The following is a 144,179-nucleotide window of genomic DNA, read 5'->3' on the forward strand; positions in this document are numbered from 1 at the left end:
TACTTTAGCTACGCAACTCGTCACACTATGCCTTAATGATAAAGCATGATCTTCTTCCCAACCGATTGACCACCACTGCTGTCTTGTGCCGCTTGCATACAGCCACTCCCTGCGACTCCCTGCTGTTCGATCGGTGTCTTCTGTCCCAGAACACTGCGTTTTCCAGCACAGGTACTTGACAAATACATGTCGCCACTGTAGCTACTTGAGATCCCAACATCCATCGTTCTTATGTGTCCACCGTTTCAGCTGAGAAAGTCGTTCAGCAATGAAATACAAACATGCAATGTAGAATAATTTAACAAACTGAAGAGCTGGTCAATTATTTATCGTGGGTGATAACCAATAATGGCTTATGTTTTCTCTAGTAGGTACTTGCCTACTCTTTACTCTACTTCTCGCGGCAGTATAATATAACCTTTTATGCGGAGTGCAACCTTTTGTAGTTCATTGAACCTTGAATTATTATTAAGGAGTCCGTAAGATATTTTTGTGTAAATTCGGTAGGCAAAAGCTGGCGTTTGCCGTCAAATTACTACCCACTTAGGGTTGCCTAGACGTGACAGGCTTGTTAAGATAGTGTTTGAAGTGCAATCTTATCAAAACAGTGCGACCTATATCGCTCTATGATCGTAAAATTGGATTGTGGATTCGATCCGACCATACTGTCTGATGCAGTGGGTATACTGCCAGTTTTCTATCAGGTTGCCAATCTATCGTTTACATACAAATAAAAGGTAATTATGACAGTTGTAAACGCTTTACAAATATATGTAAGGAGATGGTATAAAGTTACTACCAGTACTGCCGGTTTTCAAGCCTGACTTGAATTACAAACTTCTAAAAAGAAAAACAATTTTCACGCCGTTTTATAAAAATATTTTTCATGCTGTACTTTAAGATTGTCGAAGCACAGACTGGTCCAGTGCTTTTTTTTCGTATCTACATACAACACATCAATTATTAACGTTTCGCTATCGACTAGCTGTAAAACCTGTGTTGCTTGATTGAAGTGCAACAATTTATCTATTATATTTTGAAAACCAGTTCAGTACGTGAAGTTTTAATTAAGGCTAGCTTTTGAAGTCTCTTCATTTAGTGTATTATGAGTTTTTCTTTTCTTTAGATCTTCACAATTAAACATAAATGGCTAAAACAGTTAACAATCTGTGGAACTAACATCTAACGGCCTGAATTGGTAGGTAATTATAGATAGAATATATTTAAAATGGTCTTTATTAAAGTTCATCATCGTCATCGTCATTAGTCTAATGAATTTCTCACTGAGAGATACATGTTGCCCAAGTAGATTGTAGCTTTTCGAATAAAACTTAAACTTACCGTTTATGACTGCCTAGTAGGTACATAAAGTTTCTAATAGTAACCTAAACCCATGGTCTTAACGTGTTTACCAAGGCGAATTTCGGGCCTTTACATTAAGCGACCTGACTTGGATCAGCATGTCAACAAAGTTGCACAACTAGGTAACTGGGTCACATTTCTCTTAAATAAGGCCAAAATAAATAATTAAAAGGACAAAATTATCGCGATTTTTACAATTTGCATAAAATTATTTTAATTGGTGCTCATTTAGTTGTACGAGTATGTATCCTTAAATTAAAGTAACTAGTGCAAAAACAGTGCTATCTTCGCTTACATGAATGCAATGGAACTGTTTTTGGAACTGGCAATTTAGTTTCAGTGACGATTTGAGTTCGTACCATACACAAACTTAAAAATTACGAAAAAATACCAATATCATTAGAATTATGCCTTACAATACATAAGTATGGAACCATAATTAATATACAAATGATAAGCACACTTTACAGACTGTATTGAATCACACTTTATCCTCACGAACTCCATCTACATCATTGGGCTTCCTTAGTGACAGTTCATGGGTAACTATATCTAGAGACCCATTCTTACTTAGGCCGCAATAAGAAAGGATTTTTGAAACAGATTCTCTTTTCTTCACACAGTAAAGTATAAACATTAGTAAAACTAGAACAATAACTACAATTCCTATTATAATTGGTGCACTTTTATCAATTTCTTCGCTCTTCCTTTCCAATTTTGCAGTTTCCTCTTTGAGAACTTCTTCGAGGACTGCAAAGTATTCTAGAATTCCTTTCGTTGACAGTTCGGATTCACCTGTCATAGTTGCTAGTACTGTCCTCCAATCTTCGCTGGCCCCGAGAGACATTCCATCGCTGTCGAAAATTTTCGCTTATTAGCAACTGTGTAATAAAGCTTAAAATAAATAAAGTCTTTCTATTGTATGGCTGTCTAATTTCAACGTTAGTACTCTAACTTATTTTGGATCTGGTAATGAAAATTTATCTTAGGTAGGTAGATTTAAATTTGAAATTGTAAAAGCAATAATAACCGTGAGCATAATAACTCAAGTTATCAAAACATATAAATGTTGGTTGTTAAAGCTCGTATTACTGCTATACCAGAATGTAAATTTTGGGCACAGATTAGAAATATGTCATCAAATTTAAATCTGTCGAAATTACGTAACCAAAAAATTTTTAGTAACCTTCAGTTAGTGAACCATAACTTAATAAAACCCTAAACATAGGTGATAAAATTTGAACTAAACTATTAAAATTCAACACAGGAAGCAGATGTATTCTTATAAAGTACCCAAACAAAGCATTACCTTAGCACTTTTCCCGCTTCCTTAACGCCGTGTATGGAGCATTCGTGTAAAGGTCCGGTGTGATTTGCCCTCTTGCATAGTGATAGCAGGATTTGGAACTCAAGTATGTGTGATATCAAATACCTTTATATAAACAAAAAATACATAAAGATCAGTTTTTGTGGGTTGAACGTAGGCTAAAATTCTAAGTTAATACTGTTCTCTGTATGCACATAACGAGATGCCCTTTCGGGGTCTAACTAATACCACTGATATCTTTCACTTTTTCTATAACGAATTCCCTTTAAGAACTTCCAAAAAACGTAGATAGCGTAGTGGTTAGCATCGGCACACACCTTTTAAGCAAAACCAGCATGGCTGAGAGCTCTCCGTGATGTTTTCAAAGGCGTATGAAATCTAACCAATCATCACATAACAAGCACGGTGTACTGAATCATATAGCCTTTTCATTCGGAGATCGGTAACATGTTGATGATGATGATAACGATGAACCTATACAATATTGCTATGTTGAGAAACATGATTGTCTGTCAATTTGTATTACTCGTTGGGAAAACATCAGATACGACTACAAATGATACTGTCGACTGTATATATCGACAAAAAGTCGATATAAACAGTCGACTAACTATAAACGGATATAAATTAGTGATATCTGCATATAGTCTGAGAAAAACAAATCCTTTGTGGGGATGGGTATATGCTTTTATAACATGATACCGAACTTAATATTAGATTTACCTTTACCTAAGTTTAAACAATATATAAAACACATTTAAGAAATCGTGGTTACTACACGATTGATGAATTCCTTAACGACAAGGCTGCTTGGAAGCAGGCCACTCCTTTCTCATCTCTCACAAAACAGAAAAATTCTAAAGATTGTTAAACTTTAAAATGATGTTGGAAAATACCAATCTGCTGAGTTTCTTGCCGGCTCTTCTCAGTGGAATCTGCCTTCCGAACCGGTGGTAGAGTCACTACAAACAGACTGACTTGACTTTTCAAAAGTGCTTATTAATTAGGCCTACTTGAAATAAATGAATTTTGAATTTTGATGGTGCATGCAAAAAATTTTTACAATGTTTGGAAGCGGATAAGAAGGAGATACGGAATACTTCCGCAAACAAACGAAAATAGTATTCGACAAAACTTTTTATCATTAACTTATAGTAACAATACGATGTTTTCATTAGGAAATCAATTACAACCGAAACACCATCAAAATGCAAACACAATTTGTCACGCCCGGCACGGTCAGGCAAGCGTTAACTTGGCGTTAAAATTTTGCCACCATCAAACTTTTTTTACGTACGCTATGGTCAAACGCACATTATAAATGCGAGTTTTCCTGGAAAATGCATCCTTTACACATTAATTTTAGAGTGAGCGTAATTTCGTTGTACACAAATCTAACCGGAGCCTTTTTTTTCAAGAACAGTGAAAGATTGAATAAATGAACGAATTAATATACTTCTATGGTACACTAAAAAAGTATGTAAAACAGAAAAACAATCAGAACGCAGCGTTCTGAGTACTCAAAAACTAAATTATAGAGCGAAAGACTGCGCTATAAGCCATTTTGACGAATGGCTTATCCCTCAAAATGGCTTATTCCTTAAAATGGCCTATCCGTCAAAATGACTTACTTGCAAATATGACAGCATGCCGACTCAATACGGCATAAATTTATTTTTGATGGCAGTCCGTGTAACATGTATTATATTTCCTAGTTAGGTATGGTTAGTTAGGTTTATATTACAAAAAGGAGAAAAAGTGATATAGAAAACTATTTAATCTAAAATAGATAATCATTAATGTCCATAAACTTCTAAAGTAAGACGTAAAATCTAAAAATAAAGTGGATATTTTAATAAAGCATCAAAGAATTGATCGTTCTTGAATGCATATATGAAGATGGGGCTGAGCTTGTTTGCTATGATTTGCTATGATCATTGAGTAATATACATACATCCTTTAATGATTATAATGAATCTATATTACTTAACTAATGCTTCTATTATTATTTGCACCTTTGGCGGTGATTGCGAAAAGGATGACGTTCCACGCAGTGGATTATTTAATGAGATTCAATAATGATTGGTTATATACTTTTATAAACATCGGAAAAAATATTACAATAAACTTTTTTTTCAATTTATAAAAAAATTGAGATAATTTTCTTGGTGTTTAAAAGTGCAGGAAATATATAAGGATCAGGACCAGACATAAGGATCGGGATGATAAGGAGTTGGACAAGGCAGGTAAAGGATAATCAAGGGAACTGTGAGATCTAAACGGGATGATCGCCGGGCTTCCCAATTTTCTTACCCTTAACTTTTACTGGCTGAAATATATAATAGGCATGGAATACAGCGCTATGAACATTATAGAAAATTCTCGGGCATGCAGATTTCCTAACTATGTTTTCCTTGACCTTTGAATCAAGTTAGGTATATTTTATCAAGTTAAATTTCACATTGCACATAACTTCGAAAAGAAAGTGGTAAGTTTGTTGTTACAAATTTTAAAAGCCACTCGGTCGTATTGGATTCGTTACTTTTTTTTATATGCATGCTCTTATAATGACTAAAGGCCAGTTAGGATAACATAATGGGCCGATTTTGATAGAGCATCGTCGCAACATGCATCGTCTCATCAAGGATATAGGCCACGAGGGCTAAGTATACCTATCTATAGTGCACAACAGGTTTTGGTGTTTACGTCGGCAACTTTTAAACTTTTAATATTATTTTTATTAAAGAGGGCTATAATTGATATCAGTAAGTACCTACTTAATTACGAGGATATTATAACGAAAAAATCCATTTATTACGTGCCAATATTTTTTGTTGTATTGACTCAAGGTCTGGCGGGATATCCTTTTTAGATGTAGACCCACCTATTATTTTTTAAAAGTGGTCCTGAATGATTCTTGTTGAACGAGATCAAATACTTCCCGTTTAACAACATTTCTGGTATACTGTCCATAGCAATGCTGTTTGCATATTTAAGTTATCAACAAATCTGAGGAGGTCTTTGATCTTTTTAGGTACATTAAAATAAATAAAATTGTAATGAAAATGGAATCCCTAGAGAAGTAATTAACGAAGTCAGTTTGATCATCATCATCATCGTTATCATATTAGACATATCTGTTTTTCAAAATAGACTTTAAATTAACGTAGAAAGGTCCAGTTTACATAATTAAGCAAACTAAATATAGGCAGGTATAACAGTGATATAAGTACTTACGTTATATATTGGACATGAGAAACAACGTGATATTTTGCTGCAGGGTCCAAATCGTTTTCATTCCGAGCTACGGGAGGTGATACACCAGTCTCTTTGATCCTGAATGACAAAAATTTTCTAATTGTGATTATTTTCTATATTCTGGCAGAGATCGCTACTTAGTTAGAGATAAGGTATCTACGAAGTTATTTAAGTGTCTGTTCTTTTTTGTTTTAAAATATTTTAAAAGAACTTAAAAACCAGTCAAGTGTGTGAGGACTTGCGCACGAAGGGTTCATACCATTATCTATAAAACAAAACTGCAAAAAAGGATTTCTGTTGTATGGGATTAAATAAAATATTTATTTTATTATTTTTTAGTTGCATAGCGGCAACAAAAATAGTGGTGTCTCATCTGTGAAAATTTAAACTGTCTAACTATCGCGGTTCATTATGGTAGTGTAGAGTTTGGTGATAGACGGACAGACAGACAGACTGACGCACAGAGAGCGGAGTCGTAGTAATATATCGAATTATTCTTTGGGTTCTTTGGGTTTCGCATTGCATTGCAGTGCATTTTATTCAGTACGTCACATTTTTTTAACTTCATTGTCATAAGGCATGTACCTACGTTTAAATACAAAACACTACCTACGTGTCGTATCGCATTGCATGATATTTATTGTCTTTACTTTAACACAACGTGCTAATTATCGTGTTACCCTTTTCAAAAAGGTCAAACACCTATAATTTAATATTAAATCTGGTTATAGCCGCGTATTCTTCAACTGGTAAAGTTGGTGATACGTCTTTTTTTTTGTGTTGGCACCACAGAAATCACAATGTTTAAAATAGTACAATAGAGTTACTATAAAATCAGTCAGCGTAATCGCAACTTATATTTTATATTTGCTATATCAATCAGAATAATTGTATTTTATTTTCTTTTTAATTGTATAAAAACTATTTTCAGATTTTTTAGGTCGGGCTGTATAATAAAATATTTATTTATTTATTTATAATAAAAATTGTTGCAGAATAATCATCTCAAATCTGTATTTGAGATGATTATCCAATACCATACTTACTTTAGTAATGTGAAGTTCAATAACAGTTGAATTCAAAGCTACTAGAATCAAACATTCAACTGTATCACCCTATTATTAATGTGAAAAAAAAAACTAGCTGAAAATAGATGTAAGAGCGGTTATATGTTTGCAGTGACAACAAAATCACCAAATAATAAAGGTAGACTCTGTCATAACAATGCGATGTTGTAACTATTAATTTGACAATAGGTATTCCAGCTCGTCGTAAATAAATATGCAAGCGAAGCCACATTTATGTAAAGCCCATCTTTATGGTGTATAACCAACTAAATAAATACCTACTTTTATTACCTTATTGTATATAAAATTTGATGTTTTGATGAGAAAAATCTAATAAATGAGCCTTTTTTTGACAAATTCAATTTGAGGAGGTATCTATTTGCGATTTAACAAAATATGTCTCTTATTGAGCTCATACTAAACATTATTAATTATAATTTGAATTTTATTAAGCTCATAGTATAATTATTACTCAACCGATAGTTTCCAAACGAATCTTATTAATAGATAAAAATCTATACTTTGAAACTAATCTAGCTCTTTTAAATCTTTGAATCTTATCTAGTTTTCAGACTCGAGAGATAACTTTGCAATAAGTTTTCACAACTAAGGGAAAACGAAAACCAAAAAATCAGCTTGGCTGTAGTCACACATAATTTCTAATCTGTAAAAAAAAATATGTGTTCACAGAGCATAACAGAAGCATTTGACACGATAAACTATTATATGCTTAGATGCACGTTTAGATTGGGTTGTTTACATACATGTGGCCTTTATGTATCCGTGATATAAATGAACTTTGCATATTATATACATAATAAACTAAGGGAACTGCCACAGCACTGGGGCAGTTCGCAAGTAGGTACTGTATATTTAATTCCCTACGAATATTTTAATTATGATTGTGGATTGGTATAAAATCACGTTTTAGCCAGTATAGTATCGTAATATTTGTTCAGCTCTATCCCTTATGACCAATGCATTGTCCCGGGATAAAAATGACACTTTCCAGTAGATGCTGCTTGGTTGAAGGCCAAACGAACCAAAAATCACACTTTTGCCTCCAAAATATTAGTATGGATTTATTCGATTTAATAGAAATGTCAATATATTTCACGCACTTCACTTGTGCTAGCAAAAACTTCAAAAATTACGTCCTAATATGCTAACCCATAAAATTGTTATGATTTTTACATCAATCTCATTTCAGTTACAAAATGCGCATGACATAAGTATCATGAACCATCTCAATAGAAGAATATTTATATAGAAACATGGTCTATTTATTATTCAAGTCTATATCTGATAATATCACATTTAATGTCGCATTTTATGATGTACAGTATGCGAGCAAGCATACTGATTTTTTTCTCAGTGAACTGCCTAACTCGGCCAATCCAGATCCAAAACTGAGTTCATGTTTACTATGTCAATACTGTGTACGTCAAAGTTGGTTAGTTGTATACCTGAGGTCCCACCAATATTGGTTCCAATCTTCCATACTGCTGTTGGCAAACACGTCCCATCTCCACTTGTCGAGAACATAAGCGTAGGCCATAAGTGGAAACTTTTCAAGCGCTAACCACAGTAAATGGTTAAGTGTGGACTCGGCAGTAGAGGCTACCTTCACAAAGTTCAAGGTTTGAAGGTGCTTCGGCGAGGTCAGCTGCACCGCGGCGATATCGGAGATTGCATCGTGGAAGGCTGCAATGATTCTGGATATATTATAATTATTCGTGAAAAAACTTAATTTGTCTATTTAACAATCTTAATATGCTAATCATGAATATCAATCAATTTTATTTGATTGTAAACGTTAGTTACATCTGTTTTACAGCCTTATTCATGATGACTTGAGAATAACTAAAATAAATCCTTTTCGTCAAGTACTCCGGTGAAATTATACTTTCTAGGTAGACCTTCTAGGTTACGAGGTTCTGAAAGATCAGAACCTCGTAACTTCCGAGTAGTGTAGCTTGCCTTATTATATTATCAGGGAAGTATAATATGAAAAATTTTGAAAACAATTTTTTGAAGAGCTATAAAGAGCCAGTTTGAAATAAATTATTACTTGGACTACATACACGTTAATTTTCCCTCATCATTTTAACAATTATTATACAAGAGCAGTAAAAGGCCCAAAGCGGGAAAATATTCATAGGAAGGTGTATTTTAATTATTATTTATCTACCTATATATAAATTGAGCTGTATGAATGTTCACAAAAATCGAAAAGTAGTCAATGGAAGTTTTTACACAATTTATGGTTTTACGCATTCTATTTATTTATTTAGGCCCCCAACGAGGTGGACAGACGACATCAGGCGAGTCGCTGGGAGCCGCTGGAGGCAAGCGGCCCGGGTCCGTGTATTGTGGAACTCCCTACAAAAGACCCAGCAGTAGACGTCGATTGGTTGACATGATGATGATGATGATTTATTTATTTTTTTAAATAACTTTATTGCATGGCAACGATAATAAAGTATAGGACAAAATAAACACAATTAAAAATCAAAAGGCAAAAAGAAAAGGGTTATACAATAGACTTTTCTAAATCATTTTCAATATGAATGAATGAATGAATGAAAACACTTTTATTGTACACCACAGACAAAATTTACAGAGATACAAATACAACAGCACAATAAGGTAGAACGTACAATTGGTGGTCAATATCAGACTGAGCCACAACGAAGCATGACCTATTTCAGCTAGTAGGTATGTTGTGTAGAAAAATCTGAGGGAAACCAAAAAAGCGAATAGGAGTTAATTGTTTTACTCACTCTTTATACTCTATTTGAGCATCGTTAGTAATCAAGCATTTTTATACGGATTCTAAACTAGTATTTTTTCAAATATGTAAAAGATTACTTGTAAACACTTATGTTATCAGTCGAAAGATGGATGATACTTCAATGCTAGGAATATTGCAGTGCAATAGGTATGTTCCATGAATTTCCCTTGAAATAAGTAAGTTTCCCCCCGCGAAAAAACTTATCTCAGTCCCAACCAACTAACGGATGGTTAAAGAATATTATTTATCATCTTGATAAATTTTAATCGGACGTTTGACAATTAATAAGACAAATTTGAAGACCAAGGATCTTATTATAGGCTAAGTAAATAGATTATTTTAATGTCTATGCTGTATCTAAAAACAGAATGCTAAAAACTCGATTAAGTTTTTTCTTTAACATTCATTTTAAATCTGCGTGCTAAGTATTACTTTGTGGTTTACTATAACGAGAAACCACAAAAAAAGGTTATTCAGTGTCCAATTTCATTAAAGGTTTTTTCCGTTTGCCCCTTTTGTACTTATTACTATTTTCTTAAAAACAAAAATTTCTAACAACTATTGTTTACTCCAACTCCAACAACAAATTATTTTATTTAAAAAAAAATCATCAAGAAAGTGGCTTGAAAGCCTGAAAGAATTCGCTTATTTCTTTTGGATTCTCCTTTCATAACATATTATGTGAATCATGAAAAGTTAAAGATTGATTTTACGTTGTAATTTTACATATAACCTTCATTGAGACAATAAAATGCACACTTGACCGCCTTCGTTACGATTTAGGTACTGGAACTAATTCTAAAGGTTTCGTTTACAAGTTATTTTAGTAAAAATTCATTGATAATTTTAATAAGATGTTTCATAACTTCTAGACTTATCTTGATTCATGTAATTCCCTTGACATTTCGATAATTCTTTTTTATTTACCCTCACTAAGTGCTTACATTTTCATTAAAATAAATGTCAAGGTTTAAGCATACTGTTCTATTTCCATCCTGGGACGTCAATAATTACCTATTTGTTAAGGTTTTACATGTAGGTTTACAATTCAATATATTATCTTATCTTCCTTGCCTCTTCTTAAATATTTTTTGCAAAAGGGTCGTTTTAAGCATTTGTCCCTGTGTTGTTTTGGTGTTAGAGTAAATTTTTTAAAATTCTTTTTTCTATTCGAATAATTTACCCTCATACCTGGATTAGGCCCATCTCTAAATAACGGCTGAAGATTACGATAGTGCTTGAAGTATTGCACATGACCCAACAGTCTGGCCGCTCTAGACAATCCCACTGTTAAATCAGAAACTTTCTCACCACACCATTTAATTCTGCAACACAAATAACAAGGGAACATTGTTGTGCATTATCGATAAATTTTATCACACTGTAAGGAGAAGGAGGGTTAAAAAAGGGTTAAAAAAGTGTCATATTGTATGAGATTGGACGAATCATCATCAATCATAAGATTTATATATTCGGATAGTTAAATTTGAAATAGATCCCTTAACTTCGACCCTAGTATTTAACTCCTTAATTCCTCCTTAACAAAAAAGGGATCACAAAGAGTCACGTCCAGTGATAACAATAGAATCAGGGGTATCAGAGTTAGGTACCTTGATCATAAGAGTACATAGTTTGATATAAACAGTCACAGATTAATAGCAGTGTTTATATCCTCTTGGTAGCAGGTATCACTGCATGTTGTGGTAATAATAGAGGGCAGTAACTACGTTTTTATTTTAAGGATCTTCTTAAAATTTTGGCAGTATTAATATTGTAGTTGGCGGGTGGTGCTCTATGATCTTAAAAAAAACTTGGTATTCTTAATAAAGTCAAGCGGTATTTCACACCCCACCACTGATTACTCAAGTTCGGTCGTGTATAACTGCAGTCCTGTTCATGACCGTTTCAAAATTCAAAATTCGAAATTCATTTATTTCAAGTAGGCCTAATTAATAAGTGCTTTTGAAACGTCAAGTCAGTCTGTTTGTAGTGACTCTACCACCGGTTCTGAAGGCAGATTCCACTGAGAAGGGCCGGCAAGATACTCAGCAGATTGCTCTTCGCTAAGTACCAGTTAGGATCCCAAGCGTTATTCAAGGTGGCATAAATTATGTGGTTCTAAATAATTATATATAAAACAGCTATTTAAACGCTTTCATACGAAAACACATACACGTGTAATTGCGATTTCAAGTGCTTGTTAGAGTTAAGTTAGAGTTATCGATTTTTATTAGGTTTCTTTGGTAAAAAATCTGTTGATACATTATTAGGAATTATAATCCCTTATGTAAATTAATGTAACAAATAAGATGTGTGTATTATTACTAGAGATACTTTTTAAGGATATTGTCCTAGCCTTTCTAAACTAGCCTTAAATAAAACATTTAATACAAGACAAAAATATGCTTTACGTATTTATGAACAAAAAATTATGCATAACAAATCAACGCAGCTCTTTGATATCTATTAAATAATGAACCTTTATGCATGTTTTAATTATTTTACCTCAGTTGATCTGTTGTGCAAATTTTTTATTTTTTTATTTTTAGCTACAAGGACATAGTTACGTTTATCTTTATGTGCTAAATCGTTTGCCTGGTTTCAATACTAGAAGTAGTGGACTCACGTACGCAAGGGTTCGATGAAAAATTGTTTTAAGTTAGGATTTCAGACTGACTTGTAACTAACACCGTCGCACATATCATGGCTGGAGGGTAAACAATTGACTGTTGTCTTTGTTTCCTTCATATCTTGAAAAGATTCTTTGGCACTTTCAAATCCTAGGGATTGGTGAAATTCATCAACAGCATGAAAGAGATCTATGGAATGTATGCTTCCATTTTCGATAACTGTTGCTCTTTCAACATCCGGGTACAATGCAACTTTGTTGTATATTGATTGCCATTCTTGAGCCCATAAATTGCCTGAAAAAGATTTTTGCTATTAAATTTTTTAAAGGCGTTGTATTAAAGTTAATCATCAGAGTAAACAGTTTCTTTATAGTAATAAATGTCTGACCAAGTAGATGGTCCACCTGATAGTATGTCCCATAAGCCCATCGCCTTTAAACAGAGTAACACTGAGCAGGATATGCGAAGGACATGTCCTCCAATATGCCACCCTGTGTCCATGTGAGTCCTCATTTGCAACTCATTACACCGGCAACCACGCGTTTCAGACCGGAACACAGCAATGCTGCAAGGCGACGGCTTTTTGGCAGAAATAAGCATGACGGATGTTCTCCCCCGGACGAGCTCTGCCACGCAAAGCTACTGCTACTACTAGATTTTTAATTGAATTTGAATTTCGAAATATGATGAAAATTAATATTCGTAGGAATCGTACCTATAACATGAGCTGGTATCAACTTATTATTATTATTTAATTCCATCTTGTAATAAGCCTTTAGTTTCGCCCACACATAACCATGCAGAAGGTTATAAAAGGGTTTAATTTCATTCCATACTCGATTAACAGTCTCTGAGAAATTGTCATCTTCAAAAGCATATCGCCACATTTCGCCAGCATCAGTGAAGTTTTCTGATACAGCTACGTTGTTCATTCTAACTACGTAATCTTTGAAAATAGGCCGAATCTTTCTCCCAGTTGCATCTCTGTAAGCCTTCCAATAGTACGCCAGTTCCTCAGTGTCGTTACTCGTTTTGAAAATTGTTATTATATCTGAAATAATGCAATTGGCTCGTTTATAGATTACAAATACATTTACGTTCAATCATATACTGCTTGAAATGGAATTAATACTTGATATTCATTGATACTTAATACTAGATATTTACTTACAGCAGTTTCACCCACTTAATCATAATAATTGAAGTGGGTTACAATATTTTTATTATATTAACTACTAGAGGAAATATGAAATTTATTTCGGATTTTAATACAGTGGGAACCTAATTTGTCCAGTAAAGAAAGTCCCAATTTTGCCAAGATCGGTCGGGGCTTCGGTGGGGCGGTGAGGACATTATTTTGTGAAGAAATTTTTTAAACCCCGCGAGAACGTTTCCCCGATACTTCTCAGTATTAAGAGGTATCATAATATATCCATCTCTAGGATGCTGACAATTAGTATTGATATATATACATGTAGTAGGTACAAAGGTCAAAGTAGTCCAAACAGTCCAGTAAAAAAAGTAATTTAAAAGGTAAATGTAATGTGAATTGAAGAAACATTGAACTTACCGTTCATGGTTTTTTGGGGATCATCGTTTTTGCAAACAGTTGCGTTGTAGGCGCAAACTGACACTCGGCTCCAAATACGTTGCATTGTATCGATTTCCTCGCGTTGCTAAAATGTGAATTTTTAATATGAACTACGAATTTTGAACAAAATTCAACAATACCGTGACATATTGAAATAAGTCTCAAATAATTAAAAATATCACTTGCTTCGACGGTGAAGGAAAATATCGTGAGAAAACTTGCTGTGCCTGAGAGTTTTCCATAATGTTCTCAAAGGCGTGTAAAGGCCAATCCGTAATGGACCAGCATGGACTACGCATTTAACCCCCTTCTCATTTGTGAGAAAAGACTAGTTCCCTGTAGTGGGCCGGTAATGGGTTAACGATGAAAGAATTTAAATTCAAAATTCATTTATTTAAAGCATGTCTGTTTGTAATGACTCTTCCACCGTTTCTGACGGCAATCGAAGTCTTGTACTAAAATCAATTAATAGTGAAACTATTTATCTGATTACCAATAAAATTATAATTGGAAACTAAGTCTGAATTCGCATTTGACCATCTTTCACATTACGCAAGTTTTTTTGTAGCATAGCATCTTCGGACGGTACCTGTGCAAGGTGACTGGCCTGGAACATACGGAGAAGTTATGAGTGCGGTTACGACGAAGATACGGCGCAGCATATGCCGACCAAATGCCCCAGTTAGGCAGAGACCCACCAGGTACTTATGGCAAAAGTGGACCTCAGCTTACCAGACGTTGTTAAGGCTATAGAAGCCAGTGGCAGGTCTTAGGAAGCGTAGGTGTCCTTCTACTAAAAAGTGAAGCAGATGTTGCAGAAGTAGGTGGTGGAGTGGATGAGAGATTACGAACGCTACCATGGATAAATCGTCGTCCGTCGGAGATAATGTGTCCGGCTGGAAGACCCACCCGGTGGAGGGTCTGACTCGGAGTGCACCGCTGGCTGATCAGCTGATGTGTGCAAAAGCCCATCGTTCTGGACAGTGGGAGCAACGTGATTGTAGTAGTTATTAGAATGGCATTATCTTCGTGCCTCACCGTGGCGCGGTGGCATCCATGAGGATTTGGGCAAGCCTAAAAATGGTTAGGCGACAACAGGAACATAAACGCTCAGCACTTAGGTTTTTTTATCGCTATACGTATCTCGAATGTTTGCGCCTGCGAAAAACTGTCAAGTTTCTGATTAACTGCCAGATCCCTTGGAATTATATAATCATAATATTCATCAGCTATCATAGTACCCATAACACAAGCTACGCTTACTTTTGGGCTAGACGGCGATGTGTGTATTGTAGTAGGAAATTTATTTATTCATTATTTCATTTATAATTGTCCTTTTACTTTTGATAAAAAACGATTTTTCCCTTTCATTCAATATTATATTCTAAACTAAACGTTTACGTAAAAATCGTATTGATATACTCTAAGATCCAGAATGTTGCTATTCCGCTTTCCAATAAAACTTCTTGTCCTCTCATATAAGGAAACAGTTGAAGGAAATCCAGTATCGGGTGAAATGACATACACAAAAAGCATTTAAAGATAAAAGACAAATTTAAAGATTTTAAAATAATGGCAGTGTATGTCAATACATATTTGAAAAGTTAATCTATATAACTGCTATAATTTGAATCATCTATACATGTATAAAGATATTTATGACTTTGACATTAAGCAACTTGTTGCGCAACTGCTGAAATTTGTTGTTAGAATCTCCTAGGTAGTCCGACTTTCGTACCGGTGGAATAGAAAGATACAAACACTCAAGAGACCTGCTTTAAATCAATGAATTTTATATTTGACTCTAAATGTGAATTTATTGTTTGTTTATTCTTACACTAACAAAGTTCATTCTCATACTGGAAAATAAATGTTATGTTTAACTTGTGGTTGAAGTATAAAATATCCCAATGTTTCACATTTGGCATCATGGAAACTTACTTTACTCTGAGGCATTTGCACATTAGTGCCTCGCTGTTTTATTATTCTTATTTTCCTCATTAATTTCAAATCCAGTAACGATTCTTCATCATTCAAGTATTTTTTCTTTAAAATGGTCCAATACCGTTTCTTTATTTCATCTTCTTGAGCTGCTATTCGGACCTGAAACGATGCATAATATTAATGAATAGTAGGGTAAGATTTAGACATATCTATGTCTTTCTGGAACTTAAGAAAGTGATTACCATTTTATTTTTCTTTGCTTCGCTGTTGATATCCGTTACGTAGTCCCAAAGTGATTCTTGCGATGTTTTACAAATTTCTAAGCTTAATTTATCCATTTCTTCCATGAATACATCTATAGTGCTATTTTCTTTGTCAACTTCTTCCAGCTGGACTCTAAATGTTTCAACAATATCGTCATTTTTGGCAATTACAATATTAGGATCTAAAACTGCTTTCAATGCATCATCTAAGAATTTCTTTTCTTCTAATTCCGTTTCCACTTCATGGCTGCTTTCGTCAGATTGCTCCCCTGTTTTGTTATTTTTAACAAAACTTTTTTCGTCTGCGGACATTTCTGATGTTGGATTGTTTAGGAATTGGACAGCTGTTATCGCGGTAATAAGTGTAGTGTAACATATTAATTTCTGAAACACACATATGATAAAATTAAAATTTAAACGCCGGCTTTTAATATAGTACATTATTCTACTAGTCAAGCCCATTCATTTGAAACTCATGTAGAGTTGTGGAACAAAAATATAACTAATTCACCTTCAACCAAAAGAAAAAAAATTAGAATCGGTTTATCCTTAATCCGAAATACGATGCCACAGACACGTCAAACTTATAATACCCCATCGTTACAGTATCTCAACTCATTTATTATAACTGAACTAAACTGTATTAAAATGGCCATTTTTGATAAATTAAACTGCCTTTATTAGGCTATCATGTCCAAGCTGTCTAAGTTTCAACATCTAACATGCTACGATTTGGTATTTTTTTTTGTGTACTTTTTGTGGTTATATTCATTCATTCATTCATGCATGTATTAGTGTATTATCTTTAAATGATAATAAATAAATAAATATACTACGACAACACACTCATTACCATCTAGTTCCAAAGTAAGCGTAGCTTGTGTTATGGGTACTAAGATAACTGATGAATAACTTTATAAATAATATACATAAATACTTATATTGCAGATAAACACTCTGTCACTGAAAATTATTCATGTTCATCACACGAACATGTTCCAGTTGTGGGACTCAAACCCACGGCCTTTGACTCAGAAAGCAGGGTCACCGCCCACTGAACAAGTCGGTCGTCAATCTATGGTGCATAGCCTTATCCCCCGTCCGTAGTTCATTGATCAGAATAGATTTTTTTGATAATGAAATAATTTTTTAAATTATAATATTATTATTAGCTGAACTTATATTAATAAGAACTTTAGAATAAAACGTTTTTCTGGAAAAATATTAAAATCGGTTGAGTAGTTTCAAGGTTTGTCGATTACAAACAAATCTTACCTCTTTATGATTTTAGTATGGAAGTAAAGTTTACATTACAAATCTACTGTACTGGTGAATTTTTAATCAAGTTCAACTTGTATACAATCCAATAATATGAAATATGATCTCTCTGAATTTATCCCACGTTAAGTTTGTAATAGCAGGCAACAGACCTGACCACTATACTATTACACTGTGGATGTATTTAAGTTTAATTATGCTATGTGATATTGCATGTGGCATATTACAGAGTGCATATACGATTTAATGCGTGTAATAACAATACAACAATAGTCGGAGCGTGGTGATTAATTAATGATTACATCCGTTATTCAGTTACAGCGTTGAAGGTTTTCAGTTTCTCCGTGACCTTTCCAACTGGCTAAAGTGATTAGGTATTTATGAAGGTTTTTAGTAATAGTTCGCTTTGATCATAAAATACCTTCACATGTAGGTATACAGTATACTATCTAATTTATGGTCAAATTATGTTTTTGTATAATGACCAGCTACTGGTAGAAGTTTAAATTTATAAATTAGTTCGGGTGGCAGAAGTAGAAAATGGTTATCAATAACAACACATAAACCTATCAGTACAAGCAAACCGTTAACCGAAATTTCTCTTTTCTACACGGGCAGGAGACAATTATATCCCCGGGGGAAGGATATAAATTTATGAATGAATGAATGAATGAATACACTTTTATTGTACACCACAGAGAAAATTTACAGAGATACAAATACAACAGCACAATAAGGTAGAACGTACAATTTACAATTTATCTTATCTCACAGCTTTATCAACTCTCAGAGCACTGGCTTACAAGTCGAAATAATGTCCAAATAATACATGTGTAAAAAAAAGGGGGGTAAACTTCTCCTATTCCATATTTCCGTGTTTTAGCAGGTGGACACGTTAATTATATCCCCTGTCATGGGATATAATCGGGGTATATATTTTTTGTCTTATTTCTATTACGAAATTATTAGCATAAAATTAGTTTCATAACATTAATTTCATCAAGTATTTCAGGTGTCACACAAATCACTTATTCAATAATGCACGCAGGGTTATGAAATTAGGCTTTAAAAACACTAAATCGCTTAGCGGCACGTCTTTGTTAGTAGGGTGGTAACTAGCCACGGCTAAAGCCTCCCACCAAGCCTGAAAAAAAATTTCAGAAATTATAAATTCCCAAATGGTCCTTGCCGGGAATCGAACCCATTTATCAACGCTTCATAAGTGCCGGCGATAGGCCTACATGAATAAAGATTTTATGAATTTGAATTCAATTTGTAATTTAAATTTACAACTGTCATAGCCCTAACAGGTTAGACCGTTAGTACATTTGAGATTGCAGTCAAGGGCTAATTTGTAGTGGCATAAAAAAAATAAAAAACATGCAACCGGTAAGTTACAGTTTAACATATGAATTCAGAAATATTTATACTTATATAAGTTATAAAAATAAAAGGTTGTGAATGCTTTTGATGAATTCCACGAGAACAATATAAAATTATTACCCACAGTCAATATAAATATAAATTCATTATTATAGCAAATTATCAAAGCAAAAAAAATTGTTATTGTGTTTAGGAATACCTATTATGCAGTAAAATGTAAGCGCTGATAGCCTAGTAGGTAAGCCTTCGACTTCAATATCGTCCGTCTAAAAAGGCCGCAGACGAGACTCCTCTGCATGAATGCTCAAGAAAGGCTAGGGAAGAGTGGAGACGGATTGTAAAGCGAACAACACCCATATGACGGTCACGACCAGTCTGAAGAATGAATGAATGAATGAATGAATGAATGATTTATTTATTTCTCCACATTACTTACAAGTACGAGTACAATATAATGTTGCTTACGGGCTATTTTGTTACACATTTATAATGTGGGGACTGATGCTTGAACTAGGTAGAACCTGTATCTCAAGCCACCAGGCCCTTTCCCCAGGATAAAGTATACAAGGATGAATATAATATAGTTTAAGTAATGTTATAATCACAGTTATAATATATATATAATACAGAAGACGACGACGACGGCTAAGAAAATGATCATATGAAACAAACTCTATATCCACTGATCTATTACGTCAGCGTCTATATCTAAGATTTTTAGTAGTAATAGTGCTTTTATCAAAGGACTCGTCTGGGAAATGCTACCGAAATGCTTATTTCGCTGCCAAACAGCATTGCTGTGTTCCTGTCTGAAGGGCGTGGTTGGCGGTCTAAGAACACATACGCCTCAGATTGATTGACACAGGGCTTTACTTTGTAGGTCGCGTTCATTTCATGCCTTGCAAAGTTTGGTTCTGCTCATAAGTGATATTTGTCCATTTACCTACACCATCTGCTTGGCTTTCATTTATTTCTATAACAAAAAGATGTTGTACCCGACTGCTTCTTTTTTTTTCGTGCCGCGACAACCGTCTGTTTTATTATGAAACTAATGATGGACATTTCATCCTTTTTATACCGGCAAACAGCAGGCATTACTTTGCGAAATTCCATGATATATTATAAAAACTAAGCTTAATTTGCTATACTCCGTTAAAAGCCGGGGAATCTGTACGGGGAATCTTTAGTTATACTCAACACCAAACTGATCTTCGGCAATACCCTCAAGGACATGCTTCTATCCAATACCATCGGTTTTGCCGGTATAAAAAGTATCTAATGTCCATCTACAGGATGCAATACATTCCTATGTGTTACATCAAGATTATTGGCTCAACTTGGGAATCGGAATAAAAACCTAGTTATACCTAGTCAAACATGATATAACGAGGCTGTATCATACATCTAGCCTGTGCACCCTAGCACTAAGTACTATTACTGTATACTTTGTGTTTTTCGAATGGAAATGTATTGCATCTATGAATGTTGCTTTGCATTAGGATACCACAAGATGTTCCAAAGGGAATTGTATGGATTTAAAACCACAGAGACAATTGTCTGCTAATAGGAATGTTATAAAGTGATATACTTATTGATAAAAGTTGACTTCATTGATTGGAACGATATAGTTCCAGCGACGAACATAGTTCAGGGAACTCTAACGATCCGGAACCACAAATCTACTGATGTCATGCGATACATAATAGCTAGGGAGCTGGGGTCAATTTCGGGATACGATTAGTTCGTCCTTGCGATTTAAAGGTTTGCTTTATTTATTTTTGTTTAATTTATAAATAAAACAGGGTATGCCGGAAACTTATTTTACAGTCAAATATTCACTATTGTCAACATCTATACCAACAAAAAACTTTATACATTCGTCACCAACTCTATAGAAACTTTCACAATCCTTCTTGTATTAACTGCTTCGTTAGTATTTTTTTCGACTACGTTTGACTCCAATGTCAGACCAAGCTTAGAAAGGTATTGAGTTTTTCCATAAATAAAATTTTAATACGAGCCCTTATTTAGGAAATAGATTTCGTGGTAAAAAAGGTTATATAAAGTCTAACTACCACGCAGCTCCTTTTCGAGTTTGCGGGTTAAAACACAACAAACAAACACAATACAAATTGCCGCTCTTTTTCCGTCAACCTTAGGCGTAGGTGTAAAGGCACATTTGCCTGTTAATACACCGGCAACCACGCCCTTTTTACCGGAAGACAGTTTGCGGCAGAAATAAGCATGACGGTAGTACCTTCCCGGGCGAGCTCTGCCACAAAAAGATCGACTAGTATTAAAACGTAAGCGTAGAAACTCTGCATATAATAACGATTATTATTAGGGTATAACAGTAATTATAAGCTTTGATAGATTAGTGGGTGAGGCCTTAACTTTCCCTTCGTGGAGACTGAGCTCGAGCCCCGGAACGCACCACTAACTTTTCGGAGTTATGTGCGTTTTTAATTTAAGCAAATTAAATATCACTTGCTTTAACGGTGAACGAAAACATCGTAAGGTAACCTGCGTGCCTGAAAGTTTGTGTGAAGTCTACCAATCTGCACTTGTCCAGGTTTGCAGACTACGGCCTAAATGCTTCTCGTTATGAGAAGAGAACCGTGCTTTGAAGTGGAATGGGTTGATGATGATGAATGGTATTGATCAGGGCCGTCAGCAAAATATGCGCGGGGTTCGTGCAAAAACCTGAAAATTCGATCCTCAGAGTCACCTATCCAATTAACCTTGGTTTAACGTTACTATAGATAAGGAAAGTTAATATACGGTGTCACGACTACGTAATAACATTCTCAATAATAAAATCATCATCAATTTTATTGACACACAACTAAGTATAGGCAATCTCTCTAATAAATTAGGGTTATATGGTACAAAGCGTGCATAGAGGTATGCACCGGGTATGCAGATGATATAGAATGAAAAGAAAATCTCCAGTACGAGTTATGAAAACTTAAGAAAGGCTTTGTAAGAGTTATTAAAATTCTACCCTTAAGTATTCATAGCTCATACTGGAGATTTCCTTATTTAATATCATCTGCATACCCTAGCATACCCTCTCTATGCACGCTACTGGTACATAGCACTACTTCAATACAGCCGGGCTCCCAATACTTACATGTAAGAATTATAGATAATGTAAGTATACGTATCCAAATAATACCTACTTCAATCAGCATCATGTTGGTAACCAATCTGCCTCTCATTAACATTTTTTAATATCACAAATTCACAACACAAACTACATTTTCCAATTAAAAACCTTCCCGTGAGATCGCATTCCGATATCAGTTAGGTTTCGCCGCTTCGGCCGCAATGTTTGTGAATACTGGCCGATGTTTGTACGTTTTGATTATTTTTTACAAATCGGAACAATTGACCGGGGATTTTGTTTTCAAAACGTATAGAGGTATGGAGCTCGGTAAGGCGCGGCACGACTCTACCGCTAGCGCTTACTCATTGTTCTGTGTTGTGATATAGGAATGCCCACCACAAATCAAACACTCAGGATGTTCTCATGCGACAGCTGTATACTTAACATCTTATTCACCGTCCTTCGTTTTATTGGGGAGAGGTTTAAAGGATATTCAGATTGGAACGAGCTTCATTGAATTAAACTAATTTCTAAATACGTACCTAATACCAAAGACAACTAATCAAGTTAATTGATTAATCGCAATTTAAAATAAATTTTAAGTGAATATAACAGCGGTGCTATAGAGGATGAGGCGATAGCCCAGTGGGTAGGACTTCAACTTCTCTTTCGGAGGGCCGAGTTCGAATCCCAGCACGCACCTCTAACTTTTCTAAGTTAGGTATAAGCTTTTTAAGAATTAAAATATCACTTCAACGGCGAAGGAAATATCGTGAGGAATACTGCACGCCTGTGAGTTCTCAACAACGTTTTCAAAGATGTTCCACGCACCTTCCACCGAACCACACCATTTTTTTTTGTCGTGGTGGAAAAGCTTTGTGTCCTTTTGGGCAGGACAGCGGTTATGTGGGACTCGTTTACCCGAACTAAAAACGACCACGGCATGTCCCTTTCGTTGGTTTTATTGGACGTCCGGGGAACCCGTTGTATACTTCCCAGACACCGAACCACACCACGCCAGCGTAGTGGACTACGGCTTTAACCCCTTCTCATTGTGCGAGGAGACCCGTTCCCTGTAGTGGGCCGGTAATAAGTTGATATGATGACGATGACGAAATAGTAGCTACATCATCATTATCATCTATCGTCATTATATTTACCTTAACCAATTGATGCCCACTGCTGGACATGGGTCTTTGGTAGGTCGTACCAAAATCTCGGACTTAGGCCGCTTGTTAACAGTTCCTAGTCCCAGTCCGCCTCGTTGGAGGTCGACCATCGCTGCTTTTGCCGGCGGGTCGCCATTCACGCGGCTTAGGATCCCAACGTCCATCAGTTCTCCGAGCTATGCGACCATGGCATTGCCACTTGGGCTATATAGCACTAGTTCCGTCTTCATATATACCCACATCATATTTTACTTGTTTTCCTTTCGCTTCAAGTTGATGTCCGCCATTTTTCGGAGGTCGTACCTCCACCTGTTTAGAGAGTGCCCAACAACAACACCTTTTGTGGAAAAGCGTTCTCCACTTTGGGATCTCCAATGTCCATCAGTCCTCCGACAAACGTGACCACTGTCACTTTAGCATTCGAGCCCCAATTATGTAAGTAATAGAAAAAATTTGACTCTAGGTTAAGTCCATTAGATACCGATAAAGATATTATATTCTTAATATCAGGAAAATATGTGAAGGAAATTTAGAAAGAAAAAGGGACTAAATTTTTGTGTCAAGAACTATGAGTACCTACGCCTTAAGATAAAGAACGTTTGGTATTCAATGGTAAGATAAATTCAATTAGTAATACTATAGACAACCCCGTTGGTTTAGCGATGAGGATGTTCAAACTACGAATCACAAAGTCAAGGAAAATCACAACCAATGCATCAGCTATAATAATGTCCCAGAGCTGAATACCGCCTCTGTCATAGAAGAGAGACTATAAGATCTTGGACCCACCACACTGATCCAACCCAATCCAGGTTGGGACAGAGTGGTGGGCTTCAAAATTCATGTTAGATATTGTCGTCGGATTAGTATTGTGCTCTCGCAGGCCCGTGGGTGGGCAATTTCGTGACTCCGTGCTGTAGTCACATATCATAAAGGTACATCACTCACTGAGACCAATTCTGTTTTACAGAAATATCTAAACTTAACTAAATTAACAAAATATCTAAAATCGAGTCCTTTTCCACACGGATCTATATGAAAATTTGTGTAAATCAGAGTTTTAATAATAATAATAATAATAATTGTCTTTATTGTGTCTCATTTACAATGGATTCTTATAATCTAAGGAACGGTAACAACTGTGTTAGAAACTGTGTTACAGCTATTAACGCCCACCTCCGGGTTTGCTTAAAAACAAAAAGACTAAAACAAAGAAAAATTAAAATATTACAACTAAAACAATACAATTTACAATTTTATAATGTACGTGTTCGTGTATGCGTATGTGTGCGACAGTGCGTTTGTGTATGTGTTTGTGTGTGTATGCGTGCGTGTGTTAGTGTGTGTGTGTATGCGTGCGTGTGTGTGTGTGTGTGTATGAGTGTTCGTGCGTGTATGTACGTGTGAGGGTTCCGTGGTTTTGAGTATGTTTTACAAGCAAGATCTGCAAAGTTAGTGCCTTTAATTTGAAGTGACGATAGTTTCCGTATCAGTATAGGACAGCGTCTTAGCGTTTGCACTAATGTTAGTTTTTCTTATACCATTGGGTTACTTAAAAAGCCACATACACTTCATACTCGATAAGAAAAATAATAAACCGCAGCGCGTGCTAAGTTTTATTGAGTACTGTACTTAAATAGTGAATTGAACAATGAAATGTGTTGTTTAAATGTTTTATTCTTTCTTCAGGAATGATGCGAGCATTTGGGCGCCTGCTTGGTCAATTTCCTCGTACCCGTATGGCTCTAAAGACTTTTTCGTTCTTTCAAACCATTTTGCAACGTTCTCGTGTGCACTGTAGTCGAATCCGAACGCCTGAAATAATATAAAAGTTAAATATTAGGTATATTTCAGTATCATCATCATAATTTCCTTACTGCTGCACTTAAGTCTATGTAGGGAGTTCTGACCTCCATGGTGTTAAAGCCGATTGTCCCCGACGACTGTTTACGATACCCTTTGACTTGCTTATCTGCCAGCTTCATTCAAATATTCTGATGTTTTAATGAAGCCATCGTAACATCATAATCATATGAATTATCCTCAAAATTACTAAAGACTACGACATATGATAAAGATTTACATTTTCAGCATTCAAGTGCCTTATGGTCTTATATCTAGGTCATTAAAGTTAACTCAAAGTAGAGCTTTCGAATTAATCTCTAAATTACAAAAATTTCAGGGAATATATAGAGCATCATTTACAGATCTCCATTCCGTAATGTCTAGGACATCATAACTCAAAGTTTTTTCGAACTCTTAATTACATAAAACTAAGATGATCCGGATTATAGATTATATTAGTTTTTCTGCATTCAAATTCTCTTGCTCTGATGATAATGCCATCATAACCCTAAAGTCCTTGTGAACTAACCTCTAAATTGCTAAAAACCACGACGATAGAGATATCAGCAATGGTGAGATTGTCTCCAGCGACGAACACCCTTCCCTCAAGCATTGAATTCATCCAGCCAAGAGCCTCGTTTAATTTCTCAGCTGCCTCATCGTTGTATTCTTTGCCTTGGAACAGCATCGGAGCCTGCAAACATTTTTATTAATTTCAATTTCAATGTACATGTAAAGTATTTATAATCCCTATTTAAACTATCTTCATCATCATCATCATCATCCTATCAACCCATTACCTGCTTATTACAGGGCCTCCCAAAATGAGAAGGGCATAGACCGTAGTCCAACACGCTGGCCCAGCGTGGATTGGTGGACAGTGAATTTAGTATAGCTTATACTCGTGAGTATTTATTTCGAATGTTATAAGAAATAAAGATAAATACTTTTCCAAAATCCTTTTGTGACTGTCTTTTTCTGCAGCAATTACTTGGTCTTTTCTTTTCTGCAGCAATTATTATAAACAAAAAATACATAGAAATTAAACATAGCCCCGTAGCTTCAGTAATCTTTACAACAAATTGCCAACCGGTCATAATTTAATAGCATTACCGGTCCCATACTTATAGCTAATGCGTGGATATTAAAGATGGCCTCTGGTAAGCATCCAGTCGAAGTCACTGTCAGAAAAGTTACTAAATTTTGGAATATGGAATATGTATATACGAGTATGTCGTTCAATTTACTAATCAAGCAAATCTTTTAATGTATATATACGTACATAGAGGTCCATGTAGCGTTTGTACAATGTACCAAGGTCGAAGTTAAGTCTCTGGTCCACCAACGCCCGCTGCCGAGGATTTTTCGGATACAACGCGTCACTCCGACCGTAAGCGTTCACCAGGTAAGCAAGGATAGCGCGACTGTGAAGAAATACAGGTAGATTCGTTTGAGGAATTACTGCCTCGTTTGTCTAGTGGTTAAGATGTTTAACTACGGATCATGAGGTCAGGAAACATCAACCAATTACCAGCCTACTACAGAGCACGGGTCTCCTCCTGCAATGAGAAGGGGTTAAGGCCGTAGGCCACTGCGCTGACCCAGTGCGGATTGGTATTGGTGGACTCCACACACCTTTGAGAACATTATGTAGAACTCTCAGGCATGCAGGTTTCCTTACGATGTTTTCCTTCACCGTTGAAGCAAGAGACATTTTAATTACTTATAACGTACATTACTTAGAAAAGTTAGAGGTGCGTGCTGGGATTCGAACTCGGACCCCGAAAGTGAAGTCGAGCTCTTACCCAATGCGCTATCACCGCTTCAGTTTTGGGGTTGGCCTGGTCTTTAAAACGAAATTTTCTTACCTTTCCCACAAAATAAAACCGCTGTCATCCATTGTTGGTATCGTATGCTGGGGATTCATCTAAATAACAAATGAAAATCATAATTAGTAAGTACGAGTATGTACAGGAGTACATAAATATATTATTAGTTATTACCTGGCCTTGCAGTAAGTGGTATCTATTAGATACTGACCTACGTAACGAAAACATGACTTGTTGACATGGAGTTCATAACAAACATCACATAGTTACCTAAGTAGCAAGTTTTATTTCTATGTATGAAAAGATTCGTATATTTCATATTGGTATTTCTATATTTGGCCAAGAATACGTGTATAATATTAGTTAATGGCTTAGTCAGGGCATTTTTTATTACTAGCTATCGAAACCGGCAGATGTCGTCCTCGTCGTCCACATTAGTTGTCAAATAATGTGTTTTCACAAGATTGAAGTAAATACACAATTTTTTTTCAAAATCGGTCCAGCTGTTGAGAAGTAGCTAGTTGACACACATACAGAAGATTTATATACGTTCGTATTTTTTTCTCCGAAATTCATTATGAGAAAGAGTTAAACTTCATTCTTTATTCACAAGAAAATGTTTTTTAGCAATATTTGTTTGCTCTAAGATTATGTGTTTCGAAAAAGCTTTCGAAAGGTGAAGAGAATCTTCAAAAAAATTATAACTACAATGAATATGTTAGAATGCTTTTTACAGTTTAAGCTATCGCGATAATAATTTATTTTGTAATAAAACTTTGCTTGCGTGTTGTTTGGTCAGTCTACGTCCAATGGCTTTAAATGTAGTTTAAAACCATCTAGAGTCCTTAGGATCCAGGGAAGAGTCGAAGGCACCAGAGCACGCGGATGATCGCCCATGAGATGCGCCAACCAAAGAGGCTGCAATAGCTGTCGTTTACATGAGTTAACAAGAAAGGCAGCTACCAGAGATGAGTGGTGCCCGATAGTCAAGCTTGTCACAACACTTAAATGACGACCTCGACCGAACCAACTGAGAAGAAAGATGATCCTTAGCCGTAAGCTCGTTTGTTCATATGTTAAAATACCTTTAAATATTCCGGTGTTTTATGTTCTCCCTCCATGATGTTTGTTAGTACCAACTCCAGGTCGATCCCAAGGGCCCGTGCAGTCATCATCACTGACCGGCATGGTGGGGAAGGCGGCAGGTAGTACAACTTTATAGGTTGACTCGGCATTTTACCTCCTTTTGATCTGGCTGCAGCGTTGCTGTGTTACAAAGCTTTCTTTTAATACAAACACAAACTTATTATTATGTCAAACTCATTCAGTTTGTCTAAGGTTAGCTAAGAGAAATTGTTCTTTATCGATGTGCCTACCTACGCCTATATTATGTGCTATAACTTTATTTGATTGATTCTTTTACAATAAATGGTTCATATTCTTAAAAGTACTTTTAATACATTTTATATGTTTTAACACGATGATATCAGAAACCTCCTGTAAAATATGAGAAATTATTAGTGCCTAGTAAATATTTAGGTAAGCTAGACCACTGAACTTGGTGTTCCATAATTCTCTCGGCGCGTGGCGCGTTACAATTCTTAAGGCTTTAAAAATTTACTATGCATAATACTATGTGTATCAACATGATCACTAACACTGATTGTCGTCCACTGCTGGACAAATACATATTGGGATTATTAGAATGAACCTGTTCACTCTACTAGAATTACTTATATTTGTAGGACCGCGCCTATCACCGCTTCACCAGAGATATTGTGTTTCAAGTTTATTAAACCTTTATCTCAATTCATACAAAGAAAGGCATAAATCTAAGAAAAGAGATAAGAAATATACATTTTGCATAAAAAGTGCAGTGATGAAGCAATCCACACAAAGAAACAGTGCATGTTGATGCCAGCAAAATATAAGTGCAAGTATAACTTAGGTGTATATTACTTTGTTAGCCATATTATATCCACTCAAACTTCAAAGTCACCCTTTCCATTATAATTACACGCAGTGGCGTGCAAAGATTACATCGAAAAAAATGTTGCAGGCGATTTCATAATACATATTGTATTGTAAACTCATACAATAATGGCCTTTGATGGTCAATGATGGCGCACGACTTTAGCATAATTTTGGTCTACAACTCTAACAACTGGACAGAAATAAAATGAAACAAGAAAAGCCACTGCCACACTCAGTGATATTGGTAGTCAAATCTGACATTGGAGACAAGTGGCAGGAAAAAAGTCTTAGAAGGTGAGTATGGCCATGTTGTAGAGACCACAATGTTACGTCGGTAACAGATGCCTCAACATTGCCGTATCTGGAGTTAACATAGGGGCCGTCCAAAAAAGCTTGTCAGACATCGACAACGCTGATTTGGGAGCAAATAGTTTAAAAAATCTGTTACTTTAGTCCGGGATAAACTAGGGCGCAATAAGCCGAAATCTGGGATCAGTTTCCCGTTTACCTAGAGAACAACACTCAGTTAAAAAACGTAGTAAAAGCAAAAACCAGTGCCTCTACGCTCGTTTTAGTGTGCCTAACCTTATATGCATTTTCTATAGATAAGTGTGATTAGATTTATTGGTAAGGACTGAGCAAAGTGGGCTGGAGTAAGCCGGTAATATGGTTCCACCTAGTGGTATAGCCCTTATGCCCGTTTTCACTGACGACGAACAAAGCAAAGCCTTAAAAAGTAATACCTAATCTATGGAGATTCCTAATCATACACCAAACGTTCACCAATAGTTTTAAGAATTGGTCATGTTTTTTTCATAGACATCGCCTCAATCAAAGGCATTCAATTTAGGGCATGACTAGGTTTAGTCAAATAGGACGAACTTAAAGGAAAACCAGTTCCTTTCCGCTAGTTTTATGTGCATAACCTGATAACCATTGTCTACAGATAATTAAGATTCGATTTTTACCAGACTATTAATTAATATCATATTATAAAAATCCATTAGTGTGTAAGTATCGTTTTCCAACACCTATAATCGTTTTCTTGCATTTTCACTTACCACTGGAAACTGATGGCGAGAACTGTTAATACAATCGGAAGCAGATTCATTCTGGATATGTGCTTCTTTATCATTTAATTGTAATTAAAAGCCTTGTTACTAATAAATAAAAACAAAATCGTCTATCTATTTAATGCTAAATCTAATAACTTTTATAGTAGGTAATTAGGAAAGGGGTAAAAAGGACACTAGTCATCTAAAATATCACTAATGCTCTATTGAAAGAAACGATTATAATAACGCGTAAGTTTCCTAAAAAACTCACGTGATAATAAAAGTTGGAAACCCTAAATAATGATTGTATGCAGCATTAAAATCTGTAGATGTGAGTGCATGCGAATCCGTGTGAAATATGGTTTTAATATCTATCTGTCTTAATTTTCTTTCCGTTTCCTTATTAATCGGTAACCCCATTTGAAATCTAATGTACAAGCACAGTTTTTGGTTGTCACCGCATATTTTTTGTAAAGACTTTGTTCAGTTATTTCATAGAAAGTATAAATCTCTTAATAAAAGTCGTGAAACAAAAGCTTTTCTGAATCATAAATACTAAAATATCTCATCAAAACACCAAATATCCTTGTAAACGTTTGTAAAATTAAAAAGCCGTGATTTTTTTTTGCTTTTTCGTTTGTTTAATTCAATATTATTGTAAGGAAAAATGTCTAGAAAAAGAATTATTATTTTCCAGTACGAGTTAGCCCTTGACTGCAAATTCTCATGGTAAGTGTTGATACAGTCTAGCTGGGAACGGGCATGTCTATACGACATCGTACCAAAAGGCTAAATAACTTTGCGGAACGTCTTTATCGGTAGGTTGATGGTAAGTCGTGACCGAAGCCTCTCGCTCGACGAAAAATATGAAAAGCTGACACTTCTCTTGATCCAAATATGTACGCACTATTTCAAAACTCTCCGAAAAATTAAGGTGAACTTTGCCAGTCTCGCTTCTAATAAACCGCAGGTACAGTAAAATTGCGTAAAAAATATTAAAAAAAAAAATAATAGAGAGCAATTGAAAAATCCAATTTTCATAACACAAATTAAATTAGAACTCACGGTGCAACTTGTACTTTCTGCACAACCGTTTTGTCCATACATTGCCCCAGTTTGATATCTCACTAAAAACTTAATTTAACACTGTAATTCTAGAGCAAAGAATAAAGGTGTAAACTAACATAAAACTTTTAACAACGAGTTTATAAAAGATTATCTACAGAATTAAAATACTATAGGTACTATGAAGTTTAAAATGCATGGACATTATTAGCAGATTTTTTTTTGGAATTATATTCCATCCTAGATCATAGCGCATCAAAATTAAAAACTAAAAGTATCTTGGTCTAAAAGTATCTTGGGCTATCCTTTCCTACAGCGTAGCATTGGAAAAACGATAACCCTGTTTTTATATCTGTCTAATTAGTTTCGTTTAGAAATCTGTGTTTAGCAGAATTCACATCAATTGTCTCATAACTCATCGATTAATATTTTTATTCAATACTTATGAATAAAAAAATGTACTTCTAGAAGTTCAACTCAATGAGCTATAATAAATGTTAAGCTATATTTAATATAAAAAGTCACCTTTTATATGTAATGTTATGAAAATATTTATCACTTTTACAATCTAAATTCGCACTTTGGAAATGTTGCCACGTTGACGATCAGTCAAGTTATGAGAAGAAGTAGTTTTATACCACGATTATAGTAACAATGTTATGGTCGAGAGCTCTATGGTAACGAATAGGCGCGCCCATTTACTGCCAGTCAGAGTGACGACGCATATAATTCATATAATGTGTTTGTTCAATTATTTATCGTCCATCGTCCATCCGTCCATCGAATTTTTATATTCAATATTATTTCTGACTTGAATAAGTGAGAGAAATTCCCAAAAACCCTGTTTTTTTGTAGCATTTGTTATATTTTTTTGTAAACATTATAGGCATGTGCCTGTTCCCTGGGTGTTAAAGCTATATAGGTACTTATCCATTAACGATATGGCATGGGTCTCTTGTCAGTATATGCGACCCGGGGTTTAGGCCGTAGTCTACCAAGCTGGCCCAGTGCGAATTGGTAGACTTCACATACCTTTGAGAACATTATAGAGAACTCTCCGGCATGCTGGTTTCCTCATGAAGATTTCCTTCACCTTTAAAGCAAGTGATATTTTAATTGCTTACTTTAAAAACGAGCATAACTCCGAAAATATAGAAGTGTGTGCCGGGGATCGAACTTTGGCATCGCTAAAGAAAGTTCGAAACTTTTAGAGCTTCGGTCCACACTAGACTAGCACCGTTTTCATGGTATCTGCTTCAATACTGAGTCAGAAACTCAAAACAAAATTACGGATTTCATAAAGTATTCAGGGCAAAATATAACCCCAGTTCTTGTTGCTTAGGAGGCAACTTATCTAATAATGGCGCGTCAAGGCTAATTTATTTAAGTTATTTTGATCAATAGTAAGTTTCCCATTGTTTAAAGTGATACTAATTCATTTCGTTCACTTGAAAACTAAAATCGAGGGCAGAATAAAAAAAACTTGTGCGATCTTAGGACTGTAATTAAAAGATGAGATGAGAGATAGCATAATTTACCTTATTTAGTTTATGCCACCCTAATTAGTTTTTTTTTTTGTTTCTTTTGAGTCACTTTTCTTTGTGTTGTAGGCTTGTACTTTGTATGATATAATAATTGTTATATATATTTATTTTTAATTTGGTAACTGCTCTGCTCTTGTGTACAACCTAACCCTTAAGTCTGTTTTTTTACCCTTTCCTTTGTTGGGTTGCCTGTGTATTATTGTGTTGTTTTTGTTTATGATTTAATTTCTGTTAGGTGTACAATAAAGTGTATTTTCATTTCAATTTACATTAAATAGATCGTAAGAAAATTAGTTAGAAACAATGTAGAGCTGACAAACCAAACCCATGTAGTATTTTGTAAATAATGGCACATGATGATGCCCAGTTATCTATTTACTCTAGTTGGAGATAAATCCCATGTAATTTTGACTGTAAACGGTATCAGGATGTTTAAGGGCTTTCATGTACGTGTTATAATGATGGTAAATGGCCACTTTCAGTCATTGTGCATAAAAGCCTAATTGACTGAAATCATATGTAACGAGGTGTCATTAAATAACTATCAACACGAATGCTGTGCAAAATGTTTTACCAAGTCTTAAATTTATTTGAAAATTAAATTAATTTGAAAAAATTCTAAATTCATTTTCAAGTAGGCCCAGTTTATAAGCACTTTTGAAATGTCAAGTCAGTCTGTTTGTAGTGACTCTACAACCGGTTCGGAAGGCAAATTCCGCCGAGAAGAGCCGACAAGAAAATCATTTTACTTTTTCTTTCTTGTGAGAGATGAGAGCGAATCGTTACTAATATTATAAAGCGTGTTTGTTTGTTTATTTGTCCTTCGTTCACGTTCTAATTATGCAACCAATAAACTTGATTTTTGGCATAGGTTAGCTGAAATGACGAAAAGTAGCCTATTTATATTACAGTATTTTTTTGTACAGTAATCAATGATGAAACAAGTGATGAACACCCGATGGTAAGTGGAAAACTATTGCCTATGAACAGAGCAACACTTCGCAGGGCATGCAAGGAACACCTCCTGCAAAGTGTTGGAAGCGTTGGATCTTAGCTTAACACCTTTGCCTCAGGTTGTGTCACAGGGTGTCCTACAACCTGAGGCAAAGGTGTTAAGCATCATATGCCTGCATGAGGCAAAGGTGTTAAGCATCATATGCCTGCATGAGGCAAAGGTGTTAAGCATCATATGCCTGCAGTTATACTGGACATCGAACTCTTTAGACCGGAACACAGCATCGCGACAATGCTGTTTAGCGGCAGAAATAAGTGGTAGTACTTCCCCGGACGAGCTTTGTCGTAAAAGCTCTTCTACCTACTACGAGAAAATCTCTGCCGCTAAGCAGCAATGCTGTCTCGTTCTTTACTTCCGAGGGCCGAGTTCGAATTCCAGCACGCACATCTAACTTTTCTAAGTTATGTGCGTTTTAAGCAATTAAAATAACACTTGTGATAAACGACTAAGACTAGATTACTATTTTTTGTAAGTGATAGGAGGAGCTGAGACTGGTTAGACAGTTCTTTTCAGATATTGTTTATGCGAATAATTTTTATTTTTTTATAAGAATACAGAACTTAAAAATTTCAGTACAACTACACCTACACTTAATGTCCATGTGTCTCAAAAAACAAAATCAAACGAAGACGAAGTCGCGGGAAACAGCTAGTACTAAATAGTTTAGGTATGATTATTAATTTGTTTTTCTTTTATGTATTTGACTATAGTTAGTCTTTGACTGTGATCTCAACTGGTAAATAATAAAAATAATTCTTTAAGTGGTAACTATGACCCATCTACACTATTATATAACAGAATAATTAAAAACAGTAATAATCCCTACTAATATTATAAATGTGAATAGTATAATAGGAGTAAGTTTGTTTGTTACGCTTTCACTCGACAACTACCTTACCGATCTTCATGAAACTCTTTATACATATTCTTGGAGGTAATAGAAATAATAAAGTATACTTTTCATTGAAAAAAAAAATTACGTAAGATTAAAAAAATGATTTTTTAAATAAATCTAAAAATCTCATATATGACTATATGTATATAATATTACGCGGGCGGATCCTGCTGCCACGCCTGAAGCTGGTCAACTTGTTAGGGCTACAGCAGTTATATTTATTTTTAACCCCTAATTAGTTTTAACGTGGCATCGGACCGGAACGCTACGTCGCTTTGTACGAAGTAAAAAAAGTAATTTCAATTGATTTTATGATTCCGTCTTCCCCGATACTTATAATTTGGGTTCCTTCAAATCAAGAGTGAATAGGCATCTTCTAGGCAAGCGGGTAAGCCGCATCATCACTTATTTTCGGGTTTGATTGCGGTTTACCGGTAACATTATCAACGCAGCAAAAATAATACGCTTGAATTACAAATGAGTATATATTAAATTACCATTATGACATATTGTTATAAGATTTACCGAAATTACATAACACAATAAACTATTTGGAGATTGCACTGGCTTAAAGCAGCAATGTTTGTTTGGCACACGAATTCACTTTTCGTCTAAAGCTTCAACGGTAGACGCACTGCTTGCATTATCGTTATTTTTTTCTTCCATTAGTTCTGAAGCCTTTTCAATTTCCGAACTTTTGTTTGCAACGTTCACGTCGGGGGAGTCAGTCTTGATAGAGTTAATTCGCTCTCGATTTCCTTCGGTCGCTTGCCCATCGCTCTGGGTGATTTTCATCTTTTTGCTCTTCGAATTTCCCATTTTATGTCCTGAATACGCGTGATCTCATGTATGACTGATACGACTTGTTGATACTCTTTCTGCTTCACAAAGATAAAGCCTTGATAACAAATCTTTGTAATTAAACAACGGTGTATGGGCTGTTAGCATTAATAAAACGATAAGAGTACGGAGCACCGCGAGCACACAATGCGAAATTGCAACTGCTGTAAATATTTTAGTAAAACATGTGTTTATCACACCGCTCGCAAGATAAGACGGGAATGACACATAGCCCGTATAAGCGTTGCATTGACCGCGAGTATAACATACTGCTCGCATTGCCTTCGTGTAAAACAGTTATTTTTAAAACATCCTCAACAGTGTGCACTTTAGTGAGTTCAAAGCCACATTACCTCTGTTTTTTTTCTTAGAATTGACGACCAAGGCAGTGGCGCACCTGCAGTGGCGTGCATAAAGGGTATGCACAGGAAATGCAGATGATATAAACTAATGAAAATCTACAGTACGAGTTATAAAAAACTTAAGGATAGGCATCGTAAGACTAAGAGTTATATAAAACCAAGCCTTAAGTATTTTTAACTAGTACTGGAGTTTTCTTCATTTAATATCATCAAAGTCAAAGTCAAAGTCAAATATTTCTTTATTCAAATAAGCACATACTCGTAGAGGGCACTTTTGATGTGTACATTACATGTAAAATATGACATAGGAGTGAGTTGATGGTCATAAATAAATTCGTCAACTTAAAACTAAAGCTACGAGGGTTCCAAACGCGCCCTGATCTAAGAAGAAGCCCACAACAAACTTAGCCGGTTAATACTTTTTTTTTTTGTTATCACCATCTCACATTGTCACATTGTCACATTGTCATCTGCATACCCTATGCATACTCTCTATGCATGCCACTGCAGGTGGGCCATCTGCCATGTCCGTCAATTCTAACTAAGAAAAAAAAGTGGCTTTGAACCCACCTGATGGTTGGATTTGCACATTCAATAATATGTAAGAGAATTCTGTAAGGTACATGGCGCTTCTTATACGAGACTGATTACTCTTCCCACCTTTTTGTAAAATCGCCTATAAATAGGGCAACTCTAAGCAGGACCTGCATCATGCCCTGTATGTACCAGTAGTGTAGGTGTTAAGCCTCAGGTGCCTGCAGTGGCGTGCACCTCACACATGCACAAAAGCACTGTCTACCCTAAAATTGATATATAAGTCTTATAGGAGGAGAATTTTGACGGTTTTATTCAATGTTCCTGCTGTATGCATACCATATGGTAAGAAACCCAGTGCACGCCACTGGGTGCCTGTAATTAGGTATTCTGGCACCCACGCAGTTTAGCTTGGAACAACGCATTCTTTTCAGCAAAAATAGGCATGGTGGTAGTACTATTCCAGACAAACTCTTTCACAAAAAGCTCTACTAGTCATTAAAAAACTTTGTAGCCAGGTTTACTTTGGGCCATACTAATTTATTATCCCGCCTACAATATACCTAATATTGTAGGCAGGGTAATAAATAAATTAGTATGGCCCAAAGTAAACCTCACTCTATATAAAAGAAATGTTTATTGTATGGCAATTACAATTTATAAAAATGTACCATATACTTTATTTAACATCTGCCTAAATTTAAGATTAAAATTTATTATGCTTCGTCAATTTTATTCAGTAGACGAATATCTAAAATTAAAGGCTTAAATTATTGTATTTCTAGGTTTATATTTTGGTTTACTTTACATTATTTAATTTTAAGTTGGCATTGTAATTTAACTACACAATTTTTGATACCTTAATTTTCTGACATTTTGTATAAATTAGAAAAATAATTATATAATTAAGTTGTTATTGTAATTTGCATGCCATAGAATGGCAGATTGTAGCAAGTAGCTTGTTACGTTTTATTATAAGATCATATTTGTTAACCTGCAATCACGCAAATAAAGATTAGAATTTGAATTTTGAATTTGAATTCTTTGTTTAAACTTAGTTGATACATTAAGTCTGCTCCCGCTCATCTTGTCCTAATCCAAAGGTTGCCTGGCAGAGATCGCTACTAAGCGATAAGGCCGCCTTTTGTATTCTATTTCTGTGTTTGTATTTCTATTGTTTTTTTTTATTTTCCTAACTTCATAGTGGTGTACAATTAAAGATAAGGGTTAAATAAATAATAATAAGTCAGTACTAATGCATCAATGTATCAGTGTACAAATACTTGTAGTATGTGATTCAGTGTTTGAAACACTTGTTTAAAGTCGTTGTTTTGTCGATCTATCTCAGTTCTCTTGTTATCTTGTGAGTCACCAGGACCAAAATAATGTGCCACCGAGCACCGAGTGACATCACGTCAGCGCATGCACAAGGTTATCGGCTGCACTTGTTGATCACTTAGGCTGACTGTACGATGGCTACATTACTGCGATAGTAGCTTCAGTTATTTATTACTAATTACTTTGTCTAGCTTATCGTAGCGCAAGAGACAATTACTAAGTTACAAACAAAAAACGATTTCAAGAAATATATTATGGTATATAAATAATAACCAAAATTAAATGAGGCCATTAGTTAGGGCTTTGGCCTCCCTATTAGAGGGACCAAGTTCAATCTTCGGGACGCTTTAAGTTTTAAAGCAATACGCGTTTTTAATTTATTCACTAAATATCACTTGCTTTAACGGTGAAGGAAAACATTATGTGGACACCTGCACGCCTCAGAAATCTGCATAATGTTCACAAAGGCGTGTGAAGTCGACTAATAAGCACTTGGCCAGCCTGGTGGACGGCCTAATCCCTTCTCATTCTTTAAAGACTGACTAACGCAGTGGGCAGCGACCCTACTTTCTGACTCCAAAGCCGTGGGTTCGATTCCCACTACTGGAAAATGTTTGTGTGATGAGCAAGAATATTTTTCAGTGTCTGGGTGTTTATATGAATATTCTAAGTATTTCTGTACATTATTCATGAAAATATTAATCAGTCACCTTAGTACCCCTAACACAAGCTACGCTTACTTGCTAGATGGCGATGTGTGTATTGTCGTAGTATATTATTTATTATTCTCAGAGCAGACCTTCTTAATCAGAAAGTATAATATCTGCGCTAAATTTTATCTGTTAAGTTATAACTTTAAATTTTATTTCAAGTAGTTCTACTTCATGTAAAAACGTGAAGTCTATTCGGTTTAAGTGTCTTTACCCTATAGAAAGTTATTACAGTAATTGCTGATAAAATAATGAAGACCTACCTATTAACCACATTAATGTTTAATTTTTTGTTTTTATGTATAAAAAATTCCCTTCAAAATAATTAAATAGTATTCAATTTAATAGTGACAAAAACTGTTTTAAGATCTTCAAAATGTCATATATTTCTTTCAAGTATCAATTTTGCTACCAGGTATTTATTTTTTGGTAGATAGCTTTAAAATTGTCCATTTTAACGATTTCGTACTGTGATATTGCCTTGATAGCTTCTATGTCTATCGCTCAGAGAAAAAAGGGAACCGCAAAAATAACCTAGTTTTAGTTTACAGTAGGTACGTTTTCTTTATTTGCCTGACTATCCTATTCAAACTAGCGTTTGGCGTGAAATTAATCACATGGCTTAGGAAAACTAAGGATATTATTTTTTGTCGAAGGCAGGACGCAATTCTACCTATTTATTGTTAGTAGAGTATGAGTATAAAAAAAATAGTCATGGATACCATTGTTTTTGCTATGCTACTTTAAAAAAAGTTTTTTACGCGTTATAAACATTACTCACTTTACCTATTATTTGAAACACGTAATTTGAGGGTTGAATGAAGGTAAGGTCTAACGGCAGTACATTTTAGCAGCACTTAAACGTTAAAACATAATTTATGAGTAATGAGTTAATGACGTCACAAACTGAAGGTCATAAATCGTCTCCTTTGTTAGGACACATCATGAATAGATGACCTTGTCTTTATTTATTTTACCTGCTAGTTTTCCTAATGTTGAGAGTTACTAAGCTGTTTTATTTACCATGCTGATTTGCTACACAATTGTATTTGTAAATAATTTCGCACTTGATGTGAAATAAGTATACATTTTTTCACTACAACTGAGCCCTTGACTACTGTTTCACCTGGTGGTGAGTGATGATGCAGACTAGGATGACAGCAGACTAAACTGTCACTGTCAGGTGTATGGCAGGTTATATTAAACCCATAACCATTCGGTTTCTAACTATGCGACATTATACTGGAACACTAAATTACCGGCACGTGTTTGTCGGTAGGGTGGTAACCAGCCACAATCTCCCACTAGATAAGACCAGATAAAAATCGGAAATTATAAATTCCCAAATTTTCTTCGCCAAATTTCTTCCACCGGGAACAGAACCCGGGATCTCCATTTATAAAACCACATTGGTCACCACTGCCACCACATCAAAATTAAATGAAACTTATAGCCATTGTATTAAGATCTATGTCCACAAATCTTCAGCTTGTGCTTTTGGCAGAATAATAAAACGGTATAAGTTCCCAAGATAAGAGCTTTCAAACAAAACAAAACTTAAGACTTGTTAATAGATTATTTATTTACACTCGTTTATAATATAAAGTAAGACAATCAAGCGAAACCGGTTTCTAGATAAGTAAAGAATCGGTAAGATAAGATTGTCGAAAAGGCTATAAATAAAATAAATAAATAATATAAATATATCTTTACACACAAATTAAACACTGAAATCCTAAACTTTTTGAAGTTCTCTATACTTGTTGATAGCGGTCTCGACGAACTGTGTCGCTCTCTTCAAACGTTCAGGATTAACTAACGAAGCTATTTCATTCACATAGGAAGATGGGTCGATGTTGAAAAATTTACAGATTGCGGAAAGGTTGCAAACTCCGAGGGATGAGAAGCAGCCGAAGACGAGAGCTGGGATGGACGTTATTACGTACATAATCGTCCTTTTAATGAAGCCAATAACGCTCTGAAAGAAATAAATAAGTTCTATGATTTTGTTATGAGCTATTACCTATTTTTATTAACATCATTATCGTTTTAACCTAATTTCAATATTCACTCCAATGTTTATCCAGGCATTGCTAGCTAGTATTTACTGCTGATTTTGCATAATTTAAAAAGATTGTGTCAGCTCCGATGCACGACTGTTGTTTACTCCTTAAGTACGATTGTCGAAACATACACAAAAAGAGTTTATTTAACTGAATAAAGATTAATACCATATGAAAGGGTAAATTAAAAATCCTGTGCAATTTATTCACACACGGCGGAAGTGTAACTTCTTAAAAGTAACCTACGAGAGATTGAGGTGGATGTAGAGCATCTGAACCATTAGGATAAATGTAATGTTTATTATTTAGTTTCCATGGTAACTAGAATAGGTAAAAAAAAAAATATGTTTTCTATCTCACTCTGTCCTATACATTTATGTGTTTGTTTCTTTATCTAGATATTATTCGGTTTCCTTGGTAACTTAAATAGGAAAAATAAGTTAATTAAACGAAAGCGACGTTGCATGTTTGCGCATCACGGTTGCCGGGCATGCAACGTCGCAAAGCGAAAACGTAACGAGGTCATTCATTAGTAGATTTTACTCCTCACATTTTTCTCATATCGGGGCGCCTTATATATGAAAATCGATTCTTAAGGAGTAAACTCCAAAAAAACACAAAAATACGCAGGCATGCCGACGAAATAAACCTTTGAAACTTGGAAGGTAGGATTCATTTTACGTTGAATTTACAATTTTTCGTTATTCGAAAACTGTATTTAAAAATAGAATTAAGAAGAAATCAATTACCGTTGCTACAGAACAAATGAGTCTGACGGGAGCCATGATAAGATCTAACTTGGTCATAGCAGTAGGTGGTGAGGAAACGATTGCTGTGCGGACTCCAACATCATAGGTTACTGCAGGTCTCGGTTCTACCTTGATCACTTTTGGCTCTTTATAGGGGTACGGAAGCGAAATAGTCTGAAAGATAAACACAAAATTTAAATACAAAAAATTAATTGTAAACTACTACAGGATTTGTAGTTTAGTAGCGGACTAGCGTAACTAGCGGACCCGCGCGACTTCGTCCGCGAATGAGCCGACTTAAAAAAATATTCCTATGTTGTCGCGGACTGTTTTATAGAACTTTAAAGAAACAACAATTCCGACAATTCCGATATACCTACTATATACTTCCGTCGTTTGGCGTAACGTTTACCGTTCACGCATCGCACGCATCAGAATCTCTCAAAAAGTATATTTTTTGCAGTTTTTGCCCGAGATTTCAATATAAATGAATCTTAGCTAGATCGATTTATCGCCCCCGAAACCCCCTGTATACTAAATTTCATGAAAATTGTTGGAGCCGATTCCAAGCCTCCGATTATATATATACATAGTTCTATATGTATATATATATATATATATATATATATAATATATATACAAGAATTGCTCGTTTAAAGATATAAGATATACTTACTGGTGCAGGTGGATCGTCGAATTCTACAAGATTGTTATCGAAGTAAGCATACTGGGTACCGCATACCACGGATATGACTGATGCAACGATGATTATTTTCAACATCTGGGAAAATATGAGATTAAGTATCATCCTGTCTATAGAAATATATTAATAGCTATAGCTTTATCTATACGACTGAAAAAGTTACTGTGTATCCTCAAATTTTTCTTAGTTACTTGTTAATGACGTGAGCAAACTTTTTTACAACAAAATAAATGTTTTCACTACTTACCACCTGCTGTTCTGACGTACACGAAAAAAATAAACTCACGTTAAAATTAACGGAACCAATTATAATAAAAAGATTTTCTTTAGTAATAGGTATTTTTATTATAATTTTATATATTTTAGAATATGCTATACTAGAAAGTAAAAAAAAAAAGTTTGTTTGATTAAATATCCATTTTTCACCAGACCAGACCAGTTTTGATGCGGTTTATGGCATTCAACATGTTTACACATTGTAAATTATCGATGGGCACTAGTAGTAGTTATTTTTGTTTATCACAATTATAATGATATTAAAATAATTAATTAGATAAAAATATTAATTCGAAACTTACCTTTCTAATATATTTTTACTGAGCTTTCGATTACTTTCGTCGCCGACTTTGATATGATATGTAAAACTTAAGTTACCCATACTTAAATACAAAAAGTTTTGTTTTAATTATGTCAATTATTAATTGTATCTAATACTTTAATGTGTTGTTACAACACTTACGTTAAAGTTGGACAAATTATGCCTAACACTAATTATTTTGTTAATGGTAGCCTAGTGGTAACAAATTAAGGTTGATTCACTTCCTTTGCAAGGTACAACGGTGCGTCATCAATTTCCTGATTGTTTGTGGATTCATTTAGGAAATTGTATTTTGAATGAACTTAAAGGTATGTGCTACTAGGAAACCAAGCGTACTTAGCTTACTTCTTTAGCAACAAAGTTGTATTATTTGCTACGCGATTTATACCTATAATATCATGATGATATTATCATAATCATCACATAAACCATTACCACCCGTGCTCTGAAGTGCGGCCCACTTCAGAGCACGGGTCTCCTCCCACAATGAGAAGGTTAAGGCCGTAGTCCACCACGCTGGCCCAGGGCAGATTGGTAATGGGTTGGTATGATGTTGATGGTATTTCGGAGTGTGTGCTCAAGAACTGTTTGATCTAGTTCCCCCCTCATTTTACCATCAAACCGCGAGGCTCAATAAGGATCTGCATCCCTACGTGGTTGATATACCACGGACGCGGACGAAGCGCTTTGCATCTTCGTTTCTGATTCGCACCGCAAGGATCTGGAATGCCCTTCTAGCTTCCATTTTTCCCAGTACCTACAATATGAGTACCTTGAAACTAAGAGTAGGCAAGCGCGCTCCAACTTAGGCTGCGTCATCCTTTACCATGATATGTGATTGCAGTCAAGACGTCCTGCAACGTGTCGCCCAGTCTCATGTGTCTATGACTACACCGGCAACCATGCCCTTCCTTCACACAATTTCACAGCATTACAACAATGCTGCTTAGCGGCAGAAATAATCATGGAGGTAGTAGGTACTTCCCCGGACGAGCTCTGTCAGTAAAAGCTCTACTACTACTCTGTCGATTGCAATAATGATGATGACAGTAACCGGAACCGACGACGGCTAAAAATGCTGTCCCTGGCATGACCCGGGAATCAAATCAAGAACCCCTAATTGTGTGTAAACTGCTGCAAGAGGAGATTCTCATCATCAAGGAGATTAAAATAGAAAGAGATTTAAAAATATCATGAGCGTTAAAAATAGTGTATTTGTCTATATAAAAGCTATAAAGGACAAAAAAGTGACATTAGACATAGACATTTTAAGTTGGAGAATCACTCGGTGTGCGTTAACTGACAGTAATACCCAACTCAACGCTTCGCTTATGAGGCGTGCAAAAAAATATCCTCTGCTGTATCCACTGAGAAAGGATAAAGTAAAATAATGTATTTGCCTACAACGAAAAGGAGAAATTTACCCCCATTCAACATATTTTATTTGAATATTTGGCGTGCCCTATGAACGGAGAGCGGATAGAACAGCGGAGAGAAGGTTAAAATTTTGTCCTTTCCTCGTGGAGAAAAATGTCTAATGCCTGTTTTAGCCCTCCTTAAAGTTTCATTTCGTTCCACTGAACAACTAGCAAACAATTTCCGCTGAGTCATTTCATGAACGTAACTATCCTACAGTCAGTAGGTACTTACGTTTACTTACTAAGTATTTTCTCTACTCACATATTACCTTGAAAACAATTGCCTTTGTAATGCAAAATTTATTATAGAACTAGGTAGGTAGTTTATAACGATCGATAGCATATTGTTTCGACTTGATGAGTCTGTATCATGAATATTTTATTCAGTAGTATGCTTTAGCCGACTTAACTTCAGCTGTGTAAAGACTGCATCATATCCATGTGCATTTTCAATAATATATATTGTGAGGTTTGTTCATGAAACTTATTGTGTAATAATAACAGACCAAGCACATCTTAGGTAAGAATCTAAGGTAGAAAACCATCGCCTTTAGACCGAGCAACAATTGGCAAAGCATGCAAGGAAGAATTTTAAGTTATAAACTAATCCTTCCGTGAAAATTTAAAGAAATAGGTACACAATATATTTATAACAATAAAAAAAAAAAAAAAAAAAAAAAAAAAAAGGGGTGTAGTGTTGTGTCAGCGTCAACGTCTGCAAGCCGACCTTCTAGTTGAGGGAGTAGATTGTATGGTTAAATTCGCTAGCACTTCACAAACTCTCGCCAGTGGCTCCTAGTAGCTGTTGTACACTCAGCAGCCACACCCTGGTAAACCACGTCGGCTCGTGGGCTAAACCTGGTTGAGGGGGGCCTTATGCGCTTGCGCTAGGTCAATCAGCGGTTACCTCCCGCAACTTGTGTACAAAGACTAACTCGGCGTGAAAGGCAAGCCACAGCTGATAAGCAACGGATTTTGGCGGACACGGCGAGTTAGCAAGGCCTGGTGGAAGGCTAAGGGCGGCGTTAGAGGTCAAGGAGAACGCCGGCCAGACACAGCATCCAAACCTTTCTCCGATTGTAGCGGTCTTCCGTTCCATCGGATACAGAAAGGTTGGGACGAGAGAGTGCATTTGTTTTAAGCGCGAAAGCCTATGCACTTTAATATATCCTGCGCAAATGACTCGTATCTAGCTTATAGGATTCCGTTGTGTTTTTATTAAGTCCTGTGGCGATGGGCAGAGGCAAAGAGGTCTGGTGGTTATGCAAACTGGGCTTTGGCTAATGTCTGCACACAGGCGGTCCAGGGAGAGTGGTCGTTTCTTACTGCATTGGGTTGACAGTGTGGATTCGGCAGCACCCAGGATGACGAAGCAGCCCTGTTTAGGGAGGCACTGCTTCCCTCGCTCAGCCGGGGAGGGGACTAGAAAAGGTGTCTCAAAAAAATGCTTAACCCGCTCATATTTTAGAGGTAGTAACCACGGCTGCCTCTGCATCACACAACTCGTGGTCGAAAACGTCACAAAAAATGTAAAAATAACGCCATAAAATATCAAACTATGACTTTTGGTGCGTGGAATATTCGAACCCTCCTTGATCGTGACAATAACATGTGCCCTGAACGTAAGTCTGCCATAGTTGCTAGAGAACTCAAACGCTACAACGTCGATATTGCTGCTCTTAGCGAAACACACTTGGCTGACGAGGGGAAACTTGTGGAGCATGGGGGTGGATATACTTTCTTTTGGAAAGGAACCCCCGTATCGGAACCCAGGAGATCTGGTGTTGGTTTTGCGATCAAAAATAGCCTGTTCTGCAAGTTGGAGGAATGTCCCGTTCATATTTCGGATCGAATAACTACACTGCGCCTACATTTAGCCAATGACAATTTTCTTAACTTGATTAGCGTCTATGCGCCAACAATGGATAAGGATGATAACGTTAAAGACAAGTTCTATGAAGAAGTTAAGCAAGCGCTCTCTAAGATTCGCCTCAGAGAGCAGATTTTGCTTTTGGGTGACTTCAACGCCAGAGTCGGTAGAGACTATGAAGCCTGGCCAAAAGTTCTAGGACGGCATGGTATTGGCAATATCAACAGTAATGGTCAGCTTTTACTGTCTCTTTGTGCCCAATTTGAACTGGCTATTACCAATACAATGTTTAGGCTCCCGGCAAAATACAAAACCACCTGGATGCACCCTAGGTCGAAGCATTGGCATCTATTGGACTACGCGATAGTAAGACAAAGAAATCTTTCCCAAGTCAATATTACTCGTGTCATGCGTGGTGCCAACTGCTGGAGTGATCATAGGCTGGTCATTATAAAAATGAGACTTCGTTTACGCGCTCCTCATAGAAATCAAGGAGTAAAGACGAAGCGAATTAATGTGGATTATTTACAAATTCTTGACTCTAGAAACGCTTTTGTTCATGAAGTTAACGAAACAGTACAAGCTTTAGACCTTGAGGGGGGGGATTATCTAACTAACTGGCGAAAAGTTACAGATGGTTTAATCAGCGCCTCCTCAAAGACACTGGGTTTTGTATCTAGTGTTCAAGAAGACTGGTTTGATGAGAATGACGAAATTATTACCGAAGCAATCAAAAAACATCGAAGTGTTTTGCGACGTCTTCTTAATGACCAGGCCGATAAAATTAAGCGTAGTAATACTGAGCTGCGTAAGTACGTACGTGAAGCAAAAGATAAATGGTGGCAAAATAAGGCTAATTACATTCAGTGCCTTAAGGAGTCGAACCAAATGGGTAAATTTTATTGTGAGATTCGTAAGTTAGTTGGTATAACCAGGTATTGTAGCGTGCCACTAAGATCGCATGATGGCACCAAGTTACTGACAAGCAAACAAGATATGCTTAATCGTTGGAGTGAGCATTATCATAACTTATTAAGCATAGATCGGCGTGCGGATTTAGAATATATTCGTTCAATGACGGCATTACCTACCGAATGGGAACTCGATAAGCCTTTGCTACTGCAGGAAGTCGTAGATGCTATTAAACAGCAACCGAATAAAAAAGCCGTTGGCATTGATGGAGTACCTGGGGAGTTGCTTAAGTATGGAGGTGAGGCTTTACAATATGCCGTATGGAAGTTATTTTTGCAAATGTGGAACGAAGAGCGTGTTCCTGCGGAATTTCGTATCTCATCCATCCACTCTCTTTATAAGAACAAGGGAGACCGCTCTGATTGCAATTCCTACAGAGGCATATCCCTTCTCACCGCTCCAGGGAAAGTGTTTGCGAGGATTCTGCTCAATCGCTTGTTGTGCTTATCGGAAAATGTCCTGCCAGAAACACAGTTTGGATTTCGACCGAAACGAGGCACATGTGATGCTATATTTTCTATACGTCAACTTAAAGAGAAAAGCAGAGAGCAAGGACAACCTTTATACCTCTGTTTCGTTGACTTAGAAAAAGCCTTTGACAGCGTGCCTCGTGAAGCTCTGTGGCTGGTACTGACGAAGCTTGGATGCACAGATAAGTTTGTGAGATTGGTCCGACTCTTGCACGATGATATGCAATGCTGTATTACTGTAGAGGGTGTACAGTCAATTTTCTTTCCTGTCAACTGTGGCGTTAAGCAAGGCTGTGTACTTGCACCTACTCTTTTCGCTCTCTACTTTACGGTTGCAGTACGTGACGCGTTGCAAACAGTATCTGAGGGCATTCGTATTCGTTTTCGGTCTGACGGTGGTATTTTTAATCTAGCAAGGCTAAAAGCTAACACCAAAGTAGCTTACGATACTATTACAGATTTCGGAGTCCCCTAATGGCCTGCAGAAGCTTATAAAAAGTCTCAACGAATCATGTCATAAGTTTGGGCTAAGGATCAATTGTAAGAAAACCGAGGTTATGGCCCTTGACACGACCACGTCTTCGCTATTCAATATTAAGCTAGGCAGTGAAACGCTCAAGGAAGTTAGTAATTTCAGATACTTGGGGAGCACTATATCATGCAATTGCAACCTCGATGCCGAAGTGAACAGCAGAATAGGAGCTGCTTCTGCTGCTTTTGGAAAGCTTCGATCTAAGGTGTTTCGATCGCATGATTTAAGGCTCTCAACGAAGGTCTCCGTTTACTTAGCTATAGTACTACCAACCTTACTGTATGCTTCAGAAACGTGGTGCTTAAACCGCAAGCATTTTCGTACTTTAGACAGGTTCCACATTAGGTGCCTACGCGACATTATGAACATCCACTGGTCGGATCGTGTGAGAAACACGACAGTCTTACGACGAGCAAATGTCAGCGGGATTGAGGCTTATATAATAAGACGGCAACTCCGGTGGTGTGGACACATATCCAGAATGGGTGAAGAAAGAGTGGCTAAACGCATATTTTACTCCGAATTGCAGGTTGGGAAACGGAAGCAGGGCGGGCAACACTTACGGTATAAAGATGTGCTAAAGCGGCACATGAAGAGATGTGATATGGACCCATCACTGTGGGAATTTGAAGCAGAAGATCGGCCGCGATGGAGACACTCCGTAAATAAAAAAGTATCGGAGTTTGAAGTTAAAAGGCGTGCAGAGCAAGATGCTAGGCGTAATGAGATAAAGGCCAGACCATCGCCGGCCATATATTACAATATAATTGGTGGAGTACTGATGTGCTGTCAATGTGATCGCACGTTTAAAACAAAGAGTGGTTATGCCAGTCACTGGAGAGCACATCAGGTACGCTCATAATAGCTAGAAGGAGTCGCTGTGGTCGGATACGGCCAGGAGGATATATAACAATAAAGTATTTGTAAGACAAAATTTAGTCTATATAAACAAAAAGTGGATATAAACAGTCGACTTACAAGAAATGGTCATGCATGAGTGACATCTGCATATCGTCTGGAAAAGGTACAGACATCATATGCGGGATTGAGTATACGCTTTTATAATATGATTCCTAAGGTAATTTTAGATTTTTGAATTGGCAATGCATAAGTTTAACGAATATGATAAAACTCATTTATTACAGCGAGGTTACTATACAATTGATGAATTTCTTATTGACAAGGTTGCTTGGAAGCATTCAGATCTGCTTTCATCTCTCACAAGATAGAAAATGAATGTTAAAATGTAAAATGTAAATTGTAGATGTTGGAAAAGAGCAACTGTTGAGTTTCTTGCCGGCTTCTTCTCGGTAGAATCTGCCTTCCGAACCGGTGGTAGAGTCACTACACACAGACGGACTTGACGTTTTAAAAGTGCTTATTAATTAGGCCTACTTGAAATAAATGAATTTTTAAATTATTTTAAATATAACAGGTTAGTCCGCTTTCATCTCAGACTGCTTCATCGCTTACCACTAGGTGAAATTACAGTCTCGGGCTAACTTGTAGTAGGATAAAACATATATATTTATTAGTAACTATAGGCTGTATTGCCTTTCTAAAATAACATGTTATTAAGAAATTAATGATATTATGTCAATTAGAACGTAATAGAACTTCTACATTGCTGTAAACAGTAATTTATTAGGACTTATGATTACAGATAACAAATTGTGATTAGGGAAGTGGGTAAGTGCTTAAGCGAAATCAAATGTTGCAACGGGTATTTCCACTCTTCAAACACCACTCTATAACAAAGGCCTACAATTATCTTGAAGTACATCCATACATCTTTCTGTACATAGGTTCAGATAAAATTAGAGTTTTGTCAGTGATTTCAAAAAACTCTTATCAATATCATTTAACCTGAAAGAAAATCCAAATATTTTTATTTGATTTTAAAAGTATTTCTGTTTCTGTTCTAAGATCTGTCGTAAGGGCCCTTTTTGTTTGTCAGTATTTCTGTTTCTGTCCTATGATCTGTCGTAAGGACCCTTTCGGTCCGTGTGCGTGTGATAGCGCGCCTGTAGCTAAAATGCGTCCCGCTTCAGTGACTGCCGCAGCCGGTGTGATACGAAATAGGTATGGGTATGATATGATCCGCACGCGGTTAGAAATAGCAGAATATACGCATAACAGATTACGGGCCCTTATTATTCGCAACGACATTACCGATTTTCTGCGATAGTAAGATAGACATAGTTAGTTCAGTAGCGGTACTACCTTAGTTTTACTTACCGAAAAGCCGGGCTTGCGTTACCATGAATATCTCTTTTAAATTTTGCTCGGCTTTTCCGAAATGCAATACACAAAAAAGTCCAGATGATCATCCGACGATATCTGTATTAGAACCTATCGGTTTGGCGCGGAGCGATGCCAAGAGACCTGATGGTATGAAGCTCATTCCTTGGAGGCTGGGAATGCACTTATGTGGGATGCAACTTTTGTCGGTACCCTAGCTGCATCACACATCCAGGCCACCTCGTCAATGGTGGGAGCGGCTGCTATCAGTGCCGAGTAGGACAAGAGGCGTAAATATGAAAACCTGGATAGTAGTTTCATTTTTGTGCCTTTTGGAGTAGAGACTTTGGCACCGTGGGCTCGAGCTCTTTTTAAAATAAATTATCAAAAAGGGTTATCGAATCCACCGGTGATCCCAGAGCGGGCAGTTACCTTGCCCAAAGAACTAGTTTGGCCATCCAAAGGGGCAATGCTGCCAGCATCTTAGGAATTATGCCTCGCTGCGGTGGTTTCGTAGACGTTTTAGATTTTATTTAGTTTTACATAGTTTATTTTGGGTTATATTCATAATAAAAAAATAAATTAATAAGTTCAAACATTAATTGGAGAACAAAAGGTAAACTATAAGGTCATGACGAGTCAAATTAATCCTTTAGGTAACTTGGCTTGCTCAAGACCCTAGGAACGCCACTGAGTAAGTTGCAAATCTAAGCTACTTTAGGTAAAAATAACGCAGTCATTGAACGGTTCTCCCGAAACGCAGGGCAAAGTCCTAACCACTGGACTATTTTTATTATTAATTTAATTATTCCCTAAAATAAAAAATACATACATTTTTATTTATTACTATTATTTATTTATTAAAAAAACTTAAAATAGGGTTACTAATAGCGTGAGGAACGACGTTTCCTTGTGCCCGGCTCGGCAATGTTTTGTATCTTCTGATATCTATTTATGGCCGTCTTCACAAAGTCGGCAGCTTTGCCTATTCTCTCCAATCTCTCGGGAGTTATCAACGATCTCATCTCCTCGTGGATCGGTCCGACACCGTTGAAAGTGATGCTGCAAAGATTGGTGTAATTGCAAACGCCTACAGTGAGCAGAGAGCCTAGCATAAGGACGAAAATACTGCTGAAAATCCAACTGATAGTCCTGCCAGCGTAACTTACGAGAGTCTGAAATATAAAGAAATCTATTATAACTAAAAAAGTGGTAAGTTAAGATGATAGTGGACTAACCTGTATGGTACGGCAGTTATAATTAGCACTTACCGGAACGATAAATGTTATGTATGGTAACTAGCCACGGCCAAAGCCTCACAGACCAGAGGAAATTTCAAAATTGTTAATTTCTAAATTCCCCTGCACCGGGAATCGAACCCCGGGCCTTCCATTAATAAGACCATAGCTCACCACTGAGTCAGGAAGGTCATCAGGGTATTATTTATCTTCATCATAAACCTATTAATTTGCCACTGCTATACACAGGCCTTCTCTTTTTTAAGAGAGAGGGTTATAGAGCAAAGGCCCACCACGTTGCTCCAATGCGTGTTCGTGGGATTTACCGAATGTTATTACGTGTTTTAAAAGCAAGAGCGAACCGTAAGTTAATTATTATATCAATCAAATGCTACCACGATAGGTGCAGCGGTTTAACCGAACATAGGAAACAAACAAATAAACTAACAAACAGACAGACTTTGCATCTTTATTATGAGTTTGAGGATGTTAAAGTGATAATAACCGCTACCGATGACTTAACGTGCGGCGGTATCCACGAGGTTTTTCACCACATATTTCCTTACTCCGGGCTTAGATTTTTTTACCGAAAGATCTAATACAAATCCAAAAAGCCATAAATATTATAGACTAGACGTAGACTCCAAAAATGGATAGCCTTGTAAAATAACGTTAAAAATATAATAAGAGCCATGAGTCAGATGATTATTAGAAAATTGACTTGCTAAAAGTATAATTTTTAAACATACCCTAGAATCCGGAACTTGGCTCCAAAGCAATCCAGCGGTTGATGTATCAGGTTCCATATAGTAGTCAATGGGGTTGTACAAATCATATCTGAAAAGAAATAATATTTGTAGGGATAACAAGAAATCATTACAGAATGAAATCTTTGAATTACATAAAAACCATAAAGCGGTGAAAGCCTTGTGGCTAAGATTTCGACTTTCCTCTTAGGGGAACGCAGATTGATCCGCGGCACGAATCTCTAATTTTTAGGATGTTCTCAAGGGTGTGTGTAGTTCCACCAATCCCATCATGGCCAGCGTAGACTACGACCTATACCTTCTTATTCGACCCGTGCTTTATAGTGGGCTTGTAACGGGTTGATGTTGATGATGACATACAAGCCCGCCAATCCATAACTAACCTGAATGTTCAAATCTGTAGGTTTCTCCCACTTCAATACAGAGGAAACCAGACCCAGCTGTGGGACTTGCGAGTACATCATGCTAATCACTTTGAAATAATATCAACATACCCATTTGGTCCGGTAAATCCATTTCCATAGCCGTACCCGGGAGCGTAAGGGATATCAGGGTAAGCAACTTCTACAGGGTTGGAAAAACCATAGTTATCCTGAAAAATTAAGGAGGTTTAATCACATTTTGATCACATTTAACCTTTTTTTTATCGCAAGTCGTCAGCTCGATAGTTAGATGTAAAAACCTGGAAATTTTATGGCAGTTAGTACCGACAGTAATCTGCAATCTTTTTGGAGAATCTGAACTACAAGCAAGCTCACTTCCTGGCAACAGAAAGTTATGCAGACTTATCTTTTTGAACTGAAACAGGCGTTAATTTCCTTCATGGAATCGTAAGCAATTACAGCTTCTTCGATATGATACGTATCCTAAAATGTAAATAACAATAGCCTCAATAGAGAATCAAACGCGATCTAATTCAGAAAAAAACTTTCTAAGCTCTCCAGGATATTATGTTACGTCCACACATACACAGAACTAGATCAGGAAAATTATTGATATAAAGCTTACCACGAGACATATAGGATACTTACGGCCTTATCAACTGCAGGATCTGAAGCTGGCTCATCTGCTAGCATATCATGCTTAACAACCGGGCCATGTGATCTCACTGGTTCAATTCTTGCACGACCCTGACTCTTAAGTTCCTCTGCTCTGTACACTGGGTGATGTTCCAATTCGGGTTTTAATGGTTTTTTGTAAATCGCATGGGTTTCAATAGCTTCGGATACATCGGGCTTTAAATTATCCTGTTTGTCTAAAGTGACATGTGATGGTATTTCAGCAGACAGCACCGAAGCTATCACGACAGAGAATAGTATGAACAGTATTTTAGACATCTGGAAGATAAAAATACATAAAATTATATTACTAAAACAAATAAAGTTTGTTAATCCATCAAACACTGTGATCAGAAACAAATATATAAAAAGGAAAAGTTGATTCAAAGATTTGGGAGATTCTAAGAAAATATCAAGAAAATGGAAGATCAATCCTAAACAAAATTCGAACGTGACATTTGTTTGTTACGATTTCACATCTGTTGGGTAGTAACGCAGCCAATAATCATGAAATTTTACATACACGTTGTCAGGGGTACAGAAAGTGATATAGAGTATGTACCTCTTAATCAGGAAAAGAGTACAGCTCTCGAGATATGAAAAAGTAAATTTTAAAAGAAGACACCCCAAAGACCAAATCGATATTAAACTTTATATAACTTAGCATACTTGCAGTAACAAAAGTTAAAGTTATCGTTACTTACCTTGATTTTTTTTGTTCTTCACTAAGGGATCTTCTGTACAGTACTGATATAGTTTTCTGGTGTAATGCACTATTTATAAGAACAACTTATTGAACAGACATATTTTCGTATACAGTTATCTCCAGGACATTGTTTCGCAATAATAGACACCATACCGTCCCGAAAGATAAGAAGTTCGTCAAAACTTTGGAATTTACGAAAGCGAATATTTTAACGTAAGCTCAATAGAGCTTTAGAATGTTGAATATTCGGAATTTCTTAACAAGTGAAATAAATCTCCTGAGGAATGTTTTTGATTGCCTATAGTGAAACATTTGTAGATAGAACATCTATTTTTTTTGACTAGCTTTGTTATTACCTTTGTCAAACCACAACACACACTGATTCAATTTCAGCCTATTACATTGGACTGCTGGACTAAAGGCCTTTCCCAACTGGAGGATTTGCCCATAATCACCACGCTGGGCAGGCGGATTGGTGATCGCAGTTGGTGGTAGTAGCAGCACAGAGGCCTTCTGCTACCCGCTCTCCGTTATATTCCCCTAGTCACCTCGTACAACACCCCGGGAAAAAGAGCGGTGGTGACAGCTGTATTCTCATCTGCTGTCACCACACGGCAAAATTTATTTTCCATACTGCAATTAAATTCATATAACTTATAACGCGAATGTTCTACACAAAGCCACTGCACTTTAGGCAATACGGATATATATGTGTGTATCGTCGTGGTATATTTATTTGTTTATTTATTTACACAGATTAATCTTGAAGAAGAATAATCAAGAGATCGGCTGTTCGTATTATTTAGTTAATTAAAAAAGATTATAACATTATTATTTCTGTCAAGAATAATATAACAACCCGGAGGTTATAAATACTGTGAGTGTTATCCTTTCTCCTGCCTTGTGTGCACGCGGTCTACCCCATTTATATAATGCTATTGTTATTACCAATTGTGTTTTTAGTCGTCAGAGCCCACCACCCCGCAATGGAGCAGCGTGAGGGTTCTATCATTTACAACCGTCCGTTGGAATTTAACAGGTTGCGGATTATGGTTGCATAACCCGCCAACATGTGCATTGATTAGTGGTATAAGGTGTAGTAGTTCTTGTATGAAAAAGCACTACCGGCCCGGTAGAAGTGTTCAAGCCATAATACAGCGCACTGGCTAAATGGGGATCGGTTTACTTCACAGGGCTTTGAGAACATTATAGAAAACTCCTATTCATACAGGTTCCCACAGGATTTTTTCCTTCACCGTTGAAGCAAGTGATATTTTAATTTCTTAAAACGCAAATTACTTAGAAAAGTTAGAGGTGCGTGGGATTCGAACTCGGCCCACCGAAAGTGTAGTCGAGGTCCCTACCCACTGGGCTATGTATATTTTAGATTCTGTGCCCGAATTGTTAACCACAATGCTCAAACCGCTCTCGCTAGCATTACTTTATAGGTATAGCATCTCAAATATGCACAGATACCATTTTGATTTTTAAAAAATGGGCGAACTTAATATATCTATCTATTTATTTATAACTTTAACTTATCACTAAACAATGTTTTGTCATCGCATTGCATCAATAATATCGCTTAGATAACGGCACATAGAAAATAGTCAATAGAATGGAATGGAGGATATTTTAGACCCTTATATTTACTTTGGAGATTTGTGCGCAACATAATCTGAACCCTTATCAGATTAGATACAAGTTAGACGCTTTATTTACGTACTCGTTGGTAGGAAATAATAACTTTTTGACTGCTTTTTTGAATGTCGATAGATAGCAATCATGTTTGGCGAGTATCTGATGGGAAAGGTTAAGATTGAGATTAATTTCGGGCGTAGTTAGGTATACGGTTCTTAAGTGCATCTGTGCAAAACATGTAATGGAACCAAGCTACTTACCGTTTTATGTACTCCCAAAACAATTTGATTTCCTCTTCTAAGCGTACATTAGTCATACTTTCTTTTTAAATAATTTAAAACGAGGTATTTTTCAAATAATAGTTCTTTCTTATTACAAAACGTCCAATCATCAACTGAAATACACGTGCTTGATTAAAAAAACACTCTTTAAACCCATCAACCTAACATGGTCAAATGTTTATGTATTAATTATCTCTTGATAGTTTTGTTTTTGATTTTTATATTTAGTAATATTGTGGGTAATGAAAATAGTTAATCCGTCAATAATGAAATATTTCCGCGTTCACCAAAGTCACGTAACGTTAATACGATGTTTTATACGAGAACTATTGAATGTCCAGCTAGAAGGTACCTACTTGCTTCCACCTCCATGGGGAGTTCAGGGTTGAAAAACCAATCGATGATTTGTACGTGGACTTCCGACGAATGTAATTCTGACTAGTCGCAACACGTGGCTTCTTTAGTTCAATACTATTTATAGCTAATGTAACGATCAATAATGTTATTATTAAGTTCACACCTATTTTAAAATGGAGAAGGCTTTGTGTTCCACTGTATGTATATTTTATATGTTTATGAACCGATTTCCATGAAAATTTGGATCGATTTAAGAATTATTGTTTCAAAGGGCGTTAGTGACAGTTTGAGAACTTTGATTAACATTAAACGCAACATAAAGTACAACATAGACTTCAAATTCTTACTTCGAATAACTGCTTTTATGGTTGACCGCTAGTTCTTAATAAAATCAAATCTTTATACACAACTCTTCTGATGAATAATTAGGTATTTACTATCCAGCAGAGTTCGAGAAAGAAAAAAAAATAGCCATGCAGCTACGTTTTTCTCATGCGGAATTTTGAATTATTCCGTTACTATAAGCGTAAGCGACGAAGAATTTCAAACGGCATACTGCTGATAAGTAGGCCTATCTACATAATATTGAGAAAAAAGTTTTTTTGGTCAGTATGCATTTGCTGCTTTTAAATTCCGAAATGGATATCCGATTGAATTTGGCTGGACAACATTTTGTTGCAAGTATGTGCATTCTGTAGTTTGTGATATTGGTAAATGCGGCTATTCAACTTTTGGCTGCCTTTTTTAACTGGTGGCGCGCTATAACATAAACTCACAACACGCGCGATCAATATAAGATGCGATTAAAAGGCTTTCGTGCTTTAAGCTATTAATTTTTTAGGATATTTCTAAAGAAAAACGTTTCACGAACTCTTATGTGACGACGTTAGGCGCCGTCTAAACTAACGACTTACGACACCGATTTAGTGGATCGTAAAGTTTATAAGACTTGTAACTAACACTTGACAGATTTAAAAACATCAGGTTTTCTTTAACAAATCTATAGTTAAATCTATACAAAAAATTAATATGATAATACAAAGTCAAAACATCAGATCTTGTGGTAAGAACCATAGACACGTTAGGTTATATGAGTTGCCTAATGAAAATCGATTGGTAAAAGGTAAATATATGCCTAGGAACCTTCTTTCATTAGGCACTTAGGCATTGCCTTGTCCGTCGTTAGTGAAAAACGTGCATATGTGTAATGCATATTTTTTTATTAGTAGTTTGCATTAAATATATGTAACATCTTTGTTTTGAAACACAGAGGCAGGCAGGTTGGTCATCGCAGGGCTAGATCTCACGTGTTGCTGCTGCCCGACACCGGTCTGTGTCTTTTGTTCAGTCTAGTAAATTCGAAGTGGTTATACCGCCACTTGTCGATGGCCGGAGCCTCGTCGGTTAGACAGCAGGGTGCACTACGTGCAGGTGAGGTTAGCAATTTGGGAGGCTGACTGGCACTTACACCACTTACATCCCAGCGCAGCGTAGGTGGACAGACGAAATCATTATCTTTGGTATGGAGGGTAGAGGTAATCTTTGGTTAAAAGTTATACCGCGATTTAATATAAACAAATCTTCTTTGGCCAAGACATGGCCATGAGCAAACTTTAAAAAAAATTGTCTATGGTTTAAAATTTGAATTTTGAACAAAACAAAAAAATACATAATAAAAAAATAAAACTAATAAGTACCTACTCCGTAGCTATTTTCTGTATATACGTATTTTGAATAATTGTCAGAGTAATGAGTTATGAAATAATAAATTAAATCAACAAATAGGGAAAGTAAATATTACTTTTGTACGATTTCGTGTAAATTAAAGAAAATAACATGATAGAGAAAAAATAAATTTAAATCACAAGGTCTCGTTAATGTCAATTAGCTACCTAGCTAATTGACATTGTTTAAACCTTTAAACAATGGCTATGCAGAAAATACCAACAGTTGAACAAAGTTTATTGTGTACTTCTATTTACATTAATAATTACAAAAGAGTGATTGAAGAACTGGTACTTATTTATTTAACTTAAAGCGACCTACTTAATATTTGAGAAGTACATAACTTAATAATTAAGTTGTAATTTACTATAAAATTTTCAGGTGTATAATTCACTTGATGCAGCGGCATCTTCTATCGCAATACGAGTTTGTATACAAGAAAATTTTATTCAAGTATTGGATAATGGCAATGGCATTTTAAAAGATAATTTTAGCTTGCTAGGGCAAAAATATGCAACAAGTAAATACGTTGACATTAGAACCTTAAAATCTGCACCAGATAAATATGGGTATAAAGGCATGAGTCTAGCAAGCATTATTGATGTCTCTCGAAATGTTCAAATAATATCACAATGTGGAAAATCGGATACAACGTGGATGAAAACATTCGCTAATGGTATAGAGAAAGAAGTTTGTAAGACGATTTCAAGACCTTCCAATGGTACCACGGTAAGTACACTTTTTTATCGTAAAATATTAATATAGTCCTCAATATCAGCGTAGTTATTTTCATTTTGATATGAAGAATAATAATATATCTACATTTTAAAGCATGATAATATTGCGGTGTAAAATAATCAATTGGATTTATCCGTACACCAGCGCCGATTCTACAGCCAGCCATTTAAATCAGCTCAATATAATTGTATTAATTTATATATTTTAGGTTGAAATAAAAGGATTTCTATACAATTTAAATATTCAAAGAAGATCAATAGAGCCACAAAATGAATTGCTTAATATTAAAACATCACTACAACAGTTATCCCTTGTGCATTGTAATGTGTCTATTAGTTTAAGAGATGATTGTAAGAACGAAATTATTTTACAAATTCATAAGAACAGAACTATACATGATACTTTACAGTCAGTATTTAAAATAAGTGAAAAATATTTTCAAGAGCTTCAAGTAGAAAAGAATGAATATAAAGTAAAAGCTTTTATTAATAAACATAATTTAGAAACAAATAATGACTACCAATATATTTATATTAATGGCAAGTATATCCATAAATCAGTTTTACACCGAACATTAAATGAAAGTTTATCTCATTTTATTAGTACAGGAAGTAACAGGAGAAAATACAAGGTGAAGATCTTATACACACTTTTTTCATTAATCAGTTGTTCGTATTTATAGCATTTGATTGTTGTTAACTTTTCTAGCGTATTTCAGAAGTCAAAAATAATTGTTTTAACCGGACTGTTCCATTTTATTTTGTATTTATAACATGTCCGAACTATGATTTTGACGTGACTTATAATTCTGAAAAAACTTTAGTCGAATTTAAAGACTGGAATGAAATCAACAAACTTATTGATAAACTTATCAAGTTTTACAATGGTGGTTTAGTATCAAAGAAAAGAGATTTGAATGAAGTAGGTAATGAGGAAAAGAAATCAAATTTAAAGACAGAAGTTAAAAAAATTATGAATTGTATTTTAAATAATAAAAGTAAACAAACAAGAATTTCGCAACTACAAAATGGTATAAAAGGTAAATGTTGAATGAACAGAAACAAATAATCAAATTTTTATTGCAGCTGATAACTTTATACATTAATATTACATTTTGATAGGTAAAATTCGAAAAAGAAGTAGAAAGAAAAAGAAAGCCGTTTCAGGGGTAAAGTTGACAAATAAAAATAATGAAACATATGACCCATGTCAGAAAAAGGACTATCCTGATTCCCCTAACGTAGAACAATCAAAAGACCAGCCAGAGAAACAAGAATTTAAATTGAAGATATCCAAAAATACACAAGTGATTAATTACGCAATTAAAGTATCGAATCAGCAGGTTCAAAAAATTGAGAAACCTCCAATAACATTTCAGAAAAATAAAGATTTACTTATTAAACAGTTCGATGATCCAACAAAGACCGTACGAAAACGGTGTAAATACTTAAACCGAAGGGTACTCAAGCTACTTGATAAAAATGTTTTTAAAGAGTATAGCGTTTTTAAAAATGCAGTATATAGTTTTATTAACAATGAAACTCAATATCGAACCATTAAAGGCAATACTAGAAATTTATCGCTGTGTAGAATTGCAAATAAAGAGTTGAAGGAAGGAAATAAAATCAAAACAAAAAACTTAAATGATTTTACTATAAAAAAATCACGTGATCTTATCAAACCTGTAAATACCAGCCAGTACAAATTAATTGAAAAGAAAAACACTCTTATGACTCATTGTAGACAACCATGTAAGAAATTTCCGACGACTAAGTATTCAACTAATAAATAACTGAGGCGATAATAATGAATTATATTTTTTTTATAGATGATAGTAAAAATGATAGTTTTACTGAAACGTTGATTCCTATGGAAACATATAATAGTCATAATATTAACTTTGAAGCTGTTAAGAAAATTAGCTGCTTTATGGGCGAGACTTCGCGAAACAATATATTTTCAACTTCAATCAAAAGTAAAAATTATATTTTAAATAAACATAGTCAGGAACTGTATTATACTATTGAAATGACCGATAACCACGAAATTACCAATTTTGGTAATGGTTTGAAAACTGTAGACTCTAACCTTCCACAAGAAGATAACTACGGTGATTTGCTCTATTTTCGTAATACGTATACTATTAAAGATTTTATGAAGTCAGCACATAATAATAATAAAAATATAACATATTCATTACAAGCATTCAGTCCTTCGCGTTCTGGATTTTGCTTAGAAGAGATAGAGCCATCAATCATGAGTGAAAGCATTGAAAATAGAAACAATAATTGTAAACCCGGAAATTACATTGTACAAGAATCCGAAAGCGACAACGCGGAACATATAATAGAACCTATCAATTGTTGCGAAACTATACTAAGGAGCTGCAACAATGAACTACAAGATTTTGAGAATGAATTTGAAAATAGTTTTTTTCAAATAAGAGATGATACACTTTGCAATTATAATTTATTTGAAAATAAAAATAAACATAACGATGGCAATTTTTATATTAATAATAATGTTCAACGAACACCAAGTTTTTTTAAAAGCAATGTAGGTTTGAATATATGTCACTCGAAAAATAAAATTAGTAATGAAAATGTAAATAAGAAAAATTATAAGAAAGAAGGTGTGCCTTGCCCTACAAACACTAATATCCCATGCCAAGACCCTCTGCCATTTACGATAGATAACAATGAAATCGATAGTGACGTGAATTATAATTTTCAGTTAAAAAGTCGGCGTACTTTTATGCCAAAAGGTAAAAAAAATTTAGGATTAATTTTGTTTTTGTTATAATTTGTTTGCCCTCATAGTTTGAAAGCGGCCGGCCTCGTAACTTATGCTGAATACCAGCTGAATGGCATTTGCTGTACACCCACAGTGTATATTGATGCGTCGCGATGAACTGACAACCAAAAGAATTACAATAAACAGACTTAATTAATACTTACTGACTTACTTATTATTTATTTAGTAACATAATATTATACTTTCTCAAATATCCTACGGGTATAGTGATATAAATTACCAACTAAATATTTTAGGTATGTCTCCGATAGCGAAGAATCATTGTAAACTTCAGAATGTGTATGAATTTAATGATGGCGAGGTATATTACGAAGACGTAAGATTATTCTGAATATTCTATATTTTTAAGTCATTTACATCACTTAATCTTATAATTTATTTCAGACGATTTATAAACACTTCGTGAAGAATGTTTTAATTAATACAGAAATTTTCGAACCAGAAGTACAAAATATCAAAAATCTTTTTTTAAAACGCATTGAGAAAATCAATAGTGACATACAAGACCAAGATGCTGATCTAATATTCGATTCTCTGTCGCTAACGGAAGCAAAAGTTGATCTTTTTTTATTTTTTTAACATCTACTCATTAACAAATTTAATTAGATATTGATCAGCACAAGCACACTCAGTGTAACTTTTGGTTTCAGATTTTAGGACAAATTGATCGTAAATTCATTGCTAGCATTATAAATGCTCGGTCGGCTAAAACTAATAAATCTTCCAACTACCTCGTTCTATTTGATCAGCATGCTGTTGATGAAAGAGTCCGACTTGAAAGTAATTTATCTGGTAAATCAAATTTCTCACCTGAATGTCGTCTATTTCAAATTAATTTATTTTTTGCAATTATTTCCCTATATAAATGTGAATTGTCTAGATTACATACAGGACAGTGGCTGGAAAAGTATTCATATTGATCCTGTAACGATTGTACTATGTAAAGACGATTATGTTTATTGTGTGAACCATAAAGAAAAATTAGCTCGATTTGGATTGCAATGGACGTTCTCATCAGAATGTGAAATGTTGTTAAATGCTATACCAAATGCGATTCTAGGGAAGAATCCGAGACAGGTAAAACTGTTTTAATAAAAGTATTATTATTGAAGTTTTGTTATAAAAGCGCATAAAATTTTTCAGGTTGAAATAGTTATGAAAGCTGTAAAAAAGTTGATTTCTGAACAAATTCAGGCAATTAAATCACTAAGAGGTAATGTCTCGTTATATCCGAAGTCTATAATGGAACTTGTTTTTAGCGAGGTAAGAGAAATTACAGGTCACTTTATGAAGATACATTGTTGTACACCAGGATGCTCATCTTGGCCATGTATTAATAATAAATCTTATTTGTCAGGCATGTAAATATGCAATTAAGTTTGGAGATAAACTATCGAATAGTGAATGTGCAAACATGATAAGTTCGCTTGCTGGTTGCAAAACTCCTTTTCAATGCGCCCATGGTCGACCTGCCATCGCAGTTTTAATGGAGCTAAGGAATAATTATAATCAAAGCTATAAGGTAGGAAAATCCAATCTTTAAGTTACAGTTAAATTTATAAAATTCCAAAAACCAAAAGACGTTACCTATCTTTCAGAACCAATTCTTACATTTGTTTTTTTTATGTTTATAAATTTAAATTTTTAAGTTTAATAAACACAATCAGAAAAACTTTGATAGCCTTTATCTAGCAAACCAGAAATTGTTGTCTTACATTATTCTTATATGTATTTTGTATTAATGCCACCTTGGTCAATACAGATTTTGTCAGCTAAGTGGCTAAAATATTCAAACCCCTTTCTTAATTGCAGGTAAACTTAACGAAAATCAAAACATTTAAAAAAGTAGATACCAAAGATGTAAGCAGAAGATCTAGTTAGGAGTTTATTAATATAATTGTTATATTCTACGAATACTTCGTTTTTCGGAAATAATAGAGCATTACGTATGTTTTATCTTCAAGAATAATATAATTTTTGGTTTTAAATAGTTATTTAAAACTCGTGATAGTTTTAAAACTCTTAAATTATCTCGAGCGGCAGATTTTGCAAATCTTTCTATTTTATTAGTTATTTATAAGTTGTATCCATGACAAAAAAGCGATATCTTAGGTAATCCTCAAGAAAACAGGTATTACTCAAGAATCCAACCAACATGGACCGGGGATCTTCCTGGAAATGTGTTATGTTAATGTTGTGTTTTTTTCCTTGAATACGTAGTACCAATTTGTACAAAATTTTACCCGACAACAAGCTTTACTGGAGGTTAGCGATTAAATTACAAATAAACTCAACCTCTATAATCTCATCTGTGTATGTTCGCATGAATCTATAATAATTTGTCATAGATCGATCGACATTGTCGATCAATAAATATCTGGAAGCCGAGCTTCCATTCAAAACTTTCACTCAACCACTACCACTTGTGAAAATATGCAAAGGTTTTAAAAATAAACGATAATGTATTAAGTTGTCATTTTGATTTACATAAAACGTATTTAAGTAGATAACATAGTTCGTAGAATTCGTTAGGTAACATACAGAAAGCACACAATAAGCTTAATAATTGTTAAAAAAAAAAAAAAACCATCGCTAAAAATCATAAAGCCTTTTGTTATTATTGTTAAATCTATAAACATAAAAGCTAAGTGGCACTGACTGACTGACTGATTCATCACGAAATCTCAAAAACTATAAAGCCTCTAAGAAATCCTCTTGAAAGTCTCCAAGGTTTTTCTTACAGTCTGTTTGTAGAAATACAACGTTAGTAGTTTTCTTTAGAAAGCATAGACGCCATTGGGGATCTTCTCAAGCTCTAGTGAAATCAGGAATTTTTAATGGTAGATATATTAAAAACTTTGCTTTTACAAGTCAGATGTAACAGTGTAAAATTGAGTAACCTGATGATAACGTATGGTGAAGATAGGCGTAGGCGGCCCCGGTATTATTTTTATTTTTTTTAATTTCAGGACAAATCATAATTACGAAGCGAATGAAATCGAAGGTGAGCTTGTCTATTAAAAAAATCATCCAGAGCTAGTTAGTTCAGTTGTTATTATGTTAATACCTTATTATCGCTTTTCCAAAGCAAAGGATTTGAATTAAAAAAAATTGATAATTTAATGTTTGTGTACTCATTGTTTATAGCGCACTGTCGCAAGTACCAGTTGCATTTATCACGAAAACAAGAACGCAGAGCCTACAAATCTGGGACTTACGCAAAAAAGGTTGATAGACGTTGGGTCAACCAAATGTCAGTCTACTTTTAAGCGATTTCTTTATAAAATTCTGGGTTCGGCGGGAAACTTCGTACATGGCGGACGCGGTTTTTTCAAATTTTTTTTTTGATTTTATTGTAAACTCGTCTTGAAAAGGATTTGGTGTTGTTTATATTGAACTGTAACTTGGCCTGTCAATTTGTGCACACGTGTTAGTGAGATTCCGGTGTAATTTCGGTGTTTTATGTGAATTTACACAGCAGCAGAAATAGTTGTCATTGGTGATATTCGTATAAATCTAACCGTATTTAGTGTTGGTTAAATATTTATTATGTGTCTGTAGTTATAGTGTTTCCAGTAAAATGGATCTAGATACACCTCCTGAGCCGCCCGACCCGGGGGCATCAGCCTCGTCTCGCAAACGACAAGGAGAGGATACCAACGTATATACGGCCAAAAAAACTATAACTGATCCTACTCAGGTAAACCCATCCGTTCAAAGCCTTTACATACATCCTTCCTTCACCGAAGGCGCCAAGTCATACTCTGACGATGATAATGGGCCTTTTATCGTCCAAGTCTCACGGGAAGTGGAGGACCCATCCTCTGGAGCGTCATTACGGGCTATAAATTTCGGTCAATTCTTGCACAAACACAAAATTGGTTCAATTATCCACGACGGCGTCAAAAATATAGGCCGCAACAAAATTACTGTAGAGTTTACTTCTGCCCAAGCTGCCAACAACTTTCTTGTTAGTCCAGTTTTGAAGTTATGCAAATATAGAGCTATAATTCCCACATACAACATAACCAGAATGGGGCTGGTGAAAGGAGTTCCCGTGGACTGGTCGATGGACGAGCTTGTTGATTCGCTAGAGCTCCCGCCTGGCTGTGGTGAGGTTCTGAAATCAAGGCGACTGAACAGAAAATCTGTCACAGAGGGTGTCATCACTTGGGTGCCTACCCAATCTGTTGTCCTAACCTTCAGGGGGCAAATGCTTCCTGCTAAGGTATATTCATACCACACCTCACTGCCAGTTGAAACATATAAACTTCCAACAATACAGTGCCAGAACTGCTGCCGTTTTGGCCACATTAAAACAATCTGCAGATCTAAGCCCAGATGCTACAGATGTGCTCAGCCCCATACAGGTGACTCATGTTTGGTCATCAAGGAATTATCTACATGTTTACACAGCTCTGGTAGTCATTTTGCTACTGATAAAGACTGCCCAGAATTCTCCAGGCAGCAATCTATTAAAATGGTCATGTCTCAGAATAATAAATCTTACATTGAAGCATCATCTCAGTTTCCTCCTGTCCGCAGGTCCTATGCTGAGATAACAAAAGAAATGTTTACTCCTACTAATGTAACTTCCACCAAAACCTCCTACCGGCAAACAGTTTTCCGCTCTCCTCGTCCCCGAGCTCCTCTAGCAAAGGGCTACGATAAAAAAGCTGTTCAGACTATTGTCGGTGATTACTGCTCATCCCTTCCTAATGGATGCGCTCTCAACAACAATGTTGAGAACCCTCCCTCCCAAGGTAAAATGCTTGAGTTTATCTCCGAATTTCTACTTAGTATTGTCGCTCCATGTAGTGAAATCCCCTTACCGCCCAACGTTGCCAAAAACTTAAGCCAACTTTTTAAACTACTCCAAAATGGGCCCAATAACCCTGCTACAGTGGAACTGTAAAAGTTTACGTCCCAAGAAACATGAGTTAATCTCTCTGATTAACCTTCATAATCCCACCATTCTTGCCATCTCGGAGACATGGTTGAGGCCTGGTTCACGATTACGGGTGCCGGGCTTCTCCTGTTTGAGGGATGACAGGAGTGATGGGTATGCAGGCAGTGCTGTATTTCTACGGCACTCCCTCCCCTACACCCAAATCGCTCTTCCTTCCCACAGTCAACAGATCAATGCTGTTGCTGTCCGTACCCTAGACATATCTTTTGTATCTCTGTATATTCCTCATCCCTCATCTTCTATTATTCCCGAATTACAAGCAATCTTGTCGTCCCTTCCCAGCCCTATCATAGCCATGGGTGATTTTAACACCCACCACACGATGTGGGGGTGCCATGCTAGTGACGGGTTTTCTCCATTGCTGATTGATTTACTTGATGATGTCAGTCTTTGCATCCTCAATGACGGTTCTCCTACTCGAAGGGTATACCCCAATCAGAACCCTAAATCAGCGGTTGATCTCACCCTATGTTCGGCTAACCTAGCATCGCGCCTGACTTGGAACGTGCTACAGTCAACCTGTGGCAGTGATCATTTTCCTATAATTGTTACATTAAATAATAAATCCTTACCTACCCCTAACTATGATCCCCTTTTAAAGTATAAACTTAAAAAAGCAAATTGGGAAGATTATGCCCTATCAGTTGATTGCATTGTAGACACTCTGCCCGATTTGGAAAGTGATGGAAACATTCTGGTATGCTATGATCTCTTTTTAAAATCTCTTATATCTTCGGCCGATTCCCATATTCCAAAAAAACACCCTGTGAAAAATCCGCTGCTTTCCTCTCCTTGGTGGGATGATGAATGCAGCGATTTATTTGGTAAAAGATCTGCTGCAGAAGAATTATACTCAGCCTGCATGACTCAGGATAACTTTAATAGTTACCAAAAACTAGATGCTAAAATTAAAAGATTAGTCGTCAAAAAGAAAAGAGCAAGTTGGACGCAGTTCTGTGAATCGCTTAGCCCTCGTTCACCCTCCACCATTGTGTGGGAAAATATGAGGAGATTCCGTCGCTCCCTGAGCCACGTTGATCCTTCCTCAAATAATCCTTCTGACTGGCTTAACAACTTTGCAGACAAATTAGCTCCACCTTATGTTCCCTATGTGGACTCATTTCTAACTACTACGCCAGCTCCAGCTACGGATGAAATGGATGCCCCCTTTTCCTTTTCTGAGCTTCAAATTGCTCTCAATGGTCTAAAAGATACAGCTCCAGGGGAAGATGGCGTTCCATATTCATTCCTGGTTAACTTAAATGACAAAGCTAAAATTTATTACCTTAAAATAATCAATAAATGTTTGGAAACTGGTTCTATCCCAAACTCCTGGAAATCTCAAATTGTTATTCCTATCCTTAAACCTTATAAAAATCCCCTTAATTCAAATTCATATAGACCCATAGCTTTGTCATCTACTTTAGCTAAAGTTACAGAACATCTCCTTAAAAACCGACTGGAATGGTTAATGGAAAGTAGAAATATTCTCCCCTCCTCCCAATTTGGGTTTCGGAAGGGTATGAGTACAACAGACAGTCTCAGTGTATTAACAACAGATATAAGATTAGCCTTTACAAAAGGAGAGTACCTTGTGGGTGCTTTTCTTGATATTGCTTCTGCATATGATAATGTCCTACTTCCGGTGCTCAGGCAGAAACTACTTAAGCTGAGTGTTCCCTCGAGGATGGTTCATTTCATATGTAATCTGCTGTTTTGCAGATATGTTCTGGTAAAGCATCAGAATAATTCTCTTCCCCCCAGATTAATCTGGAAAGGCCTCCCTCAAGGCTCTGTTCTCAGTCCTCTTCTCTATAGCATATATACCCACGACCTCGAATTGTCTGTTTCTAGTTTTTGTACCATTTTACAATATGCTGATGATATTGTCCTCTATCACAGCTCAGGCAGTATAGAGGAAGTATCCTGTCGTATCAATTCTGCTTTGTATTATCTAGGCCAGTGGCTGTCTGACCATGGCTTGTCCCTATCAGTGGGCAAATGTCAGGCAGTGGTATATACAAGGAAGAGATACCTCCCGAACCTCAACATCTCATTTGAAGGTCAAGCAATCAATCTTGCAGTTAAAGCTAAATTTTTAGGTGTTTATTTAGACACACGACTGAATGGAATTGCTCATTCTGAATACATTATCAAAAAATGTGAAAAAGGCATCAATGTACTACGAGCAATAGCGGGAGTTTGGTGGGGTGCTCACCCCTATACTTTAAAATTATTATATAATGCCTTAGTACGTAGCCACATGGATTACTGTATGTTTGTTTTAGAGCCTTTTAATAAATCAGCTGCTGAAAAGTTTAATAAAATTCAGTATAGATGCCTTAGAATTATTCTAGGTGCAATGAAATCCTCCCCTACTAATGCTTTGCAGGTAGAATGCGTTGACCCTCCTCTATCCATCCGTCGACAATATCTATGTGACCGCTTTATCAGCAAGATGTTACAGCTGTCATCCCATCCTCTTTGGCACCGACTAAGTCAACTATCACACGCACCTTGCTCCCGTAACTCGTCTTCCTACTTGCTAGATAGTTTCCTAAAGTATACCAGCCTTCCTAATCCCCTGACATCTTTCACAATCAACCCACTATATTCAACCCCATTTAAAGCATTAATATACAACCCTTCCATCATCACAGATCTAGGTCTGAGTAAAGGATCCCCAGATACCAATATCAAACTAGAAAAGCATATTAGTCAAAATTGGTCAAATCATCTTATTATATATACTGATGCTTCAAAGCTGTCTCCAGAAGGTTGTGTTGGTGCTGCATGTTGGGTTCCTGTTTACAGAATTGTTTTAAAATTTAAATGCCCTCCCGAGTCTTCTGTGTTTACCGGAGAGGCCATTGCTCTTTTGGAAGCAATCCTGTTTGCACTGTCCCATAACGTACAACAGACGGTTATTCTGACTGACTCTTTAAGCTGTTTAATGTCTATTAAAGAAAACCCCTTTCGCAGCAAATCACGATTTCCCATTATCTTAAAAATCCGGAAGGCTCTGCTCTCTTGCAATCAAAAAGGACTATTCATCTTACTGGTTTGGATTCCAAGCCACTCAGGTATTCCAGGAAACGAGACTGCTGACTCATGTGCCAAAACAGCTGTTGAGTCAGGTTCTCTAGATCATTTTAAAAATTCATCGCAGGACCTATGTACTCTTGCCAAAACATATATGGAAACAGCCTGGAAAATTTTTTGGAATGATTCCAAATTGGTTAAGGGTAAGTTTTACGCTACCATCCAACAAAACATACCAAGACAACCCTGGTTTTGTCACTCTCGAAGTACAAATCGCTGGACTTCATCCACAATTTCCCGATTGCGTCTTGGTCATGCTAGCACACCTGTACATCTGGCCAAACTCCGGATAAGGGACAACTCCATCTGTGAGTGTGGCTTGGATGAGGGCACTATAACTCATATTATTTTTAACTGTCCCAAACTTACCTATCCCCTCTATGACGTTCTTCCTCCCAAAGTCCCCCGTCCTTTGAGTGTTAAATGTTTTTTAATGTTTGTTTTCAGTCCTTATGGTAGATTTTTATGTAAATATATAGTAAGTAATAAAATTAAAGTATAATGTACAAAAAATATCCGTGTTAGATATATATGCATGTGTTGTCTGTGCTGCCTTAGGTTAAAGAGCTAACTAGCTAATAACAACTATTTCTTGGTACAAATTCAAAATTAACTTTTCATTAGTTTCACCGATCAATCTCCTTCGTGCCTTCTTCACCTACAAGACATTGGCGAAGTACCTTGTGCCCAGTTGGCACAGACAAAAGCCATAAACAAGAATTGAATTGAATTGAATTATAAAATTCTGACACAAAGCAAAACAAGAAGAGAAATTATAATTTGATCATTCTTTATCTATTATTGAGTACAAAATACAGATCGACAAGTCACAAATAGTTACTTACACTATGTATAATTTAAATTAACTTTTGTTCATTTGTTATATTTTTTCCTTCACGAAAATGGACATTCTAAAAGCAGAAATTGCTAGAAAACGAAAACTTATTGAAGAGAAAAATATCCTGGTACGTTAAAGGTTTTTTATAAACAAGTTACTTAACATAATTTATTATTTTTCTACGATACTACCTGCTTCTAACGCTGGATTTTGGTAAGTATTGTTATGCAAGTTAAAAGGCTTCGCCGCGGCTTGCATAGAAGCAGGCGTTACTTTGCGAAATTCCATAATATATTATGAATCCTCATGTTGGCTTGGCGTCGGGAGCACACTGCGGAAGATCTGTTTGTTGTTGAGTACACAGATTGAAGAAATTATAAATTGAACCATACAGATTCTCCTACTTTTCCTTGCCTTTTAGAAAATAGCAAATTAATCTTAATGTTCATTGCCTTAATTTTGCATTGCATTAAGTTTCCCAATAGATTTGGCTAAAGATATTATTCGTAAATTATTAATGCAGATTGAGTCCCGGAAATTATAAGACCACACTGCTACTATCTTGCAATCACTCATTTCTATGTCATAGCTCCCCAATATCTCACATCACCATCACCATATATAGTATTAAGTATAGTACTATCTACTAAATATTGCTGGATTCATTTAAGTTTTGATTGATTACAGAATTCAAAAAAGTATTTTAAAAGAGGGGAACTCCTAGCAAAAGAACAAGAAGAGTACTATAAAAAATATGGACCAACAAATCAACATGACAAATTGGCTATAGACAATCAAATAGAGGATATAGAAAAAGGTTTGATAGAATTGATATTTTAACTTTTGACCTTGCATTATAATGATCTTTGTTAATCCTTGTGTGTCCTTGTACCTTTGAGTTATATTATTTTAATTCCCATTTTTTCCCCCTGCACAAAAAACCTTTAAAACAAATATTTTTATATCCTCTTCGCTACAAACTGTGAATTTAAAAAAATTGCAAATTTTGTATTCTCAACATATGTTAAATAAAAATCCTTCAAATCTAACCAAAATAAATCATTGGAACACAATATTATTGGTTTTGTTAGTCCTATATAAAGTTATTTACAATTACAAGTTACTATAGGTTTATTTATGAACCAATACCACCAACCAATAATAAAATGCAGACAAGAAATCAATTTATAATTTTAATAGCCTTACAAAAATAAATAAGGTTGGAGGATAAATTTGGATATATTCTATTAAACCAAACAGGGCTTTAACTTTGCATGCACTTTTATCCCTCTTGTATATGCAGGTATTTTTATCAAAAATAAATCGTGTGATTTTAATATTACAGCTAAAAAGCAAGAAGCAGAAAATCAACAATCGGAAAGTGTATGTTTGCCAAGAGCTGAAGTTATCAGAAGGTTAAGAGAACGGGCACATCCTATCATGTTGTTCGGAGAAAGTGATTTACAGTCTTTCAAAAGACTAAGAAGAATAGAAATACAAGAACCTGAAGCCAACAGAGTAAGCATTAAATATATTTTTTTCAATGGCTTGTTAAGAATGTAATGTTATATTGACCATGCAGATACCTCACTCATAGACCCCTTGCACATTTCCTGTAATATAAACATTTACCTAGTTTCAGTATTAAGCTACATAATTTTTGTTACAGGGTTTAAGAAACGACTTTCAAGAAGCTATGGATAAAGTGGATCAGGCATACCTTAATGAAATATTGGCCTTAGGAACACAGGTAAAATTTTATAACATAATGAGATTTTTTTGTTCAGACTCTCAAGTATCACTCTAGATGATCCAAGGCAATCACATAAAAATAGGCAATTTAGAGAATTTTCTTGATAATAACTAAGAGTTGGCACAGTATGTGCAACCAAAGTTGATCTGCTAGCCAACTTCAGTCTGGCAAAATAAGATTGTTCAAATAGTAAATCAGCAAATGATAAGTAAACGTCTCTATCATCATATCCACCCATCACCAGCCTGATACAGGGCACCAGTCTCCTCCCACAATGAGAAGGGGTTAAGGTCCTAGTCCACTATGCTGGCCCAGTGTGGGTTTGTGGACTCCACACACTTTTGAGAACATTATGTAAAACTCTCAAGCATGCAGTTTCCTTACGATGTTTTCCTTCACCATTGAAGCAAGTGATAGTAGAGGTTTATGCTGGGATATGAACTCAGCCCCCCGAGAGTGAAGTCAAGCTCCTACGCACTGGGCCACTTTACTTCTCTATAGGTTTCACAAAAGTGACTGGTGTAACAGAGAGTGTTGACAGTGAAAAATATGGACTTTAGATATGTGAGATGCAAATTCTGGCACTATCCTGGGTTTCCAAGTCATTAATAAATAAAAAAAAAACACTAGTTACACATTGTTTTTGCATGTTCTAGAATGAAAGGGAAAAACCACAAAATGAGGATGATTTGGATGATTCAGTTACATACGAGTTCATACAAGAAATGGCGCAGACTATGGGTCAAGGGGACAGAAATCATGATATGAATGTTATAATGATTCTGTTACAGGTACATATATATTTTTAAAAATTTTTGATGAATAAAGGTAAATTTAAGTAACTGCCTCTTAATTAGTATGCATGTTCTAATTTGATAATTTGAACAAACTTTTCAGTTCCTTCTCAAACTGTGGGGTCAACAGCTAAACTCTGGTACATCAACAGAAAAGACTGCAATCAAGCATAAAATGACAAGAGCAACCTACACTCAAACTCAAGTGTATCTCAAACCACTGATGAGGAAATTAAAGAAAAAGACACTTCCTGAAGACATCTGCGACAGTCTCATGGAAATCACCAAGCATTTATTGGAAAGAAATTATATTATGGTAATTCTATTTAACTAATATTATAAATGTGAAAGTGTCTATTCTTAAGTAACCTTGGTTCCTTTGCTCTATTGCATTTATATTTCTGAAAAGATGTGTATTCATTATTCATTGCATGTGTAAACCTGATTGATGACTTAATCTGATCAAAAAAAATTTCAACAGGCTAGCGACGCATACCTACAGATGGCGATTGGCAACGCCCCATGGCCTATTGGTGTCACTATGGTGGGCATTCACGCGCGTACAGGGCGCGAGAAGATCTTCTCCAAGAACGTCGCCCACGTCATGAACGATGAGACTCAGAGAAAGTACATCCAGGCTCTGAAGAGATTAATGACAAAATGTCAAGAATACTTCCCGACAGACCCATCCCGATGTGTGGAATATAGTACAACTAGATGAATAAAAGTACCTTTAGTGAAATGTTTTTTTTTTTAGTAAATAAATCGCGATTCCTTTTGCTGATGCTAGCCAAGATGCTGGCTGTACTAGAAAATTCTTTATATACGGTTCTATCATCGAATTAAGAACATACAGAATCCTCATTCAGCCATTGTTGTGTCCAACAGTGAAAGCGCCCTGCGCACGTCTTACTTTACACCCGCGGAATGTTGCTAGGTCACAATTTTTTTCCCTTTTTATGGTTAACGCTTAGAACATTAGGGGTAAAACAACTGCGAAGTTCTATAAATCAACCGTTTGTTCAAGAAACCAATCTAAAGTGAAGTGGTTTTTGATGCTTCAATATGAGTCGTGTACACGGTTTCTGTATGTTCTTAATTCTATGGGTTCGACATTGAAACCTTCATCTACAAGCGACTTTATTTAACATTTCCAAAGGCCAATTAGTCTAAAGTTAGTAAAATGGACTTCACTCGCAATAAAAATGATGACTCTTAAAAACGGCCCTATGATTTTCGGAAGTACAGCTAATAAATTCAAAAAATATGTTATTTTTGCAGAAAAGAATGTTTGGTAGTTGGTATAAAATACAAATTATATATTTAAAAGTATTTGATTTATTTGATCGGTCTTCGGCATAGATAATACATATTTTTATGGTCATTGGTCTTTGTTTGACTTTGACTGTTGGGCGCTACGGTTTTATTATGGACTCCATAGGTTTTATAAAAACATTTTTGAGATAACAAAAGAAATGTTTACTCCTACTAATGTAACTTCCTCCAAAACCTCCTACCGGCAAACAGTTTTCCGCTCTCCTCGTCCCCGAGCTCCTCTAGCAAAGGGCTACGATAAAAAAGCTGTTCAGACTATTGTCGGTGATTACTCCTCATCCCTTCCTAATGGATGCGCTCTCAACAACAATGTTGAGAACCCTCCCTCCCAAGGTAAAATGCTTGAGTTTATCTCCGAATTTCTACTTAGTATTGTCGCTCCATGTAGTGAAATTCCCTTACCGCCCAACGTTGCCAAAAACTTAAGCCAACTTTTTAAACTACTCCAAAATGGGCCCAATAACCCTGCTACAGTGGAACTGTAAAAGTTTACGTCCCAAGAAACATGAGTTAACCTTCATAATCCCACCATTCTTCCTCCCAAAGTCCCCCGTCCTTTGAGTGTTAAATGTTTTTTAATGTTTGTTTTCAGTCCTTATTGTAGATTTTTATGTAAATATATAGTAAGTAATAAAATTAAAGTATAATGTACAAAAAATATCCGTGTAAGATATATATGCATGTGTTGTCTGTGTCCTTAGGTTAAAGAGCTAACTAGCTAATAACAACTATTTCTTGGTACAAATTCAAAATTAACTTTTCATTAGTTTCACCGATCAATCTCCTTCGTGCCTTCTTCATCTACAAGACATTGGCGAAATACCTTGTGCCCAGTTGGCGCAGACAAAAGCCATAAACAAGAATTGAATTGAATTGAATTAGCGGGTTGTTTGTTTATAATAAGACAATATAAAACTTTCATTTACAAAAATAACCAAAACTTAGTCATTTTATTTGAGACTTTAAGTTTTACATAATCTTGAAAAAGAATCTGCTAGTTATTTATTATTTACTAAACAATGATATTGGAATATGTACAAAAGTTTCATTTACAAGATTGCCTAAATATTTTATCGGAACATGATGTTTTGGGTTATTACAGCATCAAAATTGAGTAAGTTATCTACTTTAATTTTATTATAAAAGTTGTAAAGAATAAAAACCTCAAATTGTGAAGATAAAGGTTAAAAAAAACAAGTCCTCTTGAATTTATATATTTTGAATTGCGCTTGCCTGAGGCTTCGTCCGCGGTTCTATTAGTGCCATAAATCCCGTGCGAACCATACAGTTTTCTGGGATAATCCAGGGTATAATCTTTCACCATTTAAAGTTCCAGTCAGATTGCTTCTGTAGTTATTGTGTGAAAGAGTAACATACGATGATGAGGATGGATGTATCCAAATATAATATTAAGTAGGAAAGCAGGAATTTGTAGGATAGTTTTGGACAAATATTACAGAAGTTATTTAATTATAAAAAAAATATGTTATATTTGTATTTTTTTTTGATAAATGTAAACAATATTATAAATCTTTGTTTCAGTTTCTTGAAACTATTTGAAACATATCCCGACATAGGTGACAAAGTGTTGTGCAGTCCTATTTCAACTCTAAAATCATGTAATGAGGACATTATAAAGGCCCAACAGAATATTCTTGAGAAAGAAGAATATAAAGCATTGATCGCTAAACTAAACTTTAAATATCTGAAGAGAAATGTACATGCAAGGTTCTTTGGCCTTCCAGTATGTCCAGAGTTACATAGAACTGTATTTCCTAAAAATGTAGATCTTGGATGCTTTTTAAAAGTTACAGGTAACTATCTTGTTCATTATTTGACTCTTTTACTATGTGATTTACTAGCAATAAATATGTTAGTTGTCCATTGCTTTGTGTCTGTAGTGTTTAGCTTTTTTGAAAGTATTCTGTTTTTAATGTAAAATAAGTTGAGAGCTTTTTAGTACAGAATATTTCAATAAATCCTTTGATTTATTATTATTATTAGAAGATAACTTTGTGGAATAGTTTGTCTTATGACATATCTTAATCTACTCTTAGCTCTGTTTATTTTCTAAAGTTAAATTGTGTTATGTACTAGTTTCATCATTGAACCTGATTGATTTTTGTCAACTTTACCATCAATTATGATAACAGCATGTATATGAAACCTCATTCTCTCATACTTAGATATATCTGTTTAAAACTTTGATTTATGGGGTACTGAATGTATTAAGTGTATTTTATTTATACTAGTGTATATTGTGTTAAAGGAACTGTTGTACGTGTAACACAGGCAAAAATGTTAGAATATCAAAGGAAATATGTGTGTATGAAATGCAAATTTGAGAACTCTGTGGAGGCTGATTTTGAAAACCGATACATTTTGAAAGCACCATCAAAATGTTGGAACTCTAACGTTAGATGTAAATGTACCACATTTACACAGGTCAATCTGGTATCAAGAGAACATTGTAAGGATTATCAAGAAATCAAAATACAGGTACATAGGTGCAGTGGCGGTATTAAAACAACTTCACACTTGTTATTACGTTTTATACGTTTATTATTTAACTAAGAGTTTATTATATTGGTTTTTTCTTATAAATTCAAGTAAATTAAGTTTCGTATGAGCTTGAATAGCGTTCAAATGTTTTTGTTGCGAGCTTAGATCTCTAACTCTTTAATTAACTTTTTTAAGAAAAGAAACAGCTCTCAACTTCCTTGAAACCTATGTCAGACTTGTGCATTTCTCGGGCTAGTTAAAACCTAAAAGACATTATGGTTCAAACACGTCTGGTTAGTATGGCTTAAATAGCTTATTCAGAGAAACAATTGAGGTGCTGTTATTGTTTTTCTTTAAATTTAGGCAAACAGTGCACAGAAACTTCTATATCCTACCAATTATCAATAAAAATTGCCAATAATAATTTGCATGTTAACCTTTATTGTAGTGCTTTTCCAGGATTAGTAGATATTGTTTGTCATTTGGCACAACAAGAACGGTAACTTTTAGAGGTACAGAGGTCACGAGTCAAATTAATCCTGTAGGTAACTGTAGGTAGGGCTTGCTAAAATTCAAGACCCTAGCCACTGCATAGGTGTTGTTTTTGTGTTATGACAATACAACGTATGTACTAAATCTGGCTTGGACATAAGTTTGCCATCAGTGGAAAACCATCACCTATCAAAAGATCTAAATTTAGCAGGACATGCAAGGACCACATCCTACAAACTGCTGCCCTGGTGCCAACAGCACACACAAGTCACAGCATTGTTGCTTGGTGGCAGAAATAAGCATGGCTGTAGCAATTCCCTGTATAAGCTTTGCCACCACAAGTTCTACTACTAAAATAGTATAAAATTAATTTTATTTATTATTATAATTTAAATTAATATTATTATTATTTTTGTATAATTTACTCGGTAATTTATTTTAATAATTATAAACTTTGGTCATGTATTATTTTTGTAACATTGTAACAATGTTTTTTTTTTAAACTATATTTACAAATGGTTTAACCAATTCATGTAATAATAAAAATCTTATCTTATATCTTTAAACAAGCAGTTCTTGTATATATTTATAATTGGAATCTCGGAATCGGCTCCAAGGATTTTCATGAAATTTAGTATACAGGGGGTTTCGGGGGCCATAAATCGATCTAGCTAGGATTTATTTGTAGAAAATGACATTTTATTTGTGTTTTCCGGTAATAACCGATTTGGTGCAGCAAAGTTGCACGGGTCAGCTAGTTATTATGGAAATAATGACAGATTTGTATGACATTCAGAAAGTGTACAGTTAGGTTAGGTTACTTTACAAATAAAATATTTGATTTGATTTGATTAAAATTTACTGAAATATTGAATAATTTAACAATTTTCAGGAGCAAGTTAATAAACTTAGTATTGGTACAATACCTGGATCCATGTGGGTGGTGCTGGAGAATGATCTTGTTGATTCCTGCAAACCTGGTGATGATGTTATTATTTGGTATGTTATATGTATATTGATAAATTGATTGGTAAAACTTACTTGTCTGCCTAGAAATTTTCTTGGACTAAAGCATTACTCTATTTAACGTTAGTGATTACACGTATTAGTGCTATTGTACATTTTATGTTTCAGTTGCGCAGTTCGTCGCCGCTGGCGTCCATCAGTCCAGGCTAAGAAATCAGAAGTAGAATTAGTTTTGCATGCTAATTATATAGAAGTCATCAATGCACAGAGATCTGAAGTGATTTCCCTAGCTCCAGACATAAAGGATTGCTTTGACGATTTCTGGGCTAAATACCAGCAATGCCCGTTGAAAGGAAGAGATCAGATCTTGGCTTCTGTGTGTCCGCAGGTATGCTTGATTACAGTATAATGACATTAAGTAAGTTTGTAAGGATTTATCTGCTTTCATAAATTAAATGAATAAGTAAGTTCTCAATTTTTTATAGAAGTAAAGCAATCTTTTTTATTTCTATCTAATTCTTATAACTTCTGGCATCCTTACGTCAATTACCCGCGTTTTTTTGTTACTCCAGGTTTATGGGCTTTATTTAGTAAAGTTAGCGGTGCTACTCACAGTTATAACTGGATCTAACCACATCGCTGAGAATGAACAGAAATCAATGTCTGATGATAAACATGCAGCACATGTTAGGGGACAGTGCCATTTACTACTTGTTGGTGATCCGGGTAAGGTACCTGTTTTTAGTGACATTCAAAAATATATAATGAACATACCTTAGAAGGAGACATAGATACACATATATAGATACATAGAACATATCTAGGTTACATGTACATATACTTAAGTTTGTAAATTGTAGGTATACATTGTTGATATTTTTTGATGTAACAACGTCTTTATTCGATGGAGGCGGCTGCACGCACGAAAAAACATGACTCATGCGGCGTTCCCTCGCTCTGAGGCGTTCCATTTAAGGCTTGAAGCGGAACGAGCGACAAAGAGGCACAATCGGCCTCCGCGTTCGGCAGCGTTTGACTTGTGTCTCTCTCCTACTTGAGTGAGCGATACGTCCGCGTGGACAGCTATACAATAATACATTAACATGTTTTCGTCAAGGATGAAATGCAGTGAAATGTGTCGTCAATTGTGATATAAACCATGAACATTGTAAAAAAAAAAAGTTGACATAATTTTTTCTTTTATTTTTTTATATTCATTGTTCAAAAATAAATTGTAACAAACATATTTTAACATAATTAGCTTTAGAAACTATGCGTAATTACGTGATTGTATTTATGCGTACAAAAAAGGGCACTTGATCAATACATTGTGTGTGATTCTCATTTACCTACTTCTATAGTATATCCATACAAAATATCTATCAGACAAATAATATTAAAATTTTCTTTTGAAAAATTGCAACCATTCCATCTGTATTTTCTTATGACGTTGTCACGTTCAACTATTTACTATAACTTTGGAATATATTTTTTTGGATTTGTATATCTTCCTTACTTTTATCCTTAGGTACAGGCAAATCGCAGTTACTAAAAACAAGTGCAGAACTGACACCCCGTTCAGTGTTTACGTCTGGAGCCGGCAGTACCCGCGCTGGCCTCACGTGTGCAGCTCTAAGAGTAAGATTTCAGATTTTCAAACTATACTATAAATGGATGAGGGATGATGGAATCGCCAAACAATCATAGGAAGACATCCAACATCTTATCGATATTTTTTTTATGTATCATCATTTCCACCAATTGACGTTCACTGCTGGACATAAGTCTTTTGTAGGGAGTTCCACAATCCATGGTCCTTGGCCACTTGTCTCGAGCGGCTCCCAGTCACTCGCCTGAAGTCATCTGTCCAACTCATTGGGGGCCGACCTACGCTGCGTTTACCGGTGCGGGTACGCCATTCCGGCACCTTAAGACCCCAAGGTCCATTAGGTTTCTGAGCTGTGTGCTATATAAAACATATTTATCGACAATATAATAACGAATCGAAACTATTAGAAAATATTTTTTTATATAATATAAATAAGATTTTTATTATTATTAGTAATTTAACACACCATCGGCTTCTTACTCCGTATCGACTTTCCAACTCAAGATGAGAATCATGTTATATTGAAATAAAAAAACATGTGTTAATTATTATGTATAAGTGGGAAATATCCACAAAGGCAAAACGGTAGCACGATTCAATTAACATGTGGCGCCATCTAGTTTTAACTCGTTGAAACTAAGTCAGTTACAAACTTGAATTTTAAACTAGGAAGATGGCGAATGGCAATTGGAAGCTGGTGCCCTGGTACTATCTGATGGCGGAGTTTGCTGTATCGATGAGATATCGCATCTGAGGGATCATGACCGCACTGCTATACACGAAGCCATGGAGCAACAGACTATATCTGTTGCGAAGGTAAACACCCGGGCGTGCGACCAATCACGCGACGCGCTGGTTTGAGCAAGCCTTGTGATTGGTCGCACGCAGGACGCCTTATTCTCGAAGTATATTTATTTATTATTTAAAAAGACTTGTTAAGTGAAATTCCAATCCGTACCAGGCCAGCGTGGTAGACGACGGCCCTAACCCTTTCTCACTGTGGGAGGATACCCGTGGTCTATAGTGGACCGGTAACAAAAACAAAAACAATAAAAATATATATGTATATAAAATGCGCAAAGGCGGTCTTATCGCTTTAAGCGATCTCCTCCAGACAACCCTTTATTTTATATCTTTAAACGAGCAATTCTTGTAATTGGAATCTCGGAATCGGCTTCAACGATTTTCATGAAATTTAGTATACAGGGGGTTTCGGAGGCGATAACGATTTATAAGGTCAAACATTATAATTAGTACTAACTCATTTAATAATTAAGTTCGTCTGCACCAAATCGGTAAAAAATAATTTAATTGAATTTTTAGAAAATGTCATTGTTATTTTCTAAAAATTATCATTTTATTCATGTTATCCGGTAATAACCGATTTGGTGCAGACGAAGTTGCACGGTTCAGCTAATGGTAGATTAAGTTAGTTACTAATTACAATGTTTGAGCTTTAAGTATATGCATCTCAATTTTGGCTTTGTTGCAGGCAGGAATAGTGTGCAAACTGAACACCCGTTGCGCAGTCATAGCCGCGTGCAATCCTAAAGGGCACTATCAGACTGACCAGCCGTTGAGCGTGAACGTTTCTTTGGGAACACCCTTGTTAAGTAGGTAAAAGATTTCTTAGAACTATTCAAATAAGGGTGCTATAGAAAGTTAAGTGACGTATTTGTCGAGTGCCTATTGGTGTGTGATATCGTAGCGCCCGAAAGGATGAACCGCCGCCACAAAATGGGGGTTTACATTTTTTGCACACCTCCCTTAAAATGGGTATCAATAAAAGAGCTTGACTTGTATTTACTCGTATATCAGAATACACACTAACTCAATATCATGAGCATTGGTTTTTAATCAAATGTGTAGAAATCGTAATCAATTTAATAAAATATCTGGCAAATAAGAATTGATGGTTATCAAAAGTTTAATTATTTACCAACTTTATAAATTTACTGTAACATTATATATTATACTTTGTGTAGTGGTATAAACCTCCTTGACGTGTCTGTCAACGGCTGCCTAGACTAATATGTAGCCAAGAATCTTTCTGCGCGGGAGTTGTATAAATTGGGTAAGCAGTTGCGCAGGTGCTAACTCACCCACTTTTCCCGGCCGAGGTAGCAGGGATACATTTTTTATTGTAGAGAAGATATATAAAATAGTGTGACAGCTGAGAGTTCAGGATCTCGGCCTCCCTTACAGGGGTGGCACACGCCCTAACTTTCCACAGTTCCGTGCGTGCGTGCAGTCTTATCCCTATCCCTTCCCTACTAATATTATAAATGTCAATGTAAGTTTGTAACGCTTTCACGCAAAAACTACTTAACCGATCCTCATGAAACTTTGTACACAAATTCTTGGTAGTGTTAGAAGTAATATATGATACTTTTTATCCCGACATTAAGTTCGGTTCCTGTGGGAGAGGGGATGAAAGTGTTTGACGATTTTACACCATAACTCCGACAAATTATAATCGATTTAAATAATTATCTTTTTGCTATAGAAGTTATAATATGAGTTTAATTTTGTTCAAACTTTGTGTTGATCTGAATATGGTTGGAGATAGAGGACAGAAATCCTCAGCGGACAGCAGCAAACCTTACCAAAGCTTAGCGATACTGAATACTTTAAATGTTTTTAGATCTAGTTATAATTAAACTAAATTTAATGCCGTAAAAAACAAAATCAAACGCAGACGAAGTCGCGGGCAACAGCTAGTATATTATATAAGAAAAACTTCGTTAAGAACCTGTATGCCTGAGAGTTCTGCATAATGGTCAAAGGCGTTTGAAGTTCACGCCGCCATTATCAGCCATGTTGTGGGCTGATAATGGGTTGAGAATGATGATAATGATCAGTTCCGAGGTCCTCAACTTAGCGGGTAATTACCGTGTCAAATATTTTCAGGTATCAAGTTTTTCTGTTAAGAAATTCTTAGTAAAATCCCAAAGCTGGGAAATTTGTACCGTACTGTACTATTCTTTTTTTTAAATTAGGAGGGGAAAATCCTCATGGACATCCCTATGGATAGTGCCGGACTTCTACCGACTAAAAAACCCCTCCTGCCTTCTAAACGTTAGTGTACCTGCCATTTGGCCTACCACTAACGTCTTTGTCCTACCTTCCTTCTCTTTCGTCCCTTTCCTTTACTCACCGTACTGTCCTGGTCCTCGAAACAAATGCTAAGCAGTCTTATAACCTGGTTAATATCACTACCATGTGATAATAAACATTAAAGCCTACCAACCCGCATTGCAGCAAGCAGTATGGTGGGCTTCTACATCCCTTGTCTATAAGATACCTATGTCCAGTAGGCCACTATAAGTTGATCAACTTTATTGTTACAGGTTCGATCTAATATTCATTTTGTTGGATTCGAAAAACAAATCGTGGGACAAACTTGTGTCTTCCTACATATTGTTTGGTGACGAAGATCCAGTCGAGGCCAGAAAGAAATGGACTCTTGAAAAACTGCAAGTAAGATCTTGTTTCTTAAAGGAATCCCATAAAGCCAATTTAATAATAATAATAAATGTATTACAACAATACACATGTCATAATGTGACTACTATTTGATATCAACTGAAAGTTTATAAATATGGAATGAATGATACTTTAATTATAAACCCAACAAAAGTAGGTATAGATAAAATATTATGAAAAAGGTTAGTAAAATCTAAAAGTGCACGCCTCATAATCTCATTTTTCAGTAAAAAATGTATCCCTCACTGTGTTTTTTTGAAGCGCCATACGGCTTAGCCTTTTAGATTAAAAAAATAAAACTAAGAAAAAACTAGTACTTTTAAGTTTATTTTATAGAAATAAAAATAATATAGTCATAAATCCGGACCAAAGAGAAAGGAAAAAAAAAGAAAAAAAATACTTTTTTTTTTAAATATATTTATTTTTTTATTATTATTCTTTAAACTTCAAAATAATTTTGAGTAATCTCAACTCCATATTCTTTTCATATTTTGTAGATGTACATTGGTTTAATTGGGCCGAAACGGACGCAGATGACGAAGTCTGCAAATACAATACTGCAGTGTTATTACATGACACAGAGAAAGTCTGAATACAGAGACCCTTCCAGGACTACAGTTAGAATGCTAGACAGCTTGATCAGGTAACTATCATGGTTGTTGATTATCTTGCGCCCCTTTAGTTTCTCCCATTTAGAATATTAACAAAACAATTGTAATACTTTCACATACATTTGCATAAAAAGTTCTACCTGTCGTAAATGATTTGCGCTATACTTTTAACTTTTAAAAGACTCCGTAACCAAGACACGAGTTCCTTGGTTCATGCCAAAAATTAATTTCTCCTGTACCTCGAAGAGTATTCTATGCCATCTGAATCGCAGTTATCACAAAAAGGTGACGATAATCGTAAAGCCCGTCTTACCCTTTTTTTTTTTTTTTTTTTAAATCGATAGACTAGCGCTAGGCCGCAATCACATAACATCGGGGAAGATGAAAGGGCGTTCCAGATCTTTGCGGTGTGAATTGGGAAAGAGGAAGCAAAACGCTTTGTCAGAGAATTTTTCCCCAGCATTAGAACGACGTGAAGTGTCATAGTCAGAAGAGAAGGAATTAAAATTAATATTTCTCCTGTGAGAGGACAAGGTCCAGCAATGAAATGCTAATATTAGCATCTAACCGCTGACAGCTGTTAAGAAATTTCTACTAATAGTACTGACCGCGATGGTTTAGTTTCCGCATACTAAAATAAATTCCTATTTACAAGAACTGTATACTTGCTATATTTTTCTTTCTTTCTGTAATGCTAAGTGCATGTTACTTTACAGGTTATCGCAAGCACACTGTCGTCTCATGTATCGAACAACAATATTACCCGTAGATGCAATATTCGCCATATCCCTTGTAGATCTATCAATGCAGGACTGTACGTTGGCTGATACAGTGGATGCTTTACATTCAACCTTTTTAAATCACCCAGACTTTCACTACCTCTGCATGGCAAAAAAACTATTAGCCAAACTAAAATTGAATAATATATGGAAAGAAGAACTATTCTACTACGGAAAATTACTTCAAATAGACGGCCAAACTTTATCGAACGATATAGAAAAAGGAGATCATAAGCTCTTTGCAAAATATGATGATGTATCTGATATAAATATTCCATTATCTGCATCACTTGTAACAAGTTCATATTTCAACAATAAGAAAAATGTAGTGACATTAAATGAAATAGACAATAAAATCCTTGATTTCGATGAAGTTGCAAATGTGAGAGATATAAATAAAAAATTAGCAGCGACTTTAAAGAAACATGCAACTCTTAATAAAATAGATAAAAAGCCACCACAAAAGAAAAAAACTAAACGGAAGAGAAAAGAAGTTAACTTAGATAACAGTGCACTTGGAAATAAAAAACAAAGAGTTAAGAAAGATAAGCAAATAAGACTGGATTCGTCTGATAGTGAAGATTGTGATGTTAATGAAATTTTAAATGCAGTACCAAGTGTGAATGATGTTTTCACGAAACTTGGGATAGATTTTAAACTGTGCAATAATGATTCTCAAATTAATTTAAGCCAGAACAGTGATAAAAAAGTGGCTACTACAGCAGTTATAAAAAATTCTGTACTAAATAAAGAGAACCAAATTGAATCTAATCAAAATGGTCAAAAAATTACTGTTCAAGACAATCAATCTAGTAAAACTTCTATCAGCAAATTAAAGCAATTTGAATTTGCTGCAAAGCGAGATTTGAGTAAATTTTATGATGAAAATGCTGAAAGTAATAAAGGTGTTATAGTAGATACATTACAAAACACTGTGGTTAAGAGTACTGTTAATTCTAATGGAAATTCAAAAAAATCAGTATCCAGTTCGCAGTTATCTATGTTTGAAAGTTCAGACTGTGATATAGATTTTGATATATAAAATCATGAATATTTCAATGGAATTATTGATAAAATTAAACTGATCTATTAATTATGAAATAAATAAAGACAAGGTGACACTTTTCCCTATGTAATATTTAATGCTATTGTTATAAATAAAAATTTGTTACTATTTACAACTTTTATTTATCTTCGTCAGCTGTGGATGGTTTATATGGATCTGTTTTGTAATTCTCTATAAGAAGGTTCTTGAATCGTCTTGCAGTAATTGCTATGCTGTCTTCTTTGGCTACTATGTTTAATATTTCTATTCTTGCCACATACAAATGGGCTGGATTTTTGGGACTGACACTTTTTATGACATCAATTTCATAATCTATTCGAACCTGGAATAAATATTAGCACAAATAATTTCAAATGTTGTTAAGGTGTGAAGTAATATCTATATACCTACGATGAATATTATATATTTTTTTGGATTTAGATGGGACTAATGTAAAAGTGCTATGAGGCTAATCTTTAGCTTCAAAATTATTCTTATAGATTACACACTGTAAATTAAAATACAAGTAATTCTTCATACTAACTTTGTTAGAGTACTTGGTTCAAGTGGTTATACATTTTTGAAATCTAATTTGATCATTTCTACTTACCGGGATACTTTTCTTTAAAACCTTTTTGCCATTGACTCTAATTTTGCTCTCATAAAATAACTTTTCTATTTTGCTGAAATATATAAATTTATTAGTATACATGATATTAAACAATGGCCACCAAAAAAAGTCCATAAAAGCACATCTTATTAGTATGCAAGAGAAAAGACATACTAAAAGATTTCCTTATAAATGTAAATATTGTAATAAACTTCCACAACATACTTTCTTGCTACCCCTAAAGTAGATTTCAATATTGCATCCATTCTCAGCGAAGTAGTGTTGAGTTTAACAACTTTTGAATCCTTTGTCAAAGAAGTATCATCATCAAGAATGTCAACGTTCTCATCATCTGAATCATCATCTTTGTTCTGAAAAAATGGCTTCAAGTCAATAGTAATCTTGTATTATCACAGGATATCAGGCCTATCTTATATATTAACCCATAGCTGCTGAACATATTGAGGAATGGGCATGTTTTAAATCTAAGAATACAGATAGGTTTTCCAACCACAATACATCATGACTTTTGCTGGTAACACATTCTTTCAGTGACCAAATTGTATTAGTATCTACAAAATAGAAACACAGGAGTCATATTATTAATGTGTATAAAGTTTGTATTTGAAAGTTCAGATAAAAAAACTTTTTTAAAAATAAGTCTGTTGGTTTTTTATCCACCTATCCTTAGCACTAGGGATGAATGAAAATAATAGTTACACTTATTTATATGCATAATTCCTGAAAACATACCAATATAAACGCCCACTTTAAAAGACAACTAAAAACTACATATTTTTAAAAACATCTTTAGTTACACTTTATCAGTCATGCTTTGTGGTAAACAATGGTAAAGTTGATTGTGGAGCATGTCTGTCTATAAGATGTATTCACTAATAAAGGTTATTTTCAAAACCTGTGGAAACTGTTTTTTTTTTCTGGCAAGTAGCCTATATCGATTGCTTACTTAGTTAGAGCGTAAAGGAAGAAATGACAAACAAATATACAAACAGACTTTCGCATATAGATGCGAAAGAAAATAGATTATAGGTTAGGTATTTACTTTGGATACATAGGAGGAACTGTTGAAGGTCACCTTTCCCAACTATTTTTATAAGATTTACATTGAACTCTTCTAGTTAATACATACCTTTTTGGATTTATATCGAATTGCTCTGTATGATAAGTGTAGTGGTTTTAAAGCTTGTAGGTCTGTTCTTGCTCCTACTGTGTTGTGAAAACAGCTGACATAGAGTGAGGTTACAGGTCTAATTTCTTTGCATATTGCTCGATTTAAATAGCGTGGTACATATCCACGTCTCCACAGGACATTCATCACGATGGAAATATATTGAATATTATTTAAAATAGATTTACTGAGGATTTCTTAGATTATTTATTTTACTGTCACTTTCAAATGACATCCTGGCAGATTTGACAAATGACAATGACATTGATTTTATTGTAACGTAGTGTCTGTATCCTCTTTGTCAATAAGAAACTTCCGATATCCACGACACATCGAGTTTTCAAAAACCGGTTATCCGATTATCGCAGTCGGGTAACGTGGGTCGCGTTCAGTACTTTGGGTTGAAAATTAGCAATACTTTACCAACTTTACTTTGTTTTTAGATGTGAGATAAATGAAACAATAAAGACAGCAAGTTTAGTATTTACTAGTGGCCCTTGACATCGACTGGGTACTAATGTGAAACAGATCCACATAAACTTATAATCTTCGAAACTCCGTTTCACCCACCCTGGGGTAGAATTCCGAAAAAATGCATATGTTATGTTAGCAGTTTCTTTCACTCCCTATGTAATCCTCTCAATTAACCTTTACAATCATCATACAATCTTTAAACCGAAAGAATTTTTTTTTAAACCCATAATAAATTACGGGTTTTTACTAAATGCTATATTTGCACAAACTCCACCGTTTAGAAAAACTTAGTAGTAACCTCGTAGATATACTTGTTTGTAGGTATGTACACAGAATTAAGAACAGTTAGTGACTGGCAGGGGGTATTCACTGTTTTTAGACACATCACACAAGTATTGCATGCAATAATGGCTGAATGAGGGTTTTGTATGTTCTTAATTCGGTGTGTACCTACTTATAATATGATACTATTACATTTATTATTGATTATTTATACTTTTAGAAACAAATCCGAAAACACCATAGGTAAACTTAGGTTTCTTGTGCTAAGGCCGTGGGAGATTTCTGCTCACTTGACTGCAGTTGTCAGTCTGTTCTACATCAAAACACAAAGTCGCGACACACTGTAAAGCGTTGTCAAACTATTATAATACATGTGCCTATGACATAAAGTTCATTTTACCTTTGATTGCAAGCATTAGATGGTGGAACCTAGTATTCAGTTGGTTAGTTATCTTGAGTTGGCGACGGTAAGGCGCTTTAAAATAAACATCCAGATGCCAATGATAGTCTATATCTAGTTTACTTCATTGCAGTATTTTGTCTGGAGATATCATAAATTTAAACCAACTTGTCTCTACCATAAGGCGAAGGATTGATCGGTTCTTGTAAGTAGGATGTATTTTTCGAACATAAAGCTTAGCTAGTGAACGACCTTTATAAGATTTTTTTTATTTCCTTTGTATTCAAAAAGTTTGAAATGTCGATTTCACCTGCCATTTATGCTGCACCTGCTTATGCACATTTTTCTAGCTTATGAAAAATATACTATAGTTAAAATATATACCTAGGTATAATAGATATGAAATGAAATTTTATTCGCTGAAAATGAATTTACTATTACGGTATCCATTCACCGCACAGCTAAGCAAATGGGAAGGTATTAGACCTTCGCTCGTTAATTTATTTCTTTAAATGTTTTGCTTTCAATTTATAAGATAAAAGAACACACGGCATTAGAAAAACAATCACGACCACAGCTTCTCAATCACCCTACTAACATCCGAGTCTGCACTATGCGGTGTATAAATAAAAGTAAGAACATCTTAAAAGGCAGTAATTAAAAGCTGTCGGGACGCTACGAGGCTATAGTTTATCACATTATACACGGTTTGTCTCTTAGTAACATGTGGACACATGTCTCGAATTCGTAACGATCTTTTTATTTTCGTATACGATTATGTTCACGGCGTGTTCAAAGGGTTTTTTTAAATTTGACACAGTTTATGGTTTTGTCTCGTTTGATGGCCGTAGATGGGATAGGCATGACATATGTAGATGGTATTAATTAAACAACATGGAGGTTTTAACGTATTGAGTCGCCGCTACCGATATTTTGAATTGGGTGGTTCAATTTTAGATTGACAGCTTGAATCTATTTGGATTAAGCAAATAGGTAACCATGTTTTACAGCCTTACCAGGAAAATACAAAAACCTGTAGTGGGGAATCCAAATTTGCATTACGTTTGACAGATTAAGTGTAAAGAAAACAATAGTTCCATTTTTATCCAAAATAAGGCGAGGTTTATTATTTTCCCGGTCAGGTAAAATCATTGGTTAGTAACGCGGAGAGAGCACTTTTGAGTCAGTCCGTGAGATGCAGACTTCACGTTCTCTATTTATCAATAGCTCTAGACCTGTATATATACAACAAGACTCGAAGAACAATACTAAAGTGGATAAGGTGATAGGTTCAGTTATATAAATACTGTAAAAGCAGCGGTCTATATAAACTGGACCAAGATTTTTAATGTTTGTGGTAGGTAACCTACTCTTATGTTATAATAGTGTCCATAAGATAAAAAAATAAGTATCTAGGTATTTCATATATGATAATTTTTATTATCTGCTAGTTAGGCCGGTGGTGTGTAAATTGTCTCTAATAAGAAACTCGTACGTAGGAACAGAAGATAAAGCTTACTTTTTGTTCAATATACCTTAACTTAGATAAATATTATCGGCCCTGTATTTATCTGTAAGACAAAGGCCTCTTCCAACTTTTTCCATTCATCCCTATCTCTGGTATTCCTTTCTTACCTTCTGCAGCTTCAAGCTCATCTTTCCATCTTTTATATTTACTTCCTCGTCTTCTTTTCAGGTTTTTTGGGTGCAAGTTTGTGATTGACCTAGGTACTCCATTTGCCTACGCTACGCAATGTATGTCATGCATATCTATATGTCTCCTAGTAGTAAAAGTGACATCTTATAGTTCTTTCCGTTATAGCTGTATTCCTTTTTTTATTAGACCCAATACCTAGTATTAGGTCTAATAAAAACATACTTCGACTAACGGAATCTTAGAAAATCAAAGTCAAGGTTGAATTTCAAAGGTTTATTGCAATTTTTTCTCTTTAATTCTTCTTACTCCTTATGAATGCAACGGTGGCTTTCAGACGAACCACTTGAAAAAGGTCAGTGACGCCTATGCGTCTACACTTTGCGATGTAACAACTCGCTTCAGGAAACCATTTTTAAATTCATGCATTTTGCTTTGAATACCTTTTAATTTTTTTTTAAATGTTTTCTTTAGAAAACTATTATTCTTCTTTTTGCCTAGCGGGGCTAGTTGTTTAGAATATTTTTAGCTCCTCTCGGCATTTTTTCTTTGGTCGTATAATTGCTACCATTCTTTTCAAAGGGGCTAAGGTAGGTATCCCTTTTTAATCACCCCTTTCGACGACCTCCCTGGCGCAAAGGTGAGCCCTGTGAATTTAAGTAGGTGGTCCCGGGTTCGATACCCGGCAGGGGAAATTTATAATTTCTCTGGTCTGGTCTGGTGGGAGGCCTTAGCCGCGGCTAGTTACCACTTTACCGACAAAGGCGTGCCGCTAGGTGATTTAATGATCCGATGAGATATCGCGTAGAAACCGATTAGGGGTCTGACTACCATGCTCCTAACAGGTTAGATGCAGTCAAAGGCTAATTAGTGGCGGAATAACAAAATATTCGAAAATCAGTCTGCCTCCGCATTATAATATCATCCGGAATAGTTCCTCCAGAGAAGTTCCTCTTTGCATGAGACTCCTTGTAATTAGAAAGTTTAATCTTAACTATAACGTTACCGATATGTAGGTAATAACTTATCATTAAATCTCCAGTAGATATTTTATTCTAAACTTTTCTTTTCTTTTCTAGACTTTTGGGCCGAGCGAAACATAACGCGTTTACTTGTGTGAGATGGAACTTTGTCGGTTCGTCTGGGTTATTTTTAAAGTTCTTTAATTGAGGGTCATTGTATAAACTAACGCATAGACAAATAATACTTTAAGGCTCCCGCGTACAAGTAAATATTATTGACAATATTCTTCTTATTGACTGTGTGCGGGTAGCCTAAAGGTTTTCATAAAAGCAAATTTTCGGCAGGTTTTTTAATCAAAGAGGTTTTAACTGCAATCTCTTTAACACTTCTTTTTGAAATTCGGTCCCTAATACCTATTCTACAAATTCAAACCAGATGTTTGATTCAATAAAATGTGCTTTCTTGTTGAATGTCGACATGAATAATGCATTTTACAAAGGCTTTTGTTTTAAGTTTAATAATTAACGTCTTGATTGTGCGAAATGATTGATTAACCTCCCCCTCCTTACTAATTTCATTTAAGGCAATAACTTTCATACGTTTTGTAAAGAGCCCTTCCCGCACACTTTACTAAACGCGTACCTACCTAAACGTGGTTAATAAAAACCAAATAAATAAATAGAAAGGAGCCTAAAGAGTCCTCTTTCGGATCAGTTCTCAAATTTATGATTTCTAAATAATTAGCTCAGGTTAAGATGTACGATACTATTAACTGGCAAAGGGGTTATTTGGCGTTGGTAGTAAAAAGGTACCTATGATACACGGGGTTTTTTTGTTTATCGTATCGTTTATCGTTTATCCAGGTGTGTATTAAATTGTTTATGGAATTTCCAATAGGTAAAAATTCAATAGGTAACTGAATATTTCGATAGCCTACTAGTAACTATGATTTTCCAAGGCGTACCTATAACTTTTCATAAAATATTATTTCCTTCATTGTCGTATATTATGAAAATTAAGCTTAAGTTGTTCTACTCCGCGAAAAGCATGAACTAGATTATTGAATAGTCAACATCTCCTGAGGATGCTCCGCTTTCGAAGCGAAACGTGCGTAGCCTAAGATCTTTTTGGTGGGGATTATAAAGATTGAAGAAATTATAAATTACACCAAACAGATTCTCCTTCTTCTTCGAATATTAAGCTCAATTTTCGTAATATATAATGGAATTCCGCTAAGTAACGCCTGCTTTTATCCAATATTCATTGTAATAGTTAAGGAAACCATTGCGAGGAAGCCCGTTTGCCCGTTTCCATATCGTTCTCAAAGGCGTGTGAACTCTACCAATTCGCACTTGGCCAGCGTGGTGGGATACGGCCTTAACCTTTCGCGTTCGGAAAAGAGACCCATGCCCTGTGTTGGGCCGGTAACGAGTGGATAATGATCAACGATTTCAATTATATATATTGATGATAATGATAATGATTATGATAACTAGATAAACGTCTCCGTTTAAACGATGGGCTTTATGCACAAGCAATCTTAAATTTTATTTCCTCTAATTGAAAGAAACTCAAGCGTAGCTACGTAGTAAGTTACTGTGAAGTAAATAAACTATTACCTACCTAGGTATCTATTCTGTGACAAAGGTAAACGCTTGATAGTAATAGCTATAGGTAGATAAAATAATTATTGATCGAATTGAGTGTACTCGAAACATTCCTGAACAATGCTGGCTCTACGATGCTTCATGTCATCGACGGCGGAAGTTATGAATACATCGGTACTCCGCTTACCTTGTTATGATGTAAGCAGTTAACACGCAAATATAAACACTGTGTATCATAAATCAATATCTGTTTTTTTGAGAATATCGACTCTTACACCACACACAACACAATATTCGGTATTGTAGAAAAGATGTCGGCCTGACTCGTGCACTGTACTTTTTTCTTCCAATTAACTTACAAATAAATATTATGAAAGTTCATTCGCTTAAGTTTTTTTTTAATTATTCCACTGTAGTCTAAGATGGTAACGAGCTACCATGTTGGGAGCATGTTGGGGGTATGGCAGTTATATTCAACCCATTCCTACCCCTAATCGGTTTATACGAGACTTCGTACCAAAATGCAAATCTCCAAGCAAGGCGAAAGCGTTCGACTAGACCAGACCAGATAAAAACAGAAATTATAAATTCTAACATGCTGCGGGTGCTGGGGATTGAACCTGAGACCCACCGCGACGCTCAAGGCTGCGCCAGCCACCACCCTGGACAAAAGATTATATTTTTAAAGTGCTAACGTTTATTGCGTAAGCGGTTTTAAAATTTGTTTGTTTGCAACTGCGTAACTAATTTGCTTGGAAGAAAACGGATTGTTTCATTTCATCAATTACATAAAAACTACTTTTAACTCAATTTCAGTTTTTTTTGCCGTGAAAACTTCGGACATTTCCTCCAAATTTCGAATCTATAGCATAAGGTACCTGTGGACGATGTCGCAACATTCAGTTTTCGTGTCTACCATTTTGGTTTCAATCAAAATGAAGTGAAAGCAAAAACGACTTCTACAAATATCTAAATAATCTTGAACACAATTAAGTGCACCTACGCAACGTTTAATATCTTCCTCGTGTTATATAACAAGTTATTAGATAAAGAAAGGTAACGGGAGTCGGGAATTAGATTTCTCATTTGCCGCGCGGGATGGCGTATCGTTTATCATCGCCGGTGACAGCTCATCATGTCACGGTGCCCAGCCTCCTTTGTGTAGCCGTTGGAGTGGAAAACGGCTGACAGCCAAGAAGCAGCATGTGTGACACCTTTAAAAATACGTCCAATTACCAGTGATGGCTATCGAGTATCGATGTAAATGGCATTAAATTGGTTTTCAATTGTTGGTGCGAAAGTGATTGCGGTTCTTTTTGAGTCATCTAGTCCCAGAGTAAGCGTAGCTTGTGTTAAGGGTACTAAGATAACTGATGAATATTTTAATGAATAAAATACATAAATACTTATAATATACATATAAACATCCAGACACTGAAAAACATTCATGTTTATTACACAAACATTTTCCATTTGTGGGAATCGAACCCACGGCCTTGGACTCAAAAAGCAGAGTCGCTTCCCACTACGCCAATCGGCCACACTTTTAGGGTTTCGACCCCAAAGGTGGGCATACGTGAATTTATTATATGTTTATTATATGTACCCGTTCATAGGGGTCTACAGCTTAATTTGTAATAATTAATTAGGTAATTGAAATTTGGACAGAATATTGGTTACTAAATACATCGATTGCATTTTTTAAACGTTTCGCTTCAGTGCTACCTACACATATACATACAAATTTTCTTATGGCTCCAATATAAAGAAGTGGTAAGTACTTAAGGATTTTTTTTTATTCTACTATAAGTTTACCCTTGATTGTGATGATGCTGTCTAAGATGTTAACCGGCTAACCTGTTGGGTATGGCAGTTATATTAAACCCATATCCCTAATGGGTTTCTACGTGACATAGTACTAGGTCTAAATCGCTAAATCTAAGGCTAAATCGCTTAGCGGGACGTCTTTTTGTCAGGGTGGTAACTAGCCACCAGACCAGAGCAGAGAAAATTCTGAAATTATAAATTATCAAAAGGACACCTGACATTGGCTAATCACTGTAAAGCCAAAAGAGAAAAAAAAAAAAAAAAAATTATCAAATTGCCCCCGCCGGGAATTGAATTCGAGACCTCTTCAGACTTTAAAACCCCCAGCTTGCCGCTGCGCCCGGGAGTTCGTGTGTTTTTAATGAGATCTGACGCTGATCGAAATTTTTGTTTCGTTATAAATAATATTAAACTTAATAATGTAAAAATCTTACTTATACTGGTAATTTATTAAGCACTTCTTAGGTACTTACGTTGGTTTTTTTTTTGCGTTGAGTAATAATTGTGGTTGTGACAATTTGTCGTTCGAGATCCAAATCGAAAATTATCCTGAAAGGCTCGCTGCTGTCCCTGTCCAATTAAGACTCAAAAATTACGCAGCACCGTCGTCACGCTATAATCACCCAATTAAAATTCAAAATGACAATCAAAAAGCGTAAAAAAATAAAATAAATTTACGAGATAAGTAGCTCTTTACTAGGACTGCCAACTGCGATAAAAATAATTGTTTAGCAGCCTCATATAATTGCTTGTTTTCACTAAACTCTAGGCATCGCCTTAATCGAATGCCTAATGATTTAGAAGAAGAATAACAAACACTTTATTGCAAGTAAAAAAACAGGAAAAGAAACAGTAAGGAGTGTACAGTACACAATGCTGACATGCAAAGGCGGCCTTATTGCTACAAGCAATCTTTTACAGGCAACCTTTGTAGACAGGACGTACAGCAAGAGAACGGGATAGTGCCAAGAGTGTTGATATACATAAATACCAAAATGTATAGATACAAATACATGGATAGTTTAAATAAATATACGCAATATATAAATATAAAATATACATAATATTTATAAATATGTAACAAACATAATATATATAAGTAGATTTTAATACATAATTTAAAACAATAATAAAAAATCTACTTCCAATACCATCACTCAAATAGAGGTAGTAGTCTTTCAGACGACTCTTAAATATCAGAAGGGAACTACTTCCACGGATTTCAGCAGGCAGATTGTTAATTTAGGTGAAGTCTATAGAAAAAAAACGTTTCACCAACTCTTAGGTAATAAATATTGGTAAACGGTTTATGGTTATGTATGCCCAGGAATCTCGTTAGAATAGGCTTTACTTTTAGTCATTGCCTTGTTCTTCTAACCTAACCTAGCCTCACCTCAAACACTTGAACTTAAAATAAGATTGCTGCATTTCCCTGCCTCGTATTGTTCAGGTAACTAGCACAATGCTTATTTCTATGCCGCGAAGCAGCATTGCTACGTTTGGGCTTGGTTGCCGGTGAAATTACAGCCTCATGAGGCTTAACACCGTTGCCTAAGATTGATGGACACAGGGACGCACTTTGCAGGACGTGTCTCTCGCATACCTTATTTCATAAATGTGAAAATGTGTTTTTTTGTTCGTCCTTCCTTCACGCTCTAACCTAGCAACCAAGAAACTTGATTTTTGGAATAGAGTGAAGTGAATGGACGGAGAGTAATATGTTACTCTCCGTCCATTCACTTCACTCTAGACTAGTTTTTATCTCAGGAAAGCAAACGGTTCCCAAGAGATTTGAAAAAAACCGTAATGAACCGTAAATCAGTACGCGAGCAACCGCTAGTAATTACTAGAAAAAAAAATCCTGAATTGTCTCTGCTGTAGAGCGAGTCCAAGACCTCGGACTTAAAAAACCACTTCGCCAGAAATTACACGATATAAGCATTCAGAACGCCTTGTTCGAATTGTAACAGTTGGCAACCCTATTCATAACGACTAACGAGTGTCCGCTGTTTTATACTTTGTTTACAATTAATTAATTAATATCCAACATACGTTTTACCATGTGCACTTCAAAATGACCGGGCGTCAACTTCGTGAGACGCGGTGAAGTTGGAATCGTTAAATTAATTACAATAATAAGCGGGCACGGTTATTAATAATCCCAATTTGGGTTTTATGACACCGAGGTGTCGTAATATTTTTTTTTGGGGTACGCTTCGGAGCAACGAAGAGATCATAAATCTAGCCATTTTTTTCAGTGAGAATTCATTACCTCGATCTACGTCTTTTGTCTATGGGGTCGATAAACACACACACTGCACAGCTCTAATTTTAATACATACTCAGTAGATAAAATATTCAAATGTTAACTACTAGCAACTGCGTTTATGACGTGAATTATGACCGTGAAAAAAAATAAGGTGAATTAAAAATGCACATAACTCCGAAAGTATAAGAAGGTACGTGCTCGGGATCGAACTCGCGAAAGGGAAACCGAAGCATTACCCACTGGGTTATCACCGCTTATATAATAACACTGTTTTCTTTCACCATAAACATCTGATAGTCTTGTATCGTCTGCACTTATGGTTTTATTTCAATTTTATTCATATGAACACGCCTTCCTTTTTTCTCTTTATTAGCTTTTTTGCCTTTCCTCAATATTTTTTGGGATAATCCGACTGAATGGGTATGCATATAGTACGCCATTATGAATTGCTCTAGCGTCTATTTTTGGTGTGGCTTGAAAACTGAGCATTTATTTTCATAAAAATAAACGACCCAGTGTGAAGCACACACGCATTGTGAGTTTTATATTTTGGAAGGGAAAGTATATTTATTCAATAGGTGGTATTTCTTTTTTTATCCCCCCAATTTAGTCGTTGACTGCAATCTTAGCTTGTGGCAAGTGATGATTCAGTCTAAGATAGCAGCGGGCTTATCTGTTAGGGTATGGCAGTTATATTAAATCCATACTTCTAACCGGTATCTACGCGGCATTGTACCGGAACGCATAGTTGCTTGGCTGTGGTACTTCTTCAAGTTTTTTTTGTAGGGTGGTAAGTAGCCGTGGCCAGAACATCCAAGAGAAAATTCAGTTATTATAAATTCAAAAAATTTCTTTGCCGGAAATCGTACCCGTGAGCAAAAAGCGACGGCTAAGATCGACAAAAATAGGCTATAACCTCTTCTATTTTTGACTACCTCCTGCAAGGAATGTTATCTTTATTTGTTTTAACATTATTATTAAAAAAACGGCCTTGCTCTTTCACTAACACAATTTTGAAATGTCCAAAGAATTAAATTATACAACGTGTAAAATTAAATGACGTGTAAATAAAAAACCGAAATAATACTTCACAGGCTTTAGAGGTAAATTATGCAATGTCTCTGAGACTTATCTGTGAAATCAAAAACCTAACTTATTCTGAGTAAATCACTGGCATAGTTTGAAACGAAGGAAATCAGAAACAGCCCTAACATTACATGCAAAATTAAAATGTGTCTCATGTCACTTTATCAGGTTCGCGGCGCGTAGCGTAGGTACTATGCGTGTGTCGGTCTTTTATCTTCAATATAGTTGTCATAATTTTGTAGTATGCATCTGAGAACATTATGGAGAACTCTCAGGCATGCAGGTTTTTTAACAATGTTTTCCTATCGATGTTTAAGCCGCGGCTAACTTTGTTATAGGCTCTTTTTAGACCAGGGGAGCGTTTAATCAGGGGACCCTCCTAGCTATAGTTTTAAGTTAACAAATGCAGTTATCAGTTATCACCATTATCTCGCAATAAAGGTAACATATATGTATGAACACTTCATAAGTGTCTGTGACAGGTCTACATGAATAAATTCAAATATGTATTTGAATTTGAATTAAGATTTCAAGTAAGTGATATTTAATTGACTTTGAAGCGGTGATAGCCCAGTGGGTAGGAGCTTGACTTCACTTTGGGAGGGCCGAGTTCGAATCCTAGCACGCACCTCTAAATTTTATATCACTTGCTACAACGGTGAAGGAAAAAATCCTGAGGAAACCTGCATGCCTGAGAGTTCTGCATTATGTTCTCAAAGATGTGTGGAGTCCACCAATCCTCACTTGGTCAGCGTGGTGGACTACGGCTTCTCGTTGTGGGAGGAGACCCGAGACCTGTAGTGGGCCGGTAATAGGTTGATATGATGATGATGATGATATTTAATGGCTTGAAATGCACATGACTCCGGAAAGTTGGAGTCTCAAACTCGGTCCTTCCGCAAGGGAAGTTGAAGTCCCTACCACTAGGCTATAACGCTACCATTGAGTTTTTACATTATGAAGAATTTACGAGTGAGCCACATGGGTTAGAGGGCATTACATACTGCCAGACTAATGTTACTTTTACGAGTAATTTCATGGTTATTCATTCGCCTCGCAGGGGGCGATCTTAGGGTGCTAACGAAATTCGTCACACCCTGTGTTGGCACTTTCAGTCTTAATTCTATATTTAGAGATGATCCCGTATTGACCCCCTTATATGTCAATGCACCCGTAAAACATCTTAATCATCCTTTATAATGGTCGCTCTACAATAAAGTTTTAAGTAAGTGAATTAAAAAAATGTTTAGTTTAAGACACTATAAAATAAACACTATGTGAGATATGCCTTGGTGGTTTATTGGTTAGCATGTCTAGGCTTTGAGGTAAAAAAATTACAGTAAGTAGGTACACGCGGAATCCGGTAATTGGTGCCTCAATTTTGTTTCTCTTGTTTAGGTTTCATAGTAGGTAGTTACAGCGAATAAAAGTTGTGGAAAACTCCAAAAAATACTTATTTGGCAAATGTTCTGCAAATAAGTAAGGGGAATTTTTAACCATACACAACTTTACCTAACTAACCTTTCAGTGATCAAGTATCTACCTATAATTTACTGTTTATTTTATATTGAATAAAACCTTCGTTTTACTATAAACTAGGAGATACGACGTACCTATTTTTTTAAATTGGTATCTGATTTTTGTTGTAGGATAGGTAGGTATATCGTATATTTTTTCACTATAGTTCTGATCACCCATTTTTTATTGACGGACACCATTTTTTTCTTACTTGTCTTAATATTATGCAAACAATAACTTCATTATTTTTTAATGCAATATATCCTTTAAAAATAGAACTAAAATAATAATAACAACCTATTAATTTAATTGTTTCTGTTTCTTGTTCTATTCCAAATTTAAAACCTACATTACTCAAATTAATAATAAAAAGATAGTTACTAAGATACTTAATAAGAATATTAAAAAACACTCCCTGCGATAGGACGAGAAAATGAGTTCCGATTTTTAGGTACTCATAATTATCTTGTGGCTGAAGACTGATCTTTCTGTCCCATGGGAAATGTAAATTTTTCCTTTATAAAATATACAATTTTTACCCATAAATTGTCTCTGCAAACTATAACCTGTAAGAAGGACAAACACACTTTCGCATTATTAAAAAAAGACATAACTTTACACTTGAATGCTTCCATTTAGTCATAATAATATGTCAGTCAATGCACCCGCGTAAGTTCTTGTAATCATCCGTTGTTAATTGTAGCTTGATAGTAGCCTCAATTATAAAACTTCATGCAAGTAATAAAATAATATGGTTTCTTCGTCAGCATTCACATTAAAGTCGCCAGTTGCTTAAGTAATTTTATGTAGTTCTGCCGCTTAAAGAATTAATGGACGATGTAACTTTGAAGCGAAGTTTACGTTGTTTTTTTGTATTATAATATTTTGCAGATGGCCTAAAAACAGAGAAACAATTCGCCCTGACCCTGTGTCCATCTACTAGCACGGCTAGAATGGGCAGGAGACGATACATCCGCGGGTAAAGGATGTAAATTTATCTTTTCCCACAGCTTTACAAGCTCTCAGAGCACTGGCGCACAAGTGGAAATAATATCCAAATAATAAATGTGTAATAATAAACAGTTAAGCTTCCACCAACATCTTAAGAAGCTTTCGCTTGGTTGTTCGATCGAGGGTCGGATACAGAAGGCAGTAGTCCTTGAAACGGCGCGTATTGTGAGGAGGTTCCTCACTGTGGAGCCCTGACCGCCGGTTGCTTGGGCATTCGAAAGCCCCGCAAGCGGAGGGTGTTTTTTTTTATTATAAATTTTTAATAGTGTTTTTCTAATTTTCTGTAAGCATTGTTAAGAATTAAAAAAAAAAAAAAATGTAAATCAAAAAATAAAAACGGTTATACTTATTCCATGTTCCCGTGCTTCAGCAGGTTAATTATTTCCCCTGTCAGGGGGTATATTCGGGGGATATAATGTTTTTCTCCTGCCAGTTCTCTAGCCCTGCTAAGCATGTGCGTAAGGTGTACCGGCAACCAGGCCCTTCAGACCGGAACACACCAATGCTGCTTGGGAGCTAAAATACGCATAGCGTACTACCTTGTGCTACCAAAGAATGATAATTTATCACTATGTAGGAATATCGAAATTATATGAAAATATTTTTTTTTTATATTATGCTATAACTCTTTTACATTTTTTATAACTGCTGAAGTGATATCAAAATTATATGTAAAATATGTTATGCATTGATTTTCCGATACCGATTAAGTATATGTACATAGACCTAGTACGGATACGCGGAGATAGCGAAATACTCGTTCGATTTGTTAAGAACTTCCATCACCTACGACTCGAACCTTACTTCCTATAAGATTTTAATTTGCATGTTGGAAGAGGCATTTACGAGTAGGTATCCTAATATTAAAGTTACACTGTACTGTATCTTGCCTTAAATGTTAATTAATCAAATCTGAAGCATCTGTTAAATTTAAGTATGAAAATGTTACGAAAAACCGCTCTACCGAATCGCTGCCATTTACGTAAACCGCTCTTATCCTAAGAGCACTGTCAAGCTAAGACAAGATATCGCCTGGCAATAATTTGTCTTGTCGCAGCCTTATTCACTGTCTCACTTACTACAATTCATACAGCTTTGTCGTGAGTAGCGTCTTTGAATTCCTATGATTAAATTTTTTTATTATTGTTAAATGATGTTGTTCCCTTTACTAGGCACGGAAATATTGTACGACAGAATTTAATTTTACTTACGTTCTGCCAAAAGCACTAGCTATAGAATTATGGCTGTTCTCATTTCTAGAGGTTTTTCAGGTTTCAAACAATGGTGATAGGTTCAATTTTACTCTGACGTTCCGGCGATTCGAAATTCGAAAGCGTCTCTTCGATTGCAATCGTACTAATTTTGTGTTGAGGGTAAGAGTTATAAAAAACATAAGGATTGGCATTGTAAGAGATACGAAAAACCTGCCCTTAAGTGTTTATAACTCTTACTGGAGATTTTCTTCATTTTATATCATCTGCATACCCTGTGCATACCCTCTATGCACGCCACTGCTACGGTGCATCTTATTCCGTCGTTGGTGTAGGAGTGAGCACCTTGGACGACGGACTAGGAGTTCTTGGGTGAGATTCTCGATTCAGAATTGACATTGTTTTACTAGTAGTAGAGTTTTGGTACAGAGCTCGTACGCGAAACTCGTACTACTGCCATCCTTATTTCTGCTGCCGAGAAGCACTGCCGTGTGCCGGTCTGTAAGTCGTAGTTGCCGGTGTAATCACAGTCACATGAGGCTTCACACTAACACCTCAGATGGACGGAAATTTGTAGAACGTGGTCCTTGCATGTCCTACAAAGTGTTACGCTGTTTATACGTGGTGTATTTCTGCTTTGCCTCAGGTGGGCCATCTGCTTGGTCCGTCAATTAGGTATTTCTATAAAAAAAAATTTGCTTGCGACAAAACGTTACAGACACATATGTGCGCTCGTAGTTAACATAACTACCTGGAAACCGGTAGTTCTGTCCTATCTCTGTGTTCGGGATATTATGTCGTGACCATGAAAAATTTGTCTTGCGACATGTCTTTAGTGTGATTGCCAGCTTAGACACCCGTTTACAACGTGCGCCATTATAAGCTCATTTTGTAGACTAACAGGGTGATGTGAGCTTAATTAAAATTCTGCACCATCCATCATTGGATTATTGATTTTGTGTCGTGTACATTTGGCGCGTCGTCTCTCCGTTATCAATTAGTTGGGAGCGGTCGACACTGGTACCATTGGCGGATGCCACCAAAATTAATTGGTAGGTATTCCAAAATTGATTGAAACCATCAAACTTTTTACAGCCGCCTATAAATATTTATTTGTTACGAGTTTTTACCATGCACCATTTTGCCAGTTTAGACCATTTTTTATACGACATTGTGGCGTTCTCACTGTCATCGCTAAAGGCAGTATTACTTTAAGATTACAGTTTTATATGACATACCTATAACTGATTCTAAAATAAGGATTAGAATTCTAAAACAAGAGCGTCGGCAATATAAAAATAGTTCCGAATGCTACCCTCGTTTAATTTAAAAATATAGGATTAATATCTTTAACAGTTAAATGCATTTAATTTTTATATAAACGTACGTCTGTACTAAGTTCTACGTAAAACAAGTTATTATCATCTGTTATGTGGCTCAGTAAGTTGTTAAAAATGTTTAGTTTATATGCTGTAAAGTTTTAAAAAGGTGTTGTAACCTGCTAAACTGTAAATAGTATATTATTGATTTGTTCAACCTAGGCTAGTCACCAGGATATGAACTGTAATACAATTATTTAATTAATAAAGATATTTTAAAAACAAACAAACCAAACAAACAATATAAAAATAGTACTGATATGGGAATAAGCCTGGATGATATTAATAGTGATCATCATCAACATTATTGAGCCATTACCGGACCACTACAGGGTACTGGCCACCATTCAGAATCTGTTTAGGCCGCAAATTTTTAGTCCTAAAATGCCTTTGAGAATTGCCATTATGGACAATTCTTAGGCAAGCAGGTCTTAGGCATTCTTACCTTGCCTGCACCAATTGTAAGTCCAAGGCTGTGGGTTCGACAACTAGAAAAAGTTTGTGTGATAAACACGAATGTTTATCTGTATATAATTAGTATAGATGTTATGTATATTATTCACAAAAATGTATCCCTAACATCAGGATACATCACGATACATCAGGTATCCATAACACAAGCTAAGCTTACTTTGGCGCTTGATGGCGATGTGTACTTTCTTAGTATATTTATTTATTTTCTTAATAAAACGATTTTGTAGTATTTAAAAAATTGGACACAACTGTGAAAGTCAGGTGCCTGGAGGTGAGTGTCTGGTATCGAACTCAGTTCCACTGAAAAGGAGACCGAAGCCCTAGCCACTAGGCTATCACTAGATACTTAATCATTATAGTTACCGTGATAGTAATGATGATTAAATGATAACAGCAACAGAAGCCGTTAGCGTTAAGGCCCAGAGGAAGTGTAATCTACATAAAATTGCTTAGTTTATTGTAACACCGAACGGAAAAGAAAGACAATGTAACAAACTACATATCGAGTGACTTAATACGATAAATGGAATAAAACCAATAGAACTTAACAAGTTAAACGACTCAGAGCCAATAAACCACCGTCACTGAATCGTTCCAGTAATGTTTGAGTTACCTCCTTCATGCTAACCGAAAGATAAATTGGAGATATTATATTTGAGTAATTTCGATGCGGACATCTGTAATTGACTTGCGATTGTAGCTTGTAAGTAACATATTATTATAAACTCTGACTCATACAACATTGCAGTATCCAATAACCATATTGCATTCTTTAAAATCATCTCTATTCTTTTTTTATTACCTGTATTATTTATTTATTCAGTGCTTAATTACAGTTTAAACTTTATTACTATTTGTTCTGTATATTAATTATTTTTTTACTTTTCTTTGACTATTTTCAGTTTAAATTCACCTCATTATCACCATATTCATTACCAGCTTATTAATGTCTCACTCCTAGTACCCCCCACTGATAGTAAGGGTTACGTGCACAGCTCTGCTCAGTGCTAAAGTATATTTTCTCGTACCTATCTAATGATGTAAACAATATTTTTGTTAATTTTTAATGTAAATTTATTTTCATACGCTTAATCGCTTAGTGCACGTCTTTGTCGGTAGGGTGGTAACTAGCCACGGCTGAAGCCTCCCACCAGGCCACACTAGAGAAAATTCAGATATTATAAAATCCGAAATTAACCCTCCCGGTCATCAAACCTGGGACCTCCACTTGAAACTACAGGGAGATTTTCTTAGTTATTTATAATAACGCTCACAATATTAATTTCATCAAAATGGTAACAGACATACACAAACAGCCTTTTAACCCGAATTTGATAAGAAGAAGAAACACTTTATTGCACGTAGAACTTACAGGAAAAGAAACAGTAAGGAGTATACAGTACACAATGTAGACATGCAAAGGCGGCCTTATTGCTGCAAGCAATCTCTTACAGGAAACCTTTGTAGATAGGACTTACAGCAAGAGAAGTATAGTGCCAAGAGTGTTGATACATAAATACCAAAATGTAAAGATATACATATATAATTTAAATAAATATACGTAATATATAAATAAGCCATTTTCCTCTCCTTAATTGGTAAACTTAAAATCTTGGATTTTAACAAACGCAATCGCTGTACAAAACGCTGTCGTATTTATAAAATTTTATACGTTTGCGCGCTTACCAATTCGGAGTAACAGCAAAATTTTATATTCCAATTTGAATTTTTAAAGCTCGGTACACCGCTGCGACCGTTTCTTAATACGAGTTTTATACCTATACTTTTCTTCGCGATTCCATTTAAAGGATTCCATGAGAGGTTGTATAATTTTCCATACAATCTCGATTCTGGAGAGTGGCCAGCGCATAACAACTGCATTGCGGGCGGCACAGCACTTAAAATTGACTTTATGGAAAATGCATTTCAAATTTGCTTAATCATTGAACGCGAGTTGAAATTCAAGAGCATTCGTGTTTTTGCTGATGTTGCGACGTGGTCTGTTGAGGATCGCTAAGTGTCAGCTCCTTTTATGTGTATAATTGTAGCGTTGAACTGGCGAGATTAGTGATGTACCATGTAAAGGATACCTTAAATTCCTCGAGTTACACTTGTATACCTATTATAAAACACAACTTGCCTTTTAAAGGGCACTGGTAATTTGTACAGAGACAGTAGGTTACTTTAATATATGTCCTGGAGACGGTAAGAGAAGAAGGAGAAGACCCAGTCAGCAGGAGAACTACGGAGAAGGAAAAGTTATGATCGTGAAGCGTAGAAGGTCTCCAAGGTTCTTACAATCCAGACAATTATCCAAATCGGTTTCCCAAAATTCAAATATTAAAAAACAAATAAATTTTCGTTCATGATCGTCTTTTTACTATAAATTTTGAAACAACAATTTCATTAAAAATGATTTTGCAATGTAGCTGAAATGTTTTTCTCTGGGAATGACTTTATCATACTATCTTCTGTAAGGATCAACAAAATGATTTTCAAATACTAATATTATAAATGCGAAAGTGTTAGTTTTTTTTGTTTGTTTGTCCTTTCTTCACGCCCTAACGAAACCACCAGTTGACTTGTAGTGTCATAGAGTTTGTTGAATGGACATAGACCATTTATTCCAGGAATACCAACGGTTCCACGGGATTAAAAACAGTAAAAAACAGTAAAGAACGCGGTCAACAGGTAGTACAAAATAATATTACATCACTTAAAAAAATCTGGCTAAACAATATTCAACGGTCGATGTTTAAATTCACGGATTACAATAATTCGCCCGTTACACCGGGATTCAGATAAGGATGCGCATTGTTTATGAGTTAATTATAGATAACGATAGAGAATTCTTTATTTACAAGTCCGATTATAGAAGTGGTGATTGCGCATGCTTCGTAGATACCAATAAAGTGTGGGACAGAGGGCGGAGGTCGGGACAACGCAAGTGTTATGTCGTAGGCGGGTTTTATACTCGTCGGACACTTAAGCCGGCTCCAAATGACTTTCGAGTCATTGTTGAGTGCGTCTTTTTTATAGACGGTTCTGTTTAACTGTTTAACGTTTACGGTTATTGAATGGGTACTAGCAGATGCCCGCGAATCCTTTCTTGATCTTTTATTTATTGGTGAAAATCTGCGTCTTTTACTACAAGCAATAGTTTATGAAAATAAAATTGCAATAACTGCACCCTTCGTAAACAAGATTCGCGTGCGATGAATCTATTCTGCTTTGGTATATTTCTTTTTGTAAACAATATATCCTTACTTCTCAAAGTACATTTAAAAAAAAATACAATGCATTGAAATTTATAAAAAGAAATAAATTAAAGAGAGGTTTTACATTATGAATGTATGATTTTATTATTCTTTAACCATTTTAAGACAAGTAAGAAAAAATTAGCTACACCTTTTGATCGTTGGAACTAATAATTATTGATCCAGTATAACGGAAAATCACGTAGGCAAATTTACTGATATTTAGGTAGCCTTAGAAGTTAATACATAACTTTGGTATACCTTAACGGATGATTCTTTGAAATATTTATCGCCATAAAATATCAAGTCTGCATAATACCAAGTGAGAATTTTTTTCAGAAATGAATAGGAAACTTCTCTATTATAATTAATGGCATTTGTTTGGAGAAGTTAACACTATTATAATGTCCAATGTCCTCACAAACATTTAAATTTAACCCTCTTCTTTTTAATTTAGCATCTCAAGTGACTCGTTACTCGAATAATTTAATAAAACCAAGTTAAACTAAAACTCATCGTGACATTTCTCGCTCGTTGTTTAACGGCTGAGTTAATTCGATTTTTGTCCTCCGACTTTATTCTGAGTGGCATTTATTTTGCTATTGTCGTTATGACTTATGGGGGAACAAATCTGCGGGCAGACGTGGGCAAAACGATGTTTATCACCAACTATTATTTATTCCCCTTGGATTGGGTACTTTTCGAATAATATTTTCATAGAAGTGCCATCATTAAGGAGAGGAGAATAAGTTCTTTTATAGGATTGTTTGGTGTCGCACCTATATCAATGTCAGAAATTGAAAAGAGTGCAACATTTTTTGTTTATTATCTTTTTAAGGTGTCACTTGGCGACTGTTTTGTCACTTTGAGACACCTTTTTATGTCTTTTGAGACCAGGAATATTTGTAGAGGTGTTATTTTTTTTGGTTTCAACAATATTATGTATACAATAACTCTTCTTTTGTACCTAGTATTGTATTCAACAGCTGTATTTTGTAGGTTTAATCTTCTTTAACGTTGTGATACCAGTTAATCAACAACAAAATATTAATTGGAAGTGTCACTGAATTTTATAATGAATTATAACTGTTATTAGTTTAATTTTTTATAATAATAATTGATGGTCTTGAAAAGTGCGTGTTGACTTGCGGATCCGAAACGTGGCCGCTTACTATGGGCCATATCAGAATCACTCAGCGGGCGATGGAGAGAGTAATGTTGGGTAGTAGTGATAGGTGGTAATATCTCTACGTGATGAAATCAGGAATGTGGAGATCCGTAGAAGAACCAGAGCTACCAACATAACTCAGCGAGTCGCAAAGCTGAAGTGGAAATGGGCACATAGCTCGGAGAACCGCTGGGAGTTAGGGTTCCAAGGTGCTGGCATGGCGACCCCGCACAGGTAAACGCAGCGTTGATCGGCTCCCAACGAGGTGGACAGACGACATCAAACGAGTCGCTGGGAGCCACTGGAAACAAGCGGCCCAGGACCGTGGATTTTTGAACTCCCTACAAAAGACCTATAAGTAACAGTGGACTGCAACCGGTTGAAGTGATGATGATGATGAATTCATGGACCAAGCAGATGGTTACATGGTAAGCGGAAAACTATCGCCTATAAGCAGCGGAAAAGTTTGCAGGGCATGTACGGAGCACGTCCTGCAACATGCCGCCCTGTGTCCATCAATTTGAGGCTCATGTACCTGTAATTACTCCGGCAAACGCGCCCTTTAAACCGCACATAGCATTGCAATAATGCTGCTTAGCTGCAGAAATAATCATGGCGATAGTACTCCCCTGGACGAGCTGTCACAAAAAGCTCGACTTTTACTAGTTAATAAACGATTTCTTATTTAATCCTAGACCTACATTGTTCTTTTGAGGTTTTTTTGCCATTGTTTTGTTTATCGATGATAAGTCAGTGTTTAACTACGAACTCACTAACGTAATTTTCATAGAAAATTTACGGTGGGCATAGAACTAGCGTTGTCAATATTATGTGTTTTGTATAAGACGAATAATGGCAACTTTTTGGAGAAGTTATAAAATCAGCATCATTTGCAAGCAAGCAAGGATTTGCATCGCTGCGCTTTATTGCCAAGGCATCAATGTGATAAGTCTATTTCGTGTTTACTTTCCTATTATTACATTGTCAGCTATTAAGCCGTCAAGCGTGAAATCCGTCTAATTACCATATCAAATACGCAGGCGATTAGTTCATCAAGCATACAATTATTATAGTACCTTATAGGGTAAGCGCAAACCGTAGATTTTCGATCGGCATAACAGAATAATTAAAAATAATCTATTTATTTATTAGCTTTTCAAGGGAAATAAACAGTAAAGTTAATAAATATCTAGTAAATAAATAAATAAATAAAATAAATAATTGGTTGATGATGATGATGATGAGTTATTGCTTAAGGACCGAAGAAAATCGGGTACCAATACGTACCCGATTTTCTTGTCAAAAAAAACAAGAAAAATGCCAAAGATTTAAGGAATGTTATTAGAATTTTAGTTCAGTTAAAAATTATGTAGAGTTTGCTAATTATTTTGATTTTGACAAGAAGAATTACAAAAAATAAGGGAATTGGAAAAGGGCACAGAACGGACACGTTGCATCTTGGTCGCCTTTTAGTTTGCGACGTTTTGTAAATCTATTGCGGTCTGGATTCATGCCCTTGAGTTGAAAGGCGCTTTCACGGTATACGGACATAAGTCTCTAAAAATCTGTCATAATCTGTTCGTATTCCGGTGGGGGTTACCCATGAGGTATCCAACAAAAGGAAGGTATGAAAGCCCCTCCCATTTTTTTTGAAGTTTTACTTATATGAACATAAATGCTTATTTACAAACTGTTACCTGTATTTTAAATATCTTTTTCAAAACATATAATATTACCTTAAAGCTTTTCTATGCACAGATCTATTGATAAAAGTCTATTTGTCTATTATCATTCCATACAGAGATATCAGGTCCTTAAAAAACTTTTTTCAGTAGAGACATTGATACTCAAAATAAAAAAAAGACTAGAAGAAGATAGGTATCAGTGCCTGTAACTTATAGCATAGGTTTACTCTTATGAGATCAGTAAACGCAATATTGGTTACATCCAACTAGGTACAAGCCGGATTGCTTCGGATACAAGAGCATAAGACCGTGAAATTTAAAAAACCTTAGAAAACTATGTTCAGCAATATTGAAAGGATGATGATTTCGAGGTATGTATCAAGGCTGATTGAAGACGTGACTTGTGACTATTCTATCCCCAACAGCTCGCGTTCCGGTACGATGTCGCGTACAAACCGATTAAGGGTTGGGTTATTAATATAATTTTTGGCATGTCATATGTGGTCCTGGGAAAAAGGTAGGTTAATGGCTCAGGCTGCCATAGCTTTTATAGAGAGACGCGCGATTAGTGCATGAGTGACCGTTTCCACCGGGACGACTCGAAAGGCACCGATGCGTTTTAAGAAGATCCTGAAGCCTCCCAATGTGTGCGAGGATGGCCACCGAGGAGGTTTTTATAAGTAGGAACTCCATATAACCTATTTGTCTCCCCTAAGAAGTCAGGTATGTAGTTTTCTTGAAATATACCAACTTTACAAAAGGGGTAGGGGTTTAACATAACTGCCATACCCCTAACAGGTAAGCCCGCTAAACATTGAATCATTACTCTCCACCAGGTGTGATAACAGTCAAGGGTTAACTTGTAGAAAATAAAAAAACACTGGTTCGCGGAGACCCTTACTGTACCTAGTGGTAAGAACAATAGCGACGTGGGCAGGCCGTGGTGATAATTACCACTCCCAACGCCCGCATCGTGCGTAAATTTGTTACAAATTATAATGGATTGCTATTTCTATGGTTCGTCCATTTTCTGTTATTGATGTAGCTTTCATGTGGGCTTTAGAATGCTCGTTATTTTTCACATGACATCGTTAAGTTCATTAGTTTTTTTTTCTTCCATAAAGTACCACGCACGCGTGAGACTATTGAAATTACAATCTAGCCTTAAGACTAATTACAATTTTTAACCTAAACTTATGCATTAATTTATATCTAAGAATTAGAACCAATGACTTATATTAAGTGTTTATAATATGGCAGACACTTTGTTCTTGTAATCTTAAATTTGCGTTGTGCGCTATACTTCCACTACACTGCATTAGCTCAGAACGCTTAGTCCTTTAGAGTATTGTCGAGAAGTTGGTTAAGTTCATTATAACGAAGATTTGTGATAACGACTAAATCTTTGCATCGTTCGAGTCCATGCAAGACTGAAGTGTATCGATATATCGAAATACCCGCAGTACTCAATGTCATGAACATTGGTTTTAAAATTGGACTTAAATTACTCACGATTAGCTGCCCAGATATCATTATCATGAACGTCCTACTTTAGAACAATCATGATATTTGACGGCAGATTGGCGCAGTTTGCTGCGACCCTGCTTTCTGAGCCCAAAGCCGTGGGTTCGATTCCCACAACTGGAAAATGTTTGTCTGATGAGCATTAATGTTTTTCAGTGTGTTTATATTTATATTCAACGTATTTATGTATATTATTTATAAGAATATTCATCAGTCATCTTAGTACCCATAACACAAGCTTCGCTTACTTTGGGGCTAGATGGCGATATGTGTATTGTCGTAGTAGTTTATTTATTTATTTATCTGTAGCCTGTACCTATCAGTAGGACTCCTACTGTTGGCCACAGGCTACGTTTCTTCAGGCTTAGATTCATTGCAGAGAGGATTTTACAGCATGTACCCACGCTAGTGTAATGGTGCTTTTTTCCCATTATATGACACATGCAGAGTAGATACGGTGTTTGCCTCGTGGCTAGGACTTCCGCTTTCGGGGCCAAATTCAAATCCCAGCACGCATCACTTACTTTTCTATGTTATGTGCGTTTAAAGCAATTATACACACTTGCTTCAACTGTTAAGGAAAACTTCGTGAGGAAACCTGCATGCCAGAGAGAACATCACAGAATGTTCTCCAAGGCGTGTGAAGTCCACCAATCCGCACTGGGGCAGCGTGGTGAGTCCACCACCACGGCTTAAGACCGTTTTATGTGTGGGGGACCCGTGCCCTGTAAAGGGTTTATATGATGATGATGATTCAAATTCAAAATTCATTTATTTCAAGTAGGCCTAATATACGCACTTTTGAAACGTCAAGTCTGTTTGTAGTGACTGTACCCGCGCTGGTTCGGAAGGCGATTCTACCGAGAAGAAGCCGGTAAGAAACTCAGCAGTTGCTCTTTTCCAACATCAACAATTTACATTTTAACATTCATTTTTCTAACTTGTGAGAGATGGAAGCGTAGCCGGATGCTTCCAAGCAACCTTGTCATTAAGAAATTCATCAATTGTATAGTAACCTCGCTGTAATAAATGTGTTTTAACATATTATTCAAACTTATGCATTGGTAGGTCCAAAATATTATACAAGCGTATACTTAATCCCACAAATGACTTCTGCACCTTTTGCAGACGATATGCAGATGTCACTAATTTATGACCATTTCTTGTAAGTCTACTGTTTATATCCACTTTTTGTTTATAAAGACTAATATGTTTTCTTACAAATACTATATTAATATGAATTTATTGTGAGATAGATACTTATTTGTTAACTAATTTTAGGTGGTGAATTTACGTAAGCTATGATTTTTCGGTTCTATGCATTCTTTTACAGTAAAATAAACATCCGCCCTTCTCTATTTACCTAACTTTCACTATGGGTAAGTATATACTAGAAATCCATTTTAATCAAATGCATTCAACTCCATTAATAAGTAAAGCATTGTCGAGAACGCACTTTATTGTGGAGAAACGCAACAAGGCTGTAATTTATTCTATGACGCTGTCAATCAATACAATTTGTTCGTACATAATTGCGCACGTACGTTCCATGGTTAGATTTTTTGTGCGATAAGAAATCTAATCTTTTTACTCCCCTCATAGTGGAGTCCATTAAACTAGTCCCTTGGTTTTCGCTAAATAATACACCGTCGGTTGCCGAGGGGCAAAACAAAAAGTACCGGAACCAAACATAGTAGTAATGTACCATAGGGTGATAGTGCGGTGAGGTATGAAACTGTCACTAGATGTAGTTTTGAATTTATTGATAGTTCTGATGTCTTAACATGCAAAATCTAATAAGTTACTGATGTAAGAATTATTAGTGTGCAAAATAAGAGAAGGTATTCTATACAAATTATAGTTTTCAGATTCCAACTTTTTACTATTTATCACTTTATTCTCAAAATGTTGTAAACAAATGTATTAAATCCAGAAGTATCATCGTACAATGCATTATATATGTTATCGTTCACGACTTCCGTTTGCTGAGCTCCTTACAAAATATAATATTTTAAGAATCGACTACAGCAAAGCTGCTAGAATCACAACTAGCACTCAATGTTTCTAGATATAAAATTCGGCGACAGGTTCGTGCCCATAAATTATCTGCTGTTTTTTTTTGCAAAAATGCTGGAACATGCTCACCCATACTCACTCTTCTGTCACTTTTAATAACAATTTCTCAAACTTTGACATCTTCATTCTGTCTTCAGACAAACAGATGTGAATTTTGACGAGTAAAATTGGCATAGGGATTACAACTACTCCTCATCATCACTATCATCATGTCATCCTGGAACCTCTGCGCGATATAGATCTCTTGTATTGGTTTGATGTCGTTTCCCATTAGCGGGTCTCTTTGCTCTGCGTAAACAGTTAAACTCCTCATCCCACAAAATTATTTTCATGGTTAGATTTTTTGTGCGATAAGAAATCTAATCTTTTTACTCCCCTCATAGTGGAGTCCATTAAACTAGTCCCTTGGTTTTCGCTAAATAATACACCGTCGGTTGCCGAGGGGCAAAACAAAAAGTACCGGAACCAAACATAGTAGTAATGTACCATAGGGTGATAGTGCGGTGAGGTATGAAACTGTCACTAGATGTAGTTTTGAATTTATTGATAGTTCTGATGTCTTAACATGCAAAATCTAATAATTTTGTCAACATACATTTCTACTAAACGTTTTTTGAGGGAGCTTTATTAAGCTTGCTTAAGAGAGGAAATCTGTACATTCGTAGTTATAGTATGTCGCTTGGCCAGTTACTGATGTAAGAATTATTAGTGTGCAAAATAAGAGAAGGTATTCTATACAAATTATAGTTTTCAGATTCCAACTTTTTACTATTTATCACTTTATTCTCAAAATGTTGTAAACAAATGTATTAAATCCAGAAGTATCATCGTACAATGCATTATATATGTTATCGTTCACGACTTCCGTTTGCTGAGCTCCTTACAAAATATAATATTTTAAGAATCGACTACAGCAAAGCTGCTAGAATCACAACTAGCACTCAATGTTTCTAGATATAAAATTCGGCGACAGGTTCGTGCCCATAAATTATCTGCTGTTTTTTTTTGCAAAAATGCTGGAACATGCTCACCCATACTCACTCTTCTGTCACTTTTAATAACAATTTCTCAAACTTTGACATCTTCATTCTGTCTTCAGACAAACAGATGTGAATTTTGACGAGTAAAATTGGCATAGGGATTACAACTACTCCTCATCATCACTATCATCATGTCATCCTGGAACCTCTGCGCGATATAGATCTCTTGTATTGGTTTGATGTCGTTTCCCATTAGCGGGTCTCTTTGCTCTGCGTAAACAGTTAAACTCCTCATCCCACAAAATTATTTTTTATTTATTAAGAGTACTAACAACATGCATATTACACGTTTTTAAATATAGCAAAAACACACAAAATTTCGACTGATATGCACGTCAATTACTTATTAATTAGTAAAATTAATTTGACAAAAAATTCAACTGACAGATAAGTGTTCGGTGTGTTTTTTTGTTTTTTCTTAAAAGCTGTGGTTAAGACATTCCAAAAACTGTTTTAATTGTTCATTTGTAAAGATTACTGATCATCATACCACATGGCGTCCAAGCAGTGCGTTACGCAGCAGATGTGCCCGGGCGAATGACTCATGAAGACGACTCAATTACACATTCGATAGTTTTGTGGTGCCCTTGTCGATTCGAAAACTATTACGCCTTATGAGGACATTGAACTACAAAGTGATCTTTCATCCATAAACTTAGACTCTAACTTACTTATTCATGTGGTGAAAAAGGAAGTGAGAAAAACGCGATGGCCTAGTTAGGACTTCTTCCTCCCCCTTTCGGATTATTAAGTTCGAACCTCGGCACGCATCTTTAACTTTTAGGTTACGTGGGTTTCGTTTACTTTAAATTTGAGGTAAAACATTGTGAGGAAACCTGCATGCCTTAAAGTTCTCCATATTATTATTAAAGGCATGTGAACTCAACGGCATATAGATGGCACTTTTGATGCATACATTACATGTACAAAATGACATAGAAGTGAGTTGATGGCGATAACTACAATCGTAAACATAAAACTAAAGCTACGAGGGTTCCAAACACGCCCTGGTCTAAGAAGAAGCCCACAACAAACTTAGCCGGGTGTTCTTTTTGTTATCACCATCTCACATTGTCATTAAAAAGTTTTTCTGTTGATGACCAACCAATCATTTTTGTTCTTAAAAAGAATAACAGGTTATAGATAACTAGGTAGATATATCTTCATATGTTTTATAACGTTTTATAAATCTTTCTAATAAACATACCGTCAGGATTCGTATTAAATAACGAGTTATGAATACTTATTATTGAAGCCACGGGTGTAAATTTCAAGAAAATTGTGTTCCAAGAACAATATAAAGTTACCTGTCTTCATTCCGTAAATTGAGACAAGCGTGGAAGCAGCGAAGGTATATTCTAATTCAATCTACGAGTATCCCGCCCGTTGCTGTCTCGACCTTACGCCCCGACCGAAGTTATTACCATAATATAGCATCACTTGTATCCCAGAAGAATAACACTTATCTGAAAGTTCCTTGTTTTGTCTTACAAGCGTCGTCGCTAAAAGGGAATGCTTGTACAAATAAATAAACCCGGCTCTTAAACGCTTGTCATTGTCAATCTCTGATCCAACGCGTCTTTTTTTAGACGGTGTACGTTGCAAGTTCTCGAAATTGACCCTTATCTCTGTCGATTTTTTTGTCGCACATGTTTCGGATTAGAGCTTCAGAGAACGGCGCGACCTACCGCAGAACTATGTTATAACTCCAAGCTTAATCCCGTGTAATTCATTCTACGCCGTGAAGTTTCACAGAAATGGACGCTATTTTTGAACTAAGCCGCGCTGGGATGTTAAAGGAGAAAATTTGCCTGGAGCTCCGGAGTTTGGGAAGTTTAAATGAACTCTGGGATAGAATTTCAAGTAGGGAAAATAGATATTAAATCATGGAATTTATCCAGTTACATGCAAGGTCCATGACAATATTAGAACCCCGATAAGTAAGAAAAGTTTTTCTTACTCATCGGGGTAGAGAAATGTAATCTTAGGTACACCGATGTCTACTTTACATGGTCAGTTTCAGTTAGTTAATGTCGTTAGTGGGTTTTTAATATGTATGTCATGTCTATACCTGTGTAATAAATAAAATCACACGCTTAAAAAATTACGGAAGGCAGACTTTTTGTGATTAAAATGTTTTACAATGAACAAAGGAACTCGGCGTAAAATTATCTCCTGAGGATGCTCTGGTATCAGAGCGAAACGTGCATATTCTGAGGATCTAAGTGGAGGGAGTGGTGTTGCTTGAAAAAAATCTTTACTCGCATACTAATATATCACAAATGCGAATGTCTGTTTCTTATTTTTTTATTTTATTTCACTAGAAGCTAGACCTTGACTGCAATCTCACCTGGTGGTAAGTGATGCAGTCCAAGATGGTAGCGGGCTAACCTGTTAGGGAGTATCGTAGTCATAATCGGTTTCTAAGCGACATCGCATCAGAAACTAAATTGCTTAGCAGTACGTCTTTGTCGGTAGAGTGGTAACTAGCCACGACCAAAGCCTCTCACCATACCAGACCAGAGAAAATTCAGAAAATATAAATTCGCTAATTGCCCCTGTTGGGAATCGAACCCGTCCCGGGTCGATTCTTCCTACTTAAATTCACAGCGCTCATCGTTGCACCAGGGATGTCGTTTGATACCTATGCTCGGCTTAACCACTTCAGCCATCTTGCGCGACTGTAAAGTAATTGTAGCATATAGTTTTCGAGCTTGATTTATTTACTCTTTTGTCGATATAACATATCAAAAGTAGTTTTTTTTCTTAATAATAATTCTATCTTGTTACTTGTGTATCATGATTTTTCGTGAAGAAACTAAAGTATACAAAAAAAAATGTAACTCATTTGGGTGTTCGTGAAAGAATTGCTATTAAGCCACATAAGCACTTGACACTGTTGACGGACAGGTGAGCATGTTAGCACGGTCAACTATGTTACCGAAATTCCAAGCGTAAAATGCAAGCAGTTAGGACGAGTTACTTGCCCATTAACTGTAGTTTACACTGTGTTTGCTTTGCCAGTTATTTCTTTGATGTTATTCATTGTATAGTTTAGCCTCCTAATAGCTTCCTAATAGCCTTGTTAGATGTCTAGCGATTTTGGTGATTCCTAGAGAAAAAGAAGTTTCACGAACTCTTACGTGACGACTAACGACGTAAATCACTATTCGGCGGATCGTAAAGTTTAGAGGAGTCGAAAACTGACACTTGACTGATGAAATAAGAATAATTCGGTTTTTTTATTAACCTTATATCCATACGAAAAATAAAAAAATATGATAATACAAACACAAAATACCAAACCTAGTAGCCGGAACCATAGACAAGTTAAATGAGTTGCCTAGTGAAAAGCGCATGGTGAAAGGTAAATGTATGCCTATGAATCTTCTTTAAATAGGCGTTACTTTCGTAGACATTCCTAGACCGACGATGATGCATTAAAAAATGATATTGCGTACCTTCTTTAATTACTCGATATCAAAAGTGCAGGAGGAATTGCCTTTATTACTCATAGTGATGCCAGTGGCGTGCATAAAGGGTATGCACAGGGTATGCAGATGATACGAGTATAAAATGAAGAAAATCTCCAGTACGAGTTATAAATACATGAAAGTAGGCTTTTTATAACTCTTACAATGCCTATCCTTAAGTTATTTTAGACTTACATGTATCCATGAAATTTGAAGTTTTTCGAAAAATACCTTTATATACGTTGATATCCCTAAATACAGAGATAATGCTATTAAAACACTTAGGCTTGCCTTTTAGTTTTAAATTATATCGAGCTTAACGAAACTTTTAGCTTAATATTAAATTCCTTCTACCAGCTGTGTTTATACAATACGTAAACAACAGAGATATTTTTTTTTATTTGTGGGGAATTTGCTTTGATATATTAGCCAACCTAAGAACATAAACAAATTATGAACTGTACACTAAGCAGGCCGCAAAGTTTGTTTGAGAAGGCAACTAATATTTTTTCGGTCCCATCCAAACAGTGTTACTCCTACTTCATAGGAATCGTACAGTAGTGTGACGCGTGCGATCTTTTTGTAATGATGTTCTGAAAAATTTAATAATGGATTAATTTTTAAACATAGTATATACGCATTAATTTTTAATGAACATTTTCTTGCGAACGTTAGTAAATGATAGAATCTGACCTAAAGGCGGGTTGTACAATCCTCCTGTTGTACAACAAAAGCATTAATTTATTATTGTCCATTATTTACTCAACTGTATGATGCATTATGATTGGAGAGATATTTGTTTGCACACTGCTCCTGTGTTGTAGGCAGCAACATTAAAGCTATTCTTTAATGCAACTCGAAATTTAGCCATGTTTTATAATTAATGGATCACTGTATTATGATATCTACAGTTTACTTTATTTAACACAATTTTTGACGGCCCATTGGCGCAGTTTGCAACGACCCTGCTTTCTGAGTCCAAAGCCGTGGGTTCGATACCCGGTTCGACTACTGGAAAATGTTTGTGCGATGAGCGTGAATATTTTTCAGTGTCTGGGTGTTTTAAGTATTTATGTATATTACTCATAAAAATATTCGTCAGTCATCTTAGTTCCCATAACACAAGCTAAGCTTACTTTGGGGCGATGTGTGTATTTTCGTAGTATATTTATTTTATTTTTAATTTTAATTTTCATACATGTACAAACAAATGCCGCCCTCTATCTTAAACTTAAAGTTATCCTCTGCAAGTGTTCTGCTGAACCAAGACTCTGTGTTCAACTAAGCCCCTCGCCCTTCTGTATGATTGCTGTACTGGGCTTGCGGAGACATTTGTTTGCACAATGATCGTGTGTATTTTTTTTAATCTGTGACGAGGCGCAGCTGTACCGTTGTGCGCTGCAACAGCTGTGGCTGAGAGCCCTCGAGAATCTCGAGTCAAGCACTACATTATTGAAGCAATGCTCAAAGTTTCCAGCCGTTTAGGGCTTTGACAAACAAATTGTAGCCGTGTTCACGAGGCAAAGACCGGGACTTAAGTAATTGGAGTATTACGTTCTGAATGGAATGTTATTCAGTTCAATGCGGCGGAATTTCTATTGTTCCTTGTTGTTTTAAAAATAATTCAATATTCGAGCGCGTACTTGTACTGTAGTTCCTCAGAATAAATTTATTAAGAACACTCAAGTAGGTACTAACTGTTAATCACAGGTTTTGTTTCATTTAAATATCAGTATAAGTATAAATGTCTAATATTTCAATAATAATAATATTAAAAATAGTTTATGTCGAGTAAAAAACACTAATAGTTAAACTTTTAAAGACTAAAACTATAATATTAAAAATTTCATGACAAAAATATCACATTATCTAATTGGAAGATTTATAATAATTTGTTATCAAGTAAGGTTATTTACTATATATCTAACTATACTGCTATATAATATTATTGAGAATCTACTTTTATAAAAAAAAAAACAATAAAAATACAATCATTTTATTTCAGGTCTGGGACCCATATACAAAATTGCGAGATTAACATAAAATAAATATAAAAGACACAGATTTAAAAAATAAATAAATAAATAAAAAAAAACAATAAATAATTAAAATTCAACTGTTTTATATTATTTAATGTTTAGAAAAACTTAATTTTTTTACTTTATAAAAGTTATTACGATATAAATAATGGTTAAAATGGGAATAAATTATAACACAGAATAATAAGTAACATAGCAAGCCAGTTTATATGCAATATTATAAGAAATGAACTTTAATAACATTGAAAACTTATATACGAGTAACGTGATGGCTGTTGCATTGTTTCATGTGGAACTTTTATAAAATAAAACAACTTCATTACAGCAATATAAATACCAGCAATTTTATATTCAGACTATTTTACAGAAAGTCAATTCGATTGCAATGCCTGGCTTCATGAAGTCAAACGAACCATTCACGGCACGTCGATTGACTGGCTACGTGCATACATTTACAACGTCTGCTTTACCTTTGTGCATCAGGTTATGGTATTTTAGCATTTACACCCTAAACATTAAGACCTAGAGTAGCATGAAGTTACGTTATTCGTGTATCACGCTACGCCTAATTATGTTTACCAATAATTTGAGATTGCTAGTGCCAGGATACAATAGGGTTTGTCTACTCGATTAATTTTCACATTTCCAAACATGTACTTGTAAATTGGATTAGCTGACTGCTACATGCATTACCACGCATTGGCATAACATGGTTTAAATCAGACTATGATGTCGGCTTCAAAATGGAAGCTTAGTTAATTTTCGACTAACCATTGTATACGATAAAAAAATGTGTTAATACTTTTTTATTCCACCGCAATTTCAACTCATGTTTAGAACTATAGGGACCACGACAAATAAATCCCGTCTTAGATTAGGTTATTTTTATAACATAGTATTTATAAGGTTGAATTTATAGCCATTTACATATATTGTATATATGTGAGTTGTATTTTACGTATTTTTTGCAGGCAAGGGCTAACGTGTAAGCTGCCAATTTTGAGAAGTCTGATTTAAAACATGTAAAGGTAATGCGTGTTATTTATGTAGCAGTCAACAAATCTAGCTAAACAGGTTAACCCGTTACCATCTCAAGCTGCAACATTTCTTACCACCAGGTAAGATTGTAGTCAACGGCTGATTTAAAACATGTAAAGTTAATGCGTGTTATTCATGTAGCAGTCAGCAAAATTTGCTAAACTGGTTAGCCCGTTACCATCTTAAGCTGCAATATCTCCTACCAGCAGGTGAGATTGTAGTCAACAGCTAACAACAACGACAATTGTTTTAGTGTAATCAAAAATTGTGAATCTATTTGGAACATTTCGCACCTATTTGGTTGATGCCGTAATGTAAGCACTCACTCAAATCCAATCGATTTAATTTGGACGCGAAGTCCTCATTGCAAGTGGCACTGGCATCGACATATCAATAACAATCGAGTTGATCTACTTCACTCGTAGTATCCTCGTACCGTGCAGTCATTTCAAGTACCTTTCGTCCTCTATGCTAACGCTGTGGACACATCTGGTGATACTCTACGAACAAAAAAAAACCAACTATATTTTATCCAAATCCTACATTATGCCGACTATTACAGTTTTACTTCTAGTAATGTTTTTTTTATGAAAATTCATTAAATTTTTATTTTTATTTGTTCAGTTTGAATAGCTGATAAAGTTGTTATAGCAAATCTGGTCTAATAGAAATAGGGCACCTTTTTTGTGAATATCCTAACATAAATAGTTACTTAAATAAAATCGATTTAATTTGGACGCGAAGTGCTTATTGCAAATGGTACTTTGCTTCGAAATTTCAGAGAACTATATCACAGTGATTTTTTACGTCCCATATTTATATCCCATTAATCCTTACTTATAATATAAATGCCAAAGAGTGTTTATTTGTCCTTCCTTAACGCCCTAAGAAAGCCACCAATCAACTTGGTTTTTTGCATAGAGTCAGTTGAAAGGACAGAGAGTAACAAAAGCTACTTTTTATCACAGGAAATCCAATGGTTCCCAGGGTTTTTTAAAAAGCCATCGTAAATGCGGACAAAAAACACGGGCAACCATTTATTGAGAAATAAGTTCGTATGTAAAGGTGTTAAAATTTCCATTTCCAGACTCAAAACCATTTCTAGACTCATTTAAAATTTTATTGCCATTGACAGTCAGTACTTTGATTAGGAATGGAATTACGCGTTAAAATAAGGCCAAAATACCTGTATTGATTACTTCAAAAAAATAAGTCTAATATTTCTCAGGATAAATTTCAAAACGTTTCATTAGTTCTAGAGAAAACTTTCACTTAGCTCTTTAATCTATGCTCGTATTTTGTCCTCATGTAAGGGGATAGCTTAACACTGTGGCGGTATGGACCATAGAGTTTAACGAGCAATTACCGACCCCAGTTCCTATGCTACTTTAATGTTACTGTGCCCCTAATGATAGCGAAGCTTAGCTCGTGTGTTAAGATTAAGAGCTTCTGACAAAGTGGGGATGGCGTTAATACTAATAGAAAGGAAATATTACCTTGTGTAATGTGATTTATATTTATCATCGTACGCTTCCTCATTTATCATTGTATTTGTCGTGAATCTGCCGGTATTATTTTATTTGACGTCAGGTTTATGACATTATCTTCTCACCAGATGTGTATAGATAAGTGGATATCGTAAAAGGCTCAGAGTCACTCAGCGGGCGATGGAGATCGTTCTGCTTGGATTATCTCGCATAGAAGACCTGAGAAAAAATCGGTTGGGCGGAATGTTTAAAAAACCGAAGAACTCGGACGTAGCCACGTGTAACAGCTAGTTCGCTATAATATGCTTAAATTAATGATACACCCGCAACATCATATATATTTCAAACCACAATCACTTGTGTATGAAATATAAATTCTTCCATGCAACTGGCACAAAGGTCAAATACAATAAAATATAAACAATGCTACATCGCCATCGCCTATAAATAACTTATTTACATTTAACTTATCCAAACTAAAGGTACCCATTCACAGACAATCCGTCGCAACCGATTGCACGTAGATGACAGCGGCGTGGTGGAAAAGCTTTATTGCTACCTCCAACCTTTGGGCTGGACGAAGGTTATGTGGGACTCCCCCCTCTAAATGGGGTATACCCAAACTAAAAACCACCATGTCCCTCTTATTAGCTTAGTTAGACGCCCGGGGAACCCGTTGTATACCTCCCGGAAGATGACAGCGATCCCTCCGCTGCACACGTGCAATCCTGCGTTGCGATCGATCGCTAAAATCAAATAAAGCAAAGTTGTTGCAAGTAGAATGCCCCAGTCGGTAACTTGTGCTTGTGTATGTGCTTGTCGCTTGCACCATTAACTTGTGCCAGTAGATTGCATTGGTAATATGTGCAATGTGACAGCGATCCATCAAACGTGCATTCCGTCACTGCGATCGATCGCAGAGTAGTTTGCAACGGAGTGTTGTATCACATAATGTTCGTGCAAGTAGAATGTTCCAGTCAGTAACTTGCGCAAATAATAGGTATGTGCATATCGCTTACACCAGTTACTAGTGCAAGTAGCCTGCATCAGTAACGCAATCGTTCACTGTGATTTATAGCTATATCTAGTTTGCAACTGAATGTTGCACATAAAGTTCGTGAATATAGAATGACCCAGTCAATAACTTGCGCAAATAGTACATATGTTAACGGGCGATTCCGAGCAAGACTTACGCGAGTGTTTTTAGGCAGTGTAAGGTTAAATCAAAAGAGGACGGCCAAATCTACTTGTCGTTTTCTTATCAGATGTCCCAAACTTTCCACAGCTATGGGATCATGCTATTCTCTACAAGATAGTAAAAAGTCATTGAACAATTTGACATTTATATTCTGTAGTTGAATGTAAATGAACTTTAAAAACCATCCTATGCTTTCATATAAAATGCGAAAAAACTTTTTCTCCCACCCATTATTAGTAATCTGTCGTTTGCCACGCTATGCCAAGCGACGAATTGCTACGTGTATGGAACCCTTAATCCAATCCTAGTCTGTTTCCCGATTTACGTATTCATACGCAACCGTGTTCAATATAAAAATATTATCACGCGAGTTGGAACCTCTCGGGACACCACATAAAAACAATTGCGTCGTCATACATGGAAAATATTTTACCGGCATCCATATAAACGGTAACAAAACAAGTTGTATTGAGTTATTTTATTGTTTTAATTCGGATTAAACATCGGGCGGCTGCGGGAGAATTTCAGACAATCCGGGATGCTGGGCTTACCGCAGGGGCGTTGCTATGGCAACTGACTCCGATGCCCAGAGGTAGGTCGCAAAATGCCACTCGATACAAAACAATGCGCTGAAATTTTACTTGAAATTGCGTTTAACGTACTCCAGGGAAGGTTCCGTGTCATATAATTTTGATGAAGGCGCGTTTGCAATTTTATCTCAAAAATGAGACATCGTATGGAGCTTCCAGTTAAACCCAATCATTTTAAACATGAGGTTTGTATATTTATTTATTTGGAGACCTTTCTGCATATATCAGTGGTGAGCGCTTTGGTCTGGTGGCGTGGTGGCTTGGTTGCGTGGTGGGCGATGGTGAGATTGTAGAGACACTCCGAGTATAACTCTCACAATCGCCCGCTGAGTGACACTAAGCCTTTTTTGAGGCCACGCGACCACATTTTAAAGCATAACTCATCACTGGCAACCCGCACACACTTTTATTAATTTCCCAAAACTTCTTTTCTATCATCCATCTAATATTATTAGTGCGAAAGTTTGTATGGATGCATGGATGGATGTTTGTTTGTTACTCTTTAACGCAAAAACTGCTGAACCAATTTCACTAAATTTTGGAATAGAGATACATTATACCCTGCATCAACAACGGTTCCCGCAGGATTCATGAAAATCCAAAAGACGAAGCCGCGCGCAACAGCTGGTTTGACATAAATGTGTGACCATAAAGATGAGTTTCCTTACCTTTTTAGACCAAATGGGTTTGTTTCTTCGGTCTTACAAACTGTAATCTTGTTGCGTATGCAGCCCTTATCAAAAGCACGTAGATAAATTTGTAGTTACAGAGAAACTGATAATAATCAAATACGAATGCCAGGGCAGCTTGAATAATTATCTCCTAGTGTTTCTAGTAAATTGCATAGTATTTAAATTGCAGGGATTAAAACGGATCTAAGATTGCTTTCAAGTTTCATCGTTAAGGTGTTTGATTCCTGCACGTACCGTAGCTAATTACAAATAATTTGATATATCTAACGGTTTTAATTGTTTGGTGCGAATGGACATTTGTATTGATTACTTCGATATATTTGTTTGTCTGTATTTTCTAAAGATCGACAGTTTTAATGGTTTTTATTTATAAATAAAATATAAATAGTTGAATGAGCCATTGAACGATAATAAATGTAGGGCTAAAATATTCCGATGGTGAGGAAGAGCAACCAGGACGTTTGCTGATTTGCACACATTTTGGTGCGAAAAATTGTTTTATCAACATTGAAATAGCTACACGAAGGCTGAGGGAGAACGAACGCGTTTAGTCACCGTCCTCGATGGCGCCTTGTTTTGGGTTATCTTCCATAATACACCGCGATTTTCATTTTCTGTATTTCGCGATTTTCAATAACAGCTACGCATAAAAAATATATTTTTTTATAAATGTCTAATTAATGGACGGAGAAGGTTAAAGTTCAGAAACACCGCCTCTGTGCTTTCTACGGCCCATGGTTGGGGATCCCTGGTCTATAGTCCACTAAATCATCACTGATTTCCGGGCCCTGCCGCTGTACGTAGTCATACCTACAGTGTGGTGTGAAATAAAGGTAGTAAAGCATGATTAGGATGATCTAGAATGAACTTAGTAGGGTAATTAGATTTTTTTTTGCTTCTGAGTAATTTTTGCTTTGTGTTGTAGTTTATATTTATATATATATATTTTAAATTTGGTAACTTTTTCCCTTTCCTTTTTCTTTTAGCGATAAGGCCGCCTATTGTACCTGTGTCTTTTATTTAGTGTTTTTTTGTTTATAATTTTATTTCTATTATGTGTACCATAGTTAATTTTTATTTCGTTTCTTTCATTTCATTTCTTTCATTTCAATAGGAAAATGGATATATGGGTGTAAAATATACGTCTGCGTAATCTTTTAAGGTGTACATGCATAATGTTATGTTGCGTGATGTATAAACAATGCATATTTAAACGATACCAGCAATCTCGGTTGATTAGCTGTTACGTTTTGAAGAGTTTGTTGTGTCGCTCAACTCTTTGTCAGATCTATATAAGATTTAAATTGTACAATTCTAGATAACCTTTCGAATAGAATTTTGAAATCCATCTATAAATGAAGGAGGTTAGCTTAAGGGAAACGTACTAATAATCGTCAGGTTCTGAATTTCGATTTTTGCTGCCTTGCTAGGCTATTGTTAGTAAACATACAACGGAACAAATAACATGAGAAGAATGCTGATTTGATACGCTAAGTTACAAAAAAAAAACCAAACCGACTGCATCCTCATTTTTAAAGGAAAATAAACTTAACGGGGTTATTAGTATGGTCCCAAAACCTCCCTCCGTCGAAACCTCTAGTTGGTGACGCGATTAAAAAGTTTTAATTAAGTTGCTGTTTAATCCCTGTAAATTAAATACCTTTCTAAACGGTGCAGTTCCTGTAGATGTGTGAGAGTGCGCCGTAATTCTCTGGAAATAGTTTCCCTTTAGAATTGCACGGTATTTGAAGTGACAAGGAGATTAACGGTCCGATTGAAGTTCTCTTAACCTCAATATATTCGATCGCATCGTTTGATTCAAGTGCTGTTGAGTTTGTAGCGAACTAAACTATCTCAATAAACAACAATACTCTATCAATGTTATAATGATGACAAGAAGCGGAATGATACAAGATGGTGGGTTTTTACCTTTCCAATACTTTACGATTTCCGGTCATATTCACTTTTAATATTTGAAAGTAGTTCACACTATAACTAATATTGATAAAAGAGTTAAACTATAAATTAATAAAATGAAAGAGTCTGTCTTTGACTTAAATATGACTGATTTTTAACTAACTCGCGCCATAAAATAATCAAACACACGTTTTTAATATGTTCTATCGTCATATTCGTCTATTTTGTTGTTCAAGGTAATATTCGGAACAGTTACTTTAATTCTGACGGAAATTCTAAGGATACCACATATATATTTATTCATACACCTATATTATGATACATTGTCTATTGTCACAGCAGCGTGCACTTCATACATGCACAGAAACACTGAATACCCTAAAACATTTCTACTTATCGTATAGGAAGACAATTTTTCCATTTTATGTAATTTTTTGCTTTATGCATACCCTGGTCAAAAGCCCCGCCCCCACGCCACTGCTGCCGCAGGAACAGGAAGATTGAAAGTATGAAATATTTATTAAATTTGAAAAATCTATTTCAGAATAACGAGCCAGAAAAAACTTCAGTGCGCTGAGTGACCCTGAGTCCTATCGTTAACGATCGCGTTTTAGTGTTATAAGATATGAAAATATTATACCTAAATTAATCAATGCGCTTTGGTTACATAATGCTACTTATCAGAAGAGAAAGTCTTGTAATTCTATATTCAACGTTGGACAATTTGTGGAGTGGGTACGTTAGTCTTAGATGTGTGCATCTTGATTAATTATCTGAGAATAGTCTGCCTTTAGGATTGGATTGCACTGTATTTACAGTGACAAGATTAACGGTTCGATTGGAGTTCTCTCGACCCAAATGTCATCGATCCGTGAACGAGTTCGAGTACTCTAACCGAGATTGTCGAGAACTTACTTAATTGATGTCTAGTAAGCATTTATGCTATGGTTAGTGTTAGGAATGACAATTATAGCGTGAAATCACTTATTAATTCTGCAGTTAGTAATTCAAATCAAGAATATAGCCTACCTACGTTAATAGGTACATAATTTTTAACATTACTCTGTGGTGTTAATAAATAATTGATACTGTTGTTATCCTAATAATATTTAATGATGATCTTATTTTAAATTGAATAATATTATCCATTTAGATTTTCAATATCAGCAATTTATGAAACTGAACTTGACGAAGATCTTCTAAATTCATGAGTTCAAACACTTGATCCGAGTGCTCTTACCAGAGATACCGAATTTAATGGTTAGTAGATCAATATCACTTGACAGGGATTCTTGGGTGGTTCAGTGTTCGGCTTTTCGTAAAGGTGACCCAACACAAAACTGGCTTTCTCTACGTGTGATCTCGTGCCAAATGAAACTGAACCATAAATCTTAAATGCGTGTGCGAAAAATCTGACAGATTATTTTAGCTTGCTCAGATGAACGTTGCAAAATATTTGTTTGTCACTATTTTCATACATAAGACTAGACTTATTACCGTCTTTCTAAATGGTCGATTAGATACTGCATAACATTACAGTTTGGTGCAAGTACAGTTAAAGTGGTTCTTGAAATACTCTGCTTTTAGTGTAAGGTATTTCAGCAACAATGAGTTTAACCTTCGTCCGGCATTCGATCTCAACGTTTAATTCTAGTGCTCTTTAGTTGGGATCGTAGCCTATGTGAGATTTTGCTTGCTTAATGACAAAATTTTCGTACAGGCAAAATAGCATGCTCTTTCCCAATGGAAATGGAAATGGAACTCAAAACTTTCAATCTTAAAGATGAAAATGTTTTTATATCTGCGCGACTGTGTAATTTCTTTGGTATTGAGAATCTGAGTAATCCCGAATCTGCCTAGTCCAGAATCCGTCCAGTACCAAATAACGGTAGATATGTAACGAATATTTTGTATGTCATAGTAGTATGGGGTACTTCTTCTTCTTTCTCTGGGCATGTCTCCGTACTTGGTCAGCCGGAATCTTCCGTTGTACGTAGTGACACTGGTACAGTTCCCCGCTGGGTCACTCCAGCCAGCCGAGCTCACTCCAGAAGCTTAGCAGACCGCCCAGGTGCTTCAGGGAGTGATGCTGGAGAGCCAAGGTATGCTGCGCGTTGCTCTGCTACTCCTCTACATCGGAGCAATACGTGAGTCGGTGTTTCATCTGCCTCCATGCATGCTCTGCACAGAGGACTGTCGGTTATACCTAAAGTGAAAAGGTGTTTGTTTAGTTGGCAATGACCTGTTATCATGCTTACTACCGTTCTTAGTATTTTCCAACTTAGTTTTAGTAGTTTGGTTGCTAGTCGTGTGTTAAGGTTAGTATGGGGTACTGTTGTCGTGAGTTATTGTACAGAATTTAGTAATATTTTCCAAACTGACTATTAAATACTTTGGTATTTAGGTTGTGATTTTTATTAGTAACGTCGATGTCAAATGATGACAGTTAAATACTTAAAATATATTTTATTTTATTTATTAGTGACAACAGATAGTTATCCACAAATATAACAAAATAGACTTAGCTAAAAATAAAATAGGACTTGCGCAAGACCCACATCATTGTCCAAAAATTACTCAACTTTGACATCGAAATAATAGGACTACACAAAATTTTAAAAATAAAGTTAATGTATTATAAAAATAAATACATAATCCATCACTTATAATACAAACTATTACTTAATACGACTTTTTTTTTTGTTAAGCATTGTAAAAATAAAAAGCCACCCATTTTACATTTCATGTTTGGTATTTTAATATAATTCCAACAAGAAACCGAAGTTTTTAATTTAGTTACTAAGATTTCCTAACAAGCTCGGCTAATTTTCTTGGCAGGACTCCTAAAAGTTTTAATTGCAACAGAGCGTGCAAAACGAATTGAAAGAAAACGTTTGAGTTCAGTTAAAGTTCAGTTAACCACAGTGTTATGGTAGTATTTTTTATTACAAGACTCCAAACTTGTACCTACAAGTCCGAAGCGGCTTAAAATGAAACGAAAAAGTTTAAATAGGAAAAAGTGAGTGCAGTGGGAAGATAGTGAAAAAAGAAGCGAGCAATTTAAACTTTTACACAAGTCGAAGGGAAAACCCACATTTTATAAGTCGCCCTAAGGAAAATTACACGACACAGCGTCTTCTATACTTTTAACTGACACCTGATAAAAATTGGAGAGAGTTTTTTATAAAAACAAGAGTGCAATATTTACTAAGTTATAATGCGCAAACTTACATAATTTTTGTTTTAGAGTAATATGGCAGATAACAAAACGTTAATAAATTGTTTTGCTATTATAGTTAATGCTTCAAATTTTATTTCATCTGATATATAATCATGTGTATTTTTTTTATTAAAAAAATGTTTTACAAGTATGCACGACGTAACAGCGATCGAATTTTCGAACGATCTTGCCAATTTGATATTGAGACGTTCGTAGCTTGTATTCGGAAGATAATAAGATGGTTGTTAGCATGCTTAGCATGGGCATAAGATTTTTTATCCACGGGTAAAGGACAACATATCTTATTCCTAAATAGAATGAAAACGAAATGAAATGAAAATTCATTTCTTCGCATAAAACAATAGCAGATAAGGCGGAGAACGACTGTTAAGTTTAAAACCTGTGCCAGAAGATCTCGCTCTTCCATTACATTTTTTTTAATTTCTGACATGCGAGTAAAACATGCAGTGTGAGTGCCATTATGTTATGTGTACGTGTGTGCGTCTGCGTGTTTGTGTGTATGTGTACATGTGTGAACGTGCTTTTGTGCGTGCGTGTGTATGCGTGAGGCTGATCATTACTTAAGTAATAAACCTTATTGTTTAATAAATTTAATGACTCTTATTTTAGCAATTGCAAAAGGAGTTCCGTTTTTTCATAAGTTAGTGATTGTAACCATTGAGTAAGTTTTGTTTTACAATCGTAAGATTTTAATTGGTATTTGCTTTATTAATTCTGTTATATATAAGACTGGATTGTTTTTTAAATTGTTTATTAGCAAAGGCCGTTTTAGCTATTACTGAAGGGACAACAGTATTATTAGTTCTTTTATTAAGAATACTTTGATCAATACGCAGATTTTGATGTACTTTCAAATTTGCATTTAAAACGGATAATTGTTTTTCTGTAAGTCAGTTACTGATTTCATATAACAAGTCTGTTGGGAATCTACATGATTTGAAGTTCATAACTTTCAATAAATACCGCTGAGCCCTTTCTACTTCAATGAATCTAGTCTTAGCGGCACCTCCCCATAAAGGAATACAGTTGGTCATGATCGATTGGGCCAAGGCCAGATATTTTTTTTGAGCAACTCAGATGTAGCAACTAATTCTACTTGGGGATACCAGGATAGGTTTTGGTCAAGAATAACTTAAAATAACACAACAATTTAAATATCCCTTGCCTCAACGGTGAAGGAAAACATCGCGAGGAAACCTGCATGCCTGAGAGTTCTTCATTTTCTCAAAGGTGCGTCATCATCATCATCACCTCAACCAATTGACGTCCATATCTCATAGGTCTTTCGTAGGGGTCATAGGTCTTTTGTAGGGAGTTCCACAATACACGGTCCTGGGCCGGTTGCCTCCAGCGGCTCCCAGCTACTCGCCTGATGTTATCTGTCCACCTCGTTAGGGGCCAACCTACGCTGCGTTTACTGGTGCCGGGTCGCCATTTCAGCACCTTAAGACCCCAACGTCCATTGGTTCTCCGAGCTATGTGCCCCGCCCATTGCCACTTCAACTTCGCGACTCGCTGAGCTATGTCGGTAACTCTAGTTCTTCTACGGATCTCCTCATTTCTGATTTGATCACGTAGAGATACTCCTAACATAGCTCTCTCCATCGCCCGCTGAGTGACTTTGAGCCTTCTTATGAGACCCATAGTTAGTGACTATGTGTGACCAAAGGTGTGTGGACGCACCGCCACTATAGTGGACCCATATAGTAGGTGTAGTGTGCCAGTAATGGGTTTATAAGGTGATGATAATGAACTTTCTTTCATTATGTAGATGCACATTCAAGTAAAAGTTAAATGTTTGGACCTAGAGTTGCAGGCGAATATTATTTTAATGACGGTCGACCAGAGAATATTGTAGCAACAAAGTTGATAATCATTGCACTTTTGTCGAAATTTAATGATCGAAATGAAAGTTCAATGCCACCGTAGCGTGCAAGCAGACAATGCTGCATTTTAATTTTCTCTTCTCCACAACAATGGTATAGTATTAGTTCACAGACGAACCCCCGCTCATCTGGCGTTAAACAATACCTGTTCCAACTTGCACTATCACTGACCTAATGGGTTTCGGCTGTCTCTAAAGGCGCATATAAACGAACGAACTTAGGTATTAGTTAAATTTCATATTTTTAGGTCTTTCGTTTATTTCTTTTTTTATAGTTTATTTCCAGATAAATACACAAATACGTACTGATATAGAATTGTTGTCAATTATAAATTAAGTTTTCAATTGTTAATAGAATAGGTCAGTCGTTTGAAATTGGTAATTAAGTTTTATCTAAACTTCTGTAGATGAACCAAAGGTAGCGCATATGAGTTTTGTTGATGTTGCTGTATTGTGATATTATGCTGAATCAAAAATAACTCTAAGATCATTTAAAGTCCGTTGACTTGAATATATGTATAAAGCCCATTGTCGATATATTTTCGAACAAATATATTATTATACTTTTGCATCTAATTACCATCATTAATTGCATGGTTAGTCCTGTTGTTTATTTCCTTTGCCACAAAATAGGTAACTACTAACATATCTATCGGGTTTTTGGAGATAAAAATGTGATACTGTCCACTAGTGTAATCGAGCTCATCTCACAAGTTGGTCGTGTAAACGTAGTATGACAAGCAAGTTTGATCGTTTGCCGGCACCTTAAAATTGAAAAGATGTGTAACTGCATGATAAATGCGTGTGTTTTCCCACGTTTTTAATAGGGTGTTTATGGTAATCGTGTATTGTATTGGAAATATTTCGTTGTAGAACACGGTACGAGAGACACGGACATGTTTCCGAGGGTCCACGTAGATGTACATAATTAATGATGCTGGGGTGTAGCGTAGAGTCGATGAATAAATTGTAGTCACCAAACTTCGATTCGATAAATATCTGTTTCTGATTTGTATGGTAGGTAATACGGACCAATATTCTGACTTTTACGAAACATTGTAACGGAGAATTTTTAAAATTTATTACATGTATCGAAAGGGTTTTCAATTTAAATTATATGGGTGGAGTCCTAAAGGAATGGGATTATATTCACTAAGACCAAATTTAAAATATTTTTTCCAAATTACCAAATAATGATACCCACAGTTTATAAATCAAATAAAATCTCCATATAAAAAAACTGCATGGAAGCAAAAAAAAAACATTTGTAGTCTATAAAACAACCTTAATGATTCAGAAACAAGTTCTTTAATTTTAATGTTTTCTTCGTTCAAATATAAATTATATTTGAAATTGTTTTAGAATGTTTAAAAATGAATTAAAATACATCTAAAGGTAACGATACGTGAATAGCATGTCAATTTGCTATAGGATTTAGCCACAACTCAGTGCAATGCTTTCTAAGTCAATTCTCAAGAACGCTTTAACTTAATGGAATAACAATTTACCTCCTTCTACGTCTTGCTTTTAAAGTAAATAACATAGGCAGGTTATCTCCGATAAGTTTAGGAACTAGGGATGTTACATGATGTTTATTAGCGCGGAAGTCGGAGGTTATGGAATTGTTTTAATGATGATCTGTCCGGATCGTTGAGTCAAAATAGATAAACAATAAGGTACAGAATAAAAACATATTTTTTTTTTGTTTTATTTTGATTAAGTATACTTGTCGGTGCATAGATAATATTTTATTTCCTTTAAAAATCTAGGTAGAGTGATGTAGTTCTAGACACAATATGTTCACGTTTGTTCTACGACTTAGAACAAGTTTTTGTGTTTTTTTGTGATAGGTAAAATTTTAAGTAAAAATAAGATTACACAACTAAAATTGTTATCTCGGTAAAGAAGACAAACGAGTTCTCGAATCGAATCTAAGAGGTACAGAATTTAATCTGTTTTAAAACTGCAATATTTTTAACACTAGTAAAGTAAACTAAACACCGTTGCCCAGAGAGGAAGTGATTAAAAAAACTGTCGCCATGTTTAATACTTCTTTCACATCACTAATTTTAAGTGTTACATTAATATTGGGTATTGCGTAAACCTTACGTTTTCTTACCTTTTGTGCTTTGTTGCAGTGTTTAGAAAAACGTTTAGTGACTCATGCACTTAGCTCACGCCCATGGGTAACGGTTTAATGGTATTAGGCAGAATCCAATCAGTGTAGGCTGATACAAACATAAAAGAATATATTAGTTATGCAATTAATAGCGTTTATGCCTTAAAACAAAAGTTCTTTTATCATAATATATTTAGGTGGGTAGTATTTTTAAGTCTATTATAGATTAAACTTTGAATAGTTCTTCTTTATCGCTGTTATATTCATTCATATAGCAAAAATTGAAGCAGCGACGATTTTATGGTGAAGGCTTTGTTCTTCCTTTCGGTGGGGACCGAGATCGATCTGGGACCGGAAATTTTGGGAGTTGAGGAAAACATTGTTACTATTTTATTTTCTGGTTCTGGTGGACAAGAAGGGTCGCCAAGTGATTTAGCATTCCGCTACGATGTATCGCAGAAACAGATTACCACACCCCTAAATTTAGCTTATATATATATAACTTACCATCAGATAATACCGCAGTCAAGGCATAACTAGAATTGTTTTTTTTTTAAATGTGAGTAAACTGACATGCCTCAAAGTTTTTGCAGTCTAACAGCCAGTTTGGTGGATAACGGATTAAACCCTACTCATTCTAAGAGGAGACCTGTGCTCTGAGGTGGGTCGGTCATGGGTAGAGAATTGTGGTGATGAAACAAAAAAAATTGCAAGTTGAATTGGTCGTACAATTTAGAATATGGCACAGTTAAAGATGTTGAATGGTGTTTATGAATTCCTTGGATCAATTTCATAATTATTTATAAACGAGAAATCGTTACAAAAAAAATTTAAAAATCGCGATATTTAATATATTTATAATTTATAATTGCGGCCTGGCAGCTTAGTCATGATTCCGCTCTCGTGACGTGGCGTGAACCTATGAGAATGGAGGTCTTTCCATTGGGTAATTGGTAGAAGAGTACTCGAATTAAGTAGGTATACTTTGTATATTAGCTGGAGCGTCTCACAGGATAAACTTCTAAGTGCGCATTTGTCACTGTAATTAAAGTAACTCAGACGCATACTCAACTTGAGGCCGTAAAGCTGTCTGTGCGTCATCAGAGGCGCGTCTTACAAGTTTTATGGTGCGACTTACTCCGACTCGTAGATATCCACTTGGGGTGCTGTGAGTTTAGGTAGCAATTTGGAATGAGTTGTAAGCCTGACGTATTAGAGAAAAAAATACAGTTAGTATTAACTGTACTTTTTTCTTGAAACCAAATATTTTATGTGAGTGGGAAACCAAATATTTTAAAAACAAAGTAACGCTTTCGAGAGAGTGCAAGTATAACTTCGTACAAAGAGCCAACCTGTGTCGATTAACCTGAAACGCACGTGTTGACCCTCATGTGCCAGTAAAATGTACTGGTAACCACGCCCTTCAGATCGGAGCATAGCACTGCTGCTTGGCGGCAGAAATAAGCAGGGCAATACTTCCCCGGGAGCTCTGTCACAAAAAGCTTTACTTGTACTACACAAGACTAACTTTCTTTACCTAAGTATTTTCTCACGTGAAGCCTAGCTTCAAATCACACCATTAAAAAAAAGACTTAACCAGTTCTATTGTTGCATCGTCTTTAAGATGAAATTTTGCATTTTTTTCCTAAATTAGTCTGCCGTCTGCTAAAAATATTTATAATTCGGTCACTTTTCAGGGGGTGCGAGTTGGAACCCCTCTGAAATTAAGGAGTTTTATGTGTCTTTAATTTAAGCAATTATAATTTCAATTGCTTTAACTCTGAAGGAGAAAAGGAAACCTGCAACCTTCTTGGGAATCCTCCATCACGTTGTCAAAAGGAGTGTAAAGTCCACCAGTTCTCTCTTAGCTAGCGTGGTGGTATACTGCCTAAACCCTTCTTATTCTGAGAGAAGACCCGTGCCCTGTAGTAGGCCGCTAATGAGTTCATGATGATGAATAAGATATCGAATAAAATAATAGTTAACTGTCTCTGAAGTGAACTTTAAAATTTAAATTACACGACTTCCATTCACTATAATTAATAATAATTATTGCTGATAACGTTATCTGCCACACATATTGACATGCCACAATAATTAAATTATGTTATTACGGTATTAATGAGTTCTTATAGATATTTATCGGTACTAATGGAAAAAGAGACTTATTGAAAAATATCTGACCAGCAATAAATTACTTACGGCTTCCTCTATTCCGCTTATCGCCAGTTAAAAAACTGAGGGCAACGGCCATACGATAACAGTAATAAATCACTTTAGTAATTGTTTTTTTTTTCTAGTCCCATTAACCGGCTTTATTAATTATGTAACAAGCGACGCGACGGTTGTTTGAATAAGGTTTGAATAATAATTACATAGAACGATATAGGTGTTCGTAACTATATCGAAATAATTACCTAGTGTATTTCCATAGATACATATATTTAATGAATGGATAAATTCATCCTTCGATACTAATTTTATAACTATCGAATTGAGGATGTTTGTTAGTCAATCACACCAGAACAAAAGGCGGGTAGATAATTTGCGATGCCCCGCTCGGGCATTTATGTATATACATGAAGCAATTAATAAACAATAAAAACAATCTTCATTTATAATCTTCAATAAAATCAGTCTTTGGAGGTGGAATTTTTAAACACGTATTTCTATATTTAAAATCAAAGTTTCATGGATGTAACTTGGAAAGAAAGTTGATAAATGAAGGATTTTATATAAATTATCATCCCCCGTTTTGCTCTCTTAAGATTTTTAGAAATCGTTTCTTAGCGTATGCCTATGTTGTAATAAATATCTGTGTGCAAATTTTCAGCCCGATCCGTCTAGTGGTTAGAGCTGTGCGTTGATAGATTAGTCGGTCAGTCAGTCAGCCACCTTTGCCTTTTATATATATTTGAGGATGAATTAATGACAACGTTATCCGTGATAAAACGTTCTAACCAGTAGACCAATTAGCAGTTTTCTCTTACCTAAACTTAAATTTTCTTTCCATTTCAGCTGTCTTAGTATATATAACAGCGACATGATGTTTCATAGCGTGAGGTTTGACGCATACAATTACCATACCAATTTCAGCATGCCTCTAATTTTCTTTTATTTATGCTCCAGCGTTAAAGCCTTACTCCGAGGCCCTTCGTGTGGCTAGCCCCTGTAGGGGAATAATTGGATTTAGATTGGATCGAATTAGGGATTTTCTTCGTGGTTTTTGTTTCCAAACGACTTTTTGATGGGAGGAATCAAAATCAAATTTTCGGTATCATCCCCCTGTTCTCATTTACCACGAGTGTAAAAATTGGTCGTTGTTCGTGGTGTTATCGCTAAAGTTGCATTGAAGAAGTTTTTATTTACTTACTTCACGTATTGTTCTCGTTAGCCCAAATTACCAATTGTGTCTTTATCACGATGTTTTGGGTTTAAGAGTGGATATAGTGAATTACTACGAAAATGGATATAGGATGATATAATAATAATATAAATATATATATATATATATATATATATATATATATATATATATATATATATTATATATATATTACAGGATTATAATAATTATTATAATATAACGATACTAACAAGGATATTTTACAAAGGTTTTATGCATAAGGCAAATATTGGTCCATATAATCACTAAAATTTCATAAAAGAAGTTTTTTCTATTAAGTCCACTTTTGTGACACTAAAAAGGGAGTTGAAACAATATTACCTTTTGAGAGTTACGTAAACCTCAACAATGATGTTTTCGTTTTAAGAGTAAAGGGTATTCAGTAACTTACGACGAAATAATTAATATTACAAAGGATTACATTACAAAAGGGTACTGTAACAATGGTTTTAGGGATTAATGATGTTAATTTACAAAGTTAAATCACTATTAAATTGCAATACAAAATTTATGTCGGATGGAGTAACTTAAACAGTACCTACTCTTAAAGGTAGGTCTAGTTGTTAGCATGTGTGTGTTGCGTCTCTGTCTGTGGCATCGTGGATCTCGAACGGATGGACCGATTTTGATTTTTTTGTTTGATAGGTGGATTATTTGAGAGAGTTCCTAGCTATAATTAATGCAAATCGGTCCAAGATGGCCACCACCAGAAAATGGCGGATCACATACTTTTTCACAACTCCCCCATTATGGGTATCAAATGAAAGTGCTTAGCTAATAGAATACTCTTACACTACACTACACTCTCTGATAATTTTCAAATTCCAAGATGGCCGAAAATGACGAATTATAACTATATTTTTTTAATAAAAGAATAATGTACGATATATAAAAAGTCGGGGGTTTTATTATTATTTTCAATTTATATTGATTGTTGGTACCTAATGATTAAGCGCTTATGTAACTGTATTATCGAAAGAAATATTTAGATTCTTAGCAAACTGCTATTAGCTCCCTGCTAAAATAAATTGATAAATATAAAAACTACTTAGAGTAAGGAGAATATTGCTTTTTTCAAATTAGGTATGATTCGGCTTCTTGTTCAATTAACAGTAACAGTTGTATAGAAAGGAAGATATATTTACTAGTGTTTGTTAACACAAATTCTGGTACATCCGTTTTTCTATAAATGCTAAAGTGTTTGTTGCACCTACGTGCACTTTAACCGATCTTGACAAAATTTTGTCACAATCACGTAGCTCGCATGCTTGGGATTTACATAATTATATATTTATATATTTCCCCGCATGTTTAAAAAAAAAGGAAGCATTACATGGCTGGGACGCTTAACTTATCTTGGTAAAGTTAGTTAGTTAGGTAGTTAGTTTTTATAGATAAATTTGGTTCATGTAGAATTTTTGCAAACCCAAAATTAAATTCAGATGGTAAAATAAAACATAACAAGAAGAAAGGATAACTAGTCTACCATGCCACTTCAATGTGGGTTAAGACATCTATCTTCTTTATTGTACATAGAACTTGATGATTAAGCGTGAACCTACTTATTATTCTAAAAATAAAAAAGCTTCCAATTCTTGGAAACCTACTGAATATTCAAAAAAGAAAATCGAACAGATAAAACTATGTTGAAGATTGATTTTTCTCAAGCAGTGACTGCGATCTTTTAACCAAGTATCTGGGGAAGTATTAAAGAGTTTGCATTTCTTATCAGCATGGTTAGAATTTAAGTTGGCAAGTCTGTAACTTCACTTTACCTTAGTTCAATGTCTCTATGCTCTTAGTGTTTGCAAAACTTGATACTTCGAAGTTTACGCTGATGGCAATATGAAAAGTGCACTACTGTGGACTATAGCGTGTAATAGCACCGTAGAGGCAACATTTCATACTTATCTATTAGAATAAATTAAGTTAATGTCTCAGTACATTTGCGTTTTAAATGCGTTTTATTAGCTTAGTAATAATACTTATTTTTAGTTATAAAAATAATGCTCTAATGACTACTTTTACGATTATTTTTGGATTCAGAAAACTTAGGTAGTGTGCTTTTTTGTAACATGTAGTAGAAGAAAAAGAAAAAGTCTTTATTGCACATACAAGTAGGAAGCCAGGTTAACAAAAAAAACGATAATACACATATGCAAAAAGGGGGCCTTATCGCTTGAAGCGATCTCCTCCAGACAACCTTTGGTTGAAAAAACATATTACATAAAACGGGATAGTGCAATACCCAAGTTAAATATGTATATAAATATACATATCCATATCATTATTCTCATCATGTATAATTATATATTTTTAATACCAATTTAAAAAAAATTTGGAAGTCTCTTTCCGTTATCATTTACACTGTAGTACATACTGCAGATACTAACTTAACAATAAAAATATTTATTATTTATTTTATTTTATTTATAGTCTTTATTTGTACACCACTCAAGCAAAGAAACAAGACAAAAAAAGAACAAACACATGAAGAATAAAGCAGGATACAAAAGGCGGCCTTATCGCTAAGTAGCGATCTCTGCCAGGCAACCTTAGGATTAGGAAAACTAAAAAAAACACAACTAAACAAAACAAAACTAAAATATTCAGGTAAATTCAATGATATAATTATACAAAACATTGTTACCCACTAGGTTGTGTGGTAGTTCAAGGCTGAGTGAAAAACATACGCATGCACCTCCACGCGACCGAAGTCACGAGCAACAGTTAGTACTTCATCCCTTAAAAATATTATAACAACCGCAGTCTATTAATGTCCCATTTATTTTATTTATTTATTTATTTAAGAGCACTAACAACATGCATATTACACGTTTTTTAAACATAGGACACACACGAACACATGGACTGATATGCACGTCAATGACAAGTGCACATAGCATTGACAAAGCGTCATATAAACTTAATTTGCAAAAAATAAAAAAAATTTAACACAAAATTTAACTCACCGATAAATGTTCGGTGAGTTTTTTTCTAAATGTTTTCCCATTGCTGGGCATAAGTCATAGGAGAGACGGTTTCGGAGCATAGACCCACTACACTGCTATTATGCGAGTTGATGGGCTTTAGCGACTATTGTCTCAAGTTTGTGATAGTAACCGGGACCGACGGCATTAGGTGCTCTCCAAAGCATGGGTGTTGACATCGCCAATTTTCTAACGCCGGGCTGGTACTGATAGGAAAAACACAATACCAACAAAAATTTGGCCCAACTCGGGATTAGAACCCAGGACCTGGTAATCCGTAGTTAAACATGATAACGACTAGACTGGAGAGGCAGGCAAAACACATATACTATAAATGTATATAAAACTATTTTATATTACTTTCAATACTTTGCACAATTAACCTAGTCAATAAAATATAGTATATTATTATATAGTCGTAAATTGGAGGTACCTACTTAACTCGGTGCATATTCTAGTAATTATATTTTTATGTAAATTCTATTGGGTACATTGCACGTGGCACTATGAAATATAGATCTGCGGTGTCATATATTACAAAGACTTGAAAATATGCAGGCGACTGTAAAACTGTCACACCTATAAATTTTCTAGAATTGCGTTATGTGCATTTTTATGGCTTCTCTGATATGACTTTCAGGTGGGTATCTAACGTTAAAATATTATCAAAATTTATTAGGTAGGTACGTATTTTGGTTTAGTTTGTCTTGAGTTTTGTTTTCTCCTTGTTATTTGTTTTGTTGCATGTGATAAAAGTTGTAGTTATGGGCTATAGCACCGTGATGTGCCTAAGCTCTTAACCCTCTCATATGTCGGATCCTGGTCCCAGCCGTGGGACAATAATCGGTTGATCATGGTTCTACCCGGATCACTGTTGGGAATAAATTCTACCCGGATCACATTTGACGGCCGAATGGCGCAGTGGGCAGCGATCCTGCTCTCCGAGTCTAAAGCCGTGGGTTCGATTCCCACAACTGGAAAATGTTTGTGTTATGAACATTAATGTTTTTCAGTGTCTGGGTGTTTATCTGTATATTATAAGAATTAATGTAATTATTCATAAAAATATTTATCGGTCATCTTAGTACCCATAACACAAGCAACGCTTACTTTGGGGCTAGATGGCGATTTGTGTATTGTCGTAGTATATTTAAAAAAAAAAATAAGACTCATTTTTCATTTAAATTTAATACGAAATGAATGAATGAATACACCTTTATTGTACACCACATAAACATTGATTTGTAAATAAATACAAAACACAAAAATTGAAAATAAATATTTAACAAAAATTTTACTCCCAATTAAGCGTTCTCTTCCAGGCAACCAATGGCGTAAAACACAGCTCAAGAAGAGATGAAGCTGGTGCATATAAATAAACATATGTATATACATATTTGCATATAAACCTAACCTATACACACAACGTGTAAATGAAAACCGAAACATTACTTCACAGGTTCTAAAGGTACAATATATACTGTCTCTGAGACTTATCTGTGAAACCGAAAACATAATAATTTTTGAGTTAACATACATTTTTACTGAAAGAAATCAGATACAGTCCTAACCATCACATGCAATTTTAAATGTCATGTGAATCCTGTCACTTTATAGGTACTATGCGCGTGTCGGTCTTTTATCTTTAACAGGGTTGTCATAAGTAAACACTTAGAATGTTTTGAACAAGTTTGTATAGTAAAAAATAGGATACCTGTGATTTGATATTTTTACAGGGGTATTCCTCATGAAATATACTTATGCATAATTAGTTGTATATATTATATACTTAACTACAGTATTATATTTAGATGATAATCAATATATACCTATCAATATATATATACACTGAATATCAATAATACAAAGGTATAGACAATATTGTCAATCTGCAAACGAAAGAAAATACGTTATTTTAATAAGACTTATTTCGGTAAACTTATTTTGCAGCATGAAAAGCATGCCTTGCACCCAGTGCAGTGTACAAGGTTTTTACCCACGGTAGGCATTGAATATAAAAAGAACTCTGCTCTAATGCAAGTTGTTATTTAAAAAAAAAATCACAGCAGGCAGAGCTTTAATGCATTTATGAAGTGCACACCACTGTTTGCGGCTCGTCTCGTAATCGATCAGCAAAATGGCCGTTTTGGAGTGACAAGTAGCGCGGCGCTTGCATTACTGAGTCGTGTCCAATGACATGTTAATTTTTTATTTATTTTCGTCTGGAAGCTGCATTAGTCTCAGGCCCCTATACACGGGACGATCCGTTGGTTCAGACTGAACAAAACGATAGATATCGCTCCCGATAGTTTATGTCAATATTGTCATTGATCGACATCGGAGAATTCGAATGTTTTAATCACGAATATCGTGACAATCAATCAGTTTATAAAAAAAGGGAAAAAGACATGGAACGCTTTTTGTACTGTCCTTTTAATACCAGTAAGTAAATAATCAATCTCAACCACCCATCGTTTCTAGTGATGAAGGTTTGAAGAGATGGTAGGTCACGATTTTCTTACGATTCATCGAAGTGACTTATCGTCCCATGTTGAATTTTCGTCTGGCAGCAGAAAAGTAATGTGAAAGGGAGTTGTTTTGTTTTGACTGCGCTTTTAGTTCAGTGTTTTTGGTCACGTAAAATATTAAGGTGGCAAGCCAAAAATAGTGTGTGAGGACAGGTAAAATGTGATAGCATTGCATTCTAAAAATATAACACTAGATTTTTTGTCTGTCTACGGCAGAAGTAAATATAACTAACGGTTATTACAGAATAATTTTGGTCTTTGGGATTTTGTTAAAAAAGATGGCCAAAACCTTGTGATGCGACTTTGTCGGTCTGCCTCAACTGTAACATTTTATTCCCTTTCATTAAGTCATTAAGTCTGAAGTTTGCAAAGATGTAAATCGTAGAAGAAGTTTAGTAAAAGTTTATCTAAATATAACAGGAACGATAAAACCATTTCTATAACAAACTGTTTTTTGCAGTGCCAAATTTGACATACGAGTGTCTTTGGAATAATATAGGTAATGTTTTTTTTTCACTTGCTTAATAACATAATATCTCAACATCACATAATATTGACTTGTAGGAATAATGACTTTTATACAGGCAGATAAAGAAAGCACCACGGTAAAGAATTAATCCAAATATATTACTCACTTACATTATCTAACGCTTAAGGATCTTTTACTATAGACTTTTAGTTAGTTTACTTTACATAATTGAATACTTTTTCATAAAATATTACCAAAATCCTTATCATCATCATCAAAACATAAACTAGCCGATTGGTGCAACCATCTTACCATCGTATCATTTACTGCGATACTTACCAGTCGATTGGCGATCGCAGGAGATGGTAGTCGAAGCAAAGAGGACGCTGCTGCCCATTCTGTTTCCTTAGTCACCTCGCACGATACCTGTGGAAAATGGAGGGATGGTGACAACTGTATTCTGATCTGCCACAACCACACGGCACAAAACCTAATAAGTACATTACATTTAACATAACATGTTTAAGTACTAATATTACAGATACACCTATGCATGCTTTGACCGCTTAACTAATCTAAGTGATATTTTGCATGGAAATTGTTTGCATCCGAAGATCTGTTTGGTGTATTAAGATTGAAGAAATTATAAATTACACCATATAGATTCTCCTGCCTTTCGCGTAGTATAGCAATTTAGCTTAATTTTTATAACAATCATGGATTTCCGCTAAGTAACGCCTGCCTGCTGAAGACCCTATTGGCGTCTTCTTAATTCTAAATAAACGCGGGCAAAATCGCAGGCAGCAGCTAGTTACCTTATAAAAAGGCTTGTATCTTATAATACATTGTGGAGATTTTCAATTTAAATTTAATCCTGTTTTTACGGCAGGAATGGAAAAGCATAAAATTAACTGAGTTCTCTCGCCCGAAAGCCATGATGCTAAATTAATCCGCGCAAAATCTCTGCTAAGTAATATTTTGTTTTGTATACTGCTGTATT

The 144,179-nt window shown here is 35.5% G+C and overlaps 7 protein-coding genes across 9 annotated transcripts; 2 read left to right on the top strand and 5 right to left on the bottom strand.

The window, feature by feature from the left end:
- Positions 1-1,820: 1,820 nt before the first annotated feature.
- On the bottom strand, positions 1,821-22,338 carry LOC120626696 (angiotensin-converting enzyme-like). The gene is made up of 11 exons (XM_039894323.1): positions 22,080-22,338; positions 16,216-16,620; positions 15,971-16,132; positions 14,009-14,114; positions 13,154-13,489; positions 12,486-12,732; positions 11,000-11,133; positions 8,481-8,718; positions 5,927-6,025; positions 2,672-2,794; positions 1,821-2,216 (listed from the first exon to the last, which is right to left on the bottom strand). Exons 1-11 carry the CDS (start codon positions 22,122-22,124, stop codon positions 1,844-1,846), a joined length of 2,268 nt encoding a protein of 755 aa, XP_039750257.1. The 5' UTR covers positions 22,125-22,338; the 3' UTR covers positions 1,821-1,843.
- A 2,065-nt stretch (positions 22,339-24,403) lies between these two features.
- On the bottom strand, positions 24,404-31,541 carry LOC120626699 (glutathione S-transferase D7-like). 3 transcript variants are annotated; one of them, XM_039894325.1, is made up of 7 exons: positions 31,469-31,535; positions 29,885-29,983; positions 27,935-28,115; positions 26,889-26,947; positions 26,303-26,444; positions 25,550-25,714; positions 24,405-24,990 (listed from the first exon to the last, which is right to left on the bottom strand). In XM_039894325.1, exons 2-7 carry the CDS (start codon positions 29,956-29,958, stop codon positions 24,850-24,852), a joined length of 762 nt encoding a protein of 253 aa, XP_039750259.1. In that variant the 5' UTR covers positions 29,959-29,983; positions 31,469-31,535; the 3' UTR covers positions 24,405-24,849. The 3 variants fall into 3 exon arrangements, with proteins under 3 accessions (XP_039750260.1, XP_039750259.1, XP_039750261.1); XM_039894326.1 differs by lacking the exons at positions 29,885-29,983; positions 31,469-31,535 and adding an exon at positions 30,944-31,036 and having other exon boundaries at positions 24,404-24,990; XM_039894327.1 differs by lacking the exon at positions 29,885-29,983 and having other exon boundaries at positions 24,406-24,990; positions 31,469-31,541.
- Positions 31,542-39,794: 8,253 nt separating this feature from the next.
- LOC120626700 lies at positions 39,795-41,831 on the bottom strand. The gene is made up of 3 exons (XM_039894328.1): positions 41,670-41,831; positions 40,994-41,167; positions 39,795-40,159 (listed from the first exon to the last, which is right to left on the bottom strand). The coding sequence occupies exons 1-3, from the start codon at positions 41,799-41,801 to the stop codon at positions 39,917-39,919; spliced, it is 549 nt and encodes a 182-aa protein (XP_039750262.1). The 5' UTR covers positions 41,802-41,831; the 3' UTR covers positions 39,795-39,916.
- Positions 41,832-50,681: 8,850 nt separating this feature from the next.
- LOC120626697 lies at positions 50,682-53,591 on the bottom strand. Its single transcript, XM_039894324.1, has 5 exons — positions 53,565-53,591; positions 52,834-53,139; positions 52,297-52,394; positions 51,785-51,872; positions 50,682-50,972 (listed from the first exon to the last, which is right to left on the bottom strand). The coding sequence occupies exons 2-5, from the start codon at positions 53,137-53,139 to the stop codon at positions 50,682-50,684; spliced, it is 783 nt and encodes a 260-aa protein (XP_039750258.1). The 5' UTR covers positions 53,565-53,591.
- Positions 53,592-57,770: 4,179 nt separating this feature from the next.
- On the top strand, positions 57,771-63,003 carry LOC120627037 (DNA mismatch repair protein Mlh3-like). The gene is made up of 13 exons (XM_039894877.1): positions 57,771-57,860; positions 57,952-58,299; positions 58,517-58,976; positions 59,030-59,347; positions 59,430-59,802; positions 60,519-60,736; positions 61,359-61,438; positions 61,507-61,677; positions 61,773-61,914; positions 62,003-62,199; positions 62,266-62,385; positions 62,480-62,644; positions 62,935-63,003. The coding sequence occupies exons 1-13, from the start codon at positions 57,771-57,773 to the stop codon at positions 63,001-63,003; spliced, it is 2,751 nt and encodes a 916-aa protein (XP_039750811.1).
- Positions 63,004-69,935: 6,932 nt separating this feature from the next.
- On the top strand, positions 69,936-85,517 carry LOC120626749. Its single transcript, XM_039894417.1, is given in 19 exon segments — positions 69,936-70,158; positions 70,719-70,848; positions 71,377-71,549; positions 71,701-71,781; positions 72,441-72,575; positions 72,682-72,894; positions 73,060-73,314; positions 74,912-75,027; positions 75,456-75,727; positions 76,183-76,412; positions 77,800-77,906; positions 78,042-78,261; positions 78,446-78,599; positions 79,402-79,511; positions 80,152-80,298; positions 80,975-81,099; positions 82,833-82,962; positions 83,466-83,611; positions 84,296-85,517. Coding segments are annotated over 19 exon segments (3,912 nt in total). The 5' UTR covers positions 69,936-70,095; the 3' UTR covers positions 85,401-85,517.
- LOC120626748 (mitochondrial transcription rescue factor 1) lies at positions 85,475-87,425 on the bottom strand. The gene is made up of 4 exons (XM_039894416.1): positions 87,164-87,425; positions 86,239-86,384; positions 86,014-86,086; positions 85,475-85,746 (listed from the first exon to the last, which is right to left on the bottom strand). Exons 1-4 carry the CDS (start codon positions 87,347-87,349, stop codon positions 85,543-85,545), a joined length of 609 nt encoding a protein of 202 aa, XP_039750350.1. The 5' UTR covers positions 87,350-87,425; the 3' UTR covers positions 85,475-85,542.
- Positions 87,426-144,179: the final 56,754 nt, after the last annotated feature.

This window comes from Pararge aegeria, chromosome 10 (assembly GCF_905163445.1).
Source record: "Pararge aegeria chromosome 10, ilParAegt1.1, whole genome shotgun sequence".
NCBI classification, from domain to species: domain Eukaryota; kingdom Metazoa; phylum Arthropoda; class Insecta; order Lepidoptera; family Nymphalidae; genus Pararge; species Pararge aegeria.

Bases quoted from the DNA above. Each gene is read 5' to 3' on its own strand.
- LOC120626696 (XM_039894323.1), bottom strand. From the start codon at position 22,124: ATGTTAATGAGAGGCAGATTGGTTACCAACATGATGCTGATTGAA. The intron at 13,490-14,008 runs GTAAGTTCAATG...GCATTATTTCAG, and splicing joins TCCCCAAAAAACCATGAACG to ATATAATAACAATTTTCAAA. The intron at 6,026-8,480 runs GTATACAACTAA...TTTGTCATTCAG, and splicing joins CAATATTGGTGGGACCTCAG to GATCAAAGAGACTGGTGTAT.
- LOC120626699 (XM_039894325.1), bottom strand. From the start codon at position 29,958: ATGATAAAGAAGCACATATCCAGAATGAATCTGCTTCCGATTGTATTA. The intron at 28,116-29,884 runs GTAAGTGAAAAT...TTTGTAACACAG, and splicing joins CTCGCCATCAGTTTCCAGTG to CAACGCTGCAGCCAGATCAA. The intron at 24,991-25,549 runs GTTAGTTCACAA...ATATTATTTCAG, and splicing joins TGGTTTTTAGCAATTTAGAG to GCGTTCGGATTCGACTACAG.
- LOC120626700 (XM_039894328.1), bottom strand. From the start codon at position 41,801: ATGATACTTAATCTCATATTTTCCCAGATGTTGAAAATAATCATCGTT. The intron at 41,168-41,669 runs GTAAGTATATCT...TTTATCTTTCAG, and splicing joins TCGACGATCCACCTGCACCA to ACTATTTCGCTTCCGTACCC. The intron at 40,160-40,993 runs GTAATTGATTTC...TATTTCTTTCAG, and splicing joins TCATTTGTTCTGTAGCAACG to AGCGTTATTGGCTTCATTAA.
- LOC120626697 (XM_039894324.1), bottom strand. From the start codon at position 53,139: ATGTCTAAAATACTGTTCATACTATTCTCTGTCGTGATAGCTTCGGTG. The intron at 51,873-52,296 runs GTATGTTGATAT...ATTTCTTTTCAG, and splicing joins GGATTTACCGGACCAAATGG to ATATGATTTGTACAACCCCA. The intron at 50,973-51,784 runs GTATGTTTAAAA...TTTATATTTCAG, and splicing joins GCCAAGTTCCGGATTCTAGG to ACTCTCGTAAGTTACGCTGG.
- LOC120627037 (XM_039894877.1), top strand. From the start codon at position 57,771: ATGGCTATGCAGAAAATACCAACAGTTGAACAAAGTTTATTGTGTACT. The intron at 58,300-58,516 runs GTAAGTACACTT...TATATATTTTAG, and splicing joins GACCTTCCAATGGTACCACG to GTTGAAATAAAAGGATTTCT. The intron at 62,645-62,934 runs GTAGGAAAATCC...TCTTAATTGCAG, and splicing joins ATTATAATCAAAGCTATAAG to GTAAACTTAACGAAAATCAA.
- LOC120626748 (XM_039894416.1), bottom strand. From the start codon at position 87,349: ATGAATGTCCTGTGGAGACGTGGATATGTACCACGCTATTTAAATCGA. The intron at 86,385-87,163 runs GTATGTATTAAC...CCATTTTTTCAG, and splicing joins TTCGATATAAATCCAAAAAG to AACAAAGATGATGATTCAGA. The intron at 86,087-86,238 runs GTATGTTGTGGA...TATATATTTCAG, and splicing joins ACTTTAGGGGTAGCAAGAAA to CAAAATAGAAAAGTTATTTT.